General features: G+C 34.2%; 7 protein-coding genes and 3 long non-coding RNA genes across 24 annotated transcripts; 4 read left to right on the forward strand and 6 right to left on the reverse strand.

Annotated features, from left to right (window-relative positions):
• Nucleotides 1-24,798: 24,798 nt before the first annotated feature.
• LOC131654751 (uncharacterized) lies at nt 24,799-27,457 on the forward strand. The gene is made up of 4 exons (XR_009299562.1): nt 24,799-25,161; nt 26,185-26,650; nt 27,048-27,142; nt 27,253-27,457. It is a non-coding gene; the product is annotated as an uncharacterized LOC131654751 (long non-coding RNA).
• Nucleotides 27,458-47,878: 20,421 nt separating this feature from the next.
• LOC131660053 (uncharacterized) lies at nt 47,879-51,672 on the reverse strand. The gene is made up of 4 exons (XM_058929177.1): nt 51,444-51,672; nt 50,609-50,657; nt 50,486-50,515; nt 47,879-50,359 (listed from the first exon to the last, which is right to left on the reverse strand). Exons 1-4 carry the CDS (start codon nt 51,670-51,672, stop codon nt 50,302-50,304), a joined length of 366 nt encoding a protein of 121 aa, XP_058785160.1. The 3' UTR covers nt 47,879-50,301.
• Nucleotides 51,562-54,648, reverse strand: LOC131660052 (transcription initiation factor TFIID subunit 4b-like). 3 transcript variants are annotated; one of them, XM_058929174.1, is made up of 8 exons: nt 54,571-54,620; nt 53,412-54,457; nt 52,659-52,774; nt 52,469-52,556; nt 52,245-52,380; nt 52,098-52,153; nt 51,962-52,019; nt 51,562-51,696 (listed from the first exon to the last, which is right to left on the reverse strand). In XM_058929174.1, the coding sequence occupies exons 2-7, from the start codon at nt 53,988-53,990 to the stop codon at nt 51,984-51,986; spliced, it is 1,011 nt and encodes a 336-aa protein (XP_058785157.1). In that variant the 5' UTR covers nt 53,991-54,457; nt 54,571-54,620; the 3' UTR covers nt 51,562-51,696; nt 51,962-51,983. The 3 variants fall into 3 exon arrangements, with proteins under 3 accessions (XP_058785157.1, XP_058785159.1, XP_058785158.1); XM_058929176.1 differs by lacking the exon at nt 51,562-51,696 and having other exon boundaries at nt 51,944-52,019; nt 53,412-53,612; nt 54,371-54,457; nt 54,571-54,648; XM_058929175.1 differs by lacking the exon at nt 51,562-51,696 and having other exon boundaries at nt 51,944-52,019; nt 53,412-53,615; nt 54,371-54,457; nt 54,571-54,648.
• On the reverse strand, nt 54,482-58,293 carry LOC131660051 (alpha-glucosidase-like). Of its 2 annotated transcripts, XM_058929173.1 has the most exons (6): nt 58,034-58,293; nt 57,202-57,905; nt 56,898-57,128; nt 56,171-56,817; nt 55,305-56,087; nt 54,482-54,646 (listed from the first exon to the last, which is right to left on the reverse strand). In XM_058929173.1, exons 1-6 carry the CDS (start codon nt 58,261-58,263, stop codon nt 54,638-54,640), a joined length of 2,604 nt encoding a protein of 867 aa, XP_058785156.1. In that variant the 5' UTR covers nt 58,264-58,293; the 3' UTR covers nt 54,482-54,637. The 2 variants fall into 2 exon arrangements, with proteins under 2 accessions (XP_058785156.1, XP_058785155.1); XM_058929172.1 differs by lacking the exon at nt 54,482-54,646 and having other exon boundaries at nt 55,130-56,087.
• Nucleotides 58,294-60,861: 2,568 nt separating this feature from the next.
• Nucleotides 60,862-64,433, reverse strand: LOC131660054 (uncharacterized). Of its 8 annotated transcripts, none has more exons than XR_009300685.1 (4): nt 63,379-64,427; nt 62,108-63,118; nt 61,857-61,903; nt 60,862-61,447 (listed from the first exon to the last, which is right to left on the reverse strand). It is a non-coding gene; the product is annotated as an uncharacterized LOC131660054 (long non-coding RNA). The 8 variants fall into 8 exon arrangements; XR_009300683.1 differs by having other exon boundaries at nt 60,863-61,661; XR_009300686.1 differs by lacking the exon at nt 61,857-61,903 and having other exon boundaries at nt 60,863-61,447.
• Nucleotides 64,434-64,623: 190 nt separating this feature from the next.
• LOC131654752 (uncharacterized) lies at nt 64,624-66,560 on the forward strand. Its single transcript, XR_009299563.1, has 3 exons — nt 64,624-65,057; nt 65,161-65,245; nt 65,370-66,560. It is a non-coding gene; the product is annotated as an uncharacterized LOC131654752 (long non-coding RNA).
• A 6,036-nt stretch (nt 66,561-72,596) lies between these two features.
• Nucleotides 72,597-73,665, forward strand: LOC131656287 (protein MAINTENANCE OF MERISTEMS-like). Its single transcript, XM_058926031.1, has 4 exons — nt 72,597-72,641; nt 72,740-73,084; nt 73,241-73,452; nt 73,530-73,665. Exons 1-4 carry the CDS (start codon nt 72,597-72,599, stop codon nt 73,663-73,665), a joined length of 738 nt encoding a protein of 245 aa, XP_058782014.1.
• A 5,411-nt stretch (nt 73,666-79,076) lies between these two features.
• LOC131660056 (uncharacterized) lies at nt 79,077-84,651 on the reverse strand. The gene is made up of 13 exons (XM_058929178.1): nt 84,203-84,651; nt 84,024-84,097; nt 83,858-83,941; nt 83,618-83,749; nt 83,418-83,504; nt 81,195-81,248; nt 80,937-81,027; nt 80,786-80,856; nt 80,630-80,699; nt 80,196-80,248; nt 79,935-80,028; nt 79,620-79,717; nt 79,077-79,433 (listed from the first exon to the last, which is right to left on the reverse strand). Exons 1-13 carry the CDS (start codon nt 84,513-84,515, stop codon nt 79,323-79,325), a joined length of 1,332 nt encoding a protein of 443 aa, XP_058785161.1. The 5' UTR covers nt 84,516-84,651; the 3' UTR covers nt 79,077-79,322.
• Nucleotides 84,652-101,708: 17,057 nt separating this feature from the next.
• On the forward strand, nt 101,709-103,724 carry LOC131656360 (uncharacterized). The gene is made up of 2 exons (XM_058926094.1): nt 101,709-102,560; nt 102,678-103,724. Exons 1-2 carry the CDS (start codon nt 101,709-101,711, stop codon nt 103,722-103,724), a joined length of 1,899 nt encoding a protein of 632 aa, XP_058782077.1.
• A 28,594-nt stretch (nt 103,725-132,318) lies between these two features.
• Nucleotides 132,319-137,597, reverse strand: LOC131660057 (protein tesmin/TSO1-like CXC 5). 5 transcript variants are annotated; one of them, XM_058929184.1, is made up of 11 exons: nt 137,384-137,597; nt 136,885-137,246; nt 135,981-136,088; nt 135,669-135,846; nt 135,166-135,519; nt 135,035-135,088; nt 134,746-134,846; nt 134,556-134,650; nt 133,923-134,312; nt 133,080-133,138; nt 132,319-132,962 (listed from the first exon to the last, which is right to left on the reverse strand). In XM_058929184.1, exons 2-10 carry the CDS (start codon nt 137,226-137,228, stop codon nt 133,098-133,100), a joined length of 1,665 nt encoding a protein of 554 aa, XP_058785167.1. In that variant the 5' UTR covers nt 137,229-137,246; nt 137,384-137,597; the 3' UTR covers nt 132,319-132,962; nt 133,080-133,097. The 5 variants fall into 5 exon arrangements, with proteins under 5 accessions (XP_058785167.1, XP_058785164.1, XP_058785166.1 ...); XM_058929181.1 differs by having other exon boundaries at nt 133,080-133,133; nt 133,923-134,330; XM_058929183.1 differs by having other exon boundaries at nt 132,319-132,951; nt 133,079-133,133; nt 133,923-134,330.
• Between the last annotated feature and the right edge of the window lie 6,582 nt (nt 137,598-144,179).

The following is a 144,179-nucleotide window of genomic DNA, read 5'->3' on the forward strand; positions in this document are numbered from 1 at the left end:
TTTTATAATGAAGCATAACTTATACAAATTTAGACCCACATATCATCTTTCGAGAAAAAAATTCCTTAATTGCCACCCTTCGTAAATATATTTTCAATATGCCATTTTTTATACTTTTTTAAAAAATGAAAAACCCACCCCTTTAAGAGGACGTCATCCAATATCGAGGCCCTCTTTTTATTTTTATTTATTGTTGTAATATCCCTATTTGTCTAAGCATGATTATGTATATATATTTATACATATAATTATTGAGTGGTCAGCATAGTGAGTGGCTATCATGTATCATTGGCAACCGGTGATGGAATATGCGAATTGTGCCTTGGAGTAGCTTGAGGTGTGACATTCTTGGAAGAGAGTATGTTGATGTTTTGATTGAAGGGATGTCAATCTTGGTAAGGCATAGACATTTTGGTTTGAGAACTACTAAGGAGTCTATAAGAGAGATGTTCGAAGTGCAAAGTGCAATTTCTTGCATTGTGGCTACACTCAGACTGTTAGAAGCACCACAATGAAGGATGCAGCCGCCGAGGAAGTCAATTTAGTTCATAGGTGGAACAGACATTAGATGACTGTGTGAATGGAGTGTGGCTATGGGAGGATTGTTGTATCAGTAAGTCGCACGAGTTATCAGAGGTGATACTACGCTAAGAGAATAAAGGTGTATGGTTGGGTAGAAGTTGTGTAAAACTGCTAGAGTTATCATGAGCTGCAGTACGTCATGAAGGGTTCGATATACCGGTTGAGCAACAAGATTTGTTGGAATGACAGACATAGCGATTATACACTATGGGAATCAGTAACGAACGAACTATTTGTAGGATTTTATGTTGGGATGAAAGTATCTTCCTAAGGGAAATTGTCGAAGCGGCGTTTCGTTCAATCTAGTCTCTCAAGGATCACCATAACTCGAGAGGTGTTGTCAATGGGCTAGCTTGGGAATACATTTTGTGGATGGCCTGTGGTACGATGTTCGTAAGTTATCAGTTTAGCTTGTAAGTCACAAGGGTTGGACTGAGTATCAGACCGTTGAAATGCTGAAGACAAGTGAAGGATTGCAATTGACGTAAGTTCTTTGTGGTTATGCCTTGTGTACTACGATTGTACAGGAAGATTGGGATAATGGTTACAGGTCAGTTGTTGAATTTTGCCTCTCATCAGTAGAATCTTGTGTGAAGTTGTCGAATGTCAAGGCTATAGTTGCAAGATGATTACACCTTCGCGGTTTACGGTGACAGTTGTTATGTCTAAACTGGAGTAAGGGTTAAAGTAAGGAGATTCAGTTGTATAAGTAAAAGTAAACTTGGGCCAACCATCCTAAGACTCTGAGAACCGGAAATTAAGACCAAGGAATTTGGCTAACACCTAATGACATTGTATGGACTCGAGTAGAGAATAATTTGAAGTGTTGTCGCAGAAGTGACGTTGTGGCAGTAATTCTTGAATGGGAAGTAACTCGAGAAGTCGAGGTTAGAAGTAATGTATGTTTAGCAAGGATAAGTTAAACGAAGACTGGAACGAAGGATACTCGACATGAGTGGACTGCTAAGATTATGGAGCTATGGAAATCTAGTATAGAGCGGTGAAGGTCTAGGACCTCGGAAGGATCTTTCTCAAGTATTTCAGTATGGAGTATCTTAATAGATGTGTTGTGTAAGGAGTAAGGCTTTAGATTAGAAATGGTGGAACACCAGTTCTGGCGGATCATGCACTTTCGAATGGAATGGCATTCCGACAGAGTCGTAAGGGTATATAAAGAAGGAATGTAGGGAACATTCATCCCCTTGTTGGGAGAAACATGAAGAGTTGCTTTCGTGGTGATGCAGAGAATTCGAGGACGAATTTTATTTAAGGGGGGAGAATGTAATATCCCTATTTGTCTAAGCATGATTATGTATATATATTTATACACATAATTATTGAGTGGATTAGTTAGAACCAAAAGGAATTGGTTGAAAATTAACCAAATGGCAAGATTGTAGATTTGGCATAGTTGAAGGACAACATGGACATTAACCTCTATTGCATGGGCCAAGACCTATTAGGTAAGAGCACTATATTCCAATTCAGATTTTGTATGAAAGTGAAAGAGTTAGAAGCATAAAGAGAAAGAACAATCAAGCCCAACAAGTGCATTTTCGCAACAATGGTGCAGGGGATCAATTATAGGACATTTGGGACTGGTTTAGAACTCTTAGAATGCAGAAAATTGATTCTGCTACAGTGTATTCGGGTACGGGTCTTTGGGTAACTGATTACGCTGTTAAAAATGCAATTCTGGGCTGTTTTTAGTGCCAGTAATCGGTTACTGAGTTTGGGCAATCGGTTACCCTGAGCGAAATGGAAAAAATAGGAAACTTCGGAAGTTCGTAACTTTTGCGTCGTAAGTCTGTTTCGCGCAAACTTTATATCGTTGGAAAGCTAGCGACGTGTACTTTCTAATTAAATTGGTCCCCAAACTAGAATGTTTGATTTAATAATATTGGAACCCCACTTAGTGAACCTAGTCGGCTGAGATTTTACGTTACTAATTCTCCCGAGAGCAGTTCCGTTCCGAATAGAGAACCGAATGCCTCTGTAGTCGTGTTAGACTTGTTTAAACTATTTGAACATGCTAATGTTGTATAAGATCATGTATGTGTTGATTCTTAATATGTGGATCATTAATTGATGCATTATAACGATATGCTTTATGATGATCATATTATGTTTATTCGTCCGTTCGATTGACGTTCGGAGATGGTTGCTTGTTTGTGGCATGATGCTTTGTGTGATAATGATCATTAATGCCCGTTGTTTCGGATAAAAATTCGGGAGTGATTGTATTGTGTGATTGACGCTTGTTATGCGTGTGGTATGCTAGAATCGAAGTAGACCTAGGCTACTAGGTGGTAAAGCGCTCATGACATTATTACCATTGCGGTGGCTGAAGGGGTTACCTTCAGTAGAAAAACACCGGCATATTGGTAATTCATACACACCTGAGCTACCATTGCGATACGCTCAGAGGGTCTTTATGGCGTTTCTCTAACAGGTAAACATCTGCGTGCTTGGTATGGTGGGGATATGATGCCACATAGGCAATATCATGTCAGAAAAACTCACCTCTAGTGATGTCACGCAGATAATCACTAGGATTTCACCCGGTGGACTTGTGTAGTCATTATGGCGTATTTGCACTAGCGGTTACACATCTGCATATAGATGATCAATGGGGTTGTGACGCCACTTAGGCAAGGTCACAATAGGAAAACTCATCGCGGATAAAATTCTATGTAGGAATGATCTGTTTCATCTAGAGGTGTGCATGTGCAAGTCTTTTGACGTGTTGGCACAAGAGGTAACTCATCGAGGGTGTGGTATTGCGTAACCTAAGTAGAAAGGTAGAACTTACTTCAGGATTCCCCGTACATGGGTATGGGTCTGCATACGTGTTTGTTGTACTATCTGTGCACTTGTGATACGATGACTCCTATGGTGGACGATTTATGTGTTTGCTCCGTACTTGTACCAAATGTGAGGATAAACCCCGGATCAATGGTAGATTCGGTTTTGTTGATGCATGTACCCTGTAGAACCGAGTGGACCCATAGGATAGGAGGACTCACTGAGATTTAGTAATTTCACCCCAATCAACTTATATTTTTTCAGGTGCAGTTTAGTAGCGTTTGGTCAGTAGCAGGTTTGGACTGAAGACTTGGAAGTGGCGATGGCTCGGAGACCTCGTCAGATCTCATTTTCTGCTGTGCAGATCCATTGAAGACACATGTTTTTTAATTCTTATTAGGATTTCATGTTGTATTTTATATGGATCTTTCTATAACTATAGCTTTTGTATGTACTCAATATCAATTTTAACATTTCATGAATAATATACTAGTCAGTTATGTATGGGGTGTTATAGTTGGTATCAAAGCAGGTCAATCCTCGGTCGAGCCATGAGACATCACTAGCAATTCCTTTCTTCCTCACATGTGCGCGTTGCTAGCCTGACTTTACTGAAATCTCATTCAGTTGTTGAACTTGATCAACTCATCGACTGAGTGTGAGACAATAGAATTACGGCAGAGCCGCCACAAGGACTCGTAAACCTGTAAGTGTCGTGAACCCAAGTAGCAAGGATTAGTTAGGTGGTGAATTGTATATGGAAGCTGGATTTATTGGACGACGTAAGTAGAAGGGATATTTGAGTCGTCAAGCTTAAGGAGAGTGTTTGACGCGAAGTAGTGATAACCGAACTATCAAGGTGTGGATCGAGACAACTAGAACCCCCAGGATTTTGATTGGACGGAGTGAAACCTTCTCTAAGTCTTGGTAATAGCAAGGGAAATCCAAACAGGATTGAGTAGGAGCCTTGTAAGTGAGATTCTCCAAAGGTGTTGAGCTGGGAATTAGTAGGATTCAGTACTGATGATGCTGCCGGTGTTAAGTATAACGGGTGAGCTGATAGGACAGAATGACCTTTGGAAATGCGGACAGAGGAGTTAGACCTTTGTGATTGCGCCGGTACAGACAATAATTGGATGGGCGGAGTATTAGATCCTGATCGAATTTGAAGTACCCTAAGCGAGAGTAGTTACCTAGTATGTTGGTGGAATGTACGAGTGTGGTAAGTTACGATTGGGCGAGGCTTGAATACCCGGTCGATAGAAGATGATGTGTATTTCTGTTCTTATCATTTTATATTTAAGTTCTAGAACTAAGCTAGATGGAATATGAAATGATGTAGAAGCGTGAAATGCAGTAACCTAAGTTCTTGTTAGTCTAACCCCGAGTGAAGCCATAAAACTACGCTTGGCATTGGGCGTTCAGGCGAGTAAGAACTAAGATCTATCTGGAACATCAGTAGGATGATCGCAGTTGCGTTGGTTGTTAGGAACCATAGTATTCTTATCTGGACTAAATTATCCTTGGAATCTCATGCATGCGTGGGACGAGTGGGTACGCGCACAGCATGGTAATCCAAAGTTGAACTTCAAATCTTCGTGTTTGGCGTTTTGGCTTTCCGAGTAAGTAAACCTTGATGTGTAGCACTCTCAGGTTTTAGCATCCTGAGGAGTGTGACTCGAAGGACTTGAGGAACTATGAACCTATTGAAGGTTTGTTCAGACACTTGTCGGTTGTGACATTAGGATACGCGTTGAGATCGTTATACGCCACAGAGGTAGATTACCGGGATACATGGCCTCGGAGTTGGATCACCATGTTGGTACTACCAGACGGGTATAATGCCACAGTATCGCTATCGTGCACAAGATGCGTGAGTCATCCTTTTTCCGACGTGTGTGGGACAAAGGTGATCCGAAGCTCAAGGTAGAATTCTGATGTGATACTCATGAGACGCAGATTCAGACTCTCATAAGTTATGTGGGATAAGGATCCATACCTCGCGCTCGATAGTAGAGGAATAACTAGGCAGCCGATGATGAAATGGATCAAGATCCAATACTATACTTATGGAGACTCTGAGTGATCGTGATCGCGTGAGTTAGTATCAGATTGTACCTTGGGGACGTTCTTGTTTCGTGAAGTGTTAAGTTGGAAATTTTTCATGAGTGTCTATAGTGAGACTCATGCGCGGTCATGACATCCTGGTCAGCATAGTGAGTGGCTATCATGTATCATTGACAACCGGTGATGGAATATGTGAATTGTGCCTTGGAGTAGCTTGAGGTGTGACATTCTTAGAAGAGTGTATGTTGATGTTTTGAGTGAAGGGATGTCAATCTTGGTAAGGCATAAACATTTTGGTTTGAGAACTACTAAGGAGTCTATAAGAGAGATGTTCGAAGTGCAAAGTGCAATTTCTTGCATTGTGGCTACACTCTGACTGTTAGAAGCACCGCAATGAAGGATGCAGCCTCCGAGGAAGTCAGTTTAGTTCAGAGGTGGAACAGACATTAGATGATTGTGTGAATGGAGTGTGGCTATGGGAGGATTGTTGTATCAGTAAGTCGCACGAGTTATCAGACGTGATACTACGCTAAGAGAATGAAGGTGTATGGTTGGGTAGAAGTTGTGTAAAACTTCTAGAGTTATCAAGAGTTGCAGTACGTCGTGAAAGGTTCGATATACCGGTTGAGCAACAAGATTTGTTGGAATGACAGACATAGCGGTTATACACTATGGGAATCAGTAACGAATGGACTATTTGTAGGATTTTAAGTTGGGATGAAAGTATCTTCCTAAGGGAAATTGTCGAAGCGGCGTTTCATTCATTCTAGTCTCTCAAGGATCACCATAACTCGAGAGGTGTTGTCAATGGGCTAGCTTGGGAATACATTTTGTGGATGGCATGCGGTCCGATGTTCGTAAGTTATCAGTTTAGCTTGTAAGTCACAAGGGTTGCACTGAGTATCAAACTGTTGAAATGCTGAAGTCAAGTGAAGGATTGCAATTGACGTAAGTTCTTTGTGGTTATGCCTTGTGTACTACGATTGTACAGGAAGATTGGGACAATGGTTACATGTCAGTTGTTGAATTTCGCCTCTTATCAGTAGAATCTTGTGTGAAGTTGTCGAATGCCAAGGCTATAGTTGCAAGATGATTACACCTTCGCGGTTTACGGTGACAGTTGTTATGTCTAAACTAGAGTAAGGGTTAAAGTAAGGAGATTCAGTTGTATAAGTAAAAGTAAGCTTGGGCCTACAATCCTAAGACTCTGGGAACCGGAAATTAAGACCAAGGAATTTGGCTAACACCTAATGACATTGTATGGACTCGAGTGGAGAATAATTTGAAGTGTTGTCGTAGAAGTGACGTTGTGGCAGTAATTCTTGAATGGGAAGTACCTCGAGAAGTCGAGGTTAGCAGTAACGTATGTTTAGCAAGGATAAGTTAAACGAAGACTGGAACGAAGGATACTCGACATGAGTGGACTGCTAAGATTCTGGAGCTATGGAAATCTAGTATAGAGCGGTGAAGGTCTAGGACCTAGGAAGGATCTTTCTCAAGTATTTCAATATGGAGTATCTAAATAGATGTGTCGTGTAAGGAGTAAGGCTTTCGATCAGAAACGGTGGAACACCAGTTCTGGCAGATCATGCCCTTTCGAATGGAATGGCATTCCGACAGAGTCGTAAGGGTATATAAAGAAGGAATTTAGGGAACATTCATCCCCTTGTTGGGAGAAACATGAAGAGTTGCTTTTGTGGTGATGCAAAGAATTCAAGGACGAATTCTATTTAAGGGGGGGAGAATGTAATATCCCTATTTGTCTAAGCATGATTATGTATATATATTTATACACATAATTGTTGAGTGGACTAGTTAGAACCAAAAGGAATTGGTTGAAAATTAACCAAATGGCAAGATTGTAGATTTGGCATAGTTGAAGAACAACATGAACATTAACCTCTATTGCATGGGATAAGACCTATTAGGTAAGAGCACTATATTCCAATTCAGATTTTGTATGAAAGTGAAAGAGTTAGAAGCATAAAGAGAAAGAACAATCAAGCCCAACAAGTGCATTTTTGCAACAATGGTGCAGCTCCCACTAAAAAGGTAATATCTCTCTGCTCGTAACTCCGATCGTAACGGTTCTGGTCTCGTTAGAAAGCTAACGAAATTCTCTTCGATTTGCACATATGGTTCGCGTTCATAGCTTCTGTTTTGGAGGAGAAAACTGAGCTTGAAGTTGTGTCAGTCATGCTGAATGTGTGTTATGGGGAGAGATATTTAATAGTAAATTTATGCTACATTAGTGTAGCAACCTGCCCTAAAATTGAAGGTTTTAGAGTCGCCACCTATTCTGAAGGGCGAATAGGAAACCCTACGCAGTTAATAGATCGGGGTAAGTTATTATAATCAGGTCGAGGGAAGGTGTTAGGCACCCTCAACCCTTTCCTATGGCTTTGAATTTAAGTTCAAGTTTTATGGGTAAAATATTAGGATTTAATAGCTAAAGAAGTGAATAGGGGAAAAATTGAGATTTTAGGGAGGGGGACTCGCCTTGGTTATCTAAGTGCCTACGTATCTCCTTATGGAGAATCAGAGTCAACGTAGTTCAGGCACAGGGTTGTACGCCTTAGAATTGATATGAGTGTGTTGACGGTATTTTGAATTACTGTTTCGTAGTTTTGAAAAGGTATTTTGAGTTACCTTCGTAGTTTCGCGGTATCGAAGAGATGAAAATCTGTGGTTTGTGGTTTGATGTGTTTTAAGTGTTTGGGCGTACAACCCTGATTTGATATGGCACCGTTAGATGCGATGACCAATAGATTTGGTCAGTATAGCTAACGGATTAAGGGGCATTACTGATTACTCAGATCGATAGATTGATCATCGCGGACAGCAAATTAAATGTAGTTTAATTTATGTATATTTGTATTGCTTTATTCAGATATTTGACCAGTACGATATAGAGAGTCGACTAATTCGAAGACGGGATGAAATAGATATTCATCCGTCATTTATCCGTTAAAGGGGAAGTTAGAATTGATGTTTTTATTATTGGATTTGATTAATTAAATTAATCGATTGTTAATCATTGTGACCAATACGTTTAGTCGGAACGAGTAACAAATTAAATCCAAAGACTTCGGCCAAGTGGCCAATGGGATTAGGCGAACCCTAATATTATAAACCTTTATAGGGTTTTTGTGATTTTTATTATTAAAATTAATTAAATTAATTAACTCGAATAATCGAGTAATCAAAATAATCGGGAAAATATTATAATCCTAAAACCTAATCTAATTATATTAATTCTAATTTTATGAATTAATTAAATTAAAAGAAGTTAATTTAAATAATCATAATTAATATACATTTTATCTAAATAATTAAACCATAAAAAATAGAAAACTATACAAAGGAACCTGGATATGATCCTGTGTGAGTGAGTTGAGTGTCTATGGCATGTGCCTTCGTCCTGGTATGTTAGATTGGAATCATAGGAGATCCTGCGGTGATAATTGAAGGTGCATGGTACACCTGCAAGGGTGAAGGGCGCTGGATCTGCAAGCTTATGAGAGGAAAGAAAATAAACCAAAACTTTTGCAAAAGCCAGGAGATGAACCCATGTTCTTGCATATGATTCACCTTTGGACCATGCATGCTACCAATTATGCTAATTTGGTTCGGTGTTATAGGTACAAATAATAAATATTAAATATATAAACAAGTGTTATTGGGAAAATCCAAACCTGAGTCAACCCTGGGCCCCACAGTCACACGCAGGAACCAATTAGAAATAGAGAGAGAGGGTCTAAACGTTGTTGACCGGCGAATTGCATCATCACACGCGTGAGAGAGAGAAACGGAAGACTGACCAGCGAATCATGCAGCTCCACACAAGCGTTCATGTTTCCACTTACCCAATCATCATCTTCTTCACATCAGCTGTGGAAATAACCATGAATTTTCCTGCGGATTTAGTTGCGGGGAAACCTTCGAATTCTGCACCACTTAAAACGCACAGTAAAAACGTATTAGGCGATCATATATACAACCCAGATCCCCTAATTGATACAAGGCACGTTCAATGGTGTAATTATATTGAGCTATGGCGGCCTGTATCATGAAATCCGAAGCAAGCCTTTCTTTTGGCCTAACAATGGCAAGATGTTATCCCGGTCCTAACACTCACATGTAAAACGTTAAAACAGTTCTAAATGAATCCAGGAATGCATAGATAACTTTAGATTACATTGAGAAGTCATAATACATAGCATACGAAAAACTAAAACATGAACCAATTTTGTGAACGTGACACATTCATCCTGAGCGATTCCAGACCTCTCCTTCGATCAAGATCCACCTTTTAACATCTCAGGAGTGTGATGGGATGGCTGGTTCGGTTTGAGAACACTTGGAGAGGGCCATACGAATTTTGCACTTTCTCTTGATATTTTTTCTCTTTGGAACCCTAGTCCTCTTCCCACTCTTTCGTCCCCCTTTATTGCTGAACGATTTTTTCTATATATATGGGTATATTAGGTCAATTTGGTGGGCTTGGATATCTTCTATTTGGAGAATTTTTTTTATATAGAAATATATATTATTTCTCTTTAATCTTGGAAGACCTTTCTCTATAATCACGCATCATGACTTTGATTATTCTTTGGATGTCTCTTGGGCCCTTAGATGATACAAAATGAGCCCATACAATTTATTTCACAATTTTGGATTTTTTGCTTAATTAATTTGTTTTTTATAAATAAATAAAAATACAAATAAATTAAATAATAATCCAAAAATATATGAATATATTCATAGGTCCTATATGAACTCATAATCATGTTTAAAGTCCAAAAGTTAGGCTCACTAATTCAAAATTGTGAAAATCACCCATTAGGGTTCCATGCCTTTCTTGAAATTTGACCAACTTGCGTGCATCGTATCTCCCTCAATTTTAATCATATTAATGCACTCTAGGACTTTTTAGAAATCTCAAAGAGTCCTCTAAATGTCCTTTTTTATTTCATCTCAATTGAAGCTTCCATGCTCGAGTTATGAGCTTTGACCTAAAAGATGTTTTTGTTGACCTTTTCCGAGGACATGTAATATATTGCACCATATCTTCCAAATGAATCATTTCTGGCCTTGGCTTGTGAGAGGCAAAGTTGTAGAGAATCAAATTTCCTTCAAAATAGGATTTGGTTGGGAAACTTTTGATGCTCCATGTGAAAGTTATGGCCAGTCAAAGTTGAGTTGACTTTTTAGTTAAAAACCCTGATCTGAACCTTTGAGTAGGAGAGAGTGACTTGAGTTTAACCATTGAGCCTTGAACCCTTAAAGATGAAATAAGACGGGAAAATTTTGGGGTATGACAATTAGTTCTATGATACTGTGGTGTGACCAGATAATATTTTAGGCAAAATTTTCCAAAGGAGGAGTTTGTTAGTTCTGTGTTGGCAATAATTTTGGTAAAACATTCTGCTCAGAAAATGTTATGAATAGTGCTTTGACATATGAGCAAAACATCCTAGCTGATTTTAAATGATGTCTAAGCGGATGTCTTAACATTGTTCGCTAAACTAAACTGTGTGTTAGTTTGCATTTTAAGGCTGTGTTTATATAGCCGGTGTTTGTTTGTTTATTGCTTTTGCTTAAACTCGGGAGGAGTTTTTCACGAGCTGTTCTAATAATTTTGGAATAATCATACCTTGCTTTCACGAAGATAATTATGGGAAGCTTTAAAACATTATTTGAATTTGGCCCAAGCCCATGACAGGTATTGCTACTTTATAAAGACTGGCCAACCCTACTTGTGCCAACTAACTAATTTGAGGAATATGTGTTTATCGTGTTTGAGTTTTAGGATTTTAATCTTTTGTTATTTCACTATGCCAAATTTATCTTTTAGCAGCACCCCTACTAAAGCGCTTTTAGGAAAAAGCGCTGGTATAGGTTTCGCTAAAAAAACACGCAAAAAAAGCGCTCTGGAAGAGGGGGGTTACGAAAGCGCTTTCAAAAAGCGCTCTTATAGGGGGGTACGAAAGCGCTTTCAAAAAGCGCTCTTATATGTGGGGGGGTACGAAAGCGCTTCTCAAAAACGCTCTTATAGATGGCTTTATGAAAGCGCTTTCAAAAGCGCTGCTATAGGGGGTAGGGTACAAGAGCGCTTTTCCCTTAAAAGCGCTGGTATAACTATGACTACTAAGGCATTTTTCAAAAGCGCTGTCATAGCCTTTTTAAATTAAAATTTTTAAAAACAAAATTTGATATTACGCGTTTCAGAATCCCTAATTCATATTTTTTCTCCCATTGACGCTAACTGCCCAGAAAACCCAAAAAACCAATCTTCCACAAATTCAACTTCGAATCTGCAAAAGCCATTCACCCAGAAAACCATCGTCGCCCCCACTTCAAATCTGCAAAAACCATTCACCCAGAAAACCGTCATCGCCCCCACTTCGTCTCCCACAACTCTGTATATCAAAGCTCTTCACCGCCGCCGCCGTGTACCATCTCGATGCCGCCGCCGTCATCTTCATGTATGTCAGCTTGTTTTCTTTTGCTTTATTTGTAATTGTTTTTGTTCGACTGGCTATGTTATGATATGAACTACTTACTGCATAATTTCCTCTTTGTCAATTGTTTGATATATTGGATTTAGAAGTAGCCTGCATTTTTTTCTACAAAGTGGAACTGATCTGCACATGCCAAGAACACATATTAGTCAATCTGATAATACTAATCTGATTAAAAGAATCCAAGGTGGTTTGACTTTATGATAGACTAAACAATTGTTATGTCTTCAACAAGTCCAGTTCATATCATTGAGTTATTTAAATTGTAATGGGTAGTTCAATTGAGGGTTAACTTGTCTACACCAAATGATTATTAAGATAAACTGTGTTCACTTTAATGTTTTATGGTTTTACTTGATTCTAAAATATGAGTGAGGATTCTTTCATTTCTTAAAAGGAGTAGAGTTTTGAAAAATGGAGACCTTTGTTACTAAAGTTTGTTTAATTGTATAAATGCATATATGTTTGAAAGTGATAATATGTATTTTGTGTAATTTGATTTCTTATAATCTCAAAGCATTACTAATTCGATATTTATTTCATTTCATATTAAAAGTAATGTGTGAAAAAAAATTAAGATTCTATTTTAAAAAGATAGCAACAAATAACAACTAAGTAGGTTGCACAACTTAACTTCATAAGTTATCCATGCTTTTACCTAAATCCGATTATTAAAAATTTAAGCATTTATAATAGAGTTACCTTACAATAGAATCCACCTGTCTATTCTTTTTATAATACAATTTTCATATTTTACTTTTAAAAGTCTAAGTCACTTAATCCTACTAGTGGTTATGTTGTAAGTTAGTTATAAAGTTAGAATGTTAGTTGAGGTTAATTGTTAGGACTAATGAACTAGCCTTTCATTTACGAACCAATGTATGTTGAACAAGCCGTGATACACATGTATGCATCTGTTCTTTCTCTTGTTTGTAGTTACTAGCTAATTGATAATTGATTTCATATCATTTTAAATAATTGAGTTCTAGATTGGGTTTATTTTGATATTTGTTAGTAGTGGTGTATTTAACTGCATCGTGTGTGTGTGTTTAATTTTACAGTTACTTTGAAGTCTGTGGTTTCTACTTGTACAACGCCGATTCAAACCTACCCATCTCCCACATCAAGTCTAACTCAGGTTACTATCCCTTTCTTCTTGCTTATAGTTTGTTGTTTTCTGCTTATAGTTTATTGTTTATGGTTCTATTTAATTTCAATTTAGTGTCTCTCAATCAGTTTTTTGGTTTGTGGACTTATATTACCTTGAAATAAGGCAATGTCTTCTTTAAGAAATCGGGTATTCTGATTAGGTATTCTGATTAGGTATTCTATTATTCACACTTTATAAGATCTCATTAGGTATTCTGATCAAGACATAATGATGATAGCTATTTATTATCTTGACAGAATTCCTTAGTACCTGATAGAGAAACCAAGAAGAATTTGTTTAGCTTTATTAAGACATGGATAAGACATGGATGAATTCAAACTGATTGTCGAAAGAATACGAGAAAGGGGTATGGGAATTCGTTAAGTTTGCGGTTACGCACTCCGAAGACCCGATTCGAATGACGTGTCCTTGCTTGGGTTGCTGTTATGGGGATAAGGCTGACGAGAAACAGATGGCATCGTATTTACTACGGTTTGGAATTGATAGAAGTTATACAGTTTGGAGTTTGCATGGTGAGAAAAGTAACAGGAATGCTGAGTCGAGGTGTAATACGAAGTATGCTTCAAACGACGATTGCACAGACACATACGATTAGGATCGAGTCAAAGAGATTGCAGAAGCGATTGAAGAAGATCTTGAGGATTGTCCTAAAATGTTCGAGAGGTTGGTAAGCGATGCAGAGAAACCGTTGTATGATGGTTGTTCAAAATTCACAAGATTGTCTGCGGTGTTAAAGTTGTAAAACTTAAAGGCGGACAATGGATGGTCGGATAAAAGTTTCATAGAGTTATTAGCCCTTGTGAAAGATATGCTACCAAAGGATAATGTTCTTCCCAATCGAACGTATGAAGCCAAAAAGATGTTGTCCTCTATTAGCATGTGCTATGATAAGATACACGCATGTCCAAACGATTGCGTTTTGTTTTGAAACGAGTATGCAGCGTTGAATGAGTGTCCTAAATGCGGTGCCCCTCGATATAAGAAAAACTTGTCTCCGACCAAAGTCTTATGGTATTTTCCTATAATTCCGAGATTTAGACGCATGTATCGTAGTGAGACCGATTCAAGACACTTGACTTGGCATGCAGATGAAAGAATTATTGATAGAAAGTTGCGACATCTGGAAGACTCACCACAGTGGATGAAAGTTAATACTGATTATCCTGAATTTGGAAAAGAAACAAGAAACCTTCGCTTGTCATTGTCTACTGGTGGAATGAACCCGCATGGTATTCAAAGTATCTTGCATAGCACCTGGCCTGTGATTCTTATGATTTATAACCTACCTCCGTGGCTATGTATGAAGCGTAAGTACATGATGTTATCTATGCTAATTTCTGGGCCTAAACAACCAGGGAATGACATAGACGTATACTTGGCACCCTTAATCGAAGATTTAAAATTTTTGTGGGAGAACGGTGTGGAGGTTTACGATGGGTATAGGAAAGAAAGTTTCAACTTGAGGGCGATGTTGTTTGGAACAATTAATGATTTTCCAGCATACGGAAATCTATCCGGGTACAGCAATAAAGGTCAAAAAGTGTGTCCTGTTTGTGAAGATGAAACCGATACGACACGATTGGATCTTTATCAGAAGAATGTCTTTCTCGGCCATCGTAGATTCTTAAATTCTAATCATCACTACCGTGGGTGGAGAAAAGCATTCAATGGAAAGGCCGAACATCGTACAACCCCACCTTTTTTGTCAGGTGATCAAATTTTTGAAAAGGTGAAAGATGTGAGCACTCAGGTTGGCAAGCCTTTTGCACATTCACTTGTCAAGGGTGGGTGGAAGAAGAAGTCAATTTTTTTTGAACTTCCATATTGGAAGTTGTTGTACGTAAGAAATTTCCTGGATGTTATGCATATTGAAAAAAATGTATCTGACAGCGTTATAGGTACGTTACTCAATATACAAGGAAAGTCTAAGGATGGCGTTAACATAAGGAATGATATGGTAAACATGGGGATGAGAACTGAATTGGGACCCGTGATGAAAGGAAGACAAACATATCTGCCACCTGCTGTTTACACTCTATCTAGAAAGGAGAAGAAAACATTGTGTAAGTTCCTCAGTGAAGTTAAAGTTCCAGAAGGCTACTCTTCAGATATTAGAAGACTTGTGACCATGAAAGACATCAAGTTAAAGAGTTTGAAGACGCATGATTGCCATGTTATAATGGAACATTTTTTACCAATAGGTATACGTTCTATTCTGCCAGAAAAAGTAAGAAGCGCAATAACTAAACTGTGTTTTTTCTTCAGGTCAATTTGCAGTAAGGTGATCGATCCCGCGATCTTACCAACATTGCAAAAAGAGATAGTTGTTACTTTATGTGATCTTGAAATGTATTTTCCTCCCTCGTTTTTTGACATAATGGTTCATCTAGTCGTTCATCTTGTGAAAGAGACACAATTGTGCGGACCAGCTTATATGAGATGGATGTACCCTGCTGAACGTTATATGAAAATATTAAAAGGGTACGTGAAAAACAGAAGTCGACTGGAGGGTTGTATTGCCGAACGATACGTTGTTGAAGAAGCGATTGAGTTTTGTACTGAATATCTATCAAATGTTCAATCAATTGGACTCCCCAAATCTCATATTGTCGGAAAAAAAAGAAGGAAAAAGGCTAATTGGAAATAAAGTTGTGACAGTATCAATGGTCGAATGGGATCAAGCGCACTTGTATGTTCTGCACAATGAGATTGAGGTTGAGCCATATGTTGAAATGCACAAGGTTGTTCTCCGTGATTTAAATCCGAATAGAAATGAGAACTGGATAGTACGAGAGCACAATAGAAGTTTCATACCGTGGTTTAGGGAACATATTTATTCAAAGTATCGTTCAGATCCTGCTTCAGTAACAGAAAGGTTGAGATGTTTAGCCTATGGTCCAAGTATAATTGTGTTTTCTTATAGCGCATACGCAATTAATGGATACACATTTTATACCAAAGAACATGATGGTAAAAGTACTATGCAAAATAGTGGTGTTACCTTGGTAGCTGAAGCAATGCACATATCAAGTGCGAATGACTTAAATCCGAAATTTGCAAATTTGTCATATTTTGGGGTTATCGAGCGCATTTTGGTGTTTGATTACGCGAAGTTTCAGATTCCTGTATTTGGTTGCAAGTGGGCTGAAAATAATAGTGGCATACGAATGGATAAGTCAGGATTTTTGCAAGTGGATCTCAATAGGGTGGGCTACAAAGATGAGCCTTTCATTCTATCCTCTCAAGCTAAACAAGTGTTCTATGTCAATGATCCGACAAGTACGAAATGGTCTATAGTGCTTTTATCTAACAAAATAGTTGATGAAAACATTGAAGATCAAGGTGATATTGGTGTTGGCATTGAATCTTGTACAAGAAACGATCAAAATGAGAATGAATCTTGTACTAGAAATGATCATAATGAGGGTATTTGGATCAATCCAACCGTCCGCGTTGTTAAGAGACGCGTAGAACACAATCCTACTAAGAAAAGAAAGAGACGTTAGTGATAAAGGTAATAGTATACATATTCCGACTAATTTGCTTTATTCAATTTGTACCGATTGTTATATATTCAATTTGTATAGTTTTTTTCAATTTGTATTCCAATTGTTACAATACTTATTCAATTTTGGTGCATATTTTCGTTTTGTACATAACTTTTGAACCATGTATCCGTTTGTCGACTTCTTTACATGTAACTATACTATTTTGACGATTCCGGAGCTGCTCATGCACTTATCTTTACATTTCGGGACTTTTTTTATCGGTTTTGCTTCTTCCCATAATCAAAATTCGGGCTTAGGGTCTGAATTTCGGAAAACCGACTTTATTTTTGAGTCCGTGGGGACGTTTTACCATAGCCGTGTAAATTTCGTTCAATTTCGACAACTTTCTTTTTTTGACGCTTATTTTGATTTCACTAATTTCGTTTCCGATTTACTTGTACATGCATGGTTTGACTTCCATTTGACTTGTATAGATTGTTATCTTATTAATAGTGTACTAATGTGCTTTAGTTTGTTTGATACAGGTTCAATGGCTCCGAATAGAGATGCTCCACCTGAAAACTCACAAGAAAACTCACAAGAAAGAGATGCTCCGGATACAAATGCTCCACCTGATACATCATCAAAAGAAGTTGCACGAGGAATCACAATTATGAAGGGAATCATTCGACATAGAGACCAAGGATTAATATACCATTTGGAGTGGAATTCTGATAACCAACCTATTGGTCCTAATTCTGCAAAGTTGACAAGCTTTATTGGTACACTTGTTCGTATGCATATTCCAGTCTCCGTAGCTAAATGGAATCTGAAAAGCAAAGAGTTGGATGCGAAAAAAAAAAGCAATTTGGGACGAGCTTAAGGTATCATATATGGTTGTTGTTATTATCTTGACGATAATTTGTTTAAATTACTTATACTAACACACTCTATGCGTATGTTTTTTTGCAGAGGACTTTTGACATACCAGATGAGCGTAGACGCTACATACTTAGTTTGGCCGGAAAAAGATATAGAGGGTGGAAAGCTTTTTTGACAAACACCTATCTTAAGGATAAAGATGAAAACTTTCTTGAAGAGGCACCGGGACGGCCAAAAAAGTATGAGATCTTCATTGATGAAAAAGATTGGGTTGAGTTTGTAAATCAAAGAGATGAAGCTTTTCGGAAAAGGAGTGTCACAAATACTGCAAAAGCATCAAAACCCGCGTATCCATACAAAAAAGGGCGTTTGGATTATGCACGCTTAGAGGATAAAATTGTAAGTAAATAGAAATGCATTTTAATTAATTGTCTAAATGTGTTTTATTTGACGATTTTATCATTTCTGTCAATGCATAGTTAGAGGAGACTAAAAGTGAGGAAACCTCACTTCCTGTACATGTGTTGTGGAAGGAAGCTCGTGTGGGCAAGAATCAAGCTGTCGATCCCGATGTTCAAAGAGTTTATGCTGAATGTGTAAGTATAATACTGTGTCTTTAATTAAATGAAATGTTTTTTAATATATAAATGATTTTTTATCTCCACTAATAATTATTGAAATGTAAATGAATTACAGGAGACCTTGTCGCAATCGGTATCCACCGGTGAGGACCAGGATGATAGGAGCGTACTTAGTAGAGCACTAGATGCTCCTGAGTATCCCGGTCGGGTGAGGGGTAAGGGTCATGGTGTGACTCCAACCTCTTTTTACAAGCATCCTAGGAGAAGAAATCCTACCAATGAAGAAGTGTTGCAAAAATTGCAGGAATTGCAAGCACAAGTCTCTGAATTGCAAAGAGATAAATATATGTATATGAGAGAAAAGTGCAATACTGCATCGGTGAAAGAAACTAGTGATAAAGCTAGTTTCAACTGTCAAAGAAAACTTCCCGAGGTAATTATAAATTTCTTTTCCTTACAAATTGTTCTATTTTATTAATGGTAATGACTTTATATTTACTATTGGTTTAGGGCATTTCTTCTTGCCAACTATACTTATCGTCACCGAATTATCACCTAGTTGGCAAGGGAAAAGTGCACAACACTGTGGGATATTTACTTCACCATAGACCGCTCCCGGATGGACACCTGAAAGTATCAGTTGATGTTGTATTAGATCATGATACGGTGCTACCGGTACCTGACATGGTCTCAGAGACAACATTGATGCGAGATGCAATAGGGTCATTTGTTGCATGGCCCTCGGAGCTCATTATCATTGGTGATGAGGTATATTGAAAACCATTATGAATCATTTAGTTTTCGAATGTCAATTCTGCACCGTTACGTTAATTATTTTTTACATTTTAATTTTAGACTGCTCCTACAAAACTCGCAATTAAGGGTAAAGGGATTTTACAGGAGGAGGAGTCTGTTGCATCACTAAAAGAGGTACATTTAAGGTGTTAATATATAATTTGAATCTAAAACTGCATGATTTTATATTTTACCGATTGTTATACAATTTTTAGGCATCTGCTCGGGGGTCACAACAAGTGACACAGCAAGTTCGTAGCGTACCATCTAAGGGTCCTTCGAAGCAAGCGGCAAAAAAAGGTGGTGCTTTTGTGCCTTGATACCGGACGACGCTCGGAACACTTGTTGATATGTCCGATTTGAAGGATGGTGCTCTCCATAATATCAATATGGATGAAGGTATCTTTGGTGTTGAATTCATGTCAAATATTGCAATAGATGACTTGGAAGAGATTTTTACGCATGAACAACTAGGCGTCGCTAATATGCACTCATACATCCGGTAATATTCACTCATCCGATATATTCTTTAATTAGTCGAACAATTTATTTACACATTTCAATGAAAATAATCTAATGTTTATTATGTGGTTATTTAAGGTTGTTGTATGACAGAGTGTTACGCGGGACTGCATTGTCAAACAGATTCCGTTTCGTGTCTTCCGCTCATTGCAGCGTGTCATACCCCAAAATTTGCCCACACTTTTCAAAAATTCAAAACTATTTCAAAAATTGGTTTTTTTATAAAATCTGGGGTTCATTTACATTGACATTTTGATTTTATAAATATTCGATTTAAAGTCTATTTTAAATATATAATAGTTTACTCTTAAATTGATATATTTTAATAAATAGAAAAATGCTGATCGATGCTTCATAAACTTTCAATTGACTTTTTATTTTGAATAAATAATATAGCACAATTGGTAAGCAAGTATGGTTGACAGGTACAAGGTCTTGGGTTCAAATCCCACTTCTAACTTAGTTCTACATTTATTTTATTAGTCTTTTATTCACAAAATCACAAAAAATAATATTTTTTATCATTTTATTACTAATTTTCGTATTTATTAATTAATTATTTTTAAAAATATTTATTTTTCACTTTTCTTCATTTTTATGCCTTTTTAGTCCAAAAATCCTTAAAAAGAAAATTTTAAATTTTGATTTGTTATTTAAGTTATTTTTAATAGGCAATCAAACAGTTTTAATGTGATTAATAAATATGACAAGAAATCATAATCAAATTATATTTGATTTAATTTTTTGATTATATTTAATTAATTGCTTTATTCACTTGACCTAATCTTTGTGTATAAATAAGTACTCATTCTAACACTTAGGACAACTAACAATCTCCCAATAACTAACCCTTATTTTCAACACAAAACCTACACGTACAGTATAGCACCCACTAACAATTTTCCTCACACGCATATACACAAAAACCTGTAAATTTCTTCACCAATTCACACTTATCATTCTATTCACAATTTTCACTACCGCTAAAACAACCAAGAACACATCATGTAATATGAACCTTTACAACAAAATCCAGATCATTCTTTTCAGAATAAACTTTACCAAGAACATCACAACAACACCATAATCTCACTAACATCACAAGATTCAAAGCCTGACAATTAACACTCTATTATCACTTATTTAGCTATTAATCCATCTGTATGTTGGTGTTATTCTGCCTTAATATTCCGTTGCAGGTTCATGAACCATAGAATCGATTGTAATCTACAGAAGCATAACGCAACAACGTGGCCGTCCTCAAATCGCTTCCGATCAGTGAACACTCGAAGCACCGCACAAGCAAACGGAAACCGCATCCGAAATCCCTCCATGAACACGTTCAAATAGAAATTCAAGTTGACGACAAAGCTTCCTCACGGTTGTTGTTGAAGGATACAAATCAAATGGAATTACAAGAGAAAAAATGGAGCATAAAAAGCAAATCCAGCCACGGATCCGGTTTCGTCCGACGACCACCACACGGCCTGCTCCCTTCCGACGACGTCCGGCGCACGAAACACGACAACAACCACCGACAACCGTCGCGGTACTGTCCGTTCCCGGTGAGCCAAAGTCACTCTCCAACCACAGCTCTGAATCGGTATCTCTCTCATGTTTATGTTGTTTTATTTTCAAGTTATATTGAAATCATGATGCATAGGTCTTGGTTGCTATTGTATTTCTTTGGTTGCATGTTTGAAAGAAACAGAGTTAATAAAAAAGAAAGAAGAAGAGTAATATGAGAGAGAGATTTGCTTTTTTTTCTAATTTTGACTTGGCTGTTCAATTTTGACCATAAGAAATCAATTCAAATAATGGTAAGAGTTTAAAATGGGAGGTGGCTAAGCTTCTCACGTGTCCCTGGTTTAGTTTTCTTAGCATTTTTAAAAAAAAAAATATTAATTGTTTAGTTTTTTTTAGCTTTTTCTTAATTAATTGTGACTGTGTAGAAAATAAGGCTTAATACAAATTGTTGGCCTAAATGGGCCATATGTACATCCCTCACTAGCTAATGCACCCTTAACCCACTAATTTTTATTAGTTTAATTGTTTAATTTAGTTTTGTAAACTATCCTAATTGAATTTAATTTTAATTGTAATTAAATTAATTAATTAGTTTTAGGTCTTTATCATTAAAAAAAAAACAAAAAAAAACATGTGATTTAGATTTTATCTCTCTATATTAAAAAATACAAAAAAATATATAGTTTTTTTTTTAATTTTAATATGCTCAGTTTTGTTAATTAATTAATATTTATTAGTATTTTTTTTGTCATTTATTCATGCATCATTGTATATATCTGTACTAACATTTTCTTGTTTTTGTGAGGTACTACACTTGTGGCTTTCAGATTATTTTCGTGGATATTTACATGTTACTTAATTTTGCACTTAATCGTTTTATTTTCATTTGGTTGTTGTAATAATTTCCTATCCTCATTCGTTTGGTTATGTATCCCCCATCCCCAAAGCCCTGTAATAGTTAGGTTTTTATTTCCGCTTTTACTTTCCGCATATGATTATTAACTGTTAGTAATTAGGTGTGTATGGCAAGACCAAAAACAAATCGTAGTTAACTTTAATCCAAGATAATATATTCGAATCTAACACACTCGCACGCACTCACCTCTAGGATACGCCCCTCTTGGTTTCCTTCGATATAAGGTCGTGTCCCCCGAAATGTAGAGTACCCATTAGCAAAAGTCTCTCATCTAAAAAAATCATCGCAAAGATCATAAGTCCCTCGATGACCCACGATGTTGCCCACGATGACATGATCTAGTCCCTAGAATGGTTTCCTACGAAAAAGATGATTGTCCCTTCGAACATTGCTAAAGGTACCTCTACCTGTTGCCTTCAACGACCTCGATGACCCTTCAATGACCCGCACGTCCAATATAAACAAGGACTACCTACTTCTATATAGTATGGATAGTCCTAGGAACCGTAAAAAGTATAGAAAAAGACCAATTAGTTAGGGTAGTGCTCTTAATTTGCCTAGCTCAACAAAAATATCTTTTCAACACTCTTTTGAAAAACTAAGGCTACGCATTTACGCTAAAGTCCTTATGCCTCTTTTCAACTCAAAACAAACAAACATGAGCTAAGCAAGTTAAGAGCCCGTAGATAACTACGGATGAAAAGGGTGCTTATACCTTCCCTTTTCATAACTTACCCCCCGAGCCCGTTTTCTTTTCAAAAGGTATTTTTCTGTACCTTTTACCTTTCCTAACATTGGACAAAATAAAAGTCGGTGGCGACTCATGCTCACCGCAACATTGTTGCTTATAAATAATAAAAGTCAGTGCACCGAGTTACAGAACTGGCGACTCTGCTGGGGATAAATAAAAAGAGGGGTTACCTTAGAGCTTAGTTCATATGATATGCTTGTTTTGTTTGCTTTACCTTTCAAGGTTGCTTGGGAATTAAATGAAGGACGAATCCTATACCCGGATTCAAGTAAACTTAAGATAGGAGTGGCATAGTCATGGCGACCTCTTTCACATATGTGGGAGATGAGTCAATATGAAGCTCACGCTTGAGTTAGGACTCCATAGATATATTTATCCCATCGCGGGAAAGGAATATCAGATAACCTAACTCAAAATAAAAACAAGGTCTTTCGACCAGAGAACAGGGTACGGGAGTCGGTTACGCAAGGGGAAGGTGCTAGCACCCCTCACGCCCATCGTACTCGATGGTATCCACCTATGTTTGTTTCTATCTAAAGGGTGTCTAATGTCTAAAACCTAAATGCGAATGCATGCAAAAGAAATACGGGGAAAAGAAGGAATTATTTACAAGTGTGCTCGCTTAGGCCCCGCGACCCAATGCCTACGTATCTTTTAAAAGGAATCAGAGCGACCGTAGTTCGGCTCCATAGTTTCCATTTGTTTTGTGTTTTTTAGTTGAACAGAGGTTAAGGTCACAATCCACGATGCTCGACCTTTGGAGACTTACACGCCTACTTTTGGAATGGACTTAACTTGTTCTTAAGGAGAAAAGAATCTTGGGCTTGTGTTTTTTATGTAACTACATGATGAACAAAACCCAATACAAGGTTTCGCACCACTTCGTCACTTTGTTTTAATTCGAGACTTTATTAAGTGTTTTAAGTGTTTTTGGTTAGGTATTTTTTAAGGGGATATATTTTGCGATTAGAATCACATAAAAATGTATAATGATCGAGAAGCAGATTAGGAATGAATCCCACTCACTTCTATCCCATTATATAATGTTCAAGAAACAGATTAGGGAATGAATCCCACTCATTTCTATCCCATTAATTAATGTTCGAGAAACAGATTAGGGAATGAATCCCACTCATTTCTCTCCCATTAAGTAGTGACCGAGAAACAGATTAGAGAATAAATCCCACTCATTTCTATGCCACTAAGTGATTGAGAAACAGAATAGGGAATAAATCCCACTCATTTCTCTATCACTTTTTTAATGTGATTCGCATCTTTATTTATTAGTGTTTTAAAGTTGAAAAAAAAAAAGAATGAAAGAGGGGAGACTAACCTATTTTCTAGCCTAATGATTGTTATTCTAATTCTAAATCTAGTGTTAACACGGTGACTAAATCCTAAAAGGAGCATTAAAATGGTATTAACAAAATAGGCCCAAGATATGGCCAAAAGCTAGCAACAAAATCACACAACAATTATACAAAAATAACATGGAAATGGTACAAAGAACAATTCAAGCATTAGTGCAAAAATCAACCTAAAAATACTACTATTTTTATGAGTTTTATTGGTGTTAAGGGAATTCTAGTTCAAGTCTAAATTGCACTTAAAGAACCTAAATTCTAATAAGCCTAAACTAGTATTTTTATTGTTTTCTATATCATTTTTATTATCTAAAAATCGAACAAAAATTATGATTATTTATTCTTTTTTATTATGTTTTATCACCTAAAAAATTTAGAAAAAAAACTAAATGGAAAAAAACTAAAATCAACAAAATTTCTTGGAGTCAGGGGGTGTAAGTTGAAAATGGAGGTGAGGTCAGTAAGGCGCTAGGCCCAGGGAGAGAAGTCCAGAGTGGCATTTTTGTTAGAAAGGCTTTCATCCAAAAAGAGTGGTAATGGGCCTTAGGGGAGGTGCACGAAGTAAATTCGTATGGCCCATGATCTGATCCAATGATTATTGTTTTACTCTAGTGAATTTTGTGGAATCAATTTTAATCAAACTTTATACCATTAATTCTAATTAATATCAAATTGAAACCTAATTAATCACATTCAACTTTATAAACTGAACCTAATTAATTTCCTATATTCAATTAACCTAAAGTTTAAAATAAAAATAAGTTAAAAAGGGAAAAAAAAGATTTAGGGTTCACCTGGTTATGAGTTATGACCCATTGGCTTCCAAACGAAAACTTCATCTCCTTCCTTCAGACTCAGAAGCGCGACGGCGTAGATAACTTCCTCCGGCGAAATACTCCGTCCGATTCCACCGCCGCGAGCTAAAACGCTCTCACCTCTCGAGTTTCAAACCCTCTCTCTATTTCAGTTATTCTCACGTTATCTCTCTTCTCGTCTCTTATCTCTCCGATCCAACAAAATAACCGTGAATCGCTTACAACAGCCGAACAACAAATGCGAGATTGAAAGGATAAGGAAGATTACTCGGAACAAAGACCGAAGATGGAGTCACAGAATACCAGAGAAAGGAGATTCCACTTGAGACATTGGCGAAATAAACGCAATTGAATACCAGAGAAAATTCCAGGTATGAACGTCTCCTTAGCCTTTAAACTCGATCTCTTCCTTCTTCTCTTCTTGTTCTTTCTGCATGAGTGTTGTTGTTGTTGCGTGTTTGAGCGAATTTTGGAATGAGAATTGAGTGATTGTGAGGATGATGATTGAATATTGTTGTTGTTGAATAGAGTGTGGAGAGTTGAAGGAGATGAGGTGTGGAGGATTGGTGGAGAGATGAAGATGATGGATGGTGAATGGTGCGTGTGATGATGGTTGATGAAGAATGAGAAATGAAGATGGTTCTGTGAAAAGTGGAGAGGTTCTGAAAATGGAGGGAAGAGTGATTTATAGTTGCGCGAAGGTTGTTGAGTTGGTTAGAGATTGGGAGATAAGAGCCTTTGGATTGAGAATTAGTTATGAGCAATGGAGGGTGGTTAGAGTTTGTCTGAAAGTTAGTTACAAAGTTGTTATTTCTATTAGGGATCTGTTACATTCTGTTATGACTGATTTTTGCAACTGTTATGTTAGTTATGAGTGAAGCTGATTTCTGTTTTGGTGGTTATGGAAGTGTGAGAGAAGATTGAGGAGTGTAGAAGAATGGTGATGGTTGAATGAATCGGTGAAATGGTGTGGAGTATGGTGAATGTTCAGAGAGGAAGTGAAGGGAATGGCGTGAAGATGAAGGTGGAGGAAAGTGGCGTGTGTGTGAATGAATGGTGAAGTGGCTGTTATATATGTGAGGGAGGGTGGTGAAGTTAGTTAGAGATTGAGAGAATTCTGTTACAGGGGAATGGAGTGAGAGTCATTGGATGAGAGAAGTCAGTTAAGAAATTGGATGGCTTGGATTGAATCAGTTGGAAGTTAGTTTTGTTCAGTTATGTGAGTTATGAATTTGTAATTGAATCAGTTAGGTTTCTGTTAGGTGGTTAAGAGTGAGTTGGTGACAGTTACAATTCTGTTTTGGTTGTTATGAGCTGGCAATTCTGTTAATTTCGATTATGCCTATGTTAGTGAACCACTGTCCAATGATTGGTTATTTTCCTAATTGATGCAGGTTTGATCATGGCTCGACGCAACAAGTTGCTGCTTGATTGGTGAAAATCGCAGCTCTGGTGGTTACCTATTTCATCGAGGATCGTTGTCACCACAACAGTAACCTCTGCTAATTCTTTAAAGTCAGAACATCGAGAACCGGAACCCCTGCTCCCAAGAAGCTTAGACGGATGAGACTCTACAAACACCCTTACTTTCTTACTCATTGTAGTAGCGCAACTGATGCAACAACAGTCCTTGTTAGAATTGTGTACTCAACTTCAATGCATAGGTTTGATGACATAATTGTGCCTCTCGCTTTGATTTTTGTCTTTGCGAACCGAGACGTTTTTTTTCATTTTGTTTCAAGGATGGAATATGGTGCAGAGCTGCAGTAGAATGCTCATGGCGGTTTGTAAATTAGTAAGCTCTAGCCTTGAATGGATACATATGTCAACGGGACAAGAGATTCCTTTGCCTCATCCATGGTATGATAATAAACGTACCCCACCTCTATTTTGCTTTTTGTTATGAAAATTCTGATAGGACTTCACACTTGTACTGCAACTGTTAGGTTAGTAACTGAAGTAGTTGGTTTTTTTTTTGGTAATTTGAAGTCAAATGCATAGGTCCGAATGTCAATGTCAATGTATTTAACTTTCAGTTTGCCTCTTCTTTTCCCCATGTTTGCGGACCTGACTTGTAGGAGTTCAATTGCTAGCTGAAATGACTTGTTGTGCTCTTGTTTGGATAGATTTTGGTGGACCAGATTTAATTCTTTATGATATGGTCTTTTCATGGCTTTGTATGTGAATGTTTTAGTTCTGTTTTGGAACATTGGTTGGATATTCATACAAGTCTGTTCCTGATTTTTTTTGTGTACAGTGTGTAGGGATGTTGCAGGTTCATAGCTTGGTGTGGCATGAAGCATTTGTACTTTTAAGGGATGGGACTGATATGGTGGTATAGGCTGCAGCAGAGTATGTGTATAAATGCATGTGCATATGGTGAAATGAAGTGATGGCATGACTTCAGTTATGGTCTTGTTTTGCTGTATGCATAATAATGGTTTCAATTTTGGTTTATGCAGGTTGGCATCAAGTTTGGAGCAAGGTCTATCAAGGTGGAATACACCATTGCTCGAACAACACGAAACGCCTATCATCATGGCACAAATGAAATAACTTGAAGAAATGGAGAAAGAGAAGGATAGGTTTTAGGAAGTGTTGTATTTTTCGGTGTAATTTTTCTTTGTAATTGGATTTTTGTAATCTTATTTGAATGAATGTAATCTGAATTGTGTGACAGGAATATGGGTTTTTGAACGAATGTTTGGCAAGTGATGGACATTGTATTTTGATAAATTGTAGAGTTCTTGAAAGGAAATTGTTTGAATGGAACACTTCGGACCTTTGAAGAGAATTCTCCTTCTAACTTGAATTTGAAGTCTTCATTTTCTTTGGTAGATGTCTTGCATAGAATCTCAGTATCATGGTGTGAATGCACCAAGATAATTGTCAAAACAAAAGACTTTGGACACTTTTTATATGTTGACTTTTGTACAGCTTCTTGAGTTCTAACCAACCGAATCAATTTCTCTTTGACACTCGAATAACAAACCCAACGATGACAAAGATCCAAATAGGGAAATAAACCCTAGGTCAAGGAATGCATGGAAATACTCTGATTAAGTGCCAAGCACTCTGTTGTTTTAGATGAGGGATGAGTCCCTGATAACCACACTTCACACCCTATTTCCACACTTTATTATTCACAGAAAGAAGCAGATGAATCATAAGAATTAGACTGCATTTGTTGTAGAAATCTGAAACCAATATGCAACTCTAATCTTTTCAAGATCTTTGATCCCATGCCAAATTTATTGATTAAAAATGAATGCATGAGTTTTAGATGACCTAATGAAGTATGTACATGAATGCAAAACCTGAGCCAGTTAAAAATTAAATATGTGGGCAAATTTTGGGGTGCAACATCTATGTATGTAACTTTGGGTGCGCCGGAGCTCAAGGACCTTTAGTTACCCTTTAACCCATCTTGGCCTTTAGGAACGTAGTGGGGGGACTACTCTTGACAAATGTTGAGAACTAGTCGCTACCCGATGCTACAATTCAGATAGGTTCTCTCTCAAAGTATCATTGCATGGTGCAAATGCATCATGTCCGAGGGTGCTTTAGAAGGGCTGACAATTCTGAATAACTCGGTAGAACCCGTTGCTGATATCATCCTTATCTTTAGAAGTACCTATTGGGGAAGGGTAGTCACCTGTTCATACTTTATGCAAGCCTTTAAACTTAAGGACACTTGTGTGACTTGATTGTTATCTAACCGTTTGGTTTCCTTGCAGGATTTGTTCATACCCTAACGATTTGATTTCTTTGCAGGTTTTATGTGTAGGACTCACTTGTCCATATTACCTTATGCTTTTACCTAACATGTTTACTAACCTTTTTCAAGGATCTTAGGGATTCATGGCGCATACTTTCTAGGTACTATGGAAAGACTATCAAGAGCCTAAACTTCTGACAAGGGGCAAGAGGATTTATTTTCCTCTAGCCAGATGCCTCCAAACTCAAGGGTACAATTCCTATCAAGGGGCAAGAGGATTTATTTTCCTCTAGCCATATGCCTTTAAATTCAGAAGTTACCCCGAATCAGAGGCTATGACCCACTGGATATGGTGAGCTTGATTCTTGTAGAAGGACGTTCGAAGACGAAAGTAAAATTTTTTCAAACAAAGCTGCAACCAAGTCCAATCTCTAATGTTGCAAACTGGATTCTCTAAAGATCTTTGAAAAAATTGCATGTGCATTTGCATACATATCATTACATAACAGGTTTCCAAACGACAAGCTTCTCATTTTCAGCCTCAAATTCCTAAAGCTGGACACTTACAACTCTTGTGTGACTTTGCCGGAATCTTCTTCCTAGAAAACAATCTAAAGTGTCCTGCATGCTCAGACATTAACGCTTGGCTTATTTTCCACTTTGGGGCACTTGGTCAGTCAATTGATGATTATCAACCATTCAAAAACAAGATTCAAGACCTACCTGACGCAAAGGCTATCATCATTCATACCTGAAGGCAAGATTTGAAGTTCTTCTTTGACTCAATGGATCTTCTTAAGCAATAAGTCCAGACGGAGAAAATCTCCTCAATGTTGGCAATTTGTAATTTCTCATGCATTTTCATGCGTAATCTTTCTTGTTTTTGTTCAACACTGTTTATATGCAATACTTGTTTGTTTTTGAACTATAATAATGATGCATTGGATATGTTTGTCTTGAAAAAATTCATTCGCTCTCGCTCTAATATGTTTTTCTTTGCTTGTGATACCAAATTCTCGGTGATAAAGCATGATGACTCTGAAGGGAGAATGACGAACACATAATACCTATAACCTCAATTGGCGTGCTTTCGAGTAAAACCCTGTTGATGATGTACATGCATTGTTTCAATCCCCAAACACTGGAGATATAAGGAAGATAATCCCTTGTCGACCCCTTTGAGCCTTGAAGTAGGAGTTTCTTTTCTATACAAAAAACCCTCACATTTAACCCAGGGGCAGGGTAGTGTTCAGTTAACGCAATTGAGTGTTTAAAATTCATCAGGAGCTTGCATCTAAGAATACAACAATGGTTATATTTCAAAAGGTTGAGCAAAGTTCGAGACCGCAATGGTCATCTCTCGCAATATGAGGTCAAAATATGATGATACAACAACGACTATCCCTCGTCAACTAAGAAACGAGGTAGTCACAATCTTTCCAACGAATCGAAGACGTCTCACACGACTTGTTCAAAAAAAAAAGAAAAGAATGAATTGAAAAAAAAGAAGAAGAGAAGAGAAAAGACAGCCCGTTAAGTCAACAAATTGAAAACAAATGACTTAGGAAAAAGTTAGGGCATCCCGCTGGACTTCAAACCCAAAATTCAAAAGAGTTTGTCCAGGAAAAAGTTAGGGAAATATAAAAAAAAATCCTCAACAAAAGGGGCAAAGTCGTGTGACTATAAATTCAAAGAACAAGTCGTGTGATCAAACACAAAATATGAAAGGTAAAGTGACTGCCATGTTCAAACACCTCATCGATTCCTCAATCGTCTCAAACTCTTCTTGAAGGATGAATACTCGCATCGAGTTAACTGAACTTAGGTTGGAGAACATCACGAAGGGGGTGAGCGCCAATAAAATTTTGAGCCTAAAAATCCTTTCTTCTAAAACCGTGAACTTGGCCACGTTACAACCCTCAAAAGTCCTAATTGAAGCAGAGTTAATTTGAAAGCACACTGTAAAGAGAATACGGTAAACGGACTCCTAATAGAAAAACACTTAGAAAGGGGGGGTTGAATAAGTGTAGTTTAAAAACTTGGCCGATAAAAATAAATTGCACAGTTATTTTTATCCTGGTTCGTTGTTAACTAAACTACTCCAGTCCACCCCCACGGAGTGATTTACCTCACCTGAGGATTTAATCCACTAATCGCAACAGATTACAATGGTTTTCCACTTAGCCCACGACTAAGTCTTCTAGAGTATCCTGATCACAACCTAATCACTCTAGGAACAAATGCTTAGACACAAGCTAAGACTTTCTTAGAGTATCCTGACCACCACGTGATCACTCTAATTACAACTGCTTAGACACAAGCTAAGACTTCCTAGAGTATCCTGATCAACACTTGATCACTCTAGTTACTTACAAATTAATGTAATCAATTCTAAGAGTATTACAAATGCTTCTGAAAAGCTATAATCACAACAGTGATATTTCTCTTAGCGTTTAAGCTTAATCTCACTAATATATTACAACAACAATGTAGTGAGCTTTGATGAAGATGAAGTTTCTGAGCTTTGAGTTGAACAGCGTTTCAGCAAGTTAATATTCACAGAATTGGTTCAGAGTTGTTAACCTTGCTTCTCATCAGAACTTCATACTTATAGGCATTTGAGAAGATGACCGTTGGGAGCATTTAATGCTTTGCGTGTTCCGTACAGCATTGCATTTAATGTTTCACGCTTTTGTCAACTACCTCGAGCCTTGTTCACGCTGTGTCTACTGACGTTGCCTTTAATAGCTTCCAACGTTCCTTTTGTCAGTCAGCGTAGCCTGCCACCTGTACTTTCTTCTGATCTGATTTTTGTGTATACAACGTTTGAATATCATCAGAGTCAAACAGCTTGGTGCATAGCATCTTCTTGTCTTCTGACCTTGAAGTGCTTCTGAGCGTGATACCATGAGAACTTCAGTGCTTCTGCTTCTGATCTCAAGTTCTTCTGATGCTTCCATAGACCCATGTTCTGATTCTGCCTTGACCATCTTCTGATGTCTTGCCAGACCATGTTCAGATGTTGCATGCTAAACCTTCTGAGACAAAGCTTCTGAGCGCTGATTTGTGCATACTCTTTATATATTTCCTGAAAAGGAAATTGCAATGTATTAGAGTACCACATTATCTCACACAAAATTCATATCCTTGTTATCATCAAAACTAAGAATATTGATCAGAACAAATCTTGTTCTAACAATCTCCCCCTTTTTGATGATGACAAAAACATATATAAATGATATGAATTTGCGATCAGAAAGAGCAGACGGCTAAAAACAAATTTACACAGCTATAGCATAAGCATGTGAATATGTCTCCCCCTGAGATTAACAATCTCCCCCTGAGATGAATAATCTCCCCCTGAATTTAATACTAGAAGAATTTTAATAATAAAAGACTTCCCTGAGTATTTCAGTAGAGACGTTCACATTGCTTGATCTACAGAACATTCATGACTTCTGATTTCTGCTTCCCTAGGACAGCTTCAGAACTTGAATTTCTTTTGATCTCCAGAACATTCACAGCTTCTGACTTCTGCTTCCATCGGACAACTTCAGAACTTGAATTTCTTTAGATCTTCAGAACATTCACAGCTTCTGACTTCTGCTTCCATTGGACAACTTCAGAATTTGAATTTCTTTAGATCTTCAGAACATCCATAGCTTCTGATTCATGCTTCCATCAGGACAGCTTCATAGCTTGAATTTCTTCTTACATCACTTCATGCTAGATTGTATCAGAACATTGTTGAATGTACCAGAGCATCTCTACATCCTGAAATGTTACAGAACAAAACTAAACGACAAAAGTCAGCATGAATGAGTCAGAACATAGAATATGTTTCAGAACATATAATATGTATCAGAGCCAAGAACACATAATATGTATCAGAGCCATATGGTATGTGTCAGAGCACATAAACATAATGTTTCAGATCATATTCTATCATTAGAATATCTGAACATTCTTCCTTCTTGCTTCTGATTCTGAAGCTTCATAGCACTCAGCTTGCTTCAAGAATCCAAGAGCTTGATTCATCTTGTTGCTTCTTATGTTGATCTTTGAAAAGAATCTTCAATTCCTGCAACAACACAACTTAAAGCATAGAACTTTGCAAGTTCTGTTAGCGAAGCAACTGATTTAATCAAATCATTTATCACATTTTCTCCCCCCTTTTGTCATATCATCAAAAACATAAAAGATTCAGATGAAAAACACAAAAAACACATGGAAGAAAAAGATAATTTTCATTTAAGCTTAGAAAGACAGAAGTGCAGAAGTACAAGGAGAACAGATGCACAGAACAGATGCAACAAAGCACAAAACAAAACAACTAAGACTCAATCTAAGATGGCCCTAGACTTGACAAGATCTTAGTCAGCATCTCTTGAACCACATTGTTGTATCCATCTTGCCTCTCCATGAAAGCTCTAAACTCAGCATTGACTGAGCTTTGCTCATCCTGTTTCTTATGAATATCTTCCAGAGTCCTTGCAAGACGGGAAGGTTCATCAGAAGAAGCTTCACAGCTTCTATCCACAGGGATGACATTGTGATCTGCAGCTTCCATTGATAGATCATTTGCAGGGATTTCCTCAACAGGAACTGTTTCAGCAACATGATCTTCTACATCTGCTTCTTCCATAGAAGCATCTCCATAATCTGCAGCCGGAATCTCAGAATCTCCATTCTCAAGTGCCTGAAGAATGGCAGCTAGATTCCTAGGGGCAGAAGGACCTTCAACTTCTGGTGGGTCAACAACTTCTGGAATGACCAAGCTTGGGTCTTCCTTAGAAGGGTTTTCCCTCAGAAAGTCAAAGAGGGTCTTGAAATCCCCGAGCAGAACTGGATATTGAGGTCTCCAGACCACAATTTCCCTGCATGGGTTAGCTTCCAATGCAGCAGCCAATCTTGCTTCTTCCAAATCATCCACAAATTTCTTTTCTTCCAAAATATATCTCCCCCTGAGACGAGTAAACCAGAAGTCCTCATAGTTTCTCAGAATTCCACGAGGCCGTGGAGCAGATTCTACACAGGCTTCCTGAAGTTCTAAAAACAGAGCATCTGATTCTTTGCGTAAGATCCTCCAGAACTTCCTCATAGCGACATCATTCAGGCCAGAACTGTCAGCAATTCTGAGGGTATCAAAGATACTTTTGAGACTCCTCTTTACCATTTCAAAAAATACACCAATAGGGTAGATAGGGCGGGATTTTATTTTGGTTTTTGAAAAGGCAGGGTTGGGGATGAAATACGGTTGAGGTTCTCTATCCAACCTATAAGAAGATTCTGCTTTAGTATCAGAATCTAACACTACCAATTCAGCTTCAGGACGAGGCTTGGGAGTGTAGTTACAATCACGGAGCAGTTGCTCATGTGATGCAGAGTTTGGAAGATCAGAACCACTCTGGTTGTTTTGAGAGGTGGAAGGAATGTGTTCAAAGTTGGCATGGGGAGGAGGTTGAGAGATTGAGATATTTGTGTGAGGTGGAAAGAGAGTTTGAAGGGGTGGTATATCCAGAACAGGATTGATGGTGGGTGGAGAAGAAGGAATGGTTACAGGAGAAGATGGAGGTGTAAGAACATTGACAGTTATAGGTGATTCTGATGTGGCTTTTTCTGGTTCAGGGATAGGGGCAACCGCTATTGGTGCAACTTCTGAAATACCAGCAGGAGTAGAATCAGGTTCAGAAATACATATACCTTTGGATGTTTTCTGAAGAGCTTGGATCACAGCCTCGGTCTTCTTCTGCTTCTTACTCTTCGGCTCTTCAACAATCTTTGTTTTGCCGCTAGAGATCTCTTTCCTTCTGACGCTCGCCAGAACTTCCTGTTGATTCACAGCTTCTTGAGCAACATTTTCTTCATCGGATTCTTGAAGAATCAACTTCCTTTTTCTGGTTTTCCTCTTCTCAACAACTTCAACAATCTCAGCATTATTATCTGACTTCTTCTTCTTATTCTCAACTTCCTTCTTTTTCTTCTCAAAATCAGCAGAAACAGCCTTAACAACTTTTGCAATGACTTCTTCTGGGACTACTTCTTTCTTAGTGGTAGCAGCAGCTTTCTTAACAACCTTCACCTGATTGAAAGAGGGATGATCAAACTTTCTTTTGGTCCTTTCTTCTTTCTTGCGATTTACTTTAATAGGAGCACCTTTGTCTTGATCTTTAAAACTTTTATTCTCTTTTTGTGACTTCAGATACTTAGTTCTGACTTCTAGTACCTCACTATTGAAGAAGGTTTCAAATTCAGCTAGAACAAGTTCTCTTCTGATTCTTGTTCCAGCAAGAGGTTGAGGAATTTTGATGACAGAGTCAATTACATTCATCTTCTTTAGAGTGAAAGCACTCAGGCAGCTCCTAGAGGTAACAACAAGGTCTTTAATAATACCTTCAGATTCCAGGCTCTCAACAATCTTGGAATGCACCAGAAGGTTTGTGATAATTCTACCAAAAGGAATGATTGTACCACCTTTTTCTCTAAAGGCATTTCTGGAATCCTTCACAACTTTCCACATATGGTTGAAGATAATGTAGATAGCATCAACCTTCTTCTTGGTGGCAATGCAATACAGAATATATTTTTGCTCGTTGTTAACGAAGTCAGAAGCATGTGTCCCTTTCCTGTGATAGAAACATCCAAGAAGAATCTTAGTCCAGATTTTGTAGAGATCTTTCATGTCCTTGACACTCTTTGTTTTATTTATATCTAAGTAAAGAGTAGATAACACAGTCTTCCAATCAACTCTTTTATCGATTTCAAAAGCTCCTTCAGGGTCTCTCAGATCAAACATCATTCTCAGAATGTTCTCAGTTACTACCACAAACTTTCCATGGACGAAAGACAAGATGGATTTTGGGGCGACAACTGCATGTATCCAGAATTCCTTGACAAGATCTGGGTAGACTGGTCCACAGAACTCTGCGAACAACGAAGTCCATCCTTGAAAAATTATATCTTCTTTGAGATGAAATTGGTGTTCTTCAATGTTGTCAAAGTCAACCATGAGTTCACAAAGAACTTCCAATTCATCCTTAGGAATGGAGCACACAACAACTGGAGTAAGTTGCAGATTTTCTTCATGAAGATGGAGAGGAACAGATGAATCAACATTTTGAGAAGAAGCAGCCATTGAAGCAGAATGAACAAATGAGACGAACAAAATCTGGGTTTTTGGTTAGGGTTTAGAAGAGACTAAGAAGTTTTCAAAAGAGAGTATTCAAGAAGAAAGAGAGACAGGGAACGAAAAAGATATATGAGATGATTTGAAAAGAATATATAGAGACGGATTTGAAAAAGCAAATAATAAAAAAAATAAACTGAACAATTCCAGATTCAAAAGAAATCAATTTTATTAAATGATGAGTGACGTAAGGAGAGAGAACGTGGTAAATGAAATGATTTAACACAGTTACCTAGGTCGGCGTCTTTTCAACTGCACGCTTTGTACCAACCGTACAGACACGTGTTCAACATCAGAAAGTAGATGACAGCTGTAAATTTCTGAATAGACTTTACGTCTTCTGATTCTGATCACTGCTTCTGATTATCATTCTTAAGAGATGATCTTGTTCTGATTGGATCATCTTTCTTTCCAAGGATCACATCTTCTGAATGAGCTGAAGCAATTCTAGGTGATCTTCTGACTGTTGGCTCTTCAGAATTCCTGAGATTCTCTAAAGATGCAGCAACTTGATCTTCTGATCCATTGCTTCTAAGACTGCCAGCTTCTGCAGCATTGCTTCTTGGTTCTACTGCTTCTGATATATCAATATCAAAATCTGCAAAATTCTCAAACTGCTTTGGTTTTTCAAGACCAAGCTTATCATCAAACCTGATATTGATTGATTCTTCTACAACCAATGTTTCAGTATTGTATACTCTGTAGCCTTTAGAGCGTTCAGAATATCCAAGAAGGAAACACTTTTGTGCTTTAGAATGAAACTTACCAAGATGATCTTTAGTATTCAGAATAAAGCATACACATCCAAAAGGATGGAAATATGAAATGTTGGGCTTTCTGTTCTTCCACAATTCATAGGGAGTCTTATTTAGAATAGTTCTGATAGAGATTCTATTCTGAATATAACACGCAGTGTTTATTGCTTCTGCCTAGAAATGCTTAGCCATATTGGTTTCATTGATCATGGTTCTGGCCATTTCTTGTAGAGTCCTATTCTTTCGCTCTACAACTCCATTTTGTTGTGGAGTTCTAGGACAAGAGAAATCATGGGCAATACCATTTTCTTTGAAGAACTCCTCAAAGAACCTGTTCTCAAATTCGCCACCATGATCACTTCTAACCTTTATGATTTTACACTCTTTCTCAGATTGGATCTGAGTGCAGAATTCAAAGAACACTGAATGAGACTCATCCTTGTGTTTTAAGAAATTTACCCATGTCCAGCGGCTATAATCATCAACGATGAATAATCCATATTTCTTCCCTCTGACAGATGCTGTTTTGACTGGGCCAAACAGATCAATGTGCAAGAGTTCTAACGGCCTTGAGGAAGAAACAACATTCTTAGACTTGAATGCAGGTCTGGAGAACTTGCCCTTCTGACATGCTTCACAAAGAGCATCTGATTTGTATTTCAGATTTGGGAGTCCTCTGACCAGATTTAGTTTGTTAATCTGAGAAATCTTTCTCAAACTAGCATGTCCTAATCTTCTGTGCCAGACCCATTGCTCTTCAGAAACAGACATAAGACAAGTCACCTTATGATTCTTAAGATCTTGAAGATCTGTCTTATAAACGTTGTTCTTTCTCTTGCTTGTAAATAGGATTGAGCCATCCTTCTGACTTACAGCCTTGCAAGACTTTTGATTAAAGATTATGTCATAACCATTGTCACTTAATTGACTTATGGACAATAAGTTATGCGTTAATCCTTCTACAAGAAGTACATTAGTTATGGAAGGAGAGTTACCAAACTTTATAGTTCCAGAGCCAATGATTTTGCCCTTCTGATCTCCTCCAAACTTGACTTCTCCACCTGGTTTAAGCACCAGGTCTTGGAATGTAGACCTTCTTCCCGTCATGTGTCGCGAGCACCCAGAGTCCAGGTACCATGACATTTTGCTGTTTGTCCTCTCTGCCGCCAAGGATATCTGCAACAGAAATTATCTTCTCCTTAGGTACCCACAATTTCTTGGGTCCTTTCTTGTTAGTTCTCCTCAAGTTCTGATTGAACTTGGGTTTAGAAAAATATTTAACAGGAGGAACAACATGATATTCTTTAGGTTTGTCAGCATGATATTTCTTAGGATGTGTCACATGCTTCTTGGTGTGAACAATGTTAAACTTCTGTGCATGTGAAGTGAGCCTAATATCATGAGCATGCCCACATTTGAACTGATCATACAATGGCTTGTATGTGATCTTCAGATCATCAACAGGTTCAAATTTATGTGAGGTATCACCCTCATAGCCAAAACCAAACCTTCTGTTTCCAGAAACACCATATATCATAGAAGCAAGATGACTTCTGCCAATACTTCTAGATAAGAACTTTCTGAAGCTCGAGTCATATTCTTTCAGAATATGATTCATGCTAGGAATGGATTTTTCTGTTTCAGAAGGAGATCCACTATCTTTGGATAGATTTAAAACTTTTTCCTTCAGTTCAGAGTTTTCCACTTCCAGCTTCTTAGTTTCAAATTCAAATTGCTTCTTCAGCTTCTTGTATTTGATACTAAGATGAGCCTTGAGTTCCAGAAGTTCTGTTAAACTGGAAACTAACTCTTCTCTAGATAGTTCAGAAAACACCTCTTCAGAATCTGATTCTGATGTAGATTCTGATCCATCATCTTCTGTAGCCATCAGCGCGAAGTTGGCTTGTTCTCCTTCAGAGTCTGATTCTGATTCAGAATCATCCCATGTTGCCATAAGACCTTTTTTCTTATGAAACTTCTTTTTGGAATTCTCCTTCTGAAGTTTTGGACACTCGTTCTTGTAATGTCCAGGCTCATTGCACTCATAGCAGACAGCCTTCTTCTTGTCAGATCTTCTGTCACCAGAAGCTTCTCCATGTTCAAATCTCTTTGAACTTCTGAAGCCTCTGAACTTCCTTTGCTTGCTCTTCCAGAGTTGGTTTACCCTTCTGGAGATAATGGACAGTTCATCTTCTTCTTCTTCAGATTCTGATTCTTCAGGATCTTCTTCTCTAGCCTGAAAAGCGTTAGTGCATTTTTTAACATTAGATTTTAATGCAATAGACTTACCTTTCTTCTGAGGCTCGTTTGCATCCAGCTCTATTTCATGGCTTCTCAAGGCACTGATAAGCTCTTCCAAAGAAACTTCATTCAGATTCTTTGCAATCTTGAATGCAGTCACCATTGGACCCCATCTTCTGGGTAAGCTTCTGATAATCTTCTTTACATGATCAGCCTTGGTGTAGCCTTTATCCAGAACTCTCAATCCAGCAGTCAGAGTTTGAAATCTTGAGAACATCTTCTCAATATCTTCATCATCCTCCATCTTGAAGGCTCCATATTTCTGGATTAGAGCAAGAGCTTTTGTCTCTTTGACTTGAGCATTTCCCTCATGGGTCATTTTCAATGACTCATATATATCATAGGCAGTTTCCCTGTTAGATATCTTCTCATACTCAGCATGAGAGATAGCATTCAGCAAAACAGTCCTACATTTATGATGATTCTTGAAAAGCTTCTTCTGATCATCATCCATTTCTTGCCTGGTAAGCCTTACGCCACTAGCTTTCACTGGATGTTTGTAACCATCCATCAGAAGATCCCATAGTTCACCATCTAGACCAAGAAAGTAACTTTCCAGTTTATCTTTCCAGTATTCAAAGTTTTCACCATCAAATACTGGTGGTCTAGTATAACCATTGTTACCATTATATTGCTCAGCAGAGCCAGATGTAGATGCAGATGTATTTGTTTGAGTTTCACCAGCCATCTTATACTGAAGCGTTTTTCTCTTCTTGAATCTTTTCTAAACACGGTTAAGTGCTTGCACCTTAGAACCGGCGCTCTGATGCCAATTGAAGGATAGAAAAACACATAGAAAGGGGGGGTTTGAATAAGTGTAGTTTAAAAACTTGGACGATAAAAATAAATTGCACAGTTATTTTTATCCTGGTTCGTTGTTAACTAAACTACTTCAGTCCACCCCCACGGAGTGATTTACCTCACCTGAGGATTTAATCCACTAATCGCAACAGATTACAATGGTTTTCCACTTAGCCCACGACTAAGTCTTCTAGAGTATCCTGATCACAACCTGATCACTCTAGGAACAAATGCTTAGACACAAGCTAAGACTTTCTTAGAGTATCCTGACCACCACGTGATCACTCTAATTACAACTGCTTAGACACAAGCTAAGACTTCCTAGAGTATCCTGATCAACACTTGATCACTCTAGTTACTTACAAATTAATGTAATCAATTCTAAGAGTATTACAAATGCTTCTGAAAAGCTATAATCACAACAGTGATATTTCTCTTAACGTTTAAGCTTAATCTCACTAATATATTACAACAGCAATGTAGTGAGCTTTGATGAAGATGAAGTTTCTGAGCTTTGAGTTGAACAGCGTTTCAGCAAGTTAATATTCACAGAATTGGTTCAGAGTTGTTAACCTTGCTTCTCATCAGAACTTCATACTTATAGGCGTTTGAGAAGATGACCGTTGGGAGCATTTAATGCTTTGCGTGTTCCGTACAGCATTGCATTTAATGTTTCACGCTTTTGTCAACTACCTCGAGCCTTGTTCACGCTGTGTCTACTGACGTTGCCTTTAATAGCTTCCAACGTTCTTTTTGTCAGTCAGCGTAGCCTGCCACCTGTACTTTCTTCTGATCTGATGTTTGTGTATACAACATTTGAATATCATCAGAGTCAAACAACTTGGTGCATAACATCTTCTTGTCTTCTGACCTTGAAGTGCTTCTGAGCGTGATACCATGAGAACTTCAGTGCTTCTGCTTCTGATCTCAAGTTCTTCTGATGCTTCCATAGACCCATGTTCTGATTCTGCCTTGACCATCTTCTGATGTCTTGCCAGACCATGTTCTGATGTTGCATGCTGAACCTTCTGAGACAAAGCTTCTGAGCGCTGATTTGTGCATACTCTTTATATATTTCCTGAAAAGGAAATTGCAATGTATTAGAGTACCACATTATCTCACACAAAATTCATATCCTTGTTATCATCAAAACTAAGAATATTGATCAGAACAAATCTTGTTCTAACATGGCTCGCCTAATGTATGTCACCTTGTGATACAGCCTAATATAGGGCTCGCCTAATGTATGGTACCTTCAGATACAGCCTAATGTATGGCTCGCCTAATGTATGGCACCTTCTGATACAGCCTAGTGTATGGCTCGCCTAATGTATGGCACCTTTTGATACAACCTAATGTAGGGCTCGCCTAATGTATGGTACCTTCAGATACAACCTAATGTATGGCTCGCCTAATGTATGGCACCTTCTGATACAGCCTAATGTATGGATCGCCTAATGTATGGCACCTTCTGATACAGTCTAATGTATGGCTCGCCTAATGTATGGCCTCTTCTGAAATAGCCTAGTGTACGGCTTGCCTAATGTATGGCCTCTTCTGATATAGCCTAATGTATGGCTCGCCTAATGTATGGCTTCTCTCGACATCTCCTAATGGACGGTGCATTCTAGTATAGTCTAAATAGATGACTCATGTTGTTACAACCCGATGTACGGTTCCTTCTGTTATTCTCAACAAATGCCTAGTGTACGGTTCATCTTGACATTCTGGAAAGCATATCCTTCCAGATATTCTGAAGACAGCGACATCAGATACACATTCTGGAAGCTTAACCCTCAGACTTCTGAAACATCCTTATCAGATATACATTCCGGAAGCTTGAACCCCGAATATTCTGAAAATTCCAATCAGACGCACATTCTGGAAGCTTGACCCCCAGACAGTCTGAAGACAGCGACATCAGATATACATTCTGGAAGCTTGAACCCCGAATGTTCTAAACCTTTATGTCAGACACACCTTCTAGAAAGCATGTCCCTCCAGACTTCTAATAAGTATCTCTTTTAGACGGCAACCGCAAGCCCGTCTCTGATAATGTCTTATCAAACTCGTTGAATGGCATCTCTAAGCCCATTCATACATCGACAATGGAGTCACAAATTGATCACGACAATGGAGTCAAAATGATCACGACAATAGAGCCATCGACAATGGAGTCACAATTGATCACGACAATGGAGTCAAAATGATCGCGGCAATAGAGCCTCTGACAATGGAGTCACAATTGATCATGACAATGGAGTCAAAATGATCGCGACAATAGAGCCTCTGACAATGGAGTCATAATTGATCATGACAATGGAGTCAAAATGATCGCGACAATAGAGCCTCTGACAATGGAGTCATAGTTGATCATGACAATGGAGTCAAAATGATCGCAGCAATAGAGCCACCGACAATGGAGTCACAAATTGATCATGACAATGGAGTCAAAATGATCGCTGCAATACAGCCATCGACAATGGAGTCACAATTAATTATGACAATGGAGTCAAAATGATCGCGGCAATGGAGCCACCAATATAGTCCCGATTCTTAGTAACAAGAGATGGCCAAGACAATGGAGTCAACGATCTAATCTTAATACTTAAGCAATGGAGCCAACAATTTAATTCAGAAACAATGAGGATAAGCACGTCATATACAGCCTAACGAACGGTTCATTCTGATGTTCTCATATACTCATCATCTTCAGATGCAGTCTAACGTACGACTACACTCTGACCTTCATATTATCAAAATACCGGTGACATCTTTAAGCCCACCTCCGACAGCATCCTGTCAATTCAACCAATGGCATCTGTAAGCCCATTCAAACAATCTCCGGCATAGGTCCCTGCATCAGCAAGGGAAAATTTCTGGGTATTCTAGTGTTCAATCCTCTTCCACCTTCAGATTACGATAGGCAAACAAGCCAATCTACATCCTCAGGTTTAAGAAGATTGAACAGGGGCAGCTGTCATACCCCAAAATTTGCCCACACTTTTCAAAAATTCAAAACTATTTCAAAAATTGGTTTTTTTATAAAATCTGGGGTTCATTTACATTGACATTTTGATTTTATAAATATTCGATTTAAAGTCTATTTTAAATATATAATAGTTTACTCTTAAATTGATATATTTTAATAAATAGAAAAATGCTGATCGATGCTTCATAAACTTTCAATTGGCTTTTTATTTCGAATAAATAATATAGCACAATTGGTAAGCAAGTAAGGTTGACAGGTACAAGGTCTCGGGTTCAAATCCCACTTCTAACTTAGTTCTACGTCCTCAAATCGCTTCCGATCCGTGAACACTCGAAGCATCGCACAAGCAAACGGAAACCGCATCCGAAATCCCTCCATGAACACGTTCAAATAGAAATTCAAGTTGACGACAAAGCTTCCTCAAGGATACAAATCAAATGGAATTACAAGAGAAAAAATGGAGCATAAAAAGCAAATCCAGCCACGGATCCGGTTTCGTCCGACGACCACCACACGGCCTGCTCCCTTCCGACGACGTCCGGCGCACGAAACACGACAACAACCACCGACAACCGTCGCGGTACTGTCCGTTCCCGGTGAGCCAAAGTCACTCTCCAACCACAGCTCTGAATCGGTATCTCTCTCATGTTTATGTTGTTTTATTTTCAAGTTATATTGAAATCATGATGCATAGGTCTTGGTTGCTATTGTATTTCTTTGGTTGCATGTTTGAAAGAAACAGAGTTAATAAAAAAGAAAGAAGAAGAGTAATATGAGAGAGAGATTTGCTTTTTTTTCTAATTTTGACTTGGCTGTTCAATTTTGACCATAAGAAATCAATTCAAATAATGGTAAGAGTTTAAAATGGGAGGTGGCTAAGCTTCTCACGTGTCCCTGGTTTAGTTTTCTTAGCATTTTTAAAAAAAAAAATATTAATTGTTTAGTTTTTTTTAGCTTTTTCTTAATTAATTGTGACTGTGTAGAAAATAAGGCTTAATACAAATTGTTGGCCTAAATGGGCCATATGTACATCCCTCACTAGCTAATGCACCCTTAACCCACTAATTTTTATTAGTTTAATTGTTTAATTTAGTTTTGTAAACTATCCTAATTGAATTTAATTTTAATTGTAATTAAATTAATTAATTAGTTTTAAGTCTTTATCATTAAAAAAAAAAACAAAAAAAAACATGTGATTTAGATTTTATCTCTCTATATTAAAAAATACAAAAAAATATATAGTTTTTTTTTTTTAATTTTAATATGCTCAGTTTTGTTAATTAATTAATATTTATTAGTATTTTTTTTGTCATTTATTCATGCATCATTGTATATATCTGTACTAACATTTTCTTGTTTTTGTGAGGTACTACACTTGTGGCTTTCGGATTATTTTCGTGGATATTTACATGTTACTTAATTTTGCACTTAATCGTTTTATTTTCATTCGGTTGTTGTAATAATTTCCTATCCTCATTCGTTTGGTTATGTATCCCCCATCCCCGAAGCCCTGTAATAGTTAGGTTTTTATTTCCGCTTTTACTTTCCGCATATGATTATTAACTGTTAGTAATTAGGTGTGTATGGCAAGACTAAAAACAAATCGTAGTTAACTTTAATCCAAGATAATATATTCGAATCTAACACACTCGCACGCACTCACCTCTAGGATACGCCCCTCTTGGTTTCCTTCGATATAAGGTCGTGTCCCCCGAAATGTAGAGTACCCATTAGCAAAAGTCCCTCATCTAAAAAAATCATCGCAAAGATCATAAGTCCCTCGATGACCCACGATGTTGCCCACGATGACATGATCTAGTCCCTAGAATGGTTGCCTACGAAAAAGATGATTGTCCCTTCGAACATTGCTAAAGGTACCTCTACCTGTTGCCTTCAACGACCTCGATGACCCTTCAATGACCCGCACGTCCAATATAAACAAGGACTACCTACTTCTATATAGTATGGATAGTCCTAGGAACCGTAAAAAGTATAGAAAAAGACCAATTAGTTAGGGTAGTGCTCTTAATCTGGCTAGCTCAACAAAAATATCTTTTCAACACTCTTTCGAAAAACTAAGGCTACGCATTTACGCTAAAGTCCTTATGCCTCTTTTCAACTCAAAACAAACAAACATGAGCTAAGCAATTTAAGAGCCCGTAGATAACTACAGATGAAAAGGGTGCTTACACCTTCCCTTTTCATAAATTACCCCCCGAGCCCGTTTTCTTTTCAAAAGGTATTTTTCTGTACTTTTTACCTTTCCTAACATTGGACAAAATAAAAGTCGGTGGCGACTCATGTTCACCGCAACATTGTTGCTTATAAATAATAAAATTCAGTGCACCGAGTTACACAGCGGAATGACAATTGCTTCGGAACCGGAATTAGTTAGACAGCGCTTAGTCGATAGATTCCTGTCCTCCGGCAATACAGAAAGTCTGATTCTTTGGGCGTATAATACCCGACCAGTAGGGTTAATTTCTCATTCTTGATTCATCTAATCTTTGTTTCTTTTGTGTAGCAAAATTTTCATATAACCTATTGTTTTAATTTATAGAGCACACTGGTTGTTGCTTGCTATCAACCCTATAAGAGAGGTGGTATATTTTCTGAATTTGGTAGATGGTGAGTGGAGCAATTATCCGGCTATGAAGGAAATGATTGATTTTTAAGTGGGATCGTTCTAAATATTCGTGTATATTTATATATTTAATTATTTGTGAGATTGATCTAAATAATTGCTTTTATATTTTTGTTAGATCAATACAAGTGTTCCGAAGTCAACGAGACGCACAGGTATCCCGAACAAAATCAAACAACATTACTTGGATCAAAGTGCAGGTACATTATTTTTCACAATTTTGCTTATAATATTTAAGGTTAATGAACTTTTTCGTCCCTTTAAATATTTCAAATTTTGTTTTTAGTCCCTCCAAAATTTTTCTTCAAGAAATCGTCCCTTCAAAATTTTTCTTCCGAACTATTGGTCCCTAACGTCAAATTTCGTAGCTAATCGGTGGCTAAAGTCGTAGCTAATCTCTAGCAAATTTGACGTTAGGGACCAATAGTTTAGACGAAAAATTTTGAAGGGACGATTTCTTAAAGGAAAATTTTGGAGGGACTAAAAACAAAATCTGCAATATTTAGAGGGACCAAAAAATTCATTAACCCTAATATTTATGCTACTTGATAAAACAAGACGTACAACTATAAAGTCTTATTTGTTTTTCTATGTAGTGTCCGATACAGCGAAACAGTTCAGATTGTGGATACTATGTTTTGAGATTTATGAAAGAAATCCTTCAAATGAATCAATTAGAGATTTCAATCACGGTATGAATTTATAACTTAATTAGATAACTTCTTATAATTTATTAAATTTAACTAAATCATTCATATTATGTTTTTGTTCTGTAGTACTTTGACGAATTTCGTGCTGCTTCTTACACGAGACTTAAGTTGGAAGAAATCAAAGAGGATTTGTGTCAATTTTATATTCATCAGCTATTCATGTAGGATTTGTGTCGATTTGAAGTATCAAATTATAGTACTCTAGGATATATGGTTACTAACTTTGTTCATACTGTTGCCAATATTTGAAGTATAATATTGTTGATGTTACAGATTTAGTTTGTTTGACAGGAATTATAATGATGTATATATATAATTTTGGATATTAATTATAATGGTATTATATTAGTATATATATAGTCCTACCTATGGTTGAAAATATATCGTCAAAAATATATTACAGGTCGAAAATATTACAGGTTGAAAATATATTACAGGTCGAACTGGGAGGCTGAAATTACAGGTTGCACTTTAAAATACCTCATTTAGCAACGACAGCGCTTTTAAAAAACGCTCTTAAAGGTCCACCTACTAAAGCGCTTTATTACTAAAAGCGCTGCCTAAGATTAAAAAAAAACAAAAAAAAACGCAACCTAGGAAAGCGCTTTTGGAAAAACGCTCTTATAGGGGGGCTACAAGAGCGTTTTTTTCAGAAAAACGCTCTTATAGGGGGGTCTACCAGAGTACTTTTTCTGGAAAAAGCGTTCTTATAGGGGGGTCTACCAGAGCGCTTTTCTGGAAAAAACACTCTTATAGGGGGGCTACCAGAGCGCTTTTCTAGAAAAAGCGCTCTTATAGGGGGGCTACTAGAGCGCTTTTAAAAGCGCTTTCGTAACCTACGCCAGCGCTGGCTTTGGCAGCGCTTTAAAGCGCTCTTAAAGCCCAAAAAAAGCGCTGTCGTTGGGCTTCCGTGTTGTAGTGTTTGTTACTTATCCACTCTTGTATTGCTTTGATATTAGAGTTGGAGTGTTTTTAGTTGAGTCGTAATTTGTTAATCATCCATATGCTTTTAAGTAGAGGATGATTGTGTGTCTTTGAAGATTGTCTTCTACCATTGATTAATTCTATCGTATTTCACTGTATGTAATTAAAGGGATTTGAGGAGGGCCTCATACCTAGGTGAGTCTTAGGTAGAAGTATAGCAAGGGTAGTGATTAAGTGAGTAGATCGTAAATTGTTTGTTTGTTAAAGGTGTATGAATTGATTCTATTTAGTGGACTTATCCCTGACTTGGTAGCCTCCAGAGTAGGTGGTGTTGTACACCGAACTGGGTTAACACTTGCTTGTGTCTCTTTTATTTTGCCTTACTTTTTCTCACCTTATTCCATATTGGTTAGTTCTCAGATATTTGTGTCGTGACATTTCCTTCGATATCACATATCTGATACCAGAATTTCAGCGAGGATTGGCCAAAATGAAAAGATGCAATTGAAGCAGAATTAAACTCACTCTACAAAAGAAAAGTTTTTGGACCTGTAGTCCGAACACCTCAAGGTGTTAAGCCAGTTGGATACAAATGGGTTTTCGTGCGAAAGCGAAATGAAAATAATGAAATTGTGAGATACAAAGCTCGAATTGTTTCTCAAAGATTTTTGCAAAGACCTTGAATTGATTTTAATGAGACATACTCACATGTAATGGATGGAAGCACCTTTCGATGTTTAATAAGCCTTGTAGCACATGAAGGGTTTAATTTGTACATGATGGATGTTGTAACAGCTTATCTGTATGGTTCACTTGATAGTGAAATTTACATTAAACTCCTTGAAGGGTTCAATATAACAAATGCACATAATTCCGAATCTCAAGAAAGCTACTCCATAAAATTAAACAAATCTCTCTATGGACTGAAACAATCTGGACGTATGTGGTATAACCGCCTTAGTGAATATTTGCTTAGAGAGGGATATACAAATAACTCCATTTGTCCTTGTATTTTTATAAAAAGATCAAGAAAAGAATTTGCAATAATAACTGTCTATGTTGATGACATAAATATTATTGGAACTCCTGAAGAGCTTCCAAAAGCTGTGAATTGTTTAAAGAAAGAGTTTGAGATGGAAGACCTATGAAAGACAAAATTATGTCTAGGTTTACAAATTGAGCATTTGGACAAAGGAATATTTGTACATCAAGAATGCTATATAGAAAAAGTGTTAAAACGCTTCTATATGAACAAATGTCACTCGTTGTCTACTCCAATGGTTGTTAGATCATTAGATGTAGAGAAAGATCCTTTTAGGCCTCGAGAAAAGAATGAAGAATTGCTTGGTCCTGAAGTATGATATCTCAGTGCGGTTGGAGCACTGATGTACCTTGCTAATTATACATGCTCTGATATATCATTTGCAGTTAATCTATTAGGAAGATACAATTCTTCACCCACACGAATGCATTGGAATGAAATCAAACATATACTTCGTTATCTTAGAGGTACAATATACATGGGTCTGTTTTATACCAAAGTATCAAAACTCGAATTAACAGGTTATGTAGATGCAGGTTACTTGTCAGATCCTCACAATGGTAGATCACAAACAGGTTATTTGTTTACATGTGGAGGTATAGCTATTTCATGGAGATCGGTGAAACAAACAATAGCAGCAACTTCATCTAATCATGCTGAACTTTTAGCACTACATGAGGCAAGTCGAGAGTGTGTTTGGTTAAGATTGTTAATCCAACATATACAAAATACTTGTGGTTTGTCTTATGGAAAAATAAATACAACAACCATATATGAAGATAGTATTGCATGCATCACTCAATTGAAAGATTGTTACATTAAAGAAGACCGAACAAAACACATATCTCCAAAGTTCTTCTTCGCTCATGATCTTCTGAAGAATGGTGATATAAACATCCAACAAATTCGTTCATGTGATAATCTTGCAGACCTTTTCACAAAGTCACTCCCAAGTAGAACTTTTAATCAACTAGTACAAAAGATTGGTCTTCATCGTCGAAGAAATGATCGCTCAGCTGAGGGGGGAATACATTTATTCTAAAAGAATATTGTACTCTTTTTCTTTCACTAGATTTTTTTCCCGATGAATTTTTTCTAATAAGGTTTTAACATGAAACTAACATACTATTCATTAGTAAATTTTAAAATATAAGATATATGTCCAAAACAATTTGGTTAAACATTTTAAATTAATTGACAAAGAAAAGATGTATCCAGGATCAACGTGTTATATAAGTGGTGTAAATACAAATAAACCAATATTTATTTATGTATGTAGTATATCATTCACTAATCATGCGCACCAATTTATAACAAAAATAGACTAAGAAATAAGGTGAGTTCAAGAGGATACAAACTTTTAAAGATAAAAGTCTAATTTGACATGAAAAATAATTTTTAAATTTAAAATAAAGTGAAAGGACTTTTGATAATATAATTGTCAAACCAGTAGGTGAGCTATTGGTCTAATAACAGGAAAAGTATATATATGACTTTAGATAACATAAAGGACTTTTGATAAAAAAAAAGTACTCAATTTTAATGTATGTATCATCCCAGCCACACCTAAGTGATTCAAATGGATTCATTCAGAAAAAAAAAATGATTTAAGGCTAACACCATAATATGTATATAGAAAGGATTAAAGCCCTCTCAAAAATTGTCAAAAGACCAAGTTGTTAAAGATTGGAAAGAGACTAAGTTCTTAAAGATTGAAAAAACAGTAGCATAGTTTTATCATCACTTACAATTACACTACTATCAGAGTAAATAAATAACATGAGTTCTAAAGTTCTTTTCCTATTAAATGGTGTGTCTACTGCAAGAGTAAATCATATTAACTCAAAAGTATATGCTATTTAGACTTTCTATATCTTGTAGTCACTAATAGCATTTCTGATGGGAGCAGTTGGAATGAAACAATTGAGGGAGATTCGATAGAACAATGTTGTAGGATGAGATTAATACCTCTGGTTAGTGAGACTGTTAAAATAAACTTGCTAAAGCCATAAACTTGAAAGAATCCTCAATATATTTTATGAAGCTAAAATACATTGTACCTGATCTAAAAGACATTATTTATGATGTACTGCAATATGGGTCATGATAATAAGTGAAAACTCAATGTTGCTATATCAGGAAATAAAAGACATTGTTTCTAATTTTGCAGCAGGAAATAAAGCTATATGAAACAATCAATATTGAAAGCAGAATCAAAGAATTTGAGTATTAGTAACCTGAGTGAATGTTGTAAGATGAAAGGAATAAGTAAAACTGAACCATTAAGTGGATGGACCGGCTCCTGTCTCCTTCTCAAGAATCCATAACTCCATACCCAAATTATTGCTCTAACCAAACTGGAAAAGCTCATCTGAAAATAGCTTTTGAAATGCATGGTCCGACTAGAAATCAAAATAATTAAGGCAAAATTCTACTAATCATGATAAATCAAACCTATATCTCATCAAAGATAGCTTGTTGAATAATTTTCCATTCCTATTAATAAAAACAAAGATGAACCATAAATAATTTTTCAGGAAGGATTGAATCATAGATAAAATGAAAATAGATCGAGTGAACAAATATATAACAAATTAGCAAATCTGCAGGGAATGGACTCACTTCTCCTTTCTGCTGCCTCTACTGTCTAACCTACAGGAACAATCCCAAAACTATCAATCCAATTCAGACATGGAAAAGATAATCCAAACGTAACACATGCACATGGTGACATAAATCACACACCTTTGCCCATCCTTGAGAAACAACAAGCATTGCAATATTTTTGTCCACTCTGAAAATGAGAAAAAAATGCATAACTATGATAATGATATTGTAAGCTACTATAACACTTTTCTAATGTTATTACCTATACACATGTTGATATTGTAGATAACTACAAACAGAATTCATTATTGATATTGGCTTTGAATTCATCACAAAACAGCACAATTCAAGTATTAGTTCAAGTACCGACATAATAATACATGTATTACTTAAACTTTAATGATATAAAGCAAAAACTGGTTTATCAACTCAGATATTTTGGTCCTCAACTTAGACAATGTTGACATTGCTAACTAATTATCAGGAGTAGTACCACATACTCTCTTAAGATTTGGACTTCAGATTTAAAGTTGTTTATATAAATTTCTGAGGCAGCCATGTAATGTATGCATTAATACCAGAACAAATTTTGTTAAAAATCAATTTTTATACTGTTTGACAACTGCGTTGACATTGGTATTGCAATAATAACTTATAAGTTAGTGCAGTACATAAACTGATTGATTTTGGATGAGTACGTTCATCCTCTCCTATTCTCATTCAGACTTTGATTTGCTCTAATGCTTTTCTGCTAGGAAGTTGGATCTCTGCAAAGTTTTCATTCTGCCTCCTAAATTCGAATATTAGGCAATATATGTATAATTATGGTTTATTTTGAGTAAATATATATCAGTTGTTTTAAGATATGCATAAAAATCAATGTGACCCGTGCAAACACACAACGGTAAATATAGAAACTCCATTGAATTTATCAAGAACTGAAGTGGTAGAAAACAACAAAAAAGAAACCCACCTGAACTCCCAAGAGAATTTGGACCTTTTCTCTCCCTTTCTTGATTGTCTTTTGTGCTCCTTCCTGATGATGGAGGAGATTTGCGACTGACATCTTTGGTTGGCTGAGAACCAGATGCAGAGTCAGTTCCCCCTTCACGTTTCTGCCTGGCTTGCTCAGCCATAAGTTGCCACTTCGACAGCATGTCATCTCCCCCAACAGCAGCTCGGGCTGCAACATTTGTCCTCATTTTGTCATCTACTTCCTTGTTCACCTACAAGATATTATCAATAAAAAATAAGACTTCTCACATAGATAATGGTGAGTTACATCATCTAAATTGATACAGTTGCTTTATTGCGACCATCATCCTTGTCCTTGTCACCGTCAACTCCGGAACCACCTTCTACCTATACTTTAAATAATAAGCATATAGGTTTGAATCTAAGATGCAACAATATAAAACATATGCATGCTCGAGAAAACTTACAGATTGACAAAATGGCTACTCGTGCAAGCAGTTATAGAAAATAACTGACCTGTTTTGACATTCTGACTATGTTACTTATTACTCCCGCGCATTCGCTCTTCCACACACTGACCATTTATTTTCAGGCGTAAGATTACATGGAATCCTACTTGTAATAAATAATGAAAAAATACATTTAATCTCACCAGTGACAAGCATTTTTCCACATCATTACCCATGCCTTTCAAGCCACACTCAGTCACTGCCAAGGTGACAGAATAGAACAGCTATAAGATAAGTTTGAGAAAAGGAAAGAACATCAGATGGACAGAAATGGCATAAATATGACTGACTAATTTCAATCAATTTTCTCTGCAATGGAGCTTTCAGCAAAATCAGACTTTCTTCCTCTTCTTGCACAACTCTTCGAGATGCTTCTGAAACTCGACTGTCCTCTTTGGACCCAGAAAATAACTGTTCTTCCTCCTCCTACATAATAAAAATAGCTTGAAATTGTTAAAACAGAAAAGTATACATCCCTGACTATGGTTTTCTTCAATATGACAAAGCATCATACCCTAAGATCAACACCAGTAACAGCTTTAACATCATTAAGCTGTTCAATGCTTTGTTCCAGAGATGACCCAGACACCTTTTGTTTCTTACTGTAGGATAACAAGCAGGTATGCATATAATAAAATCAATAAGAAAATGCAATAACCAACCCAAGAAAAAAAATCATGAACCAGCGGAATACTGCAACTCACCTTGGAGGAGGAGGTGAAGAACCAAGTGTTTCAAGTGGTTTCTTCTGGCCAAGAGGTCTTTTTAGAGGTGTCTTTGACCCCATACCAGAAGTGCTAGCTGGGATCTGAGAGCTTAACTGATGCAAAAAGAGGAAAAGAAATCAGGTATCAGCAAGTATTAAGATATCATCCAAAAACATGGATGGAACATGCCCTTGCAAACAGAATGATGCCTTGGTATTCCAGAAAAACTTGTAAAGGAAGATTTTGATATTAAAAACAGAGTGAATAGCACCTAAACACAAGCCCCGAATTCAAACCATGAACCATTGTTACAACCCCACATGAAAAAAGAGAATGCCGATAGAAGCTACAAATCCTATCAACCCTAATTATTTTAATATGGTAAGATAGAACCATAAATTCACTCTTGATTATTGGCTAAAAAACAGACTTGTTTATGAAAGATATTGAAACTGGAAGAACAAAAAAGAAAACATCCAAGAAAAGGAGAAAGTGAGTATAGCAAAGATTCCCGATCTCTCAAAGAAGTCGTAATATTTCGCAGAATTTTAACAATACGGAGATCAAATTTATAAATATTTAGATCAATTCAAGCAGATTAATAGTATTTCCCGGATAAAAACCAGTGAGCATAGGAAGGTTATAGAAATTTGAAGAAAACAAAAAATAACTTTTGGATACTATTTGATCCCTAAAACTATAGGTATGGCAACTTTTTGACAAACACATGCATGTTAATTTGCAACTTACAGAGACAGTTGGATCTAGTTGAGATGCAGGGCTTGATGTGGGCAAGCTAGCAGATGTTGGGTGTGGCATGCCAGTGAGTGCTAAAGAACCTCTTGAAAACTCATCCTTCACAGTGCCTTGATTGACACCACTGCCCCGTTTAGTTTGACCAGAATTAACAGAAGGCAACCCATGCAATTTAGATAAATGATTCCTATGTTGCTGCTGAAAAGAAAGGTCGTTAGGTTCCTTTTTTACATATGAAACAGATGAAAACAAGCCAGAATTTTGTTCTGCTGAAGGTTGCCAAGAAGTTGAAGTTTGATGTGGTGCTGTATTGTTTACACCAGTCGACACAGATCCACCTGGCATTCTCTTAGGATCAGTGAAAGAACTTTGTCGTTCTACACCCAAGTGATTTAAACCAATATTCTGATGTGCAATTTGCCTTATGTGTGAATCATGAGGATGAGGTTGGGGTCTGAGAGATGATGAACTAGTAGTTGTCCCGGAAAAATGGTTATAGTTAGTAGTTACCACCACTGCTTCCATATGACGATGGGAAATGTATATGTTGTTGTTGCTGCTTATTAAGGCCATGCATGTGAACTGAGGATCTTTCAGTTTCTTGACTGAAAGAATTAGAACCTGATGATGGTAATTGATTTGGTTGCACTACTCAAACATCATGTTCCTGAGATTTTTTAGCACCAACGTCCATAGTTGAATAGGTCGGTTTACTCTTCACACTATGTTGTTTGCTAATTTATATCATGCATTATTTTGAAATTCATAATGATATACTAGTTTTCATTTTGTCTGCTTATTGTCTCGTTTGTCCTTTAAAATGACATAGGATGTATTTCTACCAATCTTAATACAAAAAGGCAAAGGGAGTGGAGTTCACTGATGCATAGGAATTTATGCCAATTTACAAATATGGTATGCAGAGCTTAGATATAGTGTAAATTGAAGGATACCTGGATCTGAATCAGAAAGCTAAGAATTAGAAGCATCTCCGCCTATGTCTCTATTTAATGCAGCTTGAAACACTTCAACATCTGCTCCTGAATGCATAGTTTGATCATGTGGATATCAAAACACAATGACGGTACAAGTGAAGCCCCAATTAATGATCAGCAGGTGTTTTTTGGAAAGTAAACAGTAGAGAGAAGAAAACCTCATCATCTTCAAGAAACTTGACTATAGATGGGTCCATAGCAGCACGTTGTTTATTCGTTGCTCTTTTAAACCAACTGCAACCAGTGGTAGAGCATCACTAAAAAGTTCGGGAGGGCAGTAAAAAAAACTATAATTTGAAAATCAAATATGATAATCATGTTGCATACAAAAAACTTCATTTCCTTCTTTTTAACCAGCTTTGCTCTTAAAAATAATATAAACTTTCCTACACTTCATCTTTACTTTTCAACTTTTCAAGTAATACAATTTATAAGCCAACCAATTCATTTAAAGGAAGCTAATAACAAATGAATAGAAGGATCTATTGGAAAAACAAAGAGTTAGTGATACAGCGTCACAGTCTGGAAAACAATTGAAACAAAACGAACATAGGAAGGCCAAGATACTCTCACCTCTCAGTTCAGATACTATAGAAATTAGAAAAATCACCGCATTCAACAACATTCAGTTTCAAGGTTCAACAACATTCAATTTCAGCTCAGATACTATAGAAATTAGAAGTCTCATACTAAAATATGTTGTTTATAGCAGTCTCATACTAAAATATTACAAATATTTTTATTTTAAAATATTTAAAGGAGTTTTATAACTAAGCACTCAGATACTAACTTATTCTTATAGATAATATTTAGAACAAGAACTCTTCAAAGAAGTAAAACTAAGCATAGATTGCATCTTCAAAGTTCCATTCTATCATATTTTTGTCTCCACCTTAAATTCTTCACCAATAAGCTGTTTCAAATCTGAAACCTCCACAGTAACAAACTCAAATGACCTCTCATTCTTTGGTATCCCCAAGAAAGTAACCTTTTCAATGATCCATTTTTGGTCCAATGCAAATTTTCCATTTGTAACATTTGATCTAACAGAAACACTATTGTTATGCAATGCACCATAAAATCTCACAAGTGTCCACTGCTCTTTCTCTTGTATATCAACAGCTTCACCATCATCCAAATAAACATGTCCATAACTATTTCCATTTCCATTCAAAACAATCACAAGTTCAAATGCAGTGTTCCGAGCCACTTTCGTTGTCATTGCTTCACCTTGTAAGGCCAAAATGTTACCTTCTCCAACATGCACATTTATGTGATCAGATGGTGCATCAAGTGTGACATGTTTACCCGATTCCGCATTCACCGAGTTTGAGAAATTAAAAAGATCAAACCAATTTCCTTTAGGAAAGTATGCATCAACGGTCACTGCACTGGATTGTAGCACAGGTGAGACTAGAACTCCTTTGCCTAGTAGAAACTGTGAGTTTATTTCATATGTTGCACTATCCTCGGGGAATGAAAAGAATAGCGGCCTCGCCATAGGTGTCCCATTTGTGTTTGATTCATACATTAGTGTGTAGAAATAAGGAAGAAGGCGATAACGAAGGCCAAGCACTTTTCGAGCTGATGCTGCAACTGAATCCCAAATGTAAAGCTCCTGACTGATGGTCTTGTTATCTGAATGATCTCTTGCAAACGGGTAAAAGGCTCCTAACTATACATTAAAGAAAATAAACAGTACGTATTAGATATGCATAAATCATAATACAATTTTGAGGAGGAATTAATGTTAGTTACCTGGATCCAGCGACGACAGAGCTCTTCAGTAGTGTTATCTCTGAAGCCGCATATATCTGCGCCAACCATTGGCATTCCAAAGATTCCAGAGTTCAATATTGATGGAATTGAGTATGCTAAATCATTCCATGTAGCAGCATTATCTCCTGTCCAATGAGCCGCATACTTTCCGGAGCTTACGAAAGTTGATCTACTCAAAATGAATGGCCTTTTACCGGTTATACTCACCAAAGCCTTGTTAGTTGCTTTAGATTCAAGTAATCCATTCAAATTATGTGAATCATACTCAGTGATATTACCATAATGTAAGGATGTTGCTGGAACCGTTTTGAAGTTAATCGGCCGTCGAACTCCATTACTGTTAATTTTGTAGGGAGGGTTGTCAAGATTAGAATGTGAAGTGGCATCAGATTTTTTGAAATTTGAAAACTCATTCATGTCAAGCCAAAGACCATCAAAAGGAAGAAGTTCCCTAAACAATTTGATTTCATCACCCCAAAATTCTTGACTATGAGGGTTAAGAAAATCAGGGTAGTAAACTGGTCCAGGCCAAACTTCTCCTTGATAGTTGATTCCATTTCTCTTTATGTAAATATCAGCTTGTAAACCTCTAACATAGGTTGCATATGTGTTATTCACATTGATACCTGTGTGCAAAATTTGCCTCAAATCAATGAAATATGTATAAATGCCAAAAATACTCTATGGTCTTGGAAGAATTAGGTACCTGGATCCAAGATAGGTACATATTTCTGACCATTTTTGTGAAGTGTATCCACAAAATTTCTCATCTTTTCTACCGGAAAATTAACAGGATCAAGTGTGAAATCTTTAAATGCATCCATGTAATCGATATCTGTCCACATAACTTCAAGAGGTATCCCAGCTTTCGCATAGTTGGTTACCACACCTTGCAGATCACTTACATTCTTGTAGCCCCATCGACATTGATGAAAACCTTCACAACGAGTTAAAGATTAGCAAAAGAATTCGAGCATGAATAGAAGGACAAAAAAGGGTGTTGAACTTACCAAAAGACCAATAAGGCACAGGAGCAGGTCTACCAATGAGTTGAGTGTACTGATCCAAAACCGATTCAGGAGAAGAGCCAGCAAAGAAATAGAAATCAAAAACACCACCAATAACCTTATAAGTAACACGATCACCGCTATAAACAACATCCATTCCATTACTGTTAAGCAGCAAAACTCCATGTGTGGTTCCACTTTTCACTCTTCCATCAGATGAACCCTTTCTCACATCTAAGTAAAAAGGGTGAGAGCCATAAAGGTTCACATCAGTATTCAAACTAGCAATATCTTCGTTCCAAAGAGTGAATGTTTGGTTTGGTTGTAACTTGAAGGAACTCTTTGTGTGCTCTCCGAAACCATACAGAGAAGCTCTTTTTGATGGTAGAGAGGAAGAAACTTGCAAGTATTGATCTTTGAATACTAGAAACGTTTCGGGGTTTAAAGGCTTTTGTGGTAAAGTATTAAAGATTATATCTTTGTTGGATTTGCGTGAGATGGTGAAACCAAACGGGGTTATTTTGTGGAGTGTGAAGACAAGGTCTGAATCTGGATGTATGAGTATGTGTTTTGAGTTTTTAGGATTTTGGAAGATAAAAGAGTGAGATAGAGATGGTGAGTCTCTAGAAATCACTTGTTGTGGAATTTCCCATCTTTGATTATTTGAATCAGTGATCCTTACTCTTAGTCTATCTTTGGTCTCAAAACTGCAATTCATAATTAAAAAAGAAAAGTTAATAATACAATTATATAAATATGTTTGTTGAGACAAGAAAATAACATTAAACTATGATTATATTTGTTAAAACAAGAAAATAACACTAAACATAATCACCTAGCAGTGAGGTTGAGGAATGGAATGTCAATTCCATAAACAGAAGAGGATTTGATGAGTTTAAGGTTAGCAATCAAAGAGTTTGATGTGGGGTTATTTGTTACACTTGTGATTGTGTAGCCATAACCAACTTGTGAATCTGCCACAGTTTCAAATATGATTATGGAAATAATGAAACACAAGATTAAACTTGGTAGTGGAGTAGTTTGAATTCTAGAATTTGTAACCATTTTGATATGAGTTTATGAGAATTTTTAAGGTTGATGAGAAATATGCATGATAGCTCCTCTATATATAGTGAAAACAAATTTACCATGGTGAGATTTATTAAATAATCAAGGTTAATTTATATTTTAATTGGATACAACTGTATGATACTTTTCTTTCTTAATTTGAGCATTTTATTAGATGAGCGTGAGGAGATAACAACTAGTAGTAATTGCAAGCGAATAGTAAATGCATGAATTTAGAAAATATCTTACCGATTGTGTTTCCAATACACTATTGAACAAATTGGCTCCATAAAATAATTGAAGTTTAACGTTCACTTTTACTTTGGCATACAAAATAGATTTTTTTTTAAGTAATTGTTATTTTTTTAATAATAAAACTTTATATTACTATAGCATATAATTTAATTACGTACCGTATACTGTATACTATATAGTATATTGGCAAATAAAAACTTAATATCATTTTTTAAAAATATTTATTTATTTGTTACATTCAATTCTATATTTCTATTATAATTATTACATTATCAAAAAATTATTTTAAAATAATTTTAACTTTTAACTTTTTTTTTTAATGTAATTTTTACTGTATAAACTACTGCTCCACATCTAAATTGTTATTTTATATTTTATTTATAACAATGAAAATATATCAATAGTTAATATGAATAACTAAATATAAAAGAATTAATTTTAAAAAATATTAAATGTGGGAATTCAATGGCAGATCCAGAAATATTTAATAGTGGGGGCAAAATTTTTTATACTATAATTACCAAGATAAGAAAATATGGCTACTTAAATTCGATCTAAAATTATACATAAAATATCATCACAGTTAAACCATTATACTATAAGATTAACAATAATATTTTAAAATTTTCAGAAAAATAATAATTTATAATATATAGAACATATTTCCGCTTAAAAGTATGATTCTTTTTATAAAAATTATTAATTATACATTCACAATATACATATTTTTTACACATCATATGTAAATATTTGTAAAAATAATTAGGAAATAAACACTTTAATAATTAGATATATATGCAAATAAATTTCTCATCGGTCAACACATCATGACAATCAATTTTAAATTTATATTTAAATTTATATTGTGGTATGTATTTAATGTTACATAAGTGTATCAAATTAAACATAATAATTAATAATTATTATTTTATTTTATTCAAGATTGATTTAAATAAATAACAAATATTTTTAATGAGGCAAATGGAAAAATTTAGTTATTTATAACAAACAATTTTTTGTCTTTGTGGGGGCCGAAGCCCCCTTAACACAATATGTGCATCCGCCCATATGTGGGATAAAACTTTTTTTTTAAAGAAGGGTTTTTTTAGTTTCTTACCTTTAAATATAGAGGAAACAAGTGATAGCATGCAAAATGGTTTAATTAATGTGGTATTGCAGAACAATGTTCCGGAAGGTGGTTTTTAAAAAAAAAACGTGAGTAATTATTAAAATAAACGGAACCACGTGTCAAAGTCTAATTAGACTATTAAGGATCACACAGATTGTGGCATTGTGCATAGATATGAACTAGAAAATCACATTTACTCCTTTCATAGACTAGTTTTGTTTTAATTAATCTTTTTCTTTTTCTCATCTTTGCATCAAGTTTTGAAATAATAAAAATCGTACTATTTTGTATAATTTCTCGTAATTACTTTGGTCAGATTCTCACGTAACAATTTTTTTCTATTGCTGTATAATGTATCAAAATAAATAACTAAAAATATAAAGTTTTATATAATGTGAAGACCCACTTTAAAACTGGAATCTGGTGTATAGCATGTGACATTGCCCCCACACCATTTTCGGTTTACTTATTCTTGCCAAGTGCCAACCAGTGATAGCTGTGTTAGACCACTGTTTACAAACCCTAATATATTTATTTTCTATCTCTAGTTACATTTGCACCATTAATATAAACGAATAATAATACTGACTGTTTACAAGATATTGCAATTTTACTATCTTGACTTTTTCTCGAAATTTGTCTATCAGACAAAACCATTTACTAATTTATAAAATAGTATGTTTTTACAAAACACATCCCCTCTCAAATTTTATCCTTTCCTTTCGAAAATACAACAAAATGTATTACTATTTTATAAATTATTTTATTTCAAATGAAAGTTTTCATATATTGTATATAGATTTTGGACAGTTTCGATATTCATTGTTATCACGCAAAAGCATCAACATGTATTATTGTAGGTTAGGTATTGCCAGATTTAGCTAGACTCACTTTCCACTTTAGTTGTATGATTAAATATTCTTTAGAGAGAATTTTATTTGGAGTGAAAACTTGAATAACAAAAAACTAGTTATAACTTGGGGGCATGGAGTGAAAGAGTTACTGTTTAATTTTAAGTTAGAATAAAAAAGTCCTATTTTATAGGACAGATTTAATCTTTTAATTGTATTAAGTAGATGGTTATGCTATGCATTTAGTTGTTAAAATATATTATTGAAATTAATTAAGGGCTACTTTAAGTTATGTCTGAATTGATTTAAATTCAAATTACCATTTTATATGTATTGAGTATACTAGGAGGAAGGAATATATGTTTGAAGTAATTTAAATCCTAGTTGAAAGGTGTATTCCTATTTAATGTTGAAATGTTTTAAATATTAATTATTTATATGTGGTCTGCAATACACGTTAAAAGATTTATTTTCTGACCACTAAGGAATCAATATTTTTGAACTTGTAAATGAAGCCAAAAATTTATTTCAGGTTCACATGACATATACATGAATTTTAGACATCATCATTGAAAATTTGTGATGTTATATTTATAAATCTCCTATGTTTGAGAAATAATGACTTTGTTCAGAAATTTGTCATAGCACAATAACTATGCACATCTAACTTACAAATGGTCTTAAAAGTAAGAAAAACTACTTGCAGTAACTTTCCAAATATAATATTATACGAGTCTCATGTACAAAGGTTTCATAAAAAATGTTGAAACATGTCTTCCTTAATCAGTGTTTCATATCTCTCTATATCAAAAACTACACAGAAAATGACAACAAACTACTATTAATCAGGAGCATCTACTTAACTTCAAGACTATAATTGGAATCTCATTTTCTTCAGGGTTTAGTCAATACCATGGATAACGCTCGAAGGTTCAAGAATATTCCACTGAAATAAAATAGACATATAAGGAATGATCTCACTTAAATAGTTTACCAAGAAGAAAAACAATTTCACATGTTTGTTGCATAGGCAGTGGTAGAGGCCATTAGTCTACAACGACTATTTGCAGAACACACAAACCACCAATCGAACACATTTAAGAAGTTAAGAAAATTTGAGAGAAAAAGAAAAAAGGGCATGCCAGCAAAATGCTATTAACCTGTAAAAAACGAAACGAAAATGAAGAGACATAAATTTGTAATTTAACCACCCAACACTATAGGGCAGAACTAGAGTTTAATTCATTGGAGATCTTAAAGTCAGAATAATAAAGTAGGTCTTCAAGTAAATTCAGTTTTTCCGCAAAAATGAAAAGTAAATTTTGTTTAAGACTACAATTGTAATACAAGATTACCATCCATGAAGTGTGTTGTACTGATGGATAACCATTCTTCACTCTAGCTGTTACATAGACCCAAGGTTGGCATACAGTTAATCTTTTGCACATATGTTAAGATACATATGATTAAAATCAAATATTTTTATTGATTAAACTATGTGATTAACTAATAGTGACTAATTGATAGTGTAAAGATTTAGGTGATGGATAAGAGAAATGGGTTGTGATTAAAAATGTTCTCATGAAGAAGATAAATGAAGAACTACCCGAATTAAAACTGCAATGTTTTGTAATTACAACTTCTGATTTAAGCAGAAGCAACATTTCATCCTTCTCCTTTCCTATCCAGTCTCCCTGCTTGGGAATCCATTGTCTCGGTGTTCCGTGAAGGATAAAACGCAGTCGAGGAGCTCTTGTACAAGCCTTCTCGAGATCCTGTCAAACACATCACAGTTTGTTAAGTAGTCACCAGTTGAGTTCAAAGCAACATTAACATAATGAATTTCACTGATGTTTCTTAATAAAGCTTCCTTTGTTTTAGGTACTATGCAAATCTCTGCATCAACTGAGTTCACAACTTCACATTAGATCCAATATCTAAGAAGAAAATATTGTTGGACATGTAGAAAGAGAACAACAATGTACATGTTTGAAGAGTTACTTAACTAAGAAAATGGAACAGACCATAGTTACTTTTTAATTTGAAGTTTATTCAATTCATAGCATGATTTTCTAATTTTGCAGAAAAGCAAAGCTAAGATATGTAGATACTCAAAGCTTAAAGAACAAAAGCTTCTCCTTTGGGATCAAATTTGAAGAAAGAAATTTACAGTCAAAGTTTTGGTTTGAGAATAAAGGCAAAGAGATGCACCAACTCTATGGAATGTCCGACAGTTAGAATGCACGAGGAGACTCAACAATCATTTGCAACCATAACAAATGAACTGCATCGTACTCAACAGGATATAACGACAACAAACTTGATTATTCTGTCAAACATATTCAATTGAGCATGCTCAACAATCATTTGCAACTTTAGAATACCCATCTTCAGTAGCACATGCATTATCGATCAAATTTTTCACGAGCGGAATCGCTATGAGTGTTTTATTGTTGCCTTCTACTATTTCCTTTTTTTACACCAACACCTTCACTTGATTTCTTTAAATCCTGACCCCAGAAATGAGCACTTGTGAACTTCTCAAAATTTATACTGATCTAGTACAAAATTTATTCCCCAATGTTTCTTCCAGCTTAACAAAAATCAGAGAATGCTCCTGCAAAGAGAATAACACAAAACAAATAATTTATTCATTCATTCTAATAGAGTGGTTAGTAAACAATCAGACCAAAATTTTTTTAATCAGGTGAAATCCATGTTCAAAAGCTTAATCATTTCACTTAGCCAAGAAGGACAATTCAGCAAACACATGGTAATAACACATTCCTCTGAACCTATTTCTAGAGTTTGTTCTTCCCTAAAATGCTACTAAAATAATGTGGGAAAATCATTTGGGAAAAGAAGATTGGAGAAAACCTGATAACGAGCTATTCTTATCTTGTACTGAACCTTTCACCAACAGTGTCCCAGGGATTTGCTGAAAAACCTGCAGCTTGGAAAGAAAACCACCTAAGATCAACATGAACCTCCCACAATTTTAAGTGTTCCCAAAAATAAGTTCATAACAGCCATGTTGCTGGGTCTGTTGCTGAATATTTGATGATGATTTCAATTGTCCATTTGTTGTCATATTATAACAGCCATGTTTAAAATGTAACTGAATATGTTTAATCCATCCAGTTTAATAGAAACTTAACATAAAAAAACCTATATACATTTCATCATACCTCTTCAATCATCAATCCCCTGAATATGTTTATCCAAAGTTTGTCCACAATCAAAATAACAATGTCATAAAGTTTGACCAAAATCATTGGAGAAAGAGACTCCAAAATCAACAACAGCGGCAAAAAACTCATACTGTGTTACTCAAATCCCACCATTTAAACATAAAAAATACATATTTTCAGACCAATCAAAACACAAAAAAAAACACATTTGTGATACATTTAGATTCGGAGAGCAGAAACTTAATTTCAAATCAGTATTATTAAGATCTACATAGTAAAAACATAATTTCTTAGCAAACCCTAAATTGTTTGTTCCAAAAACGCAAAAAAAAAATCACTCCATAGATATGTGAAGAAGAAAACTAATCTAAAACCAAACATTAAAAGATACAAAGTGTCACTGAAGAAAACAAATTCTAAAACCAAAACATCAAAAGATATAAAATATCTTCAAATTTTTGATAAAAAAAATCAAGAGAGGGAAAAACTTATGGAGAAAGAAGAGAGAAAACAGGGAGGAAGAAGGGGTTGGAGATCCATGGTCTATCTCTCTTTCTGCAAGGTGAATGTGGCGAAATGAAAGAGGGAATGAAGGATTCGGTGTTAGTGGGGAGATGTTGCTCTGAAAGTGGAGAGAGAAGGAAACTGCCAGGGTTTCGTATAGAGGAGGAGGAAGAAAGAGAAAAGTGAGGGAAATGTTTTTGTAAAGATATAAATTGAAAAGCATATGATACACAAGTAGAGTATCTATAATATAAGAAAATTTACTGTTCTGGTATTCACTAAAATACCCTTTGATTAACTTAGTCTAAAATAATATATTTGGGGCAAATAATGTCTTTTGGTGGTTTATTAAAACCATAATCAAAATGTGTGGTGGCCCACAACAACAACTCACACGTCTCAAAATATTTGTTATTATTACCTTTTCCTCTTTCCAAAACTTCTTTTCATCTCTACACGATAATCTAAACAACCCTTTCTCTTCTCTTGCCCAAGTTGTTTTTGGAACCCTAATTTTTGCTGACAAAAGCCTGCTTTCTTGATAATTTGCAGTTTTCTGCTCTGTTGGAACTATGTCTCTTTCTCTTATACTTTAATTCAAATTTCAAACAACATAATTATTTTCTCTTTCTCTCCCGTCCTTTTTTTCTTTCTCTCTTTCTCTCTGACCTTTTATTCTTCATCTTCATCTTCCGCTTCTTTGTTCTTTCTTTTCTTAACTTTGTTTTAATGTACTGTTCTACTATTATAAATAACTTAAGATGCAATAACGGGTGGAGATTCAAATGAAGAAGGAAGAGCAGTGGACAGGAAGAGCAGTGGATTTTCAAGAGCTGCTTCTGTGTATAGAGGTGTGACAAGGTATGGCCGAAAGTGATTTTCTTGCTGTAATTAAATTCAGCTTTTTTTGAATGAATAGATGAACAATTATTGAGCAGTGTTTATCTTTTTCTTCTTGTCTCAGTTTTTCAGACACCATAAACTTGGAAGGTGGCAGCCTCTAATCAGAAGGGTTGTTGGAAACAAAGACTTGTATCTTGGTACATTTAGTAAGTTCTCTTATCCTCCCTTGCTAATTTGAACCCGTTTGTTACGACTTTTTTAAATACGTAAAATATCTGGATCCGTCACCGAACGTCTCAGATAGATGATATTACAAATTCAATTCTATAGGCACACAAGAGGAGGCTGCAGAAGCATATGATATTGCAGCAATCAAGTTTAGAGGAACAAGTGATGTGACCAAATTTGACATCAGTAGATATTTGTTTCTGTGATTTGTTTATGTTCTTTTCTCATTTTTGTTGCCTACTATACAAAGATTATATAAGGTGCATTGTAGAGCTCACTTGAACTGTATATTTGTTACAGCTATCAGTTTTTATGTTGGCATAAATAAGTTTTTAGATTTTACAGATTGCAACTTGAAAGCTACTATGTTGCAGCCACAATGTAGAATATAATGGGCATCTCTTGCTGTCAAACAAATGAGTAGTTTTATGGTGCTTATCCATAGGCACAATTTGTTGCATAAAATATAGTGTTGTTCTTACTTAAAATATCAAACAATGATGATCTTATGGGAATAAAAAATCAAGTAATTTCTAATTCTCTATAATGGAATAAACTCAAAATATTTTTCACTTTATGCAATTGAAATAGGTTCCTACTTAGGATACTTTCTATTAATTATTGTGCTTTCTAATTCCCAAATATAGCTTATTAGACTGCACAGATTTTCTAATATTTTTTGGTTCAAAAGTTTAGAGTGTCTTTGTATGAATCTTCAGTTTAGATCTTACATTTGATTTGAATTCAATAATGAATAAAGAAAATGTGAATGAATGAGACCTGTATTGATATATGTGTATAACAAACAAATTGAAATAACATATGAAATTGAATTTATAAATTATTTATGAATAGTTGAGAAGAGAGATGAAAACAAGCCCATAGCTTGCAATCACATTCTATAATTTATGAATTATTTATGATTAGTTGAGAAGAGAGATGAAAACAAGCCCATATCTTGCAATCACATTCTATAATTTATGAATTATTTATGATTAGTTGAGAAGAGAGATGAAAACAAGTCATAGTTTGCAATCACATATTCTATAATATGACCAAATGTTGTGGAAGTAATATGAATTTCTTGATATAATAATATGTTGTTATAACTTAGACCATCAAAAATATAATGTATCTAATTACTTTTTGACATTTCTTGATAATATATGAAAAATCGAAATATATAATATTGATATAAAACAATTTTATTTTGATTTTAAAAATATATATTTTTTAAATATAATAAATTTTGAAAAAATAATTTTATTTTTTTATTTAAATTTTTAAAACATAAGTGCGCGTACCACACCAGTACCCGTGCGGACGCACATGTTACACACCAGTACCATGTGAGTGTACGGGTAATCAGACCAAAATCTGTGTGAACACACGGGTAACACAACAATACCGTGTGAACGCACGATTAATCAAGCCAAAAATCGTTGTGAACGCACGAGTAATCGTACCGAAATTTGTGCGTACGCATGAGTTATTACATTTTTGTACATTTTTTTTAATGAACGAGTAACACACCAGTACCGTGTGAACGCACGGGTAATAAACTTATGTCAGGTGTATTACTGACTTTTCATTTTCTTTATATTTTTAACTATAGTCCAAAATTTAATAAATACAACATTAAACTGATTTTTTTGGATCATTCTTCATGTTATGAATCAACCAGCTCTAATTTGTTTATTTGAGCCCAAATTTATGCATGTATTGTTTCTTTCTTCTAATTCAGGCCCATATTCCTAACCTATTTTTGTTCTAATAAATTTTATAAAAACCAATTATACTAATTATAAAAATAAATTGCTCAGTAAATCATACCAATATTATTTTCTAATATTTTCTTATGTCAATTTTAATTAATATGATTTATTTCTCTAATTCCAGTACTTTCTGATTTGTTCCTGTTTTTTTATACACAAATTAATGTTTATTATTATTTTATTTTTTTTTACAAAATTATGTTTCTTAATTTAAATGTATATCTGCGTCAAATGCGCGTTCTGTACCAGAACCCGTGCGAATGCACGGGTTTGTTACTAGTTGATTTGAAATGGAAAAGTCAAGTTTGTTCGGGTAACACCAAGCTCTCATGGATAATAGTGTTAGTTGTGAAGAGGGACTTCTATGGATGCCACTTTGCAAAAATAAATGTTATGATTAGTCAATATAGTTTATTTAGTCACTTACCATTTAAGGCATTTGTTAGTGTAAATTAATTTGTTAGCAAGGGTATATTAGAGAGATCAGTAGTAACCATCAATCTTAGATAGATAGTTGATTAGCAAGGGTATATTAGGGAGATTAGTAGTATCCACCAAGCGTAGATAGATAGTTGATTAATAGTTTTTGGTACAGTTTTAATATCCAAACGCGCCCGCACGGGTTTATTGATTCTTTGTATAATTGAATTGTACTTAAATGTACATTATGAGCAATATTTTTGTATAATTTCTTGTTTTAATCTCCTGTCTCATCTCACTTCATGATATATTTTAATGGCATTTTCAACATTACAAATAAGTATAAATGAATGATAGTCCACCTAATAATTAACAACAAATTATTTTGACAGTGAGAATGAATCGATTCTTCAATCATTTTAAAGTGAAAAGATTAGAATGCAGAATAATCAAGATTTTAAATCTTTGATCATTTAGAGCAATATTTATTCATGTTTTTTTCCTGGATGTAACTAATATGTCATGTGTCACTTCATGAAGTTTTTCTTATGTCAATAAAAGTGATCAACACTAAAAAAGTCTAAGTCATATATCATTTGAATTGATGGAATAATATTTCTCTTAATTACATACATTCCAATTCCAATTTAAATGTGTATTGTTTTCTCCAATGTAGGTGTGTTTTGCTGTAAACATAAGATATTATTGATCTTAGATGAATTTCATGTTATAAATTGTTATTATGAATTAACTACAATTGATAAAAGAGCAATCTGTAGCAATGAATGAAACCCAAACTAATGCAAGAAGTCCAAACATTTTCCGATCCACATTTTCAATTATAGTCACCTACAAATTAACATATTGTTATGTATATAAAGGTGTTAAAGAGCTTTTGTGAATACTTTGATGATTCTCTAATTCATCTTCATTCTCATTTGAATCAAAAACTAACTGATTGCAAAGGTTGACTATAGTATATAGGATATTCTATCATCAACACCACCAGCCCAATCACTATCACTATATGCTCGAAGTGAGAATTTATGAAAAGGATTGGAATGAAGCAAAATGAGACTATAATTGATTGTGCTACTTAGATATCTCAAGATTCGTTTAGCAATTGTCCAATTTGTAGTTAAAGGCGAGGTCATGAACTAACATGCCTTGTTAACACCGAAAACAATGACAGGTCAAGTAAAAGTAACATATTGCAGCAACGCCCCAACGAACATGTGTTGATGAGGATCTAGGAAGAAATCAGGACCATATTTGCTGATTTTGAGACTACTAAGCATTTGTATGTTAGCTTTGTTGGCATTTTTCATATTAGCACGTTCAATATTCTTAATGTACTTGGATTGAGAAAACAAGATAGACCCTTAAGCAAGATGGGTGACTTCATGTTGAGAAACAGGTGTGAGTTGTGTGGAGAAATAAGTGTGAGTTCTAAGTCCCACATTGCTTAGAAAAGTGAAGGTTGAGCACTTTATAAGTGAGAGGACCCATACACATATCACCTTAAAGTTTGGGTGAATATATGGTGTATCTCTCATTTGTTTGGGTGAGTCTTTCACCTTTAGGTGAGTGTGGTTATTAATCTCGGTGAAGTTTTTTATAACATTGTCTTGGGGCTTTTTTGAGGCCAGAGAATGCTTTGAAAGTTTACATACAATAGTTTTTTCAGAGTTGATGAAGCCAGAAGGTTGTACCATGTAAAATTCTTTTTCCAGAGTGCCATTGAGGAAGAAATTGGTAATGTCAACTTGTTGTAGCTCCCATTATATGTAATCGAAAGTGTAAGAATTACTCTTATTTTTTTAGGGAATAACTATAAGACAAAAGGTCCCATTAAAGTTAAAACCAAATTGTTAATGACGCCCTTTAGCCACCAAATAAACTTTGTACTTGTTCCCAGTTCCGTCAGTATTTTCTTTCACTTTTAACACCCATTGGCAAACTACAACTTTCCTGTGACCACATAGAGTGGTAATTGTCCATGTATTGTTCTTCATCAAGGCCTTGTATTCATATTTCATTGCTTGAAGCCACAAGGAATAGACAATGCTTCCTTGACTAAAACAGGCTCAGTAATAGCCATAAAGGATTTAGGTTTGAAATGACTTTTATTTGCTCTAGTGAGCATGGGATTAGCATTAGTGGGTCAAGCAAGTTTGGTGAACCTAAAATTAATATGTTGGGAAATAATTCATCTAGTAAAGGTTCATTGAGAGATACCTCATGCATCTAACTAGTAGGCATATTAGAGCTAGAACAATTGGTTTATTAGAGCTAGCAGGACATAAAGTTTCAAATGAAAGTGACACACCAGTGGAAGCCTCGTTTGAGAGAGAAATATCATTAGAATCTATAGGGACCAAACTGGTATTTTCAATCATGGAGGAACCAAAACTTTGAATGTTTCAACTGCATAGGTATGTATCAATTCATAGGTGTGGACATGCGAGTCATTGCACTATGACCAATTATTGGAATACGAGGAAAAAGACTTATAGTTAGGTGTACAATAATTGGAAGTAAGGGAAACTATATTGTATGTATTTGAATGTGCCAACGGGATACGAGGAAAGCAATACAAGCCATTAGCATCAAGAAATCCTTTAAGAACATCTTGATTAGAAATATGAGATTTTATAACATATTTGTTGACAAAATACTAAAAAGTGATAACATTGCCTTTAGCAAACTTTGAAACATACAACAAGTTTATAGTTATCTCAGAAACATGAAGAATTTTTCCGAGTATTAGTTTAGTGTTTGGTGTAGATTATGAACTAAAGCATGAAGACCAATTGACCTAGTCTAATACTTTGGACATTACCTATTTTTACTCTATCCTTCCCTAGATTGCCAAACGTATGTTGTAAAAGAAAATCAAAGCAAGTAAGATGGTGAGAAGCACCAGGAATTAAGAACCATGTATGAGATTCAAAGTCACATGACATGAAATACTCCTTAGTGTAGGCATGTGAATTTGTTGTGGCCATCACTGTAGTTGGAGTATTGAAACTAGTAGGAATCAAATGCCTTATTCTTTATTTGCATGTCATTGGTTGAGCATTTTCACAAACATCTTGTGTGCTTGCCACAAAAACAAATTACTCATCATACTTGTGCCGACAATCAAGCACAACATGACCATACTTACCACAAAGTTGTCAAGTTGGGATTTTTTTACCACAGTATCACTATTATGAAAATATAATACCACAATGCCATCAATTGAAACAAAAACACCAAAATGCCACATTTTTATCACCAGTTCGGCCAGGGCTTGGACGCATGCATGCAATTTTTTTCCCCAGTTGGGGTTCGGCCAGGGGTTGGCCGACCCTTAACTGGGTCTTTTTTTTCGTTTTTTTTTTGTTTTAAATGTTTTTTTAATTATAATAATTGTTTTTTATTATATTTAATGATTAAAATATATTAAAAAATTAAAAAAAATGAATTTTAATAATTAAAAATACGAGTAAGGCATGGGTTGGACGAGCATGGGTAGGTTCGGCCAATAGATGTCGAGCGCATATATTTTATTATTTTTTTGCCTATAAGTAAGATTGTATTGTTCATTTGCAGTCACACCAGTTACAATTGAAGGCTTAGTGTTACTATTGGAGATGTCTTCTGAACTTCTTCCAACGTTTCCACCTATGAAGAGAGATGCAACATTATTTTTTTCAACAACAAAGCCTCTGTTGAAGATCAAACTCTGGAACACGCAAACATTCGAGCATCTATAGAGGCACTTGATCGGCTGGTTAGACGGAAACATTCTCGAGGGTGAAAAGATAAGGAAAATTGAAAGGCCGGTCACGGAGAAAGGCCCAAATGGAGTAGTAACTCGTTCTTGGAGAGCCGTGAAAAATGACGCTGGTGTCCTTATGATGATGCTAGGACCACATGATATTGTGTTGATGGTTATAATCTCTTAGAATATGTTTTATTTGTTTCTTGTGAGGTTGTTTTAATTGTTTCTTGTGTGGTTGTTTTATTTGTGGCTGTCTTTATTTCGTTGTCATTGAATGTTGTTTTAGTAATGTGAAATGTTGTTTTAGTTATGTTTAATGTGGGTTGCTATTTATAATCGAAATGCAAACTCAATTAAAAAGGCATTATATTACATTCATAAAGCTAGTTGAAGTAAACATTAAGGCCTATTGGACGGGCCTGCTACATTTGGACATTTACTTCGGATATGGCTTACTTCACGGCATATCCCACACATTCTCTTTTCCTTTTCCAAGTCGTCCATTTCGGTTCTAATCCGAGTACTATTTGGGCGACCTCTTTTTTTCCTACGCATAGTTTCGTCATGACAAAGAGTAGCTCCTCTATATTGCGGCCAATTGTCTTGATGTGGGAGGATCTGGAAGCTTTGTTGGTAGACTTTAAAAACATGCTGAATCTTGAACACGTCGGGTATGTGAATGGTGTAGTCTTGGCGTATACTTTCACATGCTGCAATCACATGTGAGCAAGGCAAATGAAACGCTTGAAATTTTCCGTAATCACATGTTCTTTTTCGTAGATCAACACCGTAAGTACCAGTTGGTCGACCATCATTGCGGTTTATTCTTTCGGCCACCATAAAATAGAATCTCTCCCGGTCGAACTGATAAACATTATGACTGCTTGCTACGTTGACTTCTTCAGTCATCCCCTTGATACACTTGTTTGTAAAAGTTTGGCCTGATGTCAACCTCTTTGTCCATTCATGTCCATGTTGACCAAATAATACATTGACCAAAACATGACGCGTCCAAGGGCTGGCCGAACCTGTATAGGTGCGTCCAAGGGCTGGCCGAACCACAAGGCAACTCGTTTTTTGTTGCATGCATGCAATTGTCACTTCAACCAGTGTAACATCCCATCCATAGACTTGTAGCATGCATGAGTCATTAAGAAAGTTGGATAATAGATTGCATCTTCTTTGCATGCACTACACTTGTTAACCCATTGGTCTATACAATGCATCCACTTTGACTATAAATTCAACCTCTCATTGTCACTCCAAAATCATCACATCTTCCAAATTTAAGAGTTGCACATTCATCTGAAACACACAATTTGTTTACTAGTTTCACAATCACACATCATGTCTACTTTGCTTACTATGGGAGAAACACACAGAGGAACAAGGGCGAATGTGGCTGCATACGTAAGTTTCGTTACTAGTATTTTTTATACAACTTTGATTTATTTTATTATTTTTGTATACTAACAAAATGATATATTTTTGTGTTTTGTTTTGTATAGGATGATTCTAAAAGGTTTAGACTACATACGCATCTATTCGACAGGGAGCCAAGTGAGTTTATTAAGCCTCACTTGGAACGAGTCGGTTTTGGACGTGTCGCCCAAATCAACTTTAGAAGTGTTGATTCCAAACTCGTTGCTATGCTTGAAAGATGGAGGCCCGAGACACATACGTTTCATTTACCAACCGGCGAATGTACAATAACACTAGAGGATGTACATATGTTGTTTGGCCTCCGTATAGATGGGAGGGTTGTACGAGGTGAAACCGAAGGACCTGATTATGCGTGTGTCGATGCTTTAGGCATAGAACCTTATAATGGACTTGATAGGGTGAAGGGTACGGTAAAATTGATATGGATCCACGACGAGCTGGATGACATGGAAAAAATTACTCAACCAACCGAGGAGCAAAATATTTTGCATGCAAAATTATATATTTTAAGCATGATTGCAGTTTTATTTCCTGACAAATCTCATAATTTGTTGCATTCTTCTTAGTTCCAATATGTCAAAGATCTTGATAAATGCGGCCAATATAGTTGGGGGTCTGTGTGTTTGTGTTACCTTTACACGGAGATGTGCAAAACATGTCGAAAAGGAGTCAAGAGTGTTGCAGGCTGCTCACTCCTTCTCGCTGCGTGGACCTACTATCGCATTCCACGACTTGCTCCAAAGAGTGAAATTGCTCCATCTTATCCATACGCCGTTAGGTAAATTCTTTATTCCATATATTTATTTTACCACTAAATTAACGCATATTTCTAATTACACTTTTTAAATATACAAGATTTGCACAACGAGGTATGGAGTATTTGGCATCTCCGAATGCTTATCTAGCTGGATATCGTTTCGTATTGGATCACATGGTCGTTGGAGATGTAAGTTTTTTACCAAGCCGTATATTAGATCTTTCATCTACGTGAATACGACTCTTATATTTATTTAGGTCTTGCAGTTTTTGTGGAGGCCTTACACATATTATCCACGTTGTGTTCGACGAGAAGCTCGGGCGTGGAGTGCAACTACCTATATTATTTGTTCTTATCTGGTGGAAATGCATCACGCTGACAGAGTTAGACTTCAATTTGGGTTTAATCAAAACATCCCTCAACCCTCAAGATGTCTTCAAGAACACCACGAAATAACAAAGAACGATATAAATGATGTTGCTTATATTGATTTGAACATTGCTGAGAACAACGAGTGGAAAGAAAGAAAAAAATTACCAATGACTGGTGATGTGAGTACTACTTTACAACACACCGATGAATATATGCAATGGCTTAGAAATATTCCATTAATATATTTGTCGCAAGAATCGTATTGGCAGACCCGCGTCATTATGTCTTCTCTTCCTCAACACAAGAAACAGCCCCACATACCACCTTTCATCAAGAAATCCCACAATCAATTCAAACACAATTTCAACCAACAACACAATTCCAACCAACAAACACAATTCCAACAAACACAATTCCAACCCCAAACATCTTCATTGCCACAACAAACATACCAACACACTCAAACCACACAACAACACACATTTTTTGCCACACCATCTCAAATTCCAAGTCCTTACACCTCAACCCCCCAAACAAACTACTACTAGCAACAACAACAATATCAACAACAATCAACACTTCGACCACCACTACATCACACCCAAATCCCTCAACCCGACTTCGACCAGTCATTCTCCCAATCTTAACTGCATTCCTCTGCCCCTTCACTCTCCCAACCGCAATATACATTTGACACTGAAAATGCCTACTTTCCACTCTTTCAATCACAAATGCCACAAACCTTTGTGGCTTCAAAACACCCACTCATTGAAATCATTGATGATGAAGTACTTGATAATTTACCGCCTATAACTGCAGAACAACTGGCTTTCTATTTAGATGGCGATTCGTCACATCAAAACGATGATCTTTCAAGCGACGGTTCTCCACATATGCAACCTCCACCAAACGATGACCAACCGTTAGGCAAGGGTATGCGACCAAAGAAATCCACCATGTGTCACACAGGGGGTCATAAAGTCCAACAAAAGCCAAAACCAAAAAAAAAATAGGCTTTTTTTCCTTGTAAACCGTTTATGTCTTGATTAAAAAAAATTCTTAGCATATATTTATTTTTTTAATTATTACAATTTTTAATTTTTTTAATATATTTTAATCATTAAATATAATAAAAAACAATTATTATAATTAAAAAAACATTTAAAACAATTAAAACAAAAAAAAAAGACCCAGTTAAGGGTCGGCCAACCCCTGGCCAAAAAAAAAATTGCATGCATGCGTCCATGCCCTGGCCGAGCTGATGATGAAAATGTAGCATTTTGGTATATTGACTAAGTTGTTTCCTGTTTGGTTTGGCGGTGAAAATGCCAAACGTGCGTTCCTGCTCCATCAAATGCGAGTATGCTATGTTTGGTTTTCATTTTTATTTTGACCGCACCCGTGCGTTTTCTCCCAAACCGTGCGTCTGGCTGAAGCTTGAAATCCTAGCTTTTCAATTTTAGGAGAATCGATTCTCTTAGTAACACCATACATCACAACTTAAAATTTCTATTATGCCCCCTTTGTAATTGCTTAAAACCCATTCGTAATTCTTCTTTTCACTGCTATTATTTTTGTACTGATAGTTTCATATTAGGAAATATAGAAAGAATGGGTCACAAAAAATAAAAGAAAATATAGGCTCTAAAGACCCTCTATACTTTTTTTTCTTTATGTTTAGGGGGAGTTTAATCTTTTACTTAACTTAATCAATTTATTTGGCTGTCTATTTTAACAAATTAACATAAAACAGAATAAAATAAAAAGATTACAATAAAAATAAAATATAATTTATTTTTAAATGATGATAAAACACACGGTATAAAATTTTATTTTAAGTAGAATAAAATTAATATAATTAACATATTAAAATTAACGTAACTTAAATATAATTAGCATAACAAATAGAATAAACTTTTATTTTAAGTAAACATGCTAAAACCTATTTTAGTAATTATATATCTAAAATCAATTTGATCTTAAATCATCCAAACAACAATGGACCAATAAGAATCATTTTTATACGACCTTGTAAGATTAATACACACTCTCTCATACGACCTTGCGATTAGATGACCTATATAAAGGAAGCGGGTCCATTTATCCTCCGGTGTGAATCCACTCACGCAAGATATAAGAGCGTTTTATATATATATATATATATATATATATATATATATATATATATATATATATATATATATATATATATATATATATATATATATATTCAACTCTCTCTTTACTTCCGAACACACGTGTGTATAAATATCTATTGCCCATCAACTCTTTGATCGTGGTATGTCGGGCAATATAGGAATCCTCTTCCCCTTTACCTTTGCAAACCAGAAACAATTCAAAAACCACAGTTACCGTTGTGAATAAGAATTAGTTAGAAATTGATTTGGTCTCATTAAATGTAATTATTTAGTGTAATTACCGGTATAGCCTTGTAACTATTTTATATATATATATATATATATATATATATATATATATATATATATATATGAGAAATAATAATGAGAAAGGTATCAAGCCAAGAATTATTGACAACCGTCACCCCGACATGTGATCGATGAATGATATTTTTGGTGGAGTCGGTGTAGTAGGTGGTTTGCTAGTACGTGCACCATTAAAAGCACTTTTCTGAGATTTAGGAGTAGGTGAATCGAGAAAAACTGTCAAAATATGAAGGACTTCTCGTAGGTGAACTGTCACCCGGTGTTGGTTTCACCTTTTTAGGCGCCCTTTTAGTTTTTATCGGTTGAGGTGGTGGTTTCAAGTCTGTGGTCTACGGGAACACAATCTTCCTCAATTTCTCTTTGATGTCGAGTTTGGTGGCGTCATCGGCTTTCAAAAACCATTATTGTATCGCTTCACATTCAGTTAAGATGGAAATACTTGATTTATCGACTTTCTTTTACTGTCATTTTTAAAATTGAGTCTCTTCCAATGACTAGAGATCTCGTACATACGTATCGAGCAATCAACTTTCATCTTCTTAGATATGACACAAGCACAAGGAGACCATATGTTTTCACATTTGTACAACCACACTTTGAGTTGTCGGAACCAAAATTAGAAGCTCGTTTGGCTTCATGAAAAATATAATTCAGAGCTGCTAGAGACATATTACCGACCAACTGAGAATATAGGGTGTTGTCTTTGAACCTGTATTCAAACACCGTGATAATACGACCAAATGTTGTCTGTATCTCGTTATACTGGTTTAGTATAATCTTGTTCACACAATCCCAACCCTTAATCAAATTACCCTTGCTATTTCCCAACCATTTCTTCAGACAAGCATGAGCAGACTCAACTCGGTTTATTGTTGTATTTTTGAGATGCATAACCTCATTGGTCCAGACACAATCACTCTTCTCCTTTACCTGATAAAGTATTATGCTTTCAACATATTTGAATAGATCGGGATATTTCACACAAACGTTCTTCAATTGTAAAATAACACCAACATATATATATATATGAAACAAGATATTTATGTAATATGTATTTAAAATATAAGGTAAATTTGAACCATTAATTCAAATCCAATGGTTATTATTAAAAGTTATCAGTTCTCATTATAGCCAATGTTCTCATTTGATACGTCCCCTATATATATATATATATATATATATATATATATATATATATATATATATATATATATATATATATATATATATATATATATATTATAACATTCCACGCATCCATAATTTTCTCCACAATGACGCCCGCCTTGACCAGTTTTCCATCTTCACCTGCAATCTGTTTTGCCCCCACCGCGGGTTTAACCCGACTTCTCACATTTTTAGTAATATGGTACCTACAAATTAAGGCGTAAGAAGTAGGAAATACAGTTGCAACCAAATTCATTAATGTTCTATCTCGGTCAATAACAATGACTTTTGCATATTTTCTTGATCCTTCAACATTGACCTACAAACCTCTAAAGCCCATGCAAAGTTGTCCTCTTTTTTGCACTCTAGAAATGCAAAACCAACAGAATACGTCTTCTCAGTCGACATAATACCAACAATTTCTAACAATGGAAGCCTGTACTTGTTGGTCTTATACGTTGAATGAATTATGAGCACGGTGGGAAATGTATTGACCAATTCAATGTAGTCAGGATGAGCCCAATAAATATCTCTTACTGTACCCCCATCATCACCTCGTCGATGCCTACAAACATAATTGTTTTCATCTAGAAGTTTCAATAGGTGCTGCATCTCGGTTCGATCCCCCCAATTGCTAATTTAGATTGATAGCTCCTATCATAAACTTGCTTGATATTTTATGTATTCCTGGATCTTTAGCAGTTCAAGGTTGTAAATATGTTTTTGGGCGGTACCAAGTTCAAATTCATATCAGAAACACATGTTTTCTCATCCGGAAGAAGTTGACATGCAATTGGATGACCGACTAACTTTTGACTTAAATCATGGTTGTGTAAACCAATTATCATATTAAATATCCTTTTTTTATTTGCCAAAAGATAATCACGCAACCTAAAAGGTCATTCACATTTTTTTGAATTGGTGTCGTTGCGTTTCAATTTTTGATACGATGGATATATTTTTCACTTTCGCATGTCAAAGTCACAAATGCATCTAGCCGTACCATTATCGTACCTGCCAATCACAACACAAAATCCTAGTTTTGTAGCCTCTATACGAATCCACTACAACATGTCTTCACGTAATTCAAACTCTTCTCCATTTTCAAAATGCTCACGAATATCTACCACCTTAATTGCGATAGGAGATACGAGTGGTAAAAGAACTTGAGATACATTAGGTTTGAAAATGATATCGGGATGCACCATACCTAATGTTATAAAAAAACATAAAACTTATTAACACTAACTTATTAACAATTCTGGTGTCAAGTAAACACTGACAGAAACTGGAAATGTAACTCCGGTTATGTTCAATTACAAACCAAGAGTATACATTTGGTTCTTGCGTAACCTGTTTACACAATCAAAAATACATTTGGTACTCTTCACCATGAATCTCCATGCCTTTGCCGCATCCTCTTTGGTTGCTAATACTCTTCACACTACACTTCTAAACCTAATATGTCTCTAGATGAATACTTTTAAAGCTTTACCCAACCATCATTTGCGGGGCACATTATTTTAGTCACTCTACCATTAGGCTGCCAATCAAGAGAAATGTTGCGTACTTCATCCATCATAAATATTTCGCTGCTATTTTCTTTAACCAATTACACTATAAAGTCGTGCAAATCCAAAGTAAAAAAGAATCATGTCTTCATGCATAAGTTAGAATCATAAAACTATGGTTCTACTGTGTACATTTTATTGGGATAACATGGATTTGTGGAAGATACATTAATTAGAAAATTATAACATGGTTAACACGGACTATGGGCTACATGAACCAGGGGATATATTAAGTAGAAAAATTATAACAGGATACACATATAATCAAATCATACAAAGGCAACTGAAATGAGCCAGAGAGAGCTTGTTTATAATTTTACAATTTAGGCTCAAGCTGCTGAGGCTTTAGAAACTTGTCAAACCAATCAGACGACTCTTTCACCTGAAATTTTGTTATTTGATGCCCAATTTCAGGTTCTGCAATAAACTGCATGTCAAAGCAATCAATTGCAATTCTTTAGTTCAAAAGACTTAATTATTATATTTGTACTACTATTAGAAGTGGTTTAAAACAAAATGATACACCATTGACATTGGACACTACAACATTGAAAATGGAAATTACAGGTTCCAAGTAACTGTTAAATAGTTACAAGTCAATGTGATTTCATACCTTAAAATTATCCGAGCATTGAAACTCTGCATATATCTGACTTACTTTTAACCTTAGATTTTCCAAACCGGCAAGGGGACACCTAGGATCTTCCGCACCTATAGTCACAAACACCCAAACTAATATTTCAATTCCAAGTTAAATTCAAACCCCCAATAAATATATAAACTGATTAATAGAGATGCATAGGTCTAATAAGTAACTGAAGAAGTGCAAAACTTGTATTAGAGTGTGCTCAAGACATCAATTTGCATATGAATATTGTTGCAACTACAATTTGAAAGTGTTTATATATAATAAGTACAAGAATCTTACCATTTAGAATAAGTAGAGGACGGGGCGCAATAGATGGAATTGAGTAGGGAGAATCATAATTGGAAGCTAAACCAGGTGCAATCCTGTCCCACACCTGATTAAAAAATATAAACTCTTGAGGTTAGGATCCAGTATTTATGTGAAGATTCTGCTCAGTTGACGAACGAGTAGCAATTATAATATATCAAAGCAATATATCAATTAAGTTGGAGTCTTGAGACAATTATAGTTGAAATTAAAAATATAACAAACTTTGCTGACCTTCTCCACTACGTCTTTGTCAATAGCACTTTTACCCAAATCATCACGAGCCACTGCATACATGAGCACAAGAGAATTTTGATGTAATTAATTACAAGGCACGTTAAAAATGTGGTCGTTCGTTGCTGGTATGCTTATCCATAGGACTCATATTCATATCCTACAGATCTTACTCAAACATCATTATAACATTACCATGTAAGTATGTAAATGAGAAAACTGATCTTTTATGAGATTGTTTGATGGCACATATGAAATCCTTACTATAATTTTTAAGTACTATACATAGAAACTGGTATATATATGATTACTAGAATGATACTTAGTGAACTTCAGTACATATATATTGTTTTTAATGTAACAAGAGCAATAATAAAGTAAAGAAAGAACACGTGAAATGTAAATGAAATTTCAGAAATAATACATTATCATACCTTCAAAAACAGGTTTTATACTTTCAACTCGTTCATGCCACTTATCATTGTCTATGGCCCATCGAAATCCCTGCATGTAAATGATTCTTAGTATTTAAGTTGTTGTTTTAAAAGCAACTTGCTAAAGATAAGCTTCAATCAATAATACAATGTCACCTGAACGCCAATTAGAGGAGCAACTACTGCATAGCGAGTATCAGCAGCTCCAGCAAACCATGCATGCATTCCTGAACCAAGAAATTATGTAATTGATGAGTCACAACAAACCTGGTATCTAACATATTCCGCTCAACTTCTCTCTACCAACCTCCAAGTGATATTCCAGTGATTCCTATCCTAGAGGGGTCTATATCTTCTCTCTGTGTTAGATAATCTGCCAATTTAATCAAGTCCCATACCTGCCAGATCAAGGAATAGTACACCGTATCAAAATCAAAGTAATCGTGAGTTCAAACTGCCTTAAGCTAATGCCACCAGCTTTACTACAGGTCAGTCAAATCATTTTGGGGCATAAAATGATTCAGTTAAATAACAAAGCAGCATGATACAAATGTAAGAAATTTACCGTGTCATATATGAATGGCATTGTGTCTCCGGTTTTCCATGCAGAAATAAGAGCCTGTTTTTTTAACCAACACAAAAGCAAGAAACAAATGATCAGTTTTGAATTTTTATACAGTTAACTCATGTTTTTGTTTGCGAAGGATATTGCGTCGTTAGTCGTTACGGCGAATGTTTGGAAGAAAGTCTACGAGTGAATTGGTTCCTTTGAGGAGCTTTCTCCAGAGGAATTTGTGGATTTCTTTGCTAATTGTGATAAGGTGAAGGTTTTTTCAAAGAGGTCCACCATAGCGGTCATTTGGCTCGCTACGGCTTGGAGTATTTGGCTAAAGCGTAATGCGGGTATTTTTAAGAATGAGGTGTTTAGTTTTGTCGAGTGTATGTCGGATATTATCATTAATTCTTGGAGGTGGCTTTATTCGCTTATAAACTTGTAATCCATTGTAACTTTCATATTTGAAATATTCTACCGTTCCGTTGTTTTGAGCAGTAGAAGTTTTCCGTGTTGTTCATGGTTGGAGTATCTATTATACTCCCATTCACTATATTGCCTACTAAAAAAAAGTAAATTTGTGAAAAATAATTAATTTACATTATGTAAAGATGAGATGAACATAAAAATAATAAACACCTAAAATGATAGACAAAATTATGCGTATTTAAATCTTAAAAAATGATAAAATATTTAAAATAATATTTTAAGAATAATTATTAAATCTAATTTTCATTTGATTTTTTTTTTTAAAAATAAACATTTTTTTACATAAAAGTTATGTAAAACTATAAAAATTATTTTAAAAAAAAACCGAAACAAACAAGTCTTTAATTGTTTTTAATAGAAATAAGGCATACAATTTTTTGAAGAAAATATTTTATAATTTTAAGCAAATAAAAAAGGCATACTTAAAAAAAAATCATCAACAAATCTTCTCTAAATCAGTTGTATTAAAATGAACTTCAAAATAAACTTAGGCACAAATATAACTCATATATTTAATTTTTTTAAACTAAAACTTATAAGAAGAATCTATTAACAGTTTTTAAATTATATTATAGTTTTTCCTTATTATGTGTAAAATATTTGATTTTAATTTTTATGGCACTAATATTGAACGGACTAATACAAAGTATTGGTACATATTATAAAATTAATTTTAATATAGACTATCTTTTACATAAGAATTTTTTTGCAAACAATAAAAACTAACAAAATGAAATTATAAGAGCTTTAAAAAAGTAATATATTTTTTTAGATCAATTAAAATTTAAAGCTCATTTTTTATTTTCATTAATTAGTAACATTATATATATTTTTATTGGTTTGTATTGTCCATTCAAAATTCAAAGTGTTATTATGCGCTTCTAACTTGCAAAAAACTCTTAGATATAGTTTAATTTGTTCAAAATAGTTTAATTTTAATTAAATTAATTACTAGTTAGTTATAATTAATGGCTAGTTATATTACGTGCATCCTACCGGAATGTTTATACACGCTGGAATCTCTATATAAAAGTGTACTCTACCGGTATGCTAATACATGCAACAACAACTCTACCGGCATGTTAATCATTCATTTTATTCTAGTAATTAATATTTTTTTGGGGCAAAACATATATATATATATATATATATATATATATATATATATATATATATATATATATATATATATATATATATTAAAGGAAAAATATAGATTAGGTGATCTTCTAGAAAGCTAGTAGGGTATCTGAATTGACTTTTGGAGAAAAAACCCTAGTTATTTTTATACTTCAATAGATTATATTGACATATAAAATAATAGTATGTAGATAAACAGAGAATATATGTAAACTAAAACAGATATTTGGTTAATTAATTAGATAGACAAGTTTCTTAAAATATACAAGTATCTAGTTATTTTATATTTATTTGATTACAATCCACAATCTCATATGAAAATAGTTTGAATCCACTTAAAATAAAACAGAACTTTCTTTTATTTTAAAATAACTAAAATAATATATCAATATATATTTATGAGTGTGTATGCCGCAATTATAGAATTCTTTTTTCTTTTTTCATTTCGGGCAGGCATCTTACATGCCTCAGCCCTCAATATGAGTCACAGATAATCTCAACCACAATTAAAAAACTATTATAGTATTATCTATATATAGCTGGTGTCGTGTGTGTCCGTCTCAACTATGGCAAAACGAGAAAAAGTAAAGCAAAGAAAACACATACATCGCGATAGGTGGTGGCGCTCTTCGCTCGTTCACCATGGTAACGAGAATCAACCGAAATTGCTATGTATCCCCGCGAAGCATATGCCTAAAACACCAACAACACAGATAAAATCCGCCATCATAATCAACCATAAATTCTATTTCATAAGAGAAAATAGAAACATATAAAAAGTGAAACAGAGAAAATGCATTAGCAACCTCTAGCAATGGACGCAAAAATTCTTTATACTTGTTTGTACTGTGAAGGAAAACAACTGCAGGTCTTTTTATCTCTTTATCACTTTCCTTCAAGCTCAAAATTAACACAGGCAACTTTCCTTGTTCTCCTTCCTACAAAATCAACGATTGTTTCAACAAATTATTCTCTAGATCTAAAAATCAAACGGAATAACAATATTATCGATTCAAAATTCAAATCCAAAGAAATCGAATACTTACCTCTATATTTAAATACAGATTCTCCTCCTTGAGCAAATCTTTGAAGTTCTCAATGTCTTTCTTAGGACAGGATTTCATAATCTCCTGTTATAAAACTGTTAGTAGATTGAATTTGAACATGCAGATGAAGAAGATAATCGAATGAGTGTTGAAACTTGAATTGAACCTCATCGATTGACGGTGCAGAATTCAGATACCAAGCATCCGCTACTGGTTTTGCGATTTCAACCGTTAAAGGAACTGAAAATAAGTAACAAACGAATTTCATTTCTAGAAGAAGAAGAAAAAACAGAGAATCATCGATGCACAAATTCAATACATAACGATCGAATTTGATTGTTGTACCTTGAGGAGTTCGTCTCTTACGGAGCATTTGTAGAAACTCTGATCGGAACTCGCTCTCGGTTTTAATCGCTTCTTTTTCTTCCATTTTTGTTTCGGTTTCGAGATGTGGAGATTCCATGTGAGCGAGAGTTTGAGCGGTTATGGTTCCGTTTCCTTGTGTGGCACGCGTTTCGTATTTATAATCAACCATTTTGAGTTTAGTATTGGGAGAGGGTGAGAGTACGGTTGCAGCTAGAGGTTCAAGGTGGCACGTGTGGTTGATGAGAGTTGGCACGTGTAACGATCGGAGGGGTCTCGCGGATGGGAGTTTCATCGTTTAGCAGAAGTTTTGCAACCTACAGACACGGTGGTACTGATAAGGGGTAGCTTCCTTATTGGACCCATTCTGGTCGTTTTATCTTGAGTAAGATACATATGAATATGTGATCCTTGTTTATTTCTGGCCAAACATAACATAAACATTCCCTTTTACATATATTATTATTATTATATACTCCTCCGTCTCATATATTATACTGACTAATTAAAGTATTTTATCTTATTTATATATAAATTAGATACAAAGAATTTAAAAAATAAATTTCTCTTATAATATAGAATGGAGTACATTAATTTAATGAATTTAAAAAAAAAAAAAATTTATTAGTACCCGCTAACAAGTGTCCAATGTATTCTTTAAATGTTCCATATAAAAAGATATATTCTTTAAATAAATTATTTATTTTATTTTTCAATGCATTAAATACAAGTAGTTTCAATAAAACAAATTTTATTATTTTCTAAAAAAGTTAGATATTTTTATTTCTAAAATATTAAATAAAAATATTATTTATCTTTTTAAACACTTAACAAATGCCCTAGAAGACTAGTTAACATTTCCCTAAAAATGTATCAATTCTAAAAATATTTACACTAAATTAATTAATGATAGTTTTAAGAGAAATCATTTTGCAATAAAAAAGAATAGCTAAATAGCTTTATTTTTTATATAAAATGTATTTAATATTATATTTAAAATAATATATAAACATGGATTTACTAAATCATTAATGTGTGTTTTATTCACATTTATTTATGGGCAGGACCAAGTTTTAAACTTGTACTTTCTAATTGATTCACTCTATCATACTTATTTTTTTTCTTGACTGAATCAAGGTTTTAGTTTGAATTCTTAAATATGTTCGTTCAATTATTTTTACGAGTTTTTGTATAATAATTTTAAATTTATTAATCTTGCCTTCTTGTCATTCCTATACAAGTGACTTGATATAAATTTTAATTTTAATCGTTCCATCTCAATCAAATAATGATGAGCAGAAACCTGGGCCATTTATCAATAATACTAGGTGGATTTCCATATTGTTGCTTAAAGTATTTCTGTCAAAGTCAATTTTCCTGAATAAAAGTGTAGGACCCATAGTTATTTACTTTTTGAATTGTAATAAATGTCATCATGTGATTCTTAATCAATACAGCTAGTAACTACTCATGATTTAAAACCCTACTATCAAAGAGTGGGTGGGTAAATTATTGGTTGAACCACATTATTAATTTTTTAAAATTAATGATTCACTCATAAGATTAAATATGGATGAGAAATAATTAATATAATCACTATAGAATAATTGTTTGAACTTGAAACCACTATATTTATTAAAATGACAAATAATTTTAAAAAATTTATAAAATAAAGATAAAAGTAGTACAGTTAAAAAAAACTCATCTAGTCTTTTATCATTAATATATCCTATATCAATTTTATTTATGTTTACTACACGAAATGATCATGTCTTATATTGAATACATGACAAAATGAAGAGGAAAAGGTGGTTGATTACTTAATTGCAATGAAGCTTCAACTCATGGCTTTATTATCAAATAAAATTTGTATGTTTTACCAAAACAAAACAAAACAAAACAATTTGTATGTTCTTTTGTAGTAGTACTTCTGTCACAATATTAATAAGATAGATGACAAACATACCAATTTTTTGTTAATTTATACTCTAAACTAGAGATTCTATAACAAAAGTGATCCAAATTATAAAGGAAGGTGCCTAGACAAAACATTGGCAAGTGGATAAATAGTTAAAATCTGTTTGTGACTGATTAAAAATCATATAAAAATCAGAATTCCAAACTATTTAAATATTTTAATTATTTTTTTAATTATTATTTAAATAGAGTAATATAAGGCGATCCGTTAGAGCAGTTCTTTTTTGCCTTTGCGTTATACTCTCTTATTCATAAGATAAATGACAACTTTAAACTTCTTCATGTTTAATATCTTGATGATGAGACTATCATAGAAGATTCAGAGGAGGTGGCTAAAGCATTGACATCATTCGGGAGATAGATGTAGAATTAAGTCTTGAATTGAATATTCATAAAACTGAGATCTTTTGGTCTTTGTGTAATGATAGTAAACTTCATTGGGAGTTATTTTCTTCACGTATTGAGAGGTAGATGTTGGGGATGAAATTGCTTGGAAGAGATGTTAGTCGAGATGAAGGCTTTATCGAAGGGTTGTCCATGAAGAGAGCGACCAGGACGGTTGAGCTAATGCATCTTCGGCCACAACTAAGGGTGGAAATAGGCCAGGCCGATAACAGGAGCCTACAGGCTAGCCTATATAGGCTCAGGCCAGGCCACACATTATTTTTAAATAGAAAAGGCTTAGGCTTCTTTATAAGCCTATTTAGTTAAAAAGGTTAGGCCCCAGACCCTAAAAAAAGCCTTTTAAGCCTATCAGGCCGACCTATTTAAATAAATATGAATACTTTTTTATGATCATTATGTTATGTTTTATACTTTGAATTAAAATACATAAATAAAACTTGGTTATCTTGAGGAACTTGTGAAAATAAGATGAAAACACCAGATGAACGTTGTTTTCATAAGTTTTCTTAAACAAATAGTCTCCTAGAACTTATGCTAATAGGTAAGTTAAAATAAGTTAGTCTATTTAAATATTATTTTAATTGCTTATTTATTTATGTCTAAAACAAATAGCCTTTTATGTAGGCTAACAGGCTAACCAGGCCTTCGAAAAGGCCAGGCTCAGGCCTAAAAAATAAGCCTACGACAGGCTACAGGCCAGGCTTAGGCTTTGGTTTTTTTGACAGGCCAGGCTCAGGCTTGGCAAAGCCTAGCTCGGCCCAGCCTATTTCCACCCCTAGCCACAACCAAAGGATCCTTAGAGTGAGCTTCTTTTACTCTATTGTTGCATAGGTATCGTCAAACTCTTTTTTGGCCTTATAGAACATGTCAACTTAATCATATGGAGAAAGCAGTTATTTAGTTTGATAAAGAGTTGCGAAAATAGAAACTAGAAAATATAAGTTTTTGGTGGAAAATAGAAACTATGAGAAAATAAAGGAAGTGGTGAGAATTATAAAAGAAGTTGGGTCAAGGTGTAATTAGTAAAAGATTGAATTAGGTTTTTTAAATAAAAAGGGAATAGTGAGATCCAAACTGGGAGTACGTGGAAAAGTGTGGAAGTAGGAGAAAAAGAGGCAAGAGTACTCTTTTGTGAGAAAGAGGCAACCATAACCAAGAGCTTTGAACCTGTGCTTGCTGAAAATTCATGTAAGGTACGAATTTCTCGTCTATGGCCTATGGGTGTATTGCATAATAAGGTAGATAGGGGTCATCACCCTCCAATAGGGTTTATTCCACCATTGTTGTATTTTTATGAATATTGATGTGTGTACGAAGAATTCATGTTATTTATCATGTTTATGTGTGATTTTCGTGCCCTACAGTATGTTGAATTTTATACATGGATTGGTGATTGAATTTTGAAATTGCTTGATGTCATTGTTGTGTGCTTGGAGTTTTGAAAACATAACCTGAAAACCTTGAAAAATAATAATTATTTGATGTTGGGGCCGTATAATTTGTGTTGGTTGATGTTTAATTTTTATATAATTATTGTGTGTTGAACTCTGAGCGTCTTCCTTTTTAGAGAATCGAAATCAGAGGTTCGAAAGGCCTCCAACAGTAAAAAAAATTAGAATTATGCAGTAGTTTAGGGCGTCGCGAAAGAGCTGACAAACATCAGCTACGGTGACGGTCCAGCCGTATCCGATTAAGTAGATTTTGTTAAAATATTGTTTGCATCATAACTTGAGTCTCGCGACTCCGTTTGAGATGTGATTTGAAGCGTTGGAAAACTAACGTGTAGTACTATTTCATAGTGAGGATCTAAGAGACTAAAGGTGCATTTAAAGGTGTGATTTAATCATTTTTCTTAACATGTAATATTATGTGATGATGAAAGAATTTTTAACCGTTGTGATCGAATGGATTGGTGAAGTTGGATGTTAATTGATTATTGGTGATGGGTTAATTGATTATTATATGATTAATTGGTGAATTATGTATGCATATAAATTATATGCAAATTATGAATGATGATGAATTTAGTGATGTGGCATTGTTGAATATGCATATTATATTTGTTGTGTTGAGGTGACATTGTTGGCGAAGTACACAGTCATAAGAGGGGCCGCTTGTGCATATGTATATCTACATGTTATTGTTGAAAAGTATGCATCGTGGTGTACGAACTTCGGTTTGGTTTGGTGTGCTCTGGCCCAGAGGAATGGATCGGGAGGGACCAGTTGATTATAGTGAGGGACCAGTGAAGTGTTGATAAAAGGAGATTAGTAGTAATTTTTGGTTTGCTCTGGTTCTGATGAGGGATCGGGAGCGAGTATGGACATGTGATGTCCATAACAGTACCATGTGCATATAGAATTTAAGTGTTGAGTACATTTTCATACATGTTTGCATATGTAATTGAATAATCATGACGTTGTTGAGTGGCTGAGAATACATTATGTGTTTGACAATTTGTTGTGAATAACGTGTGGATATGATAATTATGTGATTATGCTACCCTAGCTGTGTTTTACACCATTAACATATTTTGAGTGTATTCTCACCCTTCCTTTTTGTTTAATGTTTATTGTGATGTTTGTGCTCCTAAGGGGTACAGACAAGCAGGTTAAGGAGTAACCGATTGAGGTAGAGGACGACTTCAACACCTCCCTAGTTACTTATTCGTTTGAATCTTTAGTGGAGTTGCTTTGATAAGTAACACTGAGGACTAACTGTTCTTTTGTTTCTTATTACTTTTTATGTTTATTGGAGTTGTTAAACCAATTATTTGTTGTTCTGCTGCGTATTTCCTAAAGAATTTTTTTTGGGTTTTTATGATTGGTGGTGATAGTGCTTTTGAGGACTGGCTTTATGTTTGGTAAAACTAATTTGTAATAGGATAAATAGAATTATAACTTGTAAGAGAAAGCAGGTGGAAGTTCTATTTAATGGAGAAACATGTTGTGTTGAAATGTTTCAACATATGGAACAACATGTCGAAGAAGATGTCGTGACATCGTATTTGAGCTGGCAGTTTTGATTTTGTTATAATACAAACAGAATATTCCTAAAACATTGAATCCTATGTGGAGCTATATCTAAGGAGATCAAGGAGAACATTTAGGAAACTAAATGTTGAAAGATTTTATAGGAGAATCTGTTGCAAAAGTGTAACAACTTATTGTTGCTACTTGGAGCATATTTTATGGAGATATTTGTGGAGAATATCTTGGAGCTTATATTGTGGAGCAATTTTAGAAACAGTTTGTTATGTCAGTTTGTTATGATTTAAAGGTCAAAAGAATCAAGTCAGAATATTGAAGATTGTGTAGTTCCTAATTATGGAGACAATTTAGGAAACTTATGATTAAAGACCTTTCTTTTAGCAGAAGATTTCTGCTAATTTGTAACAACAAATAAAGCTATGATTGAAGGCCCAAGTCCAGTTGAGAATAGGTTATAAATAGAAGCTTTGTAACCTAAGTTTAGCACCAGCCGTAATTTTAATAATGTAGTTTTTAAGGGCTGAGTCTGTAGAGTGAACCTCCCGGATTGTGGGAAGGTCACCATGTTTTGAGAAGCTAGTCGGTTTTAGAAAGATGTAATCATTAGGGTTAGCCGTGTAAGTGAACCACCCGGTTTGTGGGATGGTCACTGATTTGTGCCTCGAAGCCTGTAGGCAAGAGGTTTATTTTACTCACTCAGAAGCTGTGAAGCAATGAGTGCAGTTGTGTCCTTGGAAGAAGCTGTGAAGCAATTCCGAGTTAGGTTTGTTTGTGTGCTTAGAATGTTGGCAAAGGGCTGTTGATGTAGTGGCTGAGGTGTAAACTGCTAGACATCATTGAGATGATGAGAGTGAGAGTGGTTTCTGATATCTAGGGAGAACCTTGGTAGAAGGGTCATTGGGTAGTGATTAAGTGAGAAGTTGTAAACGAGGGAGTTTTGCTTTGAATTGATACTCCTAATAGTGGACTTCATCCCTAGCTTGGTAGCCCCTAGAGTAGGTTGATTGAACCGAACAATTCAGTTGAAAGTGAAAAAGTCAAACAGTTGACTTTTTTGTCAAAGTCAAGGTCAACTATCAAATATTGAATTTTTGGGTGGAAAGTGGTCAAAGTCAAATCTCATATTGTTGATTTTTCGGTGAAAATTAATTAAGAAATATCATGAAAATCATTGAAGTCCAAATTATGGTTAAAATTGCTATTTTTGGAAGGTAGTTAAATTGAAGATTTACTAAAAATAGAAAGCTGCTACACTTGGAGAATTTTTTTAGAAGGCTAAAGAATGGTTGTGTAGCTGACTTTAAGCTCATATTGTACACGGATTAGGGCATTATTTCAGGATGTGTTCAAGACCAAAATTGTGCATCTCAGGGCATACTAAAATTGTGTAGTTGGAATTCTTTTTATTTGAGTTGTGAATCAAAAGTTATGTGAAAGGAAAGATGATGACTCACTATGCATAGTGGCTGACACTGAGAGAAGTGTCACGAAGTGACCAATTCAGCAGGAACATGTCACTTTGATGCAAAGTTTAATAAGGATACAAGCTATATCTCAAGATTTCTCCAACACAAGAGTTGTTCTACCATGAACACTCTTTCTTATAAATCTAAGAGATGAAGATTTGGATGCTTGATTTGAGATGAACACTCTTTCTTAAGACCATGAAGTCAACTGTTTGAAGTTGATGAATTAGCTAGCTTAGCTGACTTCTCGCCTCTGCATGGAGTCAGCTGCGATTAAACAACTACAAGGTCCTTTTAATGCCTAGACAACAATCAGTTCAGGGTGAACTCAACACCAATCTTTTGATTCCTTGTAAAATCTTTCAATTAACATAAAGAGTGAATTAAATGGTGTACTGTGGCCTAATTTATCGTGACTTGAAGTAGGCTATGTGAGCACTGATCCTCCAGAAGCATTATTTCAGGTTTGCCACAGCAAGAATCGGTCACGAGTCGGTTAGCTTGAGGTTGGTTTTCAAGCATTTGCAATCATTATCTTGAGGAATGTCCAATGACAAAGGTACTCAGCTCCATGTTTTCCTTCATCTTAATCACAATAATTTGCCTCGAGGATGCCTACATGCATGGTTTTAAATTGTGGTCCGCAACCGCAATTGCACCCGCAATATTGCGGATGCGGTTGTCTCCGCAACCGCATCGGACCGCAATTGCGGTGTGATTTTAAAATCTCGCCTCCGGATATATTCGGAACCCCATCGGACAATTTTCATCATGTTTTTTTAAGTATTTTCATCAAAAATCAATATATTAGATTTCTAAAACTCAATTTACTTTTTATATAATGAAAAAACATAACATTAAGTATTTTTCAATATAATATTTCAAACACTTCCTTTAAAAAATTCACGCCGCAACGGCCGCAATGCGCATCGCAACAAGCGCAATGACCGCAATCGCAACATCCGCAACCGCAACCGCAGCCGCAGCCGCAATTTAAAACCATGCCTACATGTCAAATTACATGGCTTCAAAGACAGTTACACATTTTAGTCAACAAAGGCATTGGCGCAGGTCTATGGCATCAACAGCAGCTTGCAGAAGGTTTCTTATTCTTTTTGATTCAAGACTATCCAGGTTCCTAATTGCTTTGAATGCATGTTGATTGCTTACGTTTCGTTGCTTTTTAATGGCATATCCCTGTTTAGGGCGTAAAATCAGGTTGAATGCTATGTTTAAATGCCACTTTAGGTAGAATCTTGGAGTTAGGGTTTAGGTGGTGGCATTCGGTTTTCATGTTAAAGGCTTTAGATGATAAAATCGAAGGGAGATTAGGATAGAGCATAAAATTGTGAGTCGAACGGTGCCGATCTCTTTAATTTCTGGAAAATTCATATGTCTCCGTAGGGTTTTCGCCGGAGAAGATGACCGGAAGTCATCTCCGGCCTCCAGTCTTGTTCTTGTTTGTTTTAATTCCGTGGCTAGGTGGCGCGCTCCGATTGGATCTCTTTCCAACTTTTGTTACATTTTGTCCTTACTTGACTTAAGTTATATTGAACCAATAGATGCTATGTCACGCTCATTTAATTAAATACCATAGCACATGATAATGATACATGTTGAGCATAGAATTGATAATTAAAATGTAAGATATGAGAAAACTTGAGATATTAAACCTGGGCCACGCTCCTGAATGGTATTTGAGCCCAATTCATTTTACTAGAGCATACACTCATCTGCTGGTGATAACACATGTTATGACAATGGGCTTCAATGTAATTATTTCTTGCACCATCCATATTTGGGCCCATGCACCAGATACGTGTAACCCCAGTTCAAACCAAAATTGCTAATACACCCCCAGTAGACAGATTCCCACTTTTATCTTATATTTGTTTTTCCTTTTACTTTTGTTTGGTTAATTGGTTTTAACTCAAATAAAAAAATGATAAAAAATGTTTTCTAACCAATTAGAATTTTAGGAATCCATAGATATATTTTTAGGTTTTTCTAATTGATTGTTTGCTATTTTTTTTCCTAATTTTGTTTGGTTCACTATTAAAGAATACTTAATTTTTTTTAGTTTTAATTCATAAAAATAGCTCTAAGCTTGATAAAAAAACAAATGTGCTTGTGATTTTTTTCTTGCTAGTTTAGGATTTATTTCTTTTTTTTTTGAATATTTTCTATGCTTTGCGAAATTCTCAAAATACTCCTAGTTTTTAAAGTTGACTTTGGTCAACTTAAATGACTTTTTCCACCTCTTTTTACTTAGTATTTTCCCTTTAGGATATTAGTTCAATCTTGATTAGGATTTAGAATTTCTTTTCTTAATAAACAACAATTAGGTTAGTGGATTAGGTTAGTCCCCCTTTATTCATTTCTTTTTCTTTTTCTTTTCCAACTTTAAAACATTTAATAACTAAAGCGATGTCTTACTTACAACAGTGCCAGTATAAGCAGCACTTTTAAGCACTATCTATGCCAAAAAAAAAAAATTGTTGTCTTTTCCCTTATATGGTGTAGTTCTAGTTTAGTCTCTAATTGCTCTTACTTCTAGTCGGAAGAAGCTACATATTCAATAGAAAAAGTCTTCAGATTTTGAGTATAATTACATAGAACGCCATAACTTATTTAGTACTTGAATATAATGATTATATCTAACCCCAACAAATAAATTTTAGCTATGCTTACTCATTGTAGTGTAACTGTGGTAATCCCCGAAGCTGATATTGGAAGTGTGATCTACCTTGTCACTTGAGCAACGCTTCTGTCTTTAGGCTCCCTATCTTATTCTCTTGTTGACCTAAGTGAACCTATTTCAATTATGTAATACTTCTATCTTATTCCCTTTTCATTGAATTGAAAACTCCTATTTATAGGCAAAATCTAGACCTCTCGCTAAGTGCACCGCCTTCTCGCCCAACGCGCCTACCATGCTCTTACGTGCTCTGCCTAATCTACTTTTCTTTTTCAAAAAGAAATGCTTGCATGTCTACCATCTGACCCTAGCCGTCATACATCACATAGTGCACCATCCATTTGACTAGTGAGTCAATCCTTATCATTATAAAAGGAAAATAAAAAACAAAAGGAAAAAGAAAAAAAACTTCAATATTACAATTTCAAAGAAAACTATTTATCGCTAATACTATGTAGATTTCAATATTGTTTCATAAATATTCTAACAACTTTCTTGAATAAAACGTTTAGGACCATCTATGAGACTATGACCCATAGTTATTTACTCTTTCAAATGTAATAAATGGTCACCATGTGATTCTTAAGAAATATAGTACCGTGAGTAACTATGATTTTAAATGAGACCATCAGACAATCGTTGTATCAAAGACTCAATGATAAAATAAATGTTTAAGTATATTTTATTTTATTTTGATAGTTTTAATATTTTAATATCGCTATTTTAATTTTTTTTAATCTTTTTCCCTTTTTATGATGATTAAACAAACAAACTTCAACCAAATTTCAACCCATCATCATCTTCATCGCATCTCACATAGCATCTAGTCATTGAATTTCATCTTAGCAAAATTTTCTCTTCCATTGACATGCCATTTAACAACTCACATGCTCTTTCAATTAACTCATACTTTATATATCCATCGATATTGAATTATTACCTCACTAAAAATAAATTTTTTATTTTAATTATTATTATCACATATGCAAAACAGATAAACAAAACAGAAGAGATTAAAAAAAAATTAAAAATTATAAAATAAAGAGACTAAAAAATTAGATTTTATTAGTAAAGGAATTAGAAGGTTAAAGCCATCGAAAGAAAGAACTAAAAATACATCTAAATCTGAAATAAAAGAGTTTTTGATTGAACTACATTATTAATTTTAAAAAATTAAAGAATTTGGTTACATAACCTAGTATTGATAAAAAAAAATTTATATATATATATATATATATATATATATATATATATATATATATATATATGTATATATATATATATATATATATATATATATATATATATATATATATATATGTATATATATATATATATATCTATATATATATATATATATATCTATATATATATATATATGTATATATATATATGTATATATATATGTATATATATGTATATATATGTATATATATATATATATATATATATATATATATATATATATATATATATATATATATATATATATATATATATATATATATATATATATATATAGGGGACGACTAAAGTGAGAACACTTCGTTATTATGAGAAATGAGAACAATAAATCATGACCATTAAATTTGATTTTAATGGACTGGATTGGTTTCTCTTTCTATGATCCTTAATATTTATTTTAAATTAACATAGAAAGAGAAATCAATCCAGTCCATTAAAATCAAATTTAATGGTCGTTATTCATTGTTCTCATTTCTCATAATAACGAAGTGTTCTCACTTGAGTCGTCCCTGTAGATGTTGTTGATTGGCTGTAATTTTTGGTAAAACTAATTGTGGTTCTATCTTGTCAAACCTGGTGTCATGACATGCATTCTACTGTTGCGAAGTTTTTCCTTATGCAGGCCTTTACCTGATGTCAAGGCCGATGTCATGACATTCGCAGCTGTTACGTTCTTTTCTATTTCTATTTATGGTTTTGTGATCTGATAAGATCCTATGCGCTTTATTTGGTAATGATGGATTCTGATCTGATTCAAGGACGTCTTTGATGGTTATTATTTTTAGTTCCTTGATTTATGGAGATTAGTTTTATTAGGGTTAAAACTATTTGTGGATCCAAGGCCCAGCTGCTGTATTTTTATGAAGGCTATATATTCTACGTAAGAGCTGCTGATGACGTTAGGGTTTTTGGTTGAGAAGCTTTAAGAGTTCGTTGTTTAAGTTTTCGTTCTAGCTTTCTTGTAAGCCAAACAATCATCATGATGGTTGTCTTGGTCTAGGTGTTTTGATTTGAGTTGTAAGAAGTACTCAAAGCTTTTAAGCAAGAGTACTATTGTACTTGATCAAAGCTTTTAAGCAAGATCAAGTTGTGTCTTAGAAGTGTGTCTTCTTTTGTTATTCGTTGACTGTTTTTCATCACTGCTGTGATTGAGGGGGAGTGAGTAGGATCTCTGATCTAAGTTGTTTAGATTGAAGTTGCATTTGGTAGATATTAAGTGAAAGGAGTAATCTTGATCTGTATTACCTTTAAATTGATATTACTTATAGTGGACTTCCTCCCTGGCTTGGTAGCCCCCAGATGTAGGTGTGTTTGCACCGAACTGGGTTAACAACTTTCTTGTGTTGTTATTCTGTTTACTTCTTGTTCATTTGTTTAAAAGCATTCAGATAGTAATGTCGTAACATCCTTCTCGACATCGCGTGTCTGAGTCCAGAATTTCAGTCCCCTATATATATATATATATATATATATATATTGAATTGTATATTAAATCAATTGAATCAAATGATCGACCTTTAAAAAGTTATAAAAAAAATATGACACAGTAAAAAATATAGATATTATATTTATTTTCTAAGTTTATTAATCAATGTCTTTGTTTTCTATGTAAATAAAGAAAAAAGTATGACTTTTATGATTTCTACTTTTTATAGCTTTTTAAATTAATTTTTAAAATCATTTTTTTTATTTTAACTTTTAAGTCTTTTTTAGATAGTATCAATTTTATTTATGTTTACCACACGAAATGATCATGTCTTCTATTGATTACATTATAAAATGAAGGGAAAAAGGTAGCTATCTAATTACTTAATTGCAATGAAGCATCATCTCGTGGCTTTATTATCAAAGACAATTTGTATGTTCTACCAAAAACAAATTGGAAACCTCGCATGGTAGCTTTTCTGAAATCCGTGGATAGTAAAGCATGGAGAGCTGTGAACAAAGGATGGGAACATCCTGTCATTACTGATAAAGATGGCAAGAAAACTCTTAAACCAGAGGAAGAATGGGACAAAGATGAAGAGGCATTGGCGCTTGGCAACTCTAAAGCCTTAAATTCTTTATTCAATGGAATTGATAGGAATATATTCAGACTGGTACACCAGTGTGAACTAGCCAAAGATGTCTGGGATACCCTCAAGACTACTCATGAGGGCACCTCCAAAGTAAAGATGTCAAGACTTCAACTGCTAACTACGAAGTTTGAAAATCTGAGGATGAGAGATGATGAAAGTATTAAGGATTTTCATATGAATATACTTGATATTGCTAATACCTCAGGAGCTTTGGGAGAGAAAATGTCTGATGAAAAGCTGGTGAGAAAAATCCTTAGGTCCCTACCTAAGAGATTTGATATGAAAGTTACAGCTATAGAAGAGGCACAGGACATCAGCAAAATGAAGGTAGAAGAGTTAATTGGATCTCTTCAAACCTTTGAGATGGGGATCAGTGAAAATTCTGAAAAGAAGAACAAAAGCATAGCTTTTGTGTCCAACTCTCAAGAAGAAGCAGATGAAAGTAGAGAAGAGAATCTATCTGAATCTATAGCTATGCTTGGTAAACAATTCAACAAAATTATGAGAAGAATGAATCAGAAGCCAAGACCTAATGCCAAGAACATCTCATCTGACATCAGTAGATCCTATGACTCTGGCAGAAGAGCTAAACCAGAAGAAAAATACAATCACAGCAAAGGGATTCAATGTCATGGATGTGAAGGGTATGGACATATTAGAGCTGAATGTCCCACTTATCTCAAGAAACAAAAGAAAGGATTGTCAGTCTCCTGGTCTGATGAAGATTCTGAAAGTGATTTTGAAGAAGAATCAGCCAAACATGTTACAGCCCTTACTGGGGTTTGTAATTCTGATGAAGATTCTAGTGAAGATGAGCTAACCTTTGAAGAACTGGCAACCTCCTACAGAAAGCTGTGTATCAGAAGTGCTGAAGTTTGTCAACAAGGTGAAAAGCAGAAGAAATACATAGTTCAGTTGGAGGCTGGTAACAAAGGGCTTAGTAAAACTATATCTGAATTAAACAGTGAAATTATCATGTTACAATCCAAACTCGATCAGATGTCAAAATCTGTAAAAATGTTGAACAGTGGCTCAGATATGTTGGAAGAGATCTTGCAGATTGGAAAAAGTTCAGGAGATATGACTGGCATAGGATTTGTTGGTGCAAAGAAACATTCACAAGACAGTAGCAGAACCAAACCTGAAGCTGAGATGGTGAAACCTATGTCAAAACATGTGACTCAACATCACGAGAAAAGTGAAATGAAGAGAAAGTTTCAAAGATGGAGATGTCATTACTGTGGAAGATTTGGGCACATTAAGCCTTTTTGCTTCAGATTATATGGATACCCAGATCAAGCTCCTTACTACAAACCTAAGCAGATCATGCCCATCCAGAAGCAACAATGGAAACCTAAAAATATGGCTTTAATAGCCCATACATCTCTTAGAGTTTCAGCCAAAGAAGATTGGTATTTTGACAGTGGATGTTCCAGACACATGACTGGAATCAAGAATCTGCTTGTTGATATCAAGAATCATTCTACTAGCTATGTAACCTTTGGTGATGGAGCTAAAGGAGAAATCAAAGGAGTTGGAAAACTAGACTGTTCAGGAGTACCAAATTTAGAAGGTGTTTTGTTGGTCAAAGGACTGACTGCTAACCTCATAAGCATCAGTCAACTCTGTGACCAAGGATACCAAGTCAACTTCACTAAAGCTGAGTGTATGGTTACTAATGAAGAAAAGGAAGTAGTAATGAGGGGAGTCAGATCCAAAGATAACTGCTACTTGTGGGTGTCTCATGAATCCAGCTACTCAACTGTTTGTTCTAAAGAAGAAGAAGCAAAGCTGTGGCACCAGAAACTTGGTCACCTTCATCTAAGAGGTATGAAAAGGATTATTTCTCTGGAAGCTGTGAGAGGAATTCCTAAGCTACAAATTGATGAAGGAAGAATATGTGGTGAATGTCAGGTAGGAAAACAAACCAGGATGTCACATCCAAAGGTTACACATCTGACCACTTCCAGAGTTCTTGAACTGCTCCATATGGACTTAATGGGACCAATGCAAATAGAAAGTCTTGGAGGAAAGAAATATGCTTATGTGGTTGTGGATGACTACTCCAGATACACTTGGGTAAACTTCATCAGAGAAAAGTCAGATGTGTTTGATGTCTTCAAGGATTTATGTCAAAGAGTTCAAAGAGAAAAGGAAAATGGTGTTGTGAGAATTAGAAGTGATCATGGAAAGGAATTTGAGAATCAAAAGTTTGCTGATTTCTGCTCCTCTGAAGGAATACATCATGAATTCTCATCCCCTATTACTCCACAGCAAAATGGGGTTGTTGAAATAAAAAATAGAACTATTCAAGAATCAGCCAGAGCCATGATCCATGCTAAGAATCTTCCTATCTACTTCTGGGCTGAAGCCATGAATACTGCTTGTTATGTCCATAATAGAGTTACCTTAAGAAAAGGAACCTCTACCACCCTATATGAGATCTGGAAGGGAAGAAAACCCACTGTCAAATACTTCCATGTGTTTGGTAGTAAGTGTTACATTCTTGCTGATAGAGATCATAGAAGGAAGATGGATCCCAAGAGTGATGAAGGAATCTTTCTGGGCTACTCTACAAACAGTAGAGCCTATAGAGTGTTCAACTCAAGAACCAGAATAATAATGGAGTCCATAAATGTTGTGGTTGATGATGTTCACACTCAAGCAGATGTCACAGAAGATGTCGGAACATTCTGGGATATTACAGCTGAAGGATCTACAAGAGAAGATGATTGCAATCCTACTATCACAGAATCTGAGACTGAACCTCCTAACAAGAGCCCATCTATAAGTGTTCAAAAGAATCATCCTAGTGAACTTATTATAGGAGACCCCAACAGTGGAATTACTACAAGGTCAAGGGAAGTAGTTTCAAACTCTTGTTTTGTGTCAAAAATTGAACCTAAAAATGTCAAGGAAGCATTAACAGATGAGTTCTGGATTAATGCCATGCAGGAAGAACTAGGCCAGTTTGAAAGGAATGAAGTATGGGAGCTGGTACCAAGACCTAAAGGTACTAATGTCATTGGAACAAAATGGGTTTACAAGAACAAGTCAGATGAACTGGGAACTGTTGTCAGGAACAAAGCAATGCTAGTTGCTCAAGGGTACACTCAAGTTGAAGGGATTGACTTTGATGAAACCTTTGCTCCAGTTGCTAGACTTGAGTCAATTAGATTACTACTGGGAGTTGCTTGTATTCTAAAATTCAAACTATACCAGATGGATGTGAAGAGTGCTTTCTTGAATGGATACTTGAGTGAGGAAGTTTATGTGGAGCAACCTAAAGGTTTTGCTGATCCAAATCATCCTGACTATGTGTACAAACTAAGAAAAGCTCTTTATGGCCTAAAACAAGCCCCTAGAGCTTGGTATGAGAGACTAACTGAATTTCTTACTGGTAATGGGTACAGAAAAGGAGGAATAGATAAAACACTTTTTGTTAAAGATGAAGGAGGAAAGATCCTGATTGCTCAAATCTATGTGGATGATATTGTGTTTGGTGGGATGTCAGACAAGATGACCAGACATTTTGTTGATCAGATGCAATCAGAATTTGAAATGAGCCTTGTTGGAGAATTAACTTATTTTCTTGGGCTGCAAGTTAAACAGATGGAAGATTCAATCTTTCTCTCTCAGAGTAAGTATGCTAAAAACATTGTTAAAAAGTTTGGAATGGAAAATGCTACTCACAAAAGAACACCAGCTCCTACTCACTTAAAGTTGTCAAAAGATGAAAAGGGAACCAGTGTATATCAAAGTTTATATAGAAGCATGATAGGAAGTCTGTTGTATCTCACAGCCAGTAGACCTGATATTGCTTTTGCTGTTGGGGTGTGTGCTAGGTATCAAGCAGATCCAAAGATCAGTCATATCAATCAAGTCAAGAGGATCCTGAAATATGTCAATGGAACTTGTGAGTATGGGATGCTCTACTCTCATGGGTGTGAACCTATTCTCACTGGATATTGTGATGCAGATTGGGCTGGAAGTGCTGATGACAGAAAAAGTACTTCAGGAGGATGTTTCTTCTTGGGGAATAATCTCATTTTATGGTTCAGCAATAAACAAAACTGTGTGTCTTTATCCACTGCAGAGGCAGAATACATTGCAGCTGGAAGTAGTTGCTCTCAACTTGTTTGGATGAAACAAATGTTAACAGAATACAATGTCACACAAGATGTCATGACATTATATTGTGATAACTTAAGTGCCATTAACATTTCAAAGAATCCCATTCAGCACAGCAGGACCAAGCATATTGATATTAGACACCATTACATTAGAGATCTTGTTGAGGATAAAATAATTGCTTTGGAACATGTTGCTACAAATCTTCAACTGGCTGACATTTTCACAAAAGCTTTGGATGCAAATCAATTTGAAAATCTAAGAAGTAAACTAGGCATTTGTCTTTGTGAAGGATTATAGCAATTAATTGGGTGTGGGGCCAGCATTATTTCTCTCTCCAAATATTTGATATCATTACACATTAAAGTGTGTTTTCCCCCCTTTTTACAATCTGCCCAAACGGTTTCCATTCCCTCAAAACCTATCCTCCACACTCACGCTATCTCTCTGTTTTTCTGCATTCACAAACCTTTACCCAGCTTTCCATTTTCTCTCACCATGTCTCAGAGTTCTCCCTCAAAGAAATCTTCTCCTTCCTCTGAAACAGCATCAGGATCTAGGGCACCCAATGTGGTGAGTGATCAAGATGTTGTATTGAATGTTGTACCATTGAACTCTGTTCCTGCTACCGATCCCGTTCGTAATCCACCAAGAAAGATGCATGCAAGAAAATCAACTGGTGGATCTGTTCCAGAAACTTTTTCTGTTCAAGGTAGAGAGGGCTCTGCTTATGTTCACAATGCGATTGCAGATATTGTCACAAGAATCTTGAATGAAGGGCACCAGGTTGATGGAATATCTGTTCCTCTAGCCCAAATTCCTGCCTCTGAGAACAGCAAAGATGATCAAGATGGTCAAGATGATGCTAGCAAAGATCAGGGTGATGTTGAGACATCTGTTGACAACAATGATGAGAAGACCCCTGGTGACAAAGATGTTGAGACATCTGAAGCTATCAATGTTGAAACATCTGGTACTAAAGATGCTGAGATTCTTGAACCTGAGAAAGCTGAAGAGGTTCCTGTTGCTCCTTCTAAAGAAACCCCTAATGAAGGCCCTACTGTGCATGATGTGGTGAATCTGGATGATCTGGATGATTCTATTGACATTGCTGATGATGAGCTCATCTCTAGCATCTCTCATAGAGTCAAGACTCGTAAGGGCAAACAGGTTTGTGATCAAGATCTTTCCAAACCTCAAGCTACTCCTCAAGTTACTCCTCAAAAGAAGGTCACTATAAAGAAGATCAAGAAGGTCCCTGCTGAACCTTCAACCACTGGGAGCAAGACTGCTGTGAAGAAGAGGAAGGAAAGAAGTGTTTTTGCCCCTGAAGATGATGTCTTAAGTGATGTCCCTGACATCCCATCAAAGAAGAAGATTGCTGTCACAAAATCCTCCACAAAGGTTCGTGATGTTCCTTTGGACAACATTTACTTGCACTATGCTTCAAATGCTATCCAGTGGAAGTTTGTTTATCAAAGAAGGCTGGCTCTAGAAAGAGAATTAGCTAATGATGCTCTGGAATGTCAAGAGGTCATAAAGCTCATCAAGTCTGCAGGTTTGATTAAAACTGTTACTCATTTCTCTAAGTGTTATGAAATGCTTGTGAAGGAATTTATTGTGAATTTGTCTCATGATTGTGGTGATGGAAGAACTGATAATTTTCATAAGGTGTATGTTAGAAGAAAGTGTATAGATTTTTCCCCTGCTGTTATCAACCTATATCTAGGTAGAGATGTTGAGGCTCAACCTGAGCTTGAAGTGACTGATAATGAGGTGTGCAAGGTAATCACTGGTGGTAAGGTTAAGAAGTGGCCCATAAAAAGCAAACTGTCTGCTAGTTCTCTTAATGTCAGGTATGCATTGCTGCACAAAATTGGTGCTGCTAACTGGGTGCCTACCAATCACACTTCTACCATTGCTGTTGGCCTAGGAAGATTCATATATGCTGTGGGAACCAAGACAAAATTTGACTATGGGACTTACATATTTGATCAAACTATGAGGCATGTTGGTACCTCTGCTACCAAGCTTCCCATTGCTTTCCCATCTCTGATATGTGGGATAATCCTCAAGCAACACCCTGGAATTCTGAAAAGTAAAGATTCTGTATGTAAGAGGGAGAGTGCTTTGTCTTTTCACTACAAGCTGCTGCAGAGGTCTGATGACATAACATCTGCTGGGACATCACAACCCAGCAAGTCTGTGAACAAAGCTCTTCTTATTGCTGAGCTGAAAGAGACCTGTCAAGAGTTGGACAACAGGAAGCTGAAACTTGAAAAGCTCATCCAGAGTCTTGAGCAGTCCACAGATGATGGCCTTGCTGGTGAAAAGGATGGTGACAATATGGATGAAGACAAAGGTGCTGAGGAAGGTGCTGAGGAAGAGGCTGAGGATGCTGAGGCTGAGGGTGCTGAAAGTGGGAGTAGTGATGCTGCTGAAGAGACTAGTAGCTCAAGTGATGACAATCCTGGTGGCTCTAGTGATGAAGACAGTGATGGGTCTGATGATTAGCTCTGATTATGACTGTGTTTTGGCTCCTTTTGTGGCTAAAAAGGGGGAGTAATAGTGGTGGTTGTTTTTGTTGTTTTGTTTTGGTGGTCTTTTGGTTTTTCTTGGACATGGTTGTTTTTGTTGTTTTCTTTACCTTGGGTGTTACCTGGTTCTCCCTGACAATGACAAGTGGTTTCTGTAACAGTTGATTAAGTAGATATTTTCTGGTTTTCTGGTGATTAATCAAGATGCTATTGTTGCTTACAGAATTTATTTTTCTGTTGTTGGCTGCTGTGTATGCTCTGATATAGATGCTGTTGTTGCTTACAAAATTTATTTTTCTGTTGTTGGCTGCTGTGTATGCTCTGATATCTGTTTGGTTACATCTATTAGTGTTTTAGCCAAAAATTTGCCAAAGGGGGAGTTTGTAGATGTTGTTGATTGGCTGTAATTTTTGGTAAAACTAATTGTGGTTCTATCTTGTCAAACCTGGTGTCATGACATGCATTCTACTGTTGCGAAGTTTTTCCTTATGCAGGCCTTTACCTGATGTCAAGGCCGATGTGTCATGACATTCACAGCTGTTACGTTCTTTTCTATTTCTATTTATGGTTTTGTGATCTGATAAGATCCTATGCGCTTTATTTGGTAATGATGGATTCTGATCTGATTCAAGGACGTCTTTGATGGTTATTATTTTTAATTCCTTGATTTATGGAGATTAGTTTTATTAGGGTTAAAACTATTTGTGGATCCAAGGCCCAGCTGCTGTATTTTTATGAAGGCTATATATTCTACGTAAGAGCTGCTGATGACGTTAGGGTTTTTGGTTGAGAAGCTTTAAGAGTTCGTTGTTTAAGTTTTCGTTCTAGCTTTCTTGTAAGCCAAACAATCATCATGATGGTTGTCTTGGTCTAGGTGTTTTGATTTGAGTTGTAAGAAGTACTCAAAGCTTTTAAGCAAGAGTACTATTGTACTTGATCAAAGCTTTTAAGCAAGATCAAGTTGTGTCTTAGAAGTGTGTCTTCTTTTGTTATTCGTTGACTGTTTTTCATCACTGCTGTGATTGAGGGGGAGTGAGTAGGATCTCTGATCTAAGTTGTTTAGATTGAAGTTGCATTTGGTAGATATTAAGTGAAAGGAGTAATCTTGATCTGTATTACCTTTAAATTGATATTACTTATAGTGGACTTCCTCCCTGGCTTGGTAGCCCCCAGATGTAGGTGTGTTTGCACCGAATTGGGTTAACAACTTTCTTGTGTTGTTATTCTGTTTACTTCTTGTTCATTTGTTTAAAAGCATTCAGATAGTAATGTCGTAACATCCTTCTCGACATCGCGTGTCTGAGTCCAGAATTTCAGTCCCCTATATATATATATATATATATTGAATTGTATATTAAATCAATTGAATCAAATGATCGACCTTTAAAAAGTTATAAAAAAAATATGACACAGTAAAAAATATAGATATTATATTTATTTTCTAAGTTTATTAATCAATGTCTTTGTTTTCTATGTAAATAAAGAAAAAAGTATGACTTTTATGATTTCTACTTTTTATAGCTTTTTAAATTAATTTTTAAAATCATTTTTTTTATTTTAACTTTTAAGTCTTTTTTAGATAGTATCAATTTTATTTATGTTTACCACACGAAATGATCATGTCTTCTATTGATTACATTATAAAATGAAGGGAAAAAGGTAGCTATCTAATTACTTAATTGCAATGAAGCATCATCTCGTGGCTTTATTATCAAAGACAATTTGTATGTTCTACCAAAAACAAAACAAAAACAATTACTACTTATTTGGGAATGACTTCAATGATTTTGATGTAGCATGATTTTGGTGATTTTAGTTAACTTGATTAATGAATTAGAAAATCAACTTAAAAAATGTAAAAAATAAACAATTCAAATGAAATTAAAGTGTGCTAAAATCAGATTTTGAAGTAAATTATAAATATAAAATATTATAAAAATATATCATGAACATTATTTAGATAATATTTTCTTTCTAAATTATTTTTAGTCTTTAAAATAAAAAAATGTGGTCTATGAATTCAGGTTATTTTTTAAACTAAACTTTTTAAACTTCATTTAATATTATTATTATTTAAAATTATATATTTTATGAATTCTAACATCAAGACAATTGGAAGAGTAAAGTCATGATGTCATGTGCTAGAGTTACTTTTTCAAAGGAAGAAAACAATAATTCACCAAAAGAAAACGGGGTAGTTATTGGACATTTATTTATATTATAGAATGAGAATAAAAAAGATAAACCCAAATTGATGAGTTTTTTTTTCCAATTAATTTAAAGGTTGAAATCTCATCATTTAAAAGTGAATAAATAAAACATCAAAAATTCTAAGTTGTGCTCCTACATTAAATATTCTTACATAACTAGTAACTATATTAACTTGATGGAACAATCAAATTAAAAAGGTTAAAATAATAAAAATATGTAAGAATCTATAAGTTATAGATATTAAAAAAAACTTATTTATCTAACATAAATATATATTTTTTGAACTGACAAACTTATAACTTAATTTAATAAATAATAATTTTATTTTTTATTTTCTTTACCATTTTTTTAAGGGCTAAATGTTATTTTTCTCCATGTCATTTAGGGCGAATCCTAAAAATTATAACTTAATTTAATAAATAATAAATTTATTTTTTAATTTCTTTACCATTTTTTTAAGGGTTAAATGTTATTTTGTCCCTTGCCATTTGAGACGAATACTAAAAACAACCTATAAAAAAAAAACACAGATTCCGTCTCTGCCATTTATAGATTCTCTAAATTCTCCTAAATTTTTTTTTTTTTTTTAGTTTTTATATTCTATTTTATTTGAATTATTGGTTTAAATGATAAAGTTGTATTGCTCCTATATTAAATATTCTTACATCTAGTAACTATATTAACTTAATGGAACAATCAAATTAATAAGGTTAAAATAATAAAAATAGGTAAGAATCTATAAGTTATAGATATTAAAAAAAAACTTATTTATCTAATATAAATATATAGTTTTTGAACTGACAAACTTATAACTTAATTTAATAAATAATAAATTTATTTTTTTTTCTTTACCATTTTAAAAAAAAAAACACAGAATCCGTCTTCGTAGATTCTCTAGATTCTCCCGGAATTTTTTTTTTTTTAGTTTTTATGTTCTATTTTATATGAATTATTATTGGTTTAAATAATAAAACATGATAAAATACTCAAAATTGAATTTGCTGCGAGTTGAACTCATCATCACCTTCACGTTACATTTCCAAATGCGCAATCCACTAGGCTACGTGGCTTTTGTTGTAACAATTATGCACTTACTTATTTTTATTGGATACACTAGTAAGATACCCGTGCTTCCGCACGGGTAGATTTATTTAATATTGTATGAAATTAATTAGATACATATAAATTTTTAATAAATGATTTAATTACAAATGAAAAATATTATATAAATTTAATTATATTAAATAATTATATAAAAAAAGAATTTGGAAGATGAAGATAAAAAAAATGAAATTTTAATATTTAAAAATAAAAATTATCTCTCAATTTATAGTAATTATTGATTAAAATAAAATAGATACTTTGTTGATAATGACCCGTGAAATAAAAAAATTATTTGATCTGATATAAAATATATTTAAATACAAATGTAAAATGAAAAATAATCATATGAATTTAATCGTATTAAATAATCTTTAAAAAAAATCGTGAAATGAAGAAAAGAAAAAAAATTTAAAAATAAGGATATTATCTCTCTAATAAAAACAATGATTGATTAAAATAAAAAAAGTATTATGTTGATAGTGACCCGTGATATTACAATATTTTTAATTTTATTAAAATTAAAAAATAAATTATTTTTTAGAGTTGATACATAAATAGAGAAAAATAATTAAAATGAAAGTAAGAAAGTGTGGGAAGAAAATTTGAGAAAAATTTGAAATTTTAATTAAGAAAGAGAAAGTGTGTAATGATCGATTAAAATAAATTAAATATTGTATTGATCCGTGAGATAAATAAATATTTAATTTTATTAAAGTTAAAAAAAAGATTATTAATAATTTTTGTGATTAAATGAAAAAAAATTAAAATGAAAGTAAGAAAGTGTGGGAAAATGAAATGTGAAAGAAATTTGAAAATTTAAGTAAGAGAGAGAAGAAGTGTGTTAGGGAGAAAAAGTTGGTTATTGAAAAGTTAAAAAGTTGGACCAATGAGAGGCCGACAATTGGCGCTTGGTTATTGAAAGGTTGAAAAAGTGATATGTGATTTTGTTAGTTACCGAATTGCCCTTTTTTATTTGTAAAGAAATTTTTAACTAAGGACATAATAGTCAGATTGGTCAATCTTTTATTAATTGTTTGTATAGTAGAAGTGATTTTTAAAACTGAACTAATTAAGACTAATAAAATAAGACTAAGTTAATTAAAGCTAAACTAAATTAATTAAATTAAAATTAAACTAAATTAACTAAATTAAAATTAATCTAAATTAACTAAAACTAAACTAATTAAATATAAATTAAACTAAACCGAGTTTAATTTAATATATATACTAACGTTAATTTTAAAATAAATTAATATATTAAACTAAAATTAATATAAATTAAAGTGAATAAATTAAAACTAACTTAATTAAATAGAGTTAAAAAACGCATTTATCGTTGAATCTATAAAACTAACTTAATTAACACATTTTAACATTAAAAAACTAAACAAAATTAAATAAACTAAATTAATATTGTTATATTTATTTATTTAATGTTAAAATGATAAACTAAATTAAATAAACTAAATTAAAATACTTAATAAATTAAAATACATAATAAATATGTAACTTTAATTTTAAATTGTTTAATTTAATAATACAAATTAAAATGCTTAATAATAATAAATTAATAAAATTAAAATAATGAATGTTTAATAATTTTAATTTTATTTATATTTTCAAATTATTAATATTTTATTATTTTCAGTTTTAAAAAAATATTTTTTTAAATAGTAGTTATGTAATATCAATTTGAAAAATAAATAGTAGTTATGTAATATATTGATTTTTATGCAAGTTAATACACAAGAAAAACAAATCGCATAGTGGTAAGGTCGGGTTCAACACCCACGGTTGGCAAATTTAAAAAAAAAAGGTTTAACCCTTTTTTTAATTTGTATAATGTTGGTATATTTTTCAATTATGTGTCTTTTATATATATATATATATATATATATATATATATATATATATATATATATATATATATATATATATATATATATATATATATATATATATATATATATATATATATATATATATATATATATATATATATATATATATATATATATATATATAAAAGTCAAATCTATTTACACTAGATGTATTTTATATATATATAAGTCAAATCCATTTACACTAGATGTATTTTATATTTATAAATCAAATCCGTTTACACTAGATATAAGTCTAAAAGTTTTATACAGAATTTTAACTCTTAATAGAAATGAATCAAATGATTGCAGTATAATTTTTTCAATTTACATACCAAATTTTTGTTTGGAACTTTATATCTTTGTAGAGGACTCATATACTTCTTTTTTTTGTCAATTCTCCATGTAAGAAGGCATTGGCATTGCTATCATCCATTTGGTGTAATTTCCATAATTTTGCCATTACAAACATTTGATTATGGTCATTTTGGCCATTGGTGCAAAATTATCATTGAAGTCCCCGGGTTCTATTTGTGTGTAACCTATTGCAACTAATCAGGCATTATACTTTTTAATCTCAGTTGTAACTTTATGTTTGATTTTATACACTCATATGCATCTTATCAATTTTCTTCTTTGCGTTAAATGAGTTAGTTCACATGTCTCATTGTTTTCTCAAGCCTTGATTTCTTGAGCCATGTGTCATACCCCAAAATTTGTCATATCATTTTAAACATTTATTTATTCTAAGTTAGAGAATGTTACCACTTTTTATTTTTTTTATTATGTCTTATTATAATTCTTTTAAATCTAATATTTAATTTGTAATAAGTTTATACAAAAAGAGAGTGTCTAAAGAAAAACCTACGGGCTTAACATACAAATTGATAAGCCCCTTATTGAAAACTATTTAATTCTAAAAAATGGGTGTGCATTTTCTTTTAGAAGATCATGTTAAATGCAATCAGATTTTTAAGCCCATTAAAAATAGTGCAATAATTTTGGACTCAATTATACATATATTTAATATTTATTACATTTCACTTTTATGCATTTTCGAAAATTGTCTTTAATAATATAATTTATTAAATAAATATTTGTCTTTTAATATTTGCTTTGGATAAAATACTATCATTTTACTATTATTTATATAATTATGATTTATTATTATTAAGTCATCGTTGTTACAATTTTGTTTTGATTAACTATTATTCTAGAATTTTATCTATTGCTAATTGTTATTAATCAAAATTATTATAAAAAAAAAAGTAAAAACCTTTAGAATTAGTAACCATTTTTTTACTATATTAAAATATTAATTAATGTTTTAAATCGTAAAACGTTACTATAAAAGAATTCTTTTTATTATTGCTACTATTATTAAATTAATATCACTAATTATTATAATTATCATCTATTTATTTTTAAGCATTATGCTTAATTATAATCATCTTTATCATTATTAGTGTATTAATTTTTTTTAATTCATAAGATATTATTAATAAAGTTATGAATATTAGTTAATTCAATAAGTTAATATCATCTACTTTTAATTAATCATTATCACTATTATTAATTTTAATATTAAAATTATTATTAATTATTATTGACTTAGGTAATTAGGGTTTAAAACCCTTTTCCCTTTCCACCTCCAGCGGCGGCCGCCCCTCCTCCTCTCAACATCAAACCCTAAAAGTTGCATCATACCAAACCACAATAATTCAAACGGAATCAGGATTTAAAACGCAAGATTTTTAACAATTTAATTCGAATCAATACGAATCCATGACTGATATTACTAACAAATCAAATCAAACTAACTTCTGATTCAATCCTATTCTAAAACGAAACCAAATCTCAGATTTGATTAAAAATTAAACAAACTCATAAGTTTCAATCAATTTACCATCAAATTGAATTAAACCGTATACCATACGTGTAACATCCCGATTTTATTAGTTATTTATTTAATTAGTGTTGATTGGTATTTTTATAAATTGTTTGTGTTATTTAATTATTTGGTGTGTTTTGTGATTATTTGAATATGTGTGATATTTGAATAATTAGTAGAATTATAATATAATATGTTATGGGCCTAATTAAATTAGAAAGAGTAGTTGGGTGGGTTAAGCCCAATATCACAAATAGAGTTAGTAGAGATTTATGAGAGAATAACAATAAAAAGAGAGAAAGATAGAAAGAAGAGAAAAGAGGCTAAAGAGAAAGAACATAGAAGAGAAAGAGGAGATGATTGTAGATTCTTGAAGAGGGTTGATTAAAATCAAGAGGTAAAGGTTAAAATCCAAATTAATATAGGTTTATATGATTGGGTAATGTTTGTGTGTTGTTATGTACATAATCTCTATTCTTGCAATTTCATGATTTGGTAATGTTAGGGTTTATGTTAGATTTCATGATATTTGAGTCATTAAACATGTTTTTAGTATTAGTTATTGATAATACATGCTAAATACTGGTTGTAAATGCTATTTCTCATTGTTTGGAAGTGATTTTGGGTTGTGGGAGTGATTTCCGCAGAACTGAGATTTTCTGCATTTTCGCTAGTCCGCTAAGCGGGATTGAGTCCTCTAAGCGAAGTCTGGGAGAATTTCTGAAAATCTGCGAGTCCGCTAGGCGGGATTGGCCTGCTAAGAGAACCCGCGTAAATGGTTTGCTTCTATTTTTAGTTTCAATTAGCGCGCTTGGAGGCCGCTAAGTGAACATTGTTGTGTAAAACTTTGTGAAACTTCTAAATGTCATATCTTTTGATATGTAACTCCTTTCCATGTGCCGTTTGAAGCATTAGGAAGCTATTGTGATGTTCTACATGATATGATAGAATTGATTAGCACTTTATTGATTAATTATGATGTTGTCATGTGAAATAACATATAATTGTCTTTATGTGCATTATGTTGTGGTATGTGGTGAATAACAATTGTTGGCATGATATGTGGCAAGATATTCGTGATGATTGTGATTGAATATATGATTGTTATTGTGCCTTGTTGTAATTGTTAATTGGTATGTTAATCTTGTACAATTGGTGAATAATTCAATGTCTGATGTTAAGATTTGTTTGGATAATCTTGATTGCATATGTGTTGAGGTAATTGTACATGCATTCATGGTTGGCTTTGAAATATAGGCGGTGAAACTTGGGTTCACATTGGTTGGATTTGAAATATAGGCGTGAAACTTGGGTTCACATTTGTTGGCTTTGAAACATAGGCAGTAAATCTTTGGGTTCACAATTGTGACTTTGATCTTGTCTGGATCGAAAGCGTGGCTTGGATTTTAGATATTGAATCGGAAAGCGGTGAAACTTTGGGTTCACATGGTACCATATGCATTGAGTCACATTTAATACATTCGAGTCACATTGTGTGCTATGTGATTGTTTTTGTATCGATGTGATTGCTTTGTGTGATAGTTGATATATGGTGTATGAATGTATGTTTTAAGAAGAGTAATGAATTGTGAAATGTATTCTTGTTGTGTTTTGCATTTCCCATTATTATGTTTATCTATAATAAATTGAATTCTCATCCTTTTGTTTGAATGATGTTCATCGTGACATCGTGCAGGTTCCGACGAGTAGCGAGTTATCCAAGGATTTAGCCGAGGAGCTTCTGAGTTGTTGTTTGATTAGGTAGAGAGTCATATGCTTTGATCATGTAACACTTGGGGGGTTTTATTTGAACTTATGTTTATGTTTGAATATTGCTATCTTGTTTGTATTTAACTGATACTTTGGATATGTTGTTAATGGCTATGTGGTCTAGATTTTGATTTGGTTTAGCATAATTGAATATGTTATTTTGAGTTTGGTAGATGAATATAGTATGAGATATATTCATTGAAATTATTTGATAGCAATTATGTTTTTCCGTGTGCGATGTGCATAATACGATGAAAGCATGAGGTATTCAATTGTGTTACAATATGATTAGTGCATGTTTGATATGTTTGTTTTTTGAGTTTTAATTGCGGTGAATACAACATGTGACACCCTTTTTTACTTTATGCACGCTAATACTCTGAATGTTTGTTAAAATTGGGGTTTAGAAAAGGGGTGTTACAATACGTGCGCCCTCACCTTGCCCAAACAGACATGGAGTCATATTGGTCCAGGCCTTTAATTTTAATACCCCCTTTAAATTGCTTAATAACATAAAACACACCCCCTTTCTTTTTAATCAAATTTTTCATATTTAATAATTTAAGTAATAATTTATTCATAAATTTCTTTTGTTTTATTTTAATTAAAAAAAACATTTGACTAAATAATATAACAAATATAAAATCATATTTTATATTTTCTAATACTTTTTTTAATAATTAAATTTAAACCAATTAATCTTCCAATTTATATTATTAAATTTAGGCTTAATTGCAACTTTGGTCCCCCTATTTTGTCTTTTTCTCGATTTTAGTCCCCTCATTTTTAAAACCACGATTTTAGTCCCCCTTTTGAATTTTCTATTGAAAAAGATACAGGAATAGGGACTAATTTTGCAGAAAAAGTCAAAATAGGGGGACGAAAATTGCACAGAAAACTTAAAAAGGGGACTAAAATAGTGATTTTTAAAATAGAGGGATCAAAATCAAGAAAAATACAAAATAGGGGGACTAAAGTTGCAATTAAGCCTTAAATTTAATAAAATAAATTTTGTTTAAACCTTATATCTAACAATAATTTATTTGATTAACACATTAAATATTTATTTATTGTAATTAAATCTTAAAAATCTTTATAATTACATACTTTATTAACCTCTAATTTGTATGAATTTTATTGTAATTATAACTTGTAAAAAGCACTTGGTAATAATTTTCACCTTACTAAATAAATTTTTTTTTTTTATAATTTTAAAATATTTAATTTACACTTTTTTTTAGAATAACTTTTTCTTTATAAAATTATAAAATTATAAAAATATAATTGTAGGAGCACTTAAAATTATTAAAATTATGTTTATTTTCTAAAATGTTAATTTCAAACTTCCATTTTAATTGAATATATTACATTTGTCTAATTATAAATTTTATACCCGCAATGCAACTATTCTAATTCAATTAAAGCACTAATTAATTATTTAACACAAAAATATCAAAAAAAGGGATTGTATGCAAATATGTTTTTTTAACTACGTTCTACGGTAACCACGAATTGTGATAAACTTCTAAAGCACTACAACATTTCAAATTTAACCAATAAATGCATATAATCCCATAAAAACACCAACAAAAAATTTGAACTACGTTGACTCTGATCCTCCAATAAGGAGGTACGTAGGCATTTGGGCAACCAAAACGAGTCCCCTTTTTCTAAAACTTAATCTGTTTGTTTTGGTAGGTTTAAGATTGTATTCTTTACCCTATTGTTTACTGTGTAAATTTTGAACCACAAGAGACATTTTAAATCTTAAGGAAGGATTAAGGGTGCCTAACACAGCTGATCCATAGACAAAGGATAGCTCTTGGCCTGGCTCTGTTGCGACACATGATTCTGAACCAAGGAACCCTATTATGATCATCATTCAAGGCCAAGTAGAAGTTCCTCATGACAAATTTCTGGCTGCTGACTGCACTGTCCCAGTGATGTTGTACCAGACCAAGAAATTCTCTCTTCTGCATTATGCTCTTATAGATCCAGGTGCTGTCTCTTTTCACCACTGGATCACCTGTCATGGTAGATTGGCTACCAAAGTTAGGCTTGCTAATTTTGGTATGCTCCATGATCGTATTTGCTGTCTTTGCAAGGAGTATGAGGAGACTACAGATCACCTGTTTTTTGCTTGCAGGTTTACTAAAGGAATTTGGAACAATGTTCTTCAGTGGATGAATGTCAATCATAACCCACTGGATTGGACTCACGAGTTGGCCTGGATCATTGGCTATGCGAAAGGTAAAGGTTGGAGAGCCATGCTCATGAAGATGGCTATTGCGGAAACAGTCTATTGCATTTGGCAGTATAGGAACAACATCTGTTTTGAAAATAGTATGGATAATACAAACATAGATAGGCAAATCATAGATTACATAGTGTATAAAGGGTGGCAAATTCCCAAACTTAGAAGCTATATTGCTAGCATGATGTTGTAATTGCTAGTTAGGTTTCCTTGTTCTCTTTGTCCTTTTGGTAGGTTGAATTAATATATATCCCCTCTTTGATTCAAAAAAAAAGGTGCCTAACACCTTCCCTTAATCCTAATTTCTCAGCTTACCTAAAAACTTCTTTTATTAGGTTTTCTCCCATATTTTCCCTTATCCTTATGATAGAATAAATATAGGTGGTGACTCTATAATTTAGGTTAATAAACTTAAAATTTAAAGTCGTTCGTAACACCATGACCTCCTTCCAAACCATGTGCTTGACTACTTGGGTATATGATTGAAGTTTTTCGACATTAGTGATAGCTGCAAGGTAAGCTCTATGTTTTTGTGAAAAATTATCTTATTTTAAAATTTACGTGATGAGATATGTGATACCTGAAGAGGATTTTGGAATTGATGTCATGCATTTGGGATTTATGTTTAGTTTTCCACAATCATAGTCTTTTAGGTAACTTTGAGGTCGTCTTATGTGTGTCATGTCCCGAGGCTCCCCTCATTTTAGGTTTCTCTTTCACCTTCACTTGGGGATTCTTTTTTAGAACCACTAGTGACTTCCTCATTCACGTTATCTATGGATACATGTTCTTGATCTATAGGCTCACTCTCAGTTTGATTTACGTATTCAAGCTCCCTAATAGGTATACTCTTCATAGGACCTGATGTTTGGTCATTACGATAGGATTTCATCAAGGCTTGGTGCTTTCAATTCTGCATCATTATATAGTGAAGGCTCATCATCGAGGTTAACTTGATGAGTTCTTTCCAAAATTAGTAGGCCTAATATTGTCTTGCAAATGGTAAAAAAAGATATGCTCATAAAATACTACATCTCTTGATATGCAACATTCATGAGTATTTGGATTGTAAAGTTTCCATCCTTATGTCCTTGTGGATAACCAATAAAAATACACCTTTCAACTCTGGGATCAAATGTAATGATTCCTTTTGAGTTTTTTCCTTGTAACACAAGCAACCAAAAGTTCTCAAGGTCTCATAGTTTGGTGCTTTCTTAAAGATTAACTCGTATGGAGTGATTCCCTCATTTGCTACTGTCGGGTTCTATTGATTAGATACATTGTTATCAGTACACAATCTCCCCTAAAACGCGATGGGAGATTTGCTTGAAAACGCAAGGCTCGTGCTATGTTCAAAATTTGTCTATGCTTGCATTCCAAAATTCCATTCTATTGAGGTGTAAACTCTTAGTAATGCAAAGGACAACGATGATTTTGATAATGAAGATGTAGATTCCAATGATATAGTTAAGGTCATGAAACATATGACATAGAAACAACAACTGATAGCAATGAACACTGATGCAAGTGGGTCTGGAAGATCACTATCATATAATGTGAAAATGTACGAGCTTTAAGTCCTTTAGCTTTTCTGCTACTTTGATTTGTTTGCTTGTTTTTTTATGCTTTGATAAGCTCAATTTTTTTTGATATATGAATTATTAGATAACGAGGATACACACATTGATAAATGATAGATTAGACTTTAGTGATAGAGGATAAAATTAAGATTTTATTTTAATTACTATTTGATTGGGCTTTTGTTTGGGTCTTTAAGCAATTATATATTACTACCAATATATATGTACTCTCATTAGGAGATTTAAGGGAATCAATGAAATTAAAAGTTATCTTTTATCTTTATTTTCTTAGATATTTTTACTGTCTTTATTAGTTTTAGAGTTTTTTTTATTAGTTTGTTAGGGTTCTTGAATTAGCATCCTAACAATTGGTGCTTTCATCCTTGAACTTCAATCCTTTCGTGGCATATCCATATTACCAATCTTTCCTCCCTCTACATGTTAGTGCTACATCCCCATTTTATCATCACTCCATTCCTCCTTATTACTCCACTGTCACAACCATACCACCTACATCCTTTAATCCATACATATCATATCCACCTTCACCTAACCCATAACAACCTCAAAATTTTAATTCACAACCAGAAACATTTCACCAACAGCCAGAAATTCTAAAACAAATTTGATTGAAACTCATAAAATATCAAACAAATATAGAGAAGAGTTGAAGGAACAAATTCAAAATTTGAGTTATTCTTTCAAAATTTCACCACAAAAATTCTTTGATTCACACAAAGTTATAAAAAAAATTGCAGAAATAGTATATTGTGAACAAAAACTCAGACCCACTGAACCTAACACCAGAGCACACAAAAGATTATTCCTAAACCATATCATTTATATTTAAACAAAACTTCAGAAGACGCTCTCAAAGCAATTTTAGGTAAAGTTTCTCATTCATTTCAGACTCTGTGAAAAACTGCACAACAAGTTGTTCTTGAAGAACAAAGATCTGAAAATGAAGTTTCAAATGCAAGTCTTTTTATCAGATCTAAAAATGAAGTTATTCCATCGCACATGTTTTGACTTTGTATATTTTTTTGACGGACTTTTGAACAAAGTTTATGAACAAAGGGAGGTATTATTAATTCACTCCATGATCTCTCTTGTACCTTCTGTTTTCAAGATGAGGATGAATCACCTCTTTTTTTATAGTCAAATAGTTTTAAAAAGTTGGAAACAGAGGTTGGGTTGGACATCACTGCAGGGAACGAGGGGTCGGCTTGTAGGAGATTTTTAAACCCGATTAATATTTTGAAAAGGAAGAACATTAAAGACGAAAGGAAGGAATAGTGTGGTTGGTGGTTATTTGGTGTGTGTGGAAACTCAGAAATGACACCTTGTTCAAAAATTCTATTTGCAGTGTTTCGAATTTGATTTGGTCTATAAAACTGATGGCGTGGAAATGGTGTTTATATGTGATATTCCTTATTCCAACAGTAATTTTTAGTATGACTCTGCTGTGTTGTTATGTTTAAATTTTTTGTTGGTTTGGAAATTTTCCTCCTATCAATTATACTTGGGTTTTGTAATCGGATAAGAGTATTCTAGTACTCTTTTTAATGAATCCTTCTTTTAAAATTTAAAAAAAAATTAAGGTTGGGCAAGTTTATGTTCATTTGGTAATTTATTTTTATTTTAGTATTTTGCTTTCATTTATCACTTGATTTTTTTTAAAACAAGGTTCAACTGATTTTTTTATTCAATTTTAAAAGTTTAGATTTGTGTGAAATCAAGTCTTAATTGCATGGTAGGCTAATTTGTGCATTTGCTTCTGTCAAACTTTTGACTTAAAAGCTATTCTTAAAATAAGCTTGAAAATGAATCCAGTTGTTTTATTAATATTATATCTCAATTATTCATAGATAACATGTGTATATTTGTTTTGAATAACTTCAAAATCTAGTTGGTGTGTGTACCTTCATGTTTAAATATCAAGGAAAATAATAGTAACTTATTATTCAATTAATTTTGCATGTATATTTCTTTTTATTTCATAGTTTGAAGCCACAAAAATGATCAATGGGTTGTTTCTATTTTGAATGGTACCTACCTAACCATATAATACTATCTTGTGAGTTAAAGATCCCTTGATATCTGTTATGCTTAAAAAAATTAATTTTATTTTATTAAAACACTACAAGCCTAAACTTAAAACAAATAAAAAAATAGTTTTTCTACCTTTTGTTTTAAGAATAAATGGCATATTATTTAATAATAGGTTACAATTTAAATTCCATGTTAATTATTTATCTCTTATTCTAAGCCTTTTTTAATAAAAAAAATAAATAATGAACTTTTGTAACGTAGTCATATTGCAATCTATGGAAACTCATTTTTAATCCATGACTACTTGTATACTTCATGAATTTCAGAATTTGTTTAGATAGACTTAAAAATTAAATTATACATTGCATTTCTTGATTTAGGTGAAACACCGCTCATTTTTAATGTAAACACTTGTGAGAATTTTTATTCCACGTTGATTACTTTTTAAATTTGATAATTTTAAATTGTACACTAAATAAAGTACATTAACTTCACCTCCATGCTTAGTTTCTTGTAAAATCATAAAAGTTAAATTCTCAAAATTGTATTTTTCATAAATCATACAAACTTGAAATTGTTTAAACTAGAAGTTTGATTGTTCACAATCTTTGAATGAAAAACAATGATTCTTTTTATGTTTAAACCTTGTTTACATTTTTTTTTTGTAAAACTTTTGTCCGAGGACAAATAAAGTTCTAATTCTAAGTGTAGAGAATTGATAAGTGCCTAAAATGAGTTTAAACTTTGTAGTATAATCAAGGTTTTTACTAACTTATTTTGAAAAAGATCACATAAAATCTTTAATTTGTGTATATAGTAGAAGTAGTAGTGTATAAGATAAGTATAAGTACTATTATGTAATTTCCAACATATTGTGTAGGAAAAAGATCAAAAGTTGATCAAGAAAATTCTCCATGTGAATCAATCAATTGTTAGGCATTTAAAGAGCTTCAAAGGTTTTTGCAACAAGGTAAATTGTTGAGGCAAGAAAGTCATCTCGTCTAGGGAATCAAGGAGGTTTTAAATATCCTACGATCTTAGAGGGAAGATGAAAAATTAAAAGTAAAAAAAGATAAATATATCTAATTTCGTTAGGTAAGCCATACAACTCACCTAACAAAATAAGATGATTCTAACACACACGTTGTCAGGGGAGCCACATTTCTCGTAATAAAATTACTCTTATCAGAAACTATATATAGGGAGTCTTGAATTAGACTTGAGAGTTCATTATCTTAAATTAAAAATAGATAAACCCAAGAAGGAACCATAGATATCAAAAGGCAAGGAGACTTTCAACCCTATGGATTTAAGTTTGTATTTTATTTTCATCTTCACTGCTTCTTGTAAAACTACATCAATCATGAATTGTTAAGTTTTTTTTATACTTAAAATTAGATGTAAACATTATGATTTTATTGTAAATACTCTTGGTATAACAATTATATGAAATATTATTTTTTGTATAATTGATATTATTATTTTTGTTTTTAATATTTTTTCGATACTAAACTCCAAAATTGATATTTTGATTTAGAAAATTCAAGGAATAGATTTTCTATTTAAAGGACATAGAATAACAATGTTTGTAATTTTTAACCATGAGGAATGTGATTAGATTTACAATTTTATTATCCACTATTGGATCGTAAATTACTTAGAGAAGAATCATAAATCATTAAATTCAATAGATTTCACATTATTTTCTTAAATGGAAGCGTACGTCAAGGTGGAGATAAGCCTAGAAAACTTGAAATCATATAACAAAATGATGGCTTGCTTAAAAATATCAATTGACAAAGTCTAGTTTGAGGCACATTTTCTTAAACTTTGAGAAAAAGTTATTGTACTTTTATATTCTTTTAATTTACAACAAAACCAATTTCCCAATTCTCCTTAGAAATATATATAGATAATACACAATAATTTGATACTATAATAAGAATTTTATCATATATCAACTTTATGTATTTAACCAAATTATAAGTAAGAGTTGAGTTTTATGTCATTGAGTTATGAAAAAGATAATCTAAAAAAAAGTGATCACCCGAGAGAGTGACTCATTACGGTTGATAATAGGGATTGTTATAAGATATATCTACAATTTTTTACTTTAATCAGAAGGAATGATACGAGACATAACTATTTTTTTCCTTCTGCCAGGTGAAATGGTGATAAGGGACACCAAAATTTTCTTCATAAAGCCTCTATTAGAGTATTAATTTCTTTCAACACTAAATGTCTTTCTACACGTGTTACATGTATTAAAGAATAAAACTGTTCTTTTATATATTTGGTATCATAAAAATAAATAGAAAGGTCATTGTTCTTCAAACAAACTTGATTTTAACAATCTCTCTTCAAGTTTTTTATAATGACAAACATATATTCTTTATATAAAATAAGTTCGATTGAAAAAAGATATAAAGTTAGAGGCCCCACTTAAATTATTCATGAGTATTACAATAACTATTTGACTTATACATACTGTGAGATATTGGATCGAACTCTAGTATGGCCGAAGGGTAGCTTCTTGGTTCGACAGGGTTAAGCATGATGTCGAAGGTTGTTCACATGCTTGTGTCGAAGATGCTAGGGTTGTTAGCATGTTAAATTAGGTTTTAGTGTTTAAACCCTAATTTGTTAAGTTAGCTTGTTTATTAAGTTGGCTTGTGTAATGGGCCTTGTGGAAAAAGCCCATTAGTTAGTATGTTAGGTTTTATTATAAATAGCATACTAGTCTCTCATCATTGCTAAGCTGCAAATCCTAATTTAGGGTGAGAGAGGTTATTTGTTATTCTTGTAAACTTGTAATCTTGTTTTAAGAGAAAGTAAAAGAATAGCAGTTATAACCAATTCTTGTGTTCTTATTCTCTTCCCTAATTCCCTATTATACTTTGTTATTGGTATCGTTTTTCACAACAAATTGGTGCGGTGAGCGTGGAGAAGATGCCGTCAACAAAGTATGAGATTGAAAAGTTCACCGGAGTGAATGATTTCGGTCTGTGGCGCTTGAAGATGAAAGCCCTACTGGTTCAGCAGGGTTGTTTGGAAGCGTTGAAGGGAGAGGCAGCCATGAATGCTGCATTAACGGCAGCGGAGAAGACGACTATGATTGAGAAGGCACACAGCGCAATTTTGTTGAGCCTTGGTGATAAGGTTCTCAGGCAGGTATCAAAGGAGACGACGGCATCAGGGTTATGGGTGAAACTTGAAAGTTTGTACATGACCAAATCGCTGGTAAATCGACTCTACCTGAAGCAAGCTTTGTATTCATTCAAGATGATTGAAGACAAAGTATTGGCTGAGCAGTTGGATATGTTCAACAAGCTGATTCTTGATCTTGAAAATATTGATGTGAAAATCGATGATGAAGATCAAGCGCTGTTACTATTGTGTTCTTTGCCTCGATCACATGCTCACTTCAAAGAAACTCTCTTGTATGGAAGGGAGTCCCTGACGTTTGAAGAAGTTCAATCAGCCTTGTACTCTAAGGACTTGAATGAACGAAAGGAGCATAAACCTTCGACTGTTGGCGAAGGTTTGGCCGTTAAAGGAAAACTCTTACGAAAGGATGGTAAGTTCGACAAGAAGAAAGGCAAAAGCCAGTCGAAGTCTTACAGTGGCGAAGCATCTGGCATTCGATGCTACCATTGTAAAAAGGAGGGTCACACAAGAAAGGTGTGCCCTGAACGCCTGAAATATCATGGAGGTAAGGATAATGGCAACGCTGCCATTGTTCAAGATGATTTCGAATCATCTGATGTTCTTGTGGTTTCAAGCAGTGACTCTAAGAGAGAGTGGATTATGGATTCAGGTTGCACTTGGCACATGACTCCAAACAAAGACTTGTTCGAGGAATTATGTGATCAAGATGGTGGATCAGTATTGCTGGGAAACAACAAGGCTTGCAAGATTGCAGGTATTGGATCTGTTAGATTCAAGCTCCATGATGAGTCAATAAGGTTGTTGACTGAAGTCAGGTATGTTCCTGATTTGAAGAGAAATCTGCTTTCTCTTGGTGAATTCGACAAGAAAGGATATGTTTTCCAAGGAGAGAAAAGTATCCTAAGAGTCATGAAGGGTTCGAAGGAAGTCTTGAGAGGCGTGAAGAAACAAGGCTTGTATACCCTTGAGGCTGAAGTTGTAAGTGGTTCGACAAATGTTGCATCCACGAAACCTTTGTCGAAAACTGAAATCTGGCACATGAGATTGGGCCATGTCAGTGAAAGGGGTCTGGTCGAATTAGGGAAACAAAATCTGCTTGGTGGAGACAAAGTCGAAAAGCTGAAGTTTTGTGAACCCTGTGTACTTGGAAAATCTTGCAGAGTGAAGTTCAACAAAGGCAAATCAAGAACACATGGATCCCTTGATTACATCCATGCTGATCTTTGGGGGCCTGCAAGGTGTTCATCACATTTTGGGGCAAGGTATTTCCTATCCATAGTAGATGATTATTCCAGAAAATTATGGGTATTCATCCAGAAGACTAAGGATGAAACGTTTGAGAATTTCAAAAGTTGGAAGACTCTGGTTGAAAATCAGACTGGCAGAAAGGTCAAGAGGTTGAGAACCGACAATGGCCTTGAATTTTGCAATGAGGCATTCGACAGTTTTTGTGCTACCTCTGGTATTGCAAGGCATAGAACTACTGCAGGTACTCCACAACAAAATGGTTTGGCTGAAAGGTTTAATCGAACTATTTTGGAGAGAGTTAGATGTATGTTGACTAGTGCGAGGTTAAAGAAGGTGTTCTGGGCTGAGGCTGTTGCGACAGCAACATATCTGATAAACAGATGTCCTTCGACAGCGTTAGATATGAAGACACCTGAAGAAGTTTGGTCGGGACATCCACCAGATCTCGACAAACTGAGAGTATTTGGCTGCATAGCCTATGCTCACATTAGGCAAGACAAGGTCGAACCTAGAGCTCTGAAATGCATGTTCATGGGATACCCAGAAGGAGTCAAAGCTTATAAGCTATGGTGCCTAGAGCCAGGTCACAGGAGGTGTATCACCAGTCGAGATGTTGTTTTCAATGAAGCTGAAATGGCTTTTAAGAAAACTGATGATGTTGGTCGAAGTACAGAAACATCTGACGAAGAGCTGGAACAGGTAGAGATTCCTGTTGAGGTGGAGCATGTTGATGCTGACTTGCATGTCCCTGATGAAGTCGAAGAAGAAGCAGAAGATGCTGAGGAAGTTGAGGAAACTGACGATGACTACCTATTGTCGAGAGATAGGTCGAGAAGAGTCATCAAACCACCTCAGAGACTTGGGTATGCAGATCTTATAGCTTATGCATTAATCTCTGCCAGTGAGGTTCTTGATGATGAACCTAGAGATTATAAGGAAGTTATGAGAAGTCAAAATAAGATTGAATGGCTGAAGGCCATGGATGATGAGATGAAATCTCTTCATGATAATCACACTTGGGAACTGATCAAGAAACCTGCTGGGGCAAGGTTAGTCAGCTGTAAATGGATTTTCAAAGTTAAGGAAGGAATTGAAGGAGTGACGTCGAAAAGATATAAGGCAAGGTTAGTCGCAAGGGGTTTCACTCAAAAAGAAGGTGTCGACTTCAATGATGTGTTTTCTCCTGTTGTGAAACATAGGTCCATTCGAATGCTGCTTGCCATGGTAGCACAGTTCGATCTTGAACTGGAACAGATGGATGTGAAAACTGCGTTCTTGTATGGTGATCTAGATGAAACGATCCTGATGAGGCAACCTGAAGGGTATGTCGAAAAGGGGAAGGATGATTATGTGTGTAAGTTAAAGAGATCCTTGTATGGGCTGAAACAATCTCCTCGACAGTGGAATAGGAGATTCGACAAGTTCATGGCACGCATAAGTTTCATTAGAAGTCAGTTCGACCACTGTGTTTACTTCAGATTTCGACCTGGTAATTCATTTGTTATTTTGTTGCTTTATGTGGATGATATTCTCATAGCAAGCAACAGTGTCGAAGATGTGATGAGGGTGAAGGCTGAACTCAATAAGGAGTTCGATATGAAGGATCTGGGAGCTGCTTCCAGGATTCTTGGAATTAACATTCGAAGAGATAGAAAGAAGTCGAAGTTATGCCTATCTCAAGAGGCATATCTACGGAAGATTCTTGAAAAGTTTGGTATGTCGAATTCGAAGCCAGTTGTGACTCCAACAAACCCTCAATTCAAGCTGAGTATTGATTAGTGTCCCAGTACTGATGTGGAAAGAGCCTATATGAATAGCATCCCATATGCTAATATAGTTGGTTCTTTGATGTATGCTATGGTTTGTACTAGACCCGACATAGCTTACGCAGTCAGTCTTGTAAGCAGGTACATGGCGAATCCTGGAAAGGCTCACTGGCAAGCATTGAAGTGGATTTTAAGGTACATAAATGGATCTCTGAACAGAGTTCTAATTTATGGTGGAGCCTTGGGTGAAGATAGTAAAGCAGTAATAGAAGGATATGTCGACTCTGATTATGCAGGTTGTATGGATTCCAGGAAATCTATTTCTGGATATGTTTTCACTATGTTTGGCACAGCAATTAGTTGGAAAGCAACACTTCAGAAGGTTGTTGCTCTATCAACCACTGAAGCGGAGTACATTGCATTAACTGAAGCTGTGAAAGAAGCATTGTGGCTTGAAGGTTTTGCGAAGGAGCTGAAACTTCAAGGTCGAGGTATCACTGTTAAATGTGATAGTCAAAGTGCAATACACCTGTCGAAGAATTCAGCCTATCATGAGCGAACTAAGCACATTGATGTGAGGCTGCATTTCGTCAGAGGAGTAATCGAGCGTGGAGAAGTCCAAGTGCTGAAGGTTTCGACTGAAGACAATGCTGCTGATATGATCACCAAGACATTGCCGAGTTGCAAGTTTTTCCACTGTATGCAGTTGATAAAGCTGCATGAAGAAAACTAGTGTGTTCCCTTGATGTTGTAGAGTTAGATCCAAGGTGGAGATTTGTGAGATATTGGATCGAACTCTAGTATGGCCGAAGGGTAGCTTCTTGGTTCGACAGGGTTAAGCATGATGTCGAAGGTTGTTCACATGCTTGTGTCGAAGATGCTAGGGTTGTTAGCATGTTAAATTAGGTTTTAGTGTTTAAACCCTAATTTGTTAAGTTAGCTTGTTTATTAAGTTGGCTTGTGTAATGGGCCTTGTGGAAAAAGCCCATTAGTTAGTATGTTAGGTTTTATTATAAATAGCATACTAGTCTCTCATCATTGCTAAGCTGCAAATCCTAATTTAGGGTGAGAGAGGTTATTTGTTATTCTTGTAAACTTGTAATCTTGTTTTAAGAGAAAGTAAAAGAATAGCAGTTATAACCAATTCTTGTGTTCTTATTCTCTTCCCTAATTCCCTATTATACTTTGTTATTGGTATCGTTTTTCACAACACATACAATCTCTTTAAAAAAAGTATATATATATATATATCTTCTAATAGCTAAAAAAACTTTTTGAAAGATATCATCTCTCCTCTAAACAAATACTTGTACCTCTTTTATCATCAAACAAAAAAGATTAAGAAAAATTAGAAAGATACTAGAATAAATGCCGAAGAAAATAAAATTTAGAACAAATAAATAGCAAAAATAAAAATTCCATTGAATAAAAATTGCGTCACAACTTACAACACATAATCTAAGTATAACAGAGAGAAAATAACAAAATATAGCAAACACAGAGCAAGATAAAAATAACGTGGCTCAGATTGTTTCTTTAAAATGTGGTCTAAATGTTCTAGATTTGGGTTTGCTTGATGATTCATCTTCCTATTTGTTGGGTTTTTGGCTTGGACTTACTGGTTAGTTTATTTCATTTGATGATTTGTATATTTTTGAAGTTATATCTTATCAAAAAAGATTTAAACTCACTCTTAGAAATAAACATCTCATAAGCAACATTGGGCGAAGAAATACTTGTAAAGGGTAAAAACTCTTCAACCTTTGTCGTTATAGGGGATAAAGACTGTCTTGTTTGAAGGGGTACACAACCTTTCAACTAAGTTGAAGGTGAACTAAGTAATTTAATTTCTATTTAGAGATATTGAGTGTTGATGAAGGAATGTCAAACTCCCTTATAAGCTAATAGTGGGAGTTATGCTTGAGAAGCTTTAGAAAAAAGTTTCAGACAAATAATTCTAGATGGATGAAACTTTGAAATAAAGAAAATGTAGTTCAAAAGTTAGTAGAGAGAACTTCATTTTAATCGTGGCATTTTTTATAAACAATCTGCACCTAACAGAATTTGAACCCGAGACATTGAAAAAAGCATACTCTTAAGACTCAAACCTTCATCACTAGGCCGCACAAACACTTAAATGCGGTTGGGAAGACAAACATCTATGATAAGAGCACATTTAATGGTGGCATACTAAAGTTAAGTGAAATATGATAAACTCGATTTCTAAAATGGTTTATTTTAGAGGAAATGATTAAGTATTCATTGGAATCAATAATATTTGATATCAAATAGTTTGAGAGTTACCATGCTATTGAATACGCTATCAAATATGTTTTTGAAATTTATGTGGTGAGGTATTTAGAGATTTAAGAAATATGTTTTGGTACGTAATAAGAAGACTCTAATTAAAATGAGGAAATAGTATTTAGTGCTAGGTATGAGTGGAAAGATAAAATGAGGAAATAGTATTAGGATGTTACAACATGCCACATGTATAGTTTTATACAGTATTTGAGAGCTCAAACTCATATGCTTCTTGATGCCTTAGTTAGAGAAACTATGAGAAACAAATCAAAGCTTGCAGTGAAAGAATTCTTAGAGAGTATGGATCAAAATGAATGTCGTGCACTCACTTATAAAGGCGGGAAAGAAAATTATAGTGCAATGTTTCCCATCTTGAGGCAGTGAATGCAATGAAAATTCATCTTCGCCATGTAGATACGATGCATAGATTGGAAATTGCGGTGTTTCCCATCTTGGGGTAGTGAGTGCAATGATAAAAAATAGTGAAAATTGTGTGAATTGCCTCACGATCATATAAGATTGTGGCGCGATGAAGACTCCAATAACTTGTTGCCAAGTGTATTAATGGATATATTGTGACATGATTTGACAAAAAAATTATGGTGCGATGTTTCCCATCTTGGGACAGTGAATGCAATGATAAAAAATAGTGAAAATTGTGTGAATTGCCTCGCGATCATATAAGATTGTGGTGCAGTGAACGCAATGATAAAAAATAGTGAAATTTGTGTGAATTGCCCCGCGATCATATAAGATTGTGGCGCGATGAAGACTCCAATAACTTGTTGCCAATTGTATTAACAGATAGATTATGACATGATTTGACAAGCTAAAATTCTAGTCTATAAAAGCAGAACATCAAATCAAAAGAATTGTTTGAAATTTTTTGAAAGATATTGTGGCTACAAGGTTTCAAGAGACAGAGTAGGATTTTACACCATTAAAGCTTATATTTGATCTTTGATTCATATATAATTTTTTAAAATATTTATCTATTGTTAATTTAATTATAAGTAGCTAATTTTCATTGGATTAGGCCTTTAGATGAAAATTCATCTTCGCCAGAGCAAGGTTTCTATTGAATTTTCCCATCTTCGCCATGTGATTTATTGAGTACCAATCTATGCAATTTCCAATCTAGTATTATATTCACTTAAGATTGTGCTTAATGTTTTAATATATTGAAAAATGTGTAAATTGAAATGTCAATTGATTACTAACCATAACTGTTGAAACTCGATCTAATTTAAATATTCAAAAGATGCTAATTTTAGGCATAATTTATTATCATATTGTGATATTAAGAATTAATGCTCTTTAAAATCTTTTCACTTATTAACTCGCCTAAGAAATTAGAATTTTGTAACTAAATGAGAGGGTTATGAGGCAAGACATTGGTCTTAATTAATTTTTTAATTCATTGATACTAGATAATAAATTGTAGTAATTAGATGCAACTACCAATCAGTAAAAAATAAAGGATTTGAAAAGACTAATCATCTTTAATCTATGATCTCCTTTATCTATTTTATTTATTTTATTTTATCTCAAAAAAAATTCAATAGAAACCCTCATTTTACTAAGCATAATTATTATTGATTGATTGATTGTTTAATCAACACATTTCTTATAGATACGAACTTAAAATATTATTACTTGTCAATAATTTGGTACATTTGTCATTTAGTCCATCAACAATAAAAAAACCCAACGAAGTAGCTAGTAGGATATATGCCATTGCTTCATGTAACATATTCATGTAATTATTTAATTAACTTATAATAATATTGTATTCAATTTCGTTTACTGATTAGTATATGTTGATATTAGTATGAATCTGTCATCATTTTCTAAATATTGGTGGATTGGAGTTTGACCGAAAGTACACTGAGATTGAGCCTCGTGCCAATGTCTTCATTATGAGGAAGTGAGTAATCATAGTTATATCAAGAGCGTCATGATTGTCTACTACCGCATGATATGGTGTTCAAGAATTACATCCTTCACCGAGTCACATGACTACTATATGAAATATTCTCTTTTTTTGTTGAATTAGATGTTGATTGTGTAATTCCCTTCCTAAGTGATTACTAAGCCAGTTTGGTTACATATTCCCAAGCATCATGCCACCTATGCTCCCCTATTCTTAGTTTAGGCCAGATTGATCAAGGGTATTCTCTGTACTTGAACCATATTTTGTTTGTTGTGGACTGAGGTGCCACGATCCTGCATGGATGAGAAATTGTATAAGGATACATGAGATGTTATTATAAGATATCATATCTCTACTGATTCTCACACTAGAAGGACAACTACATATATCATCTAAAGAGAAAATCCTTGTAGAGGAGGGTGGCATTGTAGGTGATATAGACAAAACATGCGTGCACATATGAGACTTGGCCACCGAGTTACTATCTCGTGAGACTGAATATGAGGGCATATACACTATTGTTCAGTAGATTTTGAAGGAAACAAAGACTTCCTTGCGGATGTAGAGGAGGGCCAGTATTTTTCATGTGACTCAATATGATGTATTTTTTTTAGGATCATTTCGTTTGGAATAATTTTTCCTTTGTGTACAAAAGCATCATGTATTCAACTTGAAATGTAACATTATATATTATTTTGAATATTTTTTGGTTAAATTATTTTTTATGTCATTTTAAGTTATTGTTTATGGTGGTACTGGTATAATTTAAAGGTGTTATTGTAAACTAATAAAATGAAAATGTTGTGACAAATAGTCCAGTATCATAGAATCCAAAATCATTCTAAGAGGATTCGCTCTGATTATTAATTTATAATCTAAACTCATGCTTATGGTATTTTGCATATTTTGGATTATATAAATGTGTCAATTAATTGAATTTTATTGTATGTTATAGATTTCACCGACACTTTTGGTGGAGCACATAAACTTGTATAAAATGATGTGTTTGGGCCATTTTCAATTCACATCAAAATAAATAATGAACTTTTCTTACTCATATCGAGTTATAATGAACTATGACCTAGTTGCAGCTTACTACAACAATGAGACTCCTACCAATTAGTCAAGAATCAATGTTAATATACTAAATTGTATGAACCAAAAAATCAAATGAATATGTGTCATAATTACCATGACATAAGAAGGGTGATCAATGTTGAGTATTAACGTCTTTTAGTCGACAATGATGAACATATTCAGTTCACCAACATGCAATGTGAAATGACAGTGGTCTGAGAATCATGTTTTTGTTATTTGGTCATTATATTACCAAAAGGAATATCAAGTTAGATTTCATATTGGTTAGACCTGTCCATGATTTACATTATAGGTTTATTCGTCCCGAGACATTTGATGAGATCGTGACATGTATGGTTGAACTTGATGAAGAAGTAACTAGTTTGTTTGATCTATGATATTGTTTGTATTTAATAAATTGATGTTTTCAATTATTCAAAACTTATTGTCGGTATTTAGCATGTAATTCATTGAATTTTATCCGGTCTAATAGAGTGTTTACGTTTATTATAATTTTTCATAGGTTCAACTATTTCGAATTCCATAATCCATATACTTCAAAAATACGCTCAAAATTTTAAATTTTAAAAAATAATTTTATCGAAGTAAATAATTTTCAAAATGTTTCTAAAGTGACACAAAAGATTCACTTTCTATATAGGTTAGATAGATATTAAAGTGTAAGTATGATAAGACACCACATGTTAACATAAATTTCTCACAAATAAAATATAGGTTAATATTAAATATGCCTTAAGGACACACATTAATAATCTATTTTTAAAAATAAAAATTGAAATACATGCATTCAATTCCTTATAATTATAAATATTAGTTTTTAAAAATAAACCTTAAAAAAAGAAAAAAGAAACAAACAAAAAGGATAGAGACAATATATCTAACCCATCAAAATTACAAAAACAGTAATTATTTAAACCAATTTTTTTAAAAAATAATTATCTCAAATACATTGTGGTAAAGAAGTCACCGAGTGTTATAATCCACAAAATGTCTTGTATGAGACAATTTATCTACACTCGTATTTTCTTTATAAAAGATATGAGAAATTTTTAATCTAAATAAACTAATAAACAAATAGTAAATAGCGTGTATGTTATTTCTCCAACCAATCAATAACTTTCAAAGAACTAATTGTTTATTGTAGAAAACTTAAATTACAAGATTTAAATCACTGTATAATTGATTATTCATACCTTAGTTGAAACACTTTCAAAGAAAATACAGAAATGAATATACCACCACATTTTAAAGTCTCTTGGATTTCCTCTAGAATTTTCATTAATATTGAACTTATCAATTAAGATTAGGCCTAATTCAATTTTTTTTTTTTAAATTTAACACCTGCATTTTATATCAAATGCCTCAATAATTATAAAATTCAATATTGAATAATAAATACGTTGTTTGAATCTGAACCATTGGATGTTAAAATAAATGATGGAAATTATGTATGAATATTTTTTTTCTCTTTCCTACATCATTTATTTTAATAATAGAGGAGAGAGAAAAAAAGATTCACACATAATCTCTACCATTTATTTTAAAATCCAATGGTTCAGATTCATTCTCACATTCTCATATATATATATATATATATATATATATATATATATATATATATATATATATATATATATATATATATATATATATATATATATATATATATATATATATATATTGCGATTGTGACGTAAGTTAAGTATTAAAGTGCTCATGCACGCTTATTTTAGTGAGTAATTATTCGAGCTCATATTTATACTTTTTTATTAATATTTTTACTTTGATCAAATTACCATCTCTACGAAACATCAATTTTTTAACGTTGTTTAATCTCTTTATGAATATAAAGATTGCTTTATTCGACACAATTTTCTTACTTTTAACTTTTGTAGAAGATATCATTTTTGTCTAAATTATATATTTGAATCTCTATGTTAGAATATTAAAACAAACATCATTTGTCTACATCTCCATTAATTTAATTTCCTAGATATGTACAGGGGGTTTTAAAAAGTAAAATAAATAATTTTGATACTGTTATCCAAAGACCAAAGTATATTTATCCGATAAGGATAGATCTCCAATTTTTGAGTACCAGGGCTTCATAGTTTAATTCAATATGTGGAGATTATGTGTGAAAACCTCATCATTTAAACTCATAAAACCCCTCAATTTAAAAAATACACAAGTGACTTTTTAGTGAGAGATCCCTCACATAACTCCTTAATGTTGATTTCCAACAGAAAATTATATAAATATGAGTACTTTGTACCATCGTCTCCAGTTATATTTCAGAGATAAGCTGTATCTTTCTAAGACCAAAAGATAACTTTTAGTGGAAATTACATAGCGTTATCAATATACTTGAAAGTGAACACAAGATATCTGTGCCCATGTCAGGAAAGAAGTTCCAGTTACATGTGGTTGATAGTTTTTCCAGACAAATTATTTTAAAGGGAATAGAACCAATATCTAACTATGCACATGCAGCAGCAATTACAGGCTGCACTACAAAACAGACATTTTTTCACTATAATATACAAGTCAGGTCGCTAGGAACTTAGTAAGCGTGTGTTTGGTAACCCGTTTGAAAGGTATTTCTCGCGTTCCTATGCAAAGAAAACGTGAAAAAGTAAGAAGCTTCAATTTGGAGCATTGGCCAGACGTGCGTCTTTTGGCCTCTTGGACGCGGAAACAAACATAGGCTAAGTCTTTCACGATTAAAATTCGGTCCTGTCAACAACACAAAATGAAGTCGTTCACAATACATCAGATCATCACCCTGGGTTATTACATCCAAAGGCAACCTCAATGAAAGATCATTAGTATAAAGTCCATTAGCTTTTGTATTAGTGGCATGATATATTTCAGTAACTGCTGGGATGGAGCCATTGGCAGTGCAGGTGCAGTTGCCAAGAGTTTCCTTAGTTTCAGCTATTACCATCACCGTTGCCTGTAAGGAAAGGTACTGATTTCATGAACTGATCCAAATTATCAAAGCTACTTTATGCCATTTATATTAATTTAATCGTCATAACAAAACGATCAAAGAATCGGAGAAAAAACTAACCCCCAAGAGAGAACAGAGTCATTTATTTCTGATCCCACTTTCTGCTTCTGGAATCTGACCTATACAGAACAGTCAATCAAGACACTAAAAATAGAGGGATTATTCATTACCTCAATCACATCAGATATTTAACCAAATAGCAAAACACTTCTATGACTTCAGTCATGGGAATTTCTAAAATGAAAAAATTAAATTCTAACAAGAGGTCTCAAAAACAAAAAAGTGGGCAAGTTTATTGTAATGATTATATTGAGTGTGTTGAGGTGAAAGAACACATTGAAGTTGTAAACTGAAAACGCATCATTCTGTATTGAAAAAAGTAGCAGAAGAGCCTCAGCTCTTTTTGTCAAAACACCTACAGATAGATACAATGATGATACCAATTTCTACAAGCATACAAATGATGAAACCATACTTTTCACCATTTTCTTCCTTGGTGACGAGAATCGCTTCTTGTTTCAGATATATGGCGATGCATAACAACAAGGTTCCAATTTAACTTTCTTAATTTCACGAATAAAATGATGCTAAAAACTAATCTAGGTAAGACAAGTTGCGACAAAGTGTAGTTCATCTTAGAGACCGCATATATGGGTACACTAGAACTAGATGGTTAGCTGAATCTGTATGCTCATCACACAATGCAAACATATTCTTTGCTCATGAGGACATGTGAGTATGACAAAAAATGGTCTCTTTCGATGTAAAGCGAGAAAGGTATAGATGGATTAATTGTATCTTTCATTGTAAGTCTATTTGAATTAAATATCAGTCAGCCATGTCAAATGAAGCTTATCACAATGACTTTAAAATTGTAAAAATTTCAGAATATGAAAGCTTAACCTTTTATGCTACCAAGAGTAATGAGTCCACCAAGAACATCCCTGAACTTGGTCAGGACAAGCCTTTCCTGCTCTGCATAAGTATCTGAGCATCCATCAGAATTGGAAGACTTCTGAATCATGTTATGTTCAGTGTTGTCAATTGCAACTCCATTTGCAGAAACATTATCGAAAAATATCACATCCTGTTCATCACACATCAATTCAAGTGTTTCCGGTGACAATTGCATATTACGAAAGTCAATATCAACTGCAGCTGTTACATCTTTATTGGCATGATTCTCACAATCAGGCTTGACAACTTTTCGACTGTCTTGCAACGATTGAACTGATGAAGTAGAAGCTTCAGATTTCCTGGTCTCTATTTTTCTAACTTCTTTCCCTCTCATTTCTGGAAAATGCAATCGATCTCATACATCATGTGAAAAAGTAAGAGATGGGTGAAAATCTAGAGACTTGCAAAGAAAGACAAAAATATAGGAAGTGTAAAAAAATATTGAAATATAAGTGTCCTAGTAGGCATAAAATTTGAAAAATTCGCAAATGAAAACAAAATTATTCTCAATCATTCACCAAACAGTATATAAATTAAATTATTATAAGATAAGATGAATATCCATGTGTTAGTCAAAACCTGCATTTTTCTTTGTAGCTTCTCCGGAGAGAACAACTAAAAGTGAACAAAGATTCTTCACATTCTGTGTCTGGAGGACATCAGCCAACACAGACCTTCAGCATAAAATATTGTTAATTCTAATGTCTTTTTATTCATATTTCAAGCATGATATAAACTAATCACCTAATGATTTGAAAAAATCTCATACCTGTATGTAGATCTTGAAGATCCGGGAATTATTGTATTGGCAGTGTCAGAAACAAAGGAAGCTGGCGGAGATAAAGGAGATGAAGTTGTGGGATCAAATTCCTGATTATAATTCAAGAAAGAAAACGTAAATATTATTAGTTGCAACTGGATGCCAGAACATGGAGAAAACTGATCAATAAATTAACAGGGGAAGTGACAAGAAATTGATGGCTCCAAGCGATAAAAATAGAATTGAGAAGTTGATATATTTGGTCTGCAGTGACTATTTATATGAATGTTATTAGTACCTTATTAGTTTCACATGTTTTCAAATCCAAACACGCTGAATTTGAATGGTGACCCTACAACAGAAATAATAACTAAATGGTTATGAAACAAATCCAAGTAAATCCTATTAATAATGCAAAGAAGAAAGCACCTGTTGGTATTGACCAGTCATGTCAACAGTTTGATCTATGAACGATTTGCCAGAAAATATTTCTGGGATTTTTCTCTTTTTGGGTGTTATATGGGTTATATAGCTGGAGGGTCCAACTGCTCCACTAATGGCCGCATTTGTTGCCTGTCTGATTTGTATTAGTCTACAGTCTTCTTGGAAAACTGCTCTTCTTTCGTCACTTCCTTCAAAATTCTTGCAGTCCATGCATTTACAATTTTCAGAGCAGAGAATATTGGCTTGGAAACACTCACAGTACTTCTTAAGGCAACCTGATTTCTTGCAGTGACATCCTTTATTGTGCTTTCCTGTAACTTGAGTTTCAGACACTTCCTCCTGAGTTTGTTCAAGACATTTATGTAGCACAAGTAAACTAAAATATTAACTAAATCCAGAATAGTTATTAAAATCACAAATTTTCAACTTAAAGACTGATGCCAAATACCAACTATAAATATTTGAGGGAGTTGAATTGAATTACTAACCATAGAAACTTCTGGTTTTAGTGGACTGCTTGCAATTTTTGGTCTGAAAGCATTTGGATTTCTTTCCAGAGTTATTCCAACTGCCTCCTGTCGGGCAGCCTCATTGTCCACATTATTATGACAATTCAGACAGTTGCAACCATCACAGTAGATCCCAGCTGCAAAGCACTCACAGTACCTTGTAGTTTCAAAATTAGCTATTGTTGGTTAAGGAAAGCACAAAAAAGCATGCAAGATGTTCAACAATAGCATGGTCATGTGGTAAAATACTCTTGATGGAAGTTTTTCATACAGAGAAGATAAAGTACTTACAATTTAAGGCATCGAGAATTTTTGCAGTTACACTGTTTTTGTTTCTTTGGAGTATTGTCCTTTAATCCTGCATTATTCTGAGGCTGTGATCTAGGAGACTCGTGCTTTCTGAAGGATGAAGGATAATGAATGCAGTCACAATAAAATGAACATTAGTACAAAAGTTCTTGCTGTGAAGCAAAATTCAATCAGAGTGAGAGATAAAACAGTCTTTTAGATAGGACTCTTTAAATGGACAGATGAAATTAATAATGTTTTTATTAACAAGTATAGGTCACTTTCCTTTCATGAAAACTAATGGCAGCTGTCTAGTCTATTTGGTAATTGCCTAGTTTAGTGAAAAATTTACAACTTTTTTTTCCCAAAAGTGCAAGCATTACTGTTTTCACTATTTAGCCACACACAGGTTAGATTATTATAACCAACCTCACAATGATCGCATGCAGATACAACAAACCAAGTTAGATTATTAGTGAAATGAACTATTGACTACAATTGGTAGGAAATTCAGACTTTCATCCCTAATGTTCTTTACACTATTACTTATGCAACCATCTACCTTTAAAAAATCTCCACAAATCATGCTTTTCACACATCTAATCAAATTACAGACAAGAAGCCTTGTCTTCAATTAGAAGCTAACTTCCAGTAAAAGCCTTCTGTTTCTTATACAATCTCAACCTATACTAAAACTCTGAACATGCAGTCCGCAAATCCTAGTTCAACTGACAGAAGCCGATATTGTGTAAGGTTGTGTGTCTAAGTTTCTGGCTCTTATTACCACTTCGTCTAAGAGGAAAAAAACTCCAAACATACATCATTAATAAATCCAATCCAACGTTCTAACTGAATATCGCTACACTTTAACATCCGAAAGCTGCTTACAAAACGTTATTTCATTTACCTCTTCACCGGAAGTTTCTGTGAGGAGTGCTGTAAACGACGGACAGGAGAAACTAACTGTGACTGCGGAGATTGTAAATGTGACATCACCGGCGGAGACTGTGACGTTCTCTGCTGTTTCCACAGTGGCTGTAAAGGTAACCACGGCCGTTGACTTAATGACTGAAAATCCAATGTCAATTGCGCCGGAGAACGCGACTGCGTCGGCGACTGTAGAATAGTTTGCGACTGTAGCGTCGGTGGCGACAATGTCAGGTACGCCGGACCTCCACATACGGCAGTGAAATCCAAGTGCCTCGCAAATCTCCGAGAAGCTAAATCCAGCGTCGTTTCACTCTTCTCCATTAACGTTTCTTCTTAAACCTGAAAAAAAAACGATCAACGCTAAACAGATATCGATCTCGTTAAGCTCTGATTTCAAATTCAAATTACAATGTATGAATCTTAAAAACTCGCCGTTTCGAATAGAGTTTCCGAAACATGCGGAAAAGAACATTTACCGTCCGTTACGGATTGAAGTTCTGGATGCAAAGAATCGACGACGATTGTGAGAGAAAAAACATGCAGAGAAGAAGAGGATTGACGGTGGAGACGGTGACCGGAGAATTTGTTGCGGTGAAGACTCCACCGTGGGAGTGGGAGTGATAGTGGTTAGTGAGTGTCGCTGGTTTCTCTCTCTCTCTCTCTCTCTCTCTCTCTCTCTCTCTCTCTCTCTCTCTCTCTCTCTCTCTCTCTCTCTCTCTTTTTCGCTTTTGAGATTTTGAAATTTTTATTTATTTAAGTTGAAACTTGAAAGGTTTAATTTAATGGTTGAGATTAGCTGGAGAAGTTATAAATGTTTTGAATCCGTTGGATTCTGGGAGATGGTACCGGTACTTTTCGAGGAAGTAACGGAGACATATTTTGGCGCTAATTATTGAACCATGCTACAACAAATGGACTAAGAATTTTTCTACTAATGGAGGTGTTTATTAGTTTTTTAAAGAAAACGGTTAAATATATTGGTCATCCTCCTAAATATTTTATATTTTAATTTTAGATTTATAAAATATTTTCTTTAAAGAATGATTTTTTACAAATTTTATCCTCACTTTTGATTCTTTCTATTAAAACAGTCGTTAATTCAATCGTTAATTAATAAACAGTTGTTAAAATCGTCGTTAATTTTGTCGCTAAGTTGTAAGAGAGACCAAAAATGTAAATGAAAATTTTAGGAAGACTATTTTTTGAAGGAAATTTTTTGAAGAATTAAAAATGAATTATGAGAAATTTATGAGGATCACCAAGAGGGCGCGAGAGATTTAACGCCTTGCCTAAAGGACTTATGGTCTCATCATTCAGGATCAACGTAACTTAGCATTAAGACTTAAAAGTTCGGTCGGTCTGGTCCATCATGCATATCACAAGAAACTTAGAAACTAAGAAACTTAGGGTTTTGGGATACTATGACGCCCTATGGCCTAAAAACACTTTTCCATTTATAAAAAATGTTTGTGTTTGAGAGACTGTGTAGTGTTATATTTGTAGAGGCCCTGACAAAGACGGGTTCTTGACAGCCCCCAGGATGTCGCCCTCCAAGAGGTATCGCCCTGCTTCCAAGCATCCTCTACTCCCCCAATTTTATGAAAACGCGAGAAAGGATGTTTCTTGGTCAGAATGAAGTCAGAGTCTGTAGTTAGACCACGTCCCTATAGAAAATAGGGATTTAACAGTCTACCATTGACTGGGTGGGATGTGATCTTTTCTAAGAAACCATAGGCCTAAAGGCCTCTATGAATACTTCTCACCTAAACGGGAGAGGGGCATATCATAACTTATGCATTCAACACCTAAACCAATATGCTTGCATAACATGGTTTCTCACCTCACGTGAGTAAAACTTCTAAAACCACTATAAAACTACCGTACATGCCTTCTCGTTACCAAGGTCAATCCCTAACCTTTACAAACTATTATAAACCTATTAAGACCTCTAAATACCCCTTTCCTCTACATGAAGTAATATATAGAGAGATAAAGAGAGAATTATATATAGTAGAATCCACCTTATCAAATTAGATTCTTTGTTTATAAGATAGGTGTCATACCCCAAAATTTGCCTTCCATATTCCATTTACAATAATTCAAAGTTCAAGATTCAATTCCAAAGCCTTGCTCAAACAATCCCAAGATCCACAGTCAACTGATTCAAACCTGAAGGTCAACTACAATCAAAGCATGATTCAAACCTATGATCATTGGTCAAACATCAGGTATAGAGGTGCATAACCATCATTTGATCAAAGATTGATCATGATTCCATTAATAGAAACTCAGAGATGAACAAATACAAAAAGGTTCAAATTAGGGTTTCTTAGGAGAAAGTCAACCCAACTTTGACTGGGCATAACTTTCACATGGAACATCAAAAATTCCCCACTCAAAGCCTATTTTGAAGGAAATTGGATTCTCTACAACTTTGTCTCTCACAAGCCAAGGCTAGAAATGATTCATTTGAGAGATACAGTGCAAAAGATTACAGGTCATTTTCAGGCATCCTCCAAAAGCAGTTTTTTGTAAAAGAGGATATGATCAAGATAAAAGATCCAAGTGAAAAATATATTCCAAAGTGGATTGTAGAGGACTCCTTGAGATTTCCAAAAAGTCCTAGAACTCCCTCATAGCTAAAAACTTGAGTGAGATATGCTTGGTCAAAGTAGGGTGATTTTGGAGGACCAAATGTGAAATAAAGGAGGTCTAAATTGGATTTCTTGCAAATAGACCTATCTTTTTATGATTCAATCTTGGTCCACAAGATATCTATGTTATCCAAACCACATGCCACGAATTTTAGCCTTTTATTTGATTTTATATAATTTTTATTTCATTTAAAAATAATTTAAAGTGATATAATGGAAAAGAAAGTCAAATATTGAGTAAAAGGATTCACATGGATCAATTTCAATCAATATTTATTGCAAATTTGCAATATAATTTCGTGCTAATGTGATTGGAAAGATTAATGCGAAATTTGACAAAAATAGAAGGTTTCCATTCAAAGTTTCAAATCAAATTTCCAAGCTTGGCAAGATTTGATTCAAAGGATTTTTGGATTGTTTTGGTTAACCTAATTCACTCCCCTATAAGTACATAACATAGGGCAAACGAAAGAGAAAAAAAATTCTGCTCAGAAGCATACGTTCAAGAACCAAAATTTTGTCAAAAAAACTCAAATTCAATTTCAAGGATTGGAAGCGTTTCAAAGCGGTTTAAGCATTGCCTTATGATCCTTGTGACTTTCTGAATCTATTGGGATCATCACGCGGCTTCAGCAACCCCAGATTGATCTCCATTTAGCCAAGGTAAGTCACTTGGAAATTTGGATCGATGGCCATAATATATGCATCTTCATGTCAATTTGTGTGCGTATTATGATTTGTATGTGTGTTGCGAACGTGTACCATTCTCTAATTGAAATTCTGGGCAAGATTAGCACTGATCACCATTGTTGGCCGTTAGGGTTTTTAGAGCTTGCAATTAGGGCTTTTTGTTAGAGTGAAAATAAAATCAAATTGAAGGTCTGGTAGGTTTCGTACGGTCTAGACGAAGCATTTAGAGGTGTCGTGAAAGGTTTATACGTGCATATGCTCGATTCGCTGTTTTCCAGGTTGGGTTTGCTACGAAGAAAAAAAACGTAGCTATTTGGTAGCTATTGGGTCTGAAAATTGCAGGTTGAATGAAGACGATGATGGCGTGGCATCAGGGTATTGGGTGTTTTAAGTTTTCGCGCGCGTTTCTGGCTAGGGATCTGATTGTTTTATTTTATCTAATGATTGTATTTTGTAAACGCGTGAAGCGTTTGGCTGGTTGGCAAGGTGAAAGAGCATTGAGTAAAGGGACGAGGGTTCGATCCCTCGCTCCCATGTTATTTTTATAAAAAGGTTTGTTCAGTTATCCCATGCGCTGCCAATCATAAAGTCTACCGTACACCCTTAGTGCTTGTCCATTGGATCAATAGCCATCTTAGATCTAATGTACCCAGATTAATACCTATATCATACACTCCCAACCAGGCCACACTGAATAAAAACCCTAATAAACTAAATAATTTTAATTATTTATTTGTTTAAATTAAAATGCTTTTAAATATATTCATTAATATAATAATAATTTTTTTTAAATAAATTATTATATGATATTTATATTAAAAGTTTCAATTTGTTGTTCGTGCCGATTAAACCGATTAATCGCTATGGACAACAATAATTTTAATTAAAATGCTATTTAATTAAAAATGCAATTAAATTATATTTGGTTAAATGGTTGCAACTATCTTATTAGTTGTGATGATTAACCTCGTCTTTTTTTCTAATCCTAATTCGTTATTCTTTTTAATCGAATCAATCGATTATGAGGGGTAACGATACAAATTAATCATAAAAATATCCTAATTCGTTATCAGTAATAATCAAATCAATTGATTAAAATTGGTAACGGTGCAATTTCAAATCTGTTAACTATGGCGATCGAATCTATTGATCGTTGCGGTTAATAGTGCAAAATTAAATCAGGGTTGTACGCCCAAACCTCAGAACACTTTTCAAATCTTTCAAAACTTCAATATCAACTTACGGGTTTTTACTCTAGGCAGTTCAAAAAGCCTTCAAACCATCTCAAATCAAATTTCAACTCTAAGGGCGTACAACCCTTCCCCGAACTACGTTGACTCTGATTCTCCATAAGGAGATACGTAGGCACTTGGCAACAAGGCGAGTCCCCTTCCCTAAAATCTCAATTTTTCCCCTATTCACTTCCTTAGCTATAAACCTTAATAATTCTAGCCACAAACCTTTACTTTAAAATGCAAACCTTAGGAAAGGGTTGAGGGTGCCTAACACCTTCCCTCGACCTGAATATAGTATCTTACCCCGATCTCTTAACTGCGCGAGGTTTCCTATTCGCCTTGGTAGAATAGGTGGCGACTCTAAACATTAATTTTTAGGGCAAGTTGCTACAATAGGGTATGTAATTCATAGCAAACGAGAAATCGTTTATGGAGCTAATCTATTGACAACTTAACCAAACTATAGAGAGTTAAATGTCTAGTCATGATAGCACAAAGTTGTTAGGATCCCTTAAGTTTACCTGTCACTTATGTTTAGCTACCTTGATTGTAATTATAGTATCCTCAACGAATTAAAGTAGGTCATTTATAACTCTTTAAATAATTTAGCTAAATTATTTTAGGATATTAAAAGTAGGGGTGGCAAACGGACATGTTCGCCCCGTTTAGCTCCGCCTCGCTAAAACCCGCGAAAAAATAGGGTGGGATTGACATATTTGAGAGTGCGGTCTAAAACTTTGCTTCTAAGGGCAGAGCGGAGAAGGCCCGTGGACATTAAATTTTTTAGGCCTAAAAATAGTAAAATTGTATGAAAAAATTCATATCTGTAAAAACTAAAAAAAAACAGGGGTGAAGCAGGACAGACATGTTAAAGAGAGCGGACCTAAAACCTTACTCTGCTGACAAAACGGACTTTCTAATTAAAAGGAAGCTAAGTACGTGTTATATGAATTTTTTACTAATAAACCCACTAAAAAATAGTTCACACCATATTATATTTATTTATTTTCTTCAAGAAAGAAAACACATGATTTGCAAGAAGAATCAATTAAAGAATGAAGAATAAATATTTATTTATTATATATTTTGAATGAAAGTGAAATTGATGATCATATAATTCCACTTATATATTTTACTTTTATTATTTTGTTTTACTCTAAGACGAGACTGCCGATTGAATTCCAGAGACCGCCTCTATCATACGGTTGTGTTTAACACATTACAAAGAATGTTTTACTTTGAGGAGAAAAACTTGCATGGATACACACATAAATTACTTGTTATGTTTGTTTTCATGCAAGTATTTTTCTACTTTGAGATAGTCTTACATTAACATCTTTAAATGCAAAGGAAGAGTTATCCTATTTTTTATTTTATTTATATTTTACTAGATCAATAAATTATTTTTTGATGAAAATGAAAGGAATAAATAATAGCTCTTAGATTAGATTATACGGCTGATATTAAAACAAATTGTAAGTGATGCATGTGATTTCATACGTAGACAATTTGTTCAGAAACTACCAAAAAACCAGAACACGTGTTTATAAACTAATTACCGTGTTAAATTTTATCCATAAAAACTTATGTCATCCATCTTCATTGTTTCATTTTAATATTTAATATTTTTTCACAGCAACATTTGTTAGAGGTACCCCAAATTTTCTATCATATTGGTTTAAGCATTATCCTAGGTTAAACATGAGCAGTATAAGCAAGTTGATAAATAAATAAAAATTAAAGACTAATTAGTAATTACTACAAAATTAGAAAAGGGGCAAAGGGGATAAAATAAAGGATCTCTTTCTTCTTTCATGTTCCTCAAGGTGTTTTAGGGGTTTAGTAGCTTGTATTAGAGGGCGTGAAATGTAAGCATTTCTCTAGTCTTAATAATGGGTCCTCTGTCTGATTGTTTTGCATTTGTAGTCTGCTAATGATACTTGAATCTTAGGGGAGACTAATGTTGATAACCTTTGAATTAGGGGAATCCTACATCAATCTCATCTCCAAAAAGCTTGACTCTTGGAATAATAGATATGTAAGTTTGCATGGCCGGACAAGGGGCTCTCATAAAATTTGTCCCTAATTCGATTCTTGTCTTCTACATTTCTTTCATTACAATGTTGGTTAAGGTTTGGAAAAAGTTAGTTAGACTTTAGAGGACTTTTGACTACCCAACTTTCTTAAGAAAGATTGTAACGATAAAGGATCTGGAAAATATGACTGTCTTTCTTTTTTTTTGGACGTGGTTTCTCAGTAAGTCTTTTGGCTACTCTTGCACTTTCTATGACTAATGAGTAACTCAGAGAACCTCTCCTGTTCCTAAACTGATAGAACTCCGAAGGTTGTTTTACTAGATTCAAGATGTTGTTTTACATGAGTGGTGGTATTGTATCTTGGTTTTTTACTTACACAGATAGCAGCTCATTTTCTAGTCATTAGGTTGTCTTTTTTTATTTTTTTACTATAGTGCTCTTGTTTTTCTATAATAGTTTTGTTTGTTCATACGCCTTTTGATTTTGTTCTCATTATTTTAGTGGATTTTTTTTTAGCACTTCTAATGTCCTCGTCTCCTCCCTTCTTAAGAGGGTGTTGTTAACTCTTGTATCATTATTTTAGGTCGACTCATTTGACCCATTATTTTTGGGAGGCTAGGACGAGGTTTTTGATGCAATGCTTTAAGTTGGTCCACC

Source organism: Vicia villosa, linkage group LG3 (genome assembly GCF_029867415.1).
Source record: "Vicia villosa cultivar HV-30 ecotype Madison, WI linkage group LG3, Vvil1.0, whole genome shotgun sequence".
Taxonomy (NCBI): domain Eukaryota; kingdom Viridiplantae; phylum Streptophyta; class Magnoliopsida; order Fabales; family Fabaceae; genus Vicia; species Vicia villosa.

What these genes read in the sequence shown, in the direction of transcription:
- LOC131660053 (XM_058929177.1), bottom strand. Translation starts at nt 51,672, where the DNA reads ATGAGGACAAATGTTGCAGCCCGAGCTGCTGTTGGGGGAGATGACATG. An exon ending in AAATTCTCTTGGGAGTTCAG is followed by an intron (nt 50,658 to 51,443) that starts GTGGGTTTCTTT and finishes TCTCATTTTCAG; the next exon opens with AGTGGACAAAAATATTGCAA. An exon ending in AGAGGCAGCAGAAAGGAGAA is followed by an intron (nt 50,360 to 50,485) that starts GTGAGTCCATTC and finishes TTTTATTAATAG; the next exon opens with GAATGGAAAATTATTCAACA.
- LOC131660052 (XM_058929174.1), bottom strand. Translation starts at nt 53,990, where the DNA reads ATGGCCTTAATAAGCAGCAACAACAACATATACATTTCCCATCGTCAT. An exon ending in TCTTCACCTCCTCCTCCAAG is followed by an intron (nt 52,557 to 52,658) that starts GTGAGTTGCAGT and finishes GTTATCCTACAG; the next exon opens with TAAGAAACAAAAGGTGTCTG. An exon ending in TTACTGGTGTTGATCTTAGG is followed by an intron (nt 52,381 to 52,468) that starts GTATGATGCTTT and finishes TTTATTATGTAG; the next exon opens with GAGGAGGAAGAACAGTTATT.
- LOC131660051 (XM_058929172.1), bottom strand. Translation starts at nt 58,263, where the DNA reads ATGGTTACAAATTCTAGAATTCAAACTACTCCACTACCAAGTTTAATC. An exon ending in TTCCTCAACCTCACTGCTAG is followed by an intron (nt 57,906 to 58,033) that starts GTGATTATGTTT and finishes TATGAATTGCAG; the next exon opens with TTTTGAGACCAAAGATAGAC. An exon ending in TCTGTCGTCGCTGGATCCAG is followed by an intron (nt 56,088 to 56,170) that starts GTAACTAACATT and finishes TTTAATGTATAG; the next exon opens with TTAGGAGCCTTTTACCCGTT.
- LOC131656287 (XM_058926031.1), top strand. Translation starts at nt 72,597, where the DNA reads ATGGGAGAAACACACAGAGGAACAAGGGCGAATGTGGCTGCATAC. An exon ending in GGGCGAATGTGGCTGCATAC is followed by an intron (nt 72,642 to 72,739) that starts GTAAGTTTCGTT and finishes TGTTTTGTATAG; the next exon opens with GATGATTCTAAAAGGTTTAG. An exon ending in TCTTATCCATACGCCGTTAG is followed by an intron (nt 73,453 to 73,529) that starts GTAAATTCTTTA and finishes TAAATATACAAG; the next exon opens with ATTTGCACAACGAGGTATGG.
- LOC131660056 (XM_058929178.1), bottom strand. Translation starts at nt 84,515, where the DNA reads ATGAAACTCCCATCCGCGAGACCCCTCCGATCGTTACACGTGCCAACT. An exon ending in ATCTGTATTTAAATATAGAG is followed by an intron (nt 83,750 to 83,857) that starts GTAAGTATTCGA and finishes TTGATTTTGTAG; the next exon opens with GAAGGAGAACAAGGAAAGTT. An exon ending in GCGCCACCACCTATCGCGAT is followed by an intron (nt 81,249 to 83,417) that starts GTATGTGTTTTC and finishes TTAAAAAAACAG; the next exon opens with GCTCTTATTTCTGCATGGAA.
- LOC131656360 (XM_058926094.1), top strand. Translation starts at nt 101,709, where the DNA reads ATGTCTCAGAGTTCTCCCTCAAAGAAATCTTCTCCTTCCTCTGAAACA. An exon ending in AAGATGATGTCTTAAGTGAT is followed by an intron (nt 102,561 to 102,677) that starts GTCCCTGACATC and finishes ATCCAGTGGAAG; the next exon opens with TTTGTTTATCAAAGAAGGCT.
- LOC131660057 (XM_058929179.1), bottom strand. Translation starts at nt 137,228, where the DNA reads ATGGAGAAGAGTGAAACGACGCTGGATTTAGCTTCTCGGAGATTTGCG. An exon ending in CAGAAACTTCCGGTGAAGAG is followed by an intron (nt 136,089 to 136,884) that starts GTAAATGAAATA and finishes TTCATCCTTCAG; the next exon opens with AAAGCACGAGTCTCCTAGAT. An exon ending in TCTTCAAGATCTACATACAG is followed by an intron (nt 134,651 to 134,745) that starts GTATGAGATTTT and finishes TTTATGCTGAAG; the next exon opens with GTCTGTGTTGGCTGATGTCC.